The sequence below is a fragment of the Zingiber officinale genome, chromosome 11B, assembly GCF_018446385.1.
Source record: "Zingiber officinale cultivar Zhangliang chromosome 11B, Zo_v1.1, whole genome shotgun sequence".
NCBI lineage: Eukaryota > Viridiplantae > Streptophyta > Magnoliopsida > Zingiberales > Zingiberaceae > Zingiber > Zingiber officinale.
The window spans coordinates 5,611,243-5,748,946 of record NC_056007.1 but is presented as its reverse complement, the minus strand read 5'-3'; the positions used below and the strand labels follow the sequence as shown (position 1 = coordinate 5,748,946).

The following is a 137,704-nucleotide window of genomic DNA, read 5'->3' as shown; positions in this document are numbered from 1 at the left end:
GTGCTGGATGAAAGATGCGCCAGTGTAATTCATTTCATGTATGTTCCGTTCGTCTGTATCCTTTGCCTGCAGGAGTGAAGATAAGAAAAATTATGAAGGGTCTGAGCATTATTCGCCGAACGACAAACTACATGAAGACCGTCGAGCGGCGACATTAAACTCTAGAGTCGGACTAGACTTGACCACGGTTCGGAACCGACGGTTCGACGGTTCCAGGCAATTCGACCCTTAACCTTAACCATCCAAGACGGTTACGGTTCACGGTTCAGAACCGCCGGTTCACGGTTCGGTTCACGGTTCGCCACGGTTCAAGATTAATATGTTAAAAAAAATTAAAAATTAAAAATTAAACATTAAACATTAAAAATTAGAAATTAAAATTTATTGAAAAAAGGGCTTGCACTTATTTAAGTTACCGACGTATCCCTTTAGGGGAATCAAAGCCCACGTAGTTCTTTTATATTTTTTTCCTTTTACATTTTCATTCACTTCCATTTCCTGTTCCTGTCGTATTTGTTCCTTCAGTATCAAAATCTTCAACTTCGTCATCTGAAAGTTGCATTCCTTGGATTCTTTTCTCCGCTCTGGTCCAATCGTCCAGTAATGCTTGGGCTTCCAATGAGTCGGGAGACAAAGTTGATCATCGTTCATCTAATATGTTGCCGCCGGCACTGAACGTCTGCTCCACAGCAACAGTTGACACTGGACAAGCTAAAATTTCTTTTGCGATCATGGAGAGAACGGGAAAGATTTGAGCCTTATGTGACCACCACTTTAAGATATCGAAGTTTTCGCTATCTACTTCATTAAAATCAAAAGAAGTCGTAAAATAATTCTCAAGTTCCTGTGTGGAACTTGAGGATCCTCGTGGACGTTTTGTCCGTTCTTTTAATAAGAGTTGTGCTTTTGTAAGTTTTAAATTACTACTAGTAGTTTGTTGAATTTCAGAAATATTAATTTGTGTTCCATATTTTGCATAATATTGATTATAAATATCATATAAATAAATTCTAACATTATATATAATATTAACTGGATCAGGGGAAGAAGAATCTTTAATTGGAATTAAAGCGTCATAATATAAAGTTAACATTTCTTGTAAAACTTCTAATTTAAATCTAGGATCTAAAGCAAATGCAATTAAATAAATTTCAGGAATTAAATAAAAATATTTTTCCCATTTAGTTTTCATAGCTAAGATGCAAGGAGATAAAGATTCATTATTAATATATTCATTTAAAACTAATACTACATTAGAAAAATTTTCTAAAACTAATTGAGCAGTGGGATAATAAACACCGGAAAGTTGTTCGGTTGCATCATTAACTACTTTTAAAATTTCACAAATACTTCTACAAATATTCCATTGTTGTGGAAATAAATATATATTAGTATTAGTGTTTTGTGCAAAAAATGAACATAATAATTCTTTATATTGAAATGAATCTTGTAATAATTGGTATGTTGAATTCCAACGTGTTGGTACATCACGTGGAAATTTTTTAGGTCTCATTCCATTAATTTTACAAAACCTACCCCATTGTTTCATTATAGATGGATGAGACCAAAAATAAGAAATTGCAATTCTAATTGGTTTATATAACTTTCTAAAATTTTTAAACCATCTTGAACACATAAATTTAAAACATGGCATACACAACGAATATGAAAAAATAAACCTCCAATAATAGGTTGACAAATAAATTTTAGATCGTCTATACAAGCGGTATTAGAACTAGCATTATCTAATGATATTGAAAATATTTTATGAGTTAAACCATATTCTTATAAAATTAAACATAATAATTGTGCGATATTATGAGCATTATGTGATTCATCAAAAACTCTATAAGCTAATAATCTTTTTTGGAGGTTCCAAGAGTTATCGATCCAATGGCAAGTCACACCCATATACGAATGTGTTTGACAATGATCACTCCAAATATCGGAACATAAAGAAACTTTATTATCTAATTTACTAAATTTATCAATTAAATTCTTTTTTCCTTGTTTTACTAATTTTTTAATTGTACCAGTAAGTGTAGTCCTAGGAACACGTTTAGCACATGGATTAAGAGATTCTTTACAAAAATCTTCAAATGTGCATTTAGATCCAAAACTAAAAGAAAGATGTTCTACGGAAACAAATTTAGCTAATGATTCTCTTAATTTATTATCCAAATATAAAAATAAACCGGAATCGGTACTACTGCTAGTTGTAGAAAATCTTGATAATTATGTTTGAGAACGGTCGAGTCCATATTCCGTCGGGTGCTTTGTTTCTACATGTCGTTTCAACGACCCATAGCCGCTGCCAGCTTGGAATTTGTAGGAAACATTGCAGTGCTTACATTTTGCACGCATTTCTCCCGACGGAAGAGTGACCATCTCAAAATGTTTAGTGAAAATAGAAGACTTTAGAGGAGGAAGTTCCCGAACTTTAGAAGTAATTGCATCGGTACTTCCTTGTGTTTCGGGTGTCGAATTTGGAAGATGCTCGATCTCATCATCGGTGGATTGAATGTTGGGGTCCTCCTCCCGTGTATTCATTATTTGCTTTCCCTTCCGAGCTCGAGATGATGCACCTCCGCGGCCTCCTTCCATTGTACGTAATTGAAAATTAAAAACGAAAGCGTGTAGAGATTAGAGAATACGAAAATGAGATTAAGAGAAGAGAAGGTGTGTGTGAAAAATGATGAAATGAGCTCTCTATTTATAGAGTTTTGATAGTAACGGACACTAAATCATAGTCATTGATCAAAAAACGGTCAATTGATCCTAACCATTGAAAAAAATACCCAAAAACCCTCCTAATGGCTACGAACCGCTGGTTAATCGGCGGTTCCAACGGCTATGAACCGCCGGTTTTCAAGCCGTTTAAAAAAAAAAAAACTTTGCGGCTGAACCGCCGGTTCAACCCGCCGGCTAACCGGCGGTTCGCCGATTTTACAACCAATGAACCGGCGACTATAAACCCCCCAGTCGAAAAACCGTCGAGTGGCGACGTTAAACTCTAGAGTCGGACCGGCGACTATAAACCCCCCCGTCGGAAAACCGTCGAGCGGCGACGTTAAATTCTAGAGTCGGACCGGCGACTATAAACCCCCCGACTCGAAGTCCATAGAGCGGTGACGTTAAACTCTAGAGTCGGACCGGCGACTATAAACCCCCCGGCTCGAAGACCGTCGAGCGACGACACTAAACTCTAGAGTCGGACCGGCGACTATAAACCCCCCGGTCGGAAGACCGTCGAGCGGCGACGTTAAACCCTAGAGTCAGACCGGCGACTATAAACCCCCCGGTCGAAAGACCGTCGAGCGATGACGTTAAACTCTAGAGTCGGACCGGCGACTATAAACCCCTCGGTCGGAAGACCGTCGAGCGGTGACGTTAAACTCTAGAGTCGGACCGGCGACTATAAACCCCTCGGTCGGAACACCGTCGAGCGGTGACGTTAAACTCTAGAGTCGGACCGGCGACTATAAACCCCCCGGTCGGAAGACCATCGAGCGGCGACGTTAAACTCTAGAGTCGGACCGGTGACTATAAACCCCCTGGTCGGAAGACCGTCGAGCGGTGACGTTAAACTCTAAAGTCGGACTGGCGACTATAAACCCCCGGTCGGAAGACCATGGAGCTGCGACGTTAAACTCTAGAGTCGGACCGGCGACTATAAACCCCCGGCTCGAAAACCGTCGAGCGGTGACGTTAAACTCTAGGGTCGAAGTGGCGACCATAAACACTCCACTCGGAAGGCTGTCGTACGGCCGCATCAAAGCCCGGCACTTAAGGGCAGGCGAACGGCTATCCTAAATCCTAGAAGTGACCAACGAATAGAAGCATTTTTGGCATAGATTCCACTCGGGCCATAAGGTTACCAACGGCAGAAATACAAAAATGCCAAGGACACTTCATTCAAGATAGTCAAAAACACTCTTCGGTATAGTGGAAAGAAGGGTTGCATGTTCCCGAACGGGAATGACGAAAGACTCCGGCAAGTGACCTTGGGCCTTCAGGTGGTCCGCAGTAGCCGTGATAGCCAACTCGAATGCAAGGGCGAGCTGATCGCACACCTTCTGGACGAAGTCGACCCAGTGGATGTAGGACTGCCTCATCGCAGCCAAGCGGCTCGGCTTGGCCCCCTGGTACACAGTAAAGACAGCACGGGAAGCGTCGAGAGCCTCTTGCACGACCTTCAAATCGTCCTTGAGAGCCGCCGCCTCGACCGAACGACCCTTCTTCTCGCGGTCCAGCAGATCCGCCAACTCTTTTACCCGCTATTCCAGGGCGCGGGCCTCCACATTCTTCGCTTCCAGATCGGCGATAGCGGTATTTTTTCGAGTGGTTGCGAGTTCTATCTTGCGATCATAAGTTTTGACCTGCTGTTAGAGCTGGGCCAGCATGTATGCCTGGTTAGCCGTCTTCTTCCGCTCGGTCTCCAGCAGGTCCTTGGTCTTCTTAAGCTCCTTCTGCAGCTCGGCATATGACGGGCTTTGAGAAGAAGACGGGCCGCCCGGACTCTTCAATCTCTTCAGCTCCTCCTCCACCATGGCCAAGCGGTTAGCGACAGCGATTTCTTCCACCCATCTCTGATGCACGCAGGAGTGTTAAAATGCCGACCGGGAAGACTACATAAAAGAGCAGAAACGAGGCTTACCCCTGTGGACTGCTGCATGTGGCTGTTAGCCAGTTTGTTGAGCGGTATCATGGCAACACGGGCCCGGGCGTCCGCCCACATCACAGCAAGGGGCCCCTTGATAGTGATCATGTGTTCAGGAGCCGCTGGCTGATCTGATTCAGCCATAAACGCCTCAGTGGGGAGGTACAGGGTGGCCTTAATAATGCGGCGCTGGCCCGGAGTCGTGTGAACGGACGCCGAGGGATCGGAGGCCGGGCTGGACATCGAGGACAGAATGCCCGAGCGGCGGACTCGGCGAGGTACAGGAGGAAGAGAGCTGACCGACACCGCTTCGATGGGGTCCGCAGGCGGATCCAGTTGGGAGGGGGTCCGGTCGGAGGAGAGCGCCTCGACCGATGGCTCTTTGCCACGGGGAGATGCGGTGCCCGTCCGCTCGGACGCTTGCACTACAGAGGTGGCCGAATGGAGTGGCATCTCAACACGCCGTCTCTTCTGGTTGAGTGGGAGCTCGTCGTCCGGCTCAGATTCATCCTCCCGAACGGAAGGGCCCTTGCTGGAAGTTGCACCACCAGTCGCTTCCGCAGGTGAATCTCGAGCGGCAGACTCCCCTGCATTTGCCTCGCTCTCACCCTCATGAGAGCCGACCAGAGCAATGCCCAACTGCTCCATTTCCTTGGCCGCTGCCGCCTCGAGCGCGACTGCTTTTCTCTTCAAGATCCCGAACAGCACAGACTCCATTACGATGTTTGCTGCAACGAAAGGAGAAGAAAATCAGTTAGAACTCAAGGCAAATGCATAAGTAAATTTCTTACCAAAGCTGCTCGGGAGGGGGGTCCGGCTCGGACTTAGGCCAAACATATACATCACGCCTTCAGGAAGAAGCTTGTTGATGTCGAGCTTTAGACCGGCGAGCATATTGGCTGCCTGAAGATAATCCGGTCGGGTTTTATACCTCTTCAGTTTGGGGGAGGTGGGCGGTCCGACCTGCCATTTAGTAAGGAAAGGGAGCCGCCCGGGAAGACGAAGAAAGAAGAAGTTCTCTTTCCAATGCTTGTTGGAAGAGGGCAATTTATCAAAAAGATCAAACCACGCCGAGCCTGAAACAAATAAGTGTCCGGCTCGGACTGCTTGGGATAGTAGAAATAATAGAAGACTTCCGGACGGAGGGGAATGTTGTGTATCTTAAATAATACCACAACTCCGCATAGAAGGCGAAAAGTGTTGGGAACCAACTGGGCGAGCGGAATGTCGAAGAAATCGCAAACTTCGGCGATGAAGGGATGGAGAGGAAACCGCAGACCGGCTATGAATTGGTCACGGAAGAAACAAATAGCGCCGCGCGACGATTTGTGCGGCCGAGCGGAAGGCGAGGGTAAAATCAGTTTGAAATCAGAAGGGATGTCAAAAGCGTTTATCAGGCTCTCGGCATCACGCCGATCGAACCGCGACTCTATGGTAGTATACCATGGGCCGAGAGCGAGGTCCGCGGGCTGGGAAGAGCTAGCCATCGCCGGAACAGTGGGGGAGGCAGGGAACGGAAGAAAACACAAAGGCTCAGGGAAGACGAACTGAATAGTGACCGAAAGGCAAGAACGCGGCAAGGAACGCAAAGAAAACACGAGAAACGAAGGGAGAAAGGCAGAGAACCTTACAGAAAAGATGAGGATCGAAAGAAGAGGGCAAGGGGTCGCCGGAGTGCCGAGGAACGAGGTCACCGGACCAAGGAGTGCAGGAAAAGGCTTCTGAGCACGCGACAACGAAAGTGCAGTGGAAGAAGGCGACGAGAGCTTTATAAGGATGGGCTCGATCCGCCCGAGCCGTCGGATGCAGGTCACATAACCCGAGGCCCGCATCCAACCGTCCATTTCAAACCGATGAACGTCGCATCGGGCGTAAGGCAGCGGCCGCACAATGACGTCAACAGCGCCACGTGGCACTCGGTCAAAGGAGGGCATTTAATGAGCCCCATCACGAGGCAGAACCCGCGTGCTCAACCATAATGGCGGAGATTTGTACGCATTCTGAGAAGATCCCGCGGACATCATCACAGGCCATCGACAGGCCAGTCAGGCAGCCTTCGGCAATTAGCCGACCGGCGCTATTCGACCCCATAGTGGTCGAGCGGAGGTACATTTTCGGGAGTGGCAGGATGGCTGTCGCTTGGCCAAACTCATAGTCCAGTCAGTCGGACTTAGCGCCTCCTTCGACTAGACTTGAGAGGGAGGCATGTGATCCGGTGGTAAGGACGGGGGACCCTCGTTGGCGGGAGGTCAATGGTCAAGGAGGTCAACCCCAAGGTCGTGCCGAGCGGACAGAGGTCATGCCGACCGAACATCCGACCAGGGGTCTCCCCGGCCGGACGAAAGACAGCCCGACCAGGGGTCGGGTTTCCGATGCTCAAAGTGAAAGAGTCTTTGGGCCGAGCGGACCAGCCGCTCGGCCGAGCCACAGGATAATAAGGCGCAATCCCATCTGAGCACATGAGCAGGGCTTCCCCGCCCAGTCCGAGGTATGCGCATTCCCGGAGGTCATGAGCGCCGAGTGGCCAGTCCGCTCGGCCAAGGAACAGGCAAGAGGCGCAAAGGGACAAAAGGGACAGTGGTAACATCATCCTCGAGACACCTGCCGCCGACAAACAGCATGGTCGGCGGCCGGAGCGGACAGAGTATCATACGGTGGAAGTTTCCACCGTCACGTCAGGGATATGCTCGGACGATTGCGGAATGCCGTCAGACATGCTTTTTCGACGTAACCCTACTGAGGTATGTTTGGGGAAGCGTGCATGCATCGAGAAGCGTGCCCGCGCTTCCCCGGGGTCCTATATAAGAACCCTCAGACTTCGACGGAGGTATGCGATTCTGATCACTGTAGCCACAGTAGCGTTACTTTGCTCTTCTTCTTCTTCACTGCTTGACTTGAGCGTCGGAGGGTCGTCGTCGGGAAACCCCTCCCGGCTCGGCTTCTTTGCAGGTTCGCCGGAGGTCTACACTACCATCAGAGGATAGCAAAGAGCGCCACGTCCCCAGCGTCCATCGACTCAGCGCTCGGACAGGATCAACGATTTTACACATCATGATCACACCGTTTAAAATCCTTTAATATTGTCGTGAAGGAATTTAGCGACGATTAAAAACCTTGCACACCAATACGACCCAAATCGTAAGATCATACAATTGTACAATCCAGATCATACAATCGTACGATCCAAATCACAAGGTCACATGATCCTATGATCCATATGACGATTTTACAAATCATGATCACACCGTTTAAAATCTTTTAATATTGTCATGAAGGAATTTAGTGGAGATCAAAAACCTTGCACGCCAGTAGATATCAAGGATAAAGACAAAACTTTGGAGGAAAGTAGAGCTGATCTGGTAAGTGAATTACAAAATGCTTTAGTATCAATGGATTACCCTTTTTATGTTCAACATTTGTTTGCTAATTGTGCTGCTAATGTTGGAAATTTTATGTGTATTCATGCTCAATTATCACATCTTGAGGTTTGTTTTATTATCGACATTTACTGTTGGAATTAGCATGATCACTTTGTTTAAGTGTGATAAAAGAAAATGTGACACAAGCGTAAACACATTAAAACTAATCAATTGAATTTGTAAAAGGATATGTGAATGATTATGTGATACTTTTAACATGACAAAAGTGCAAATAACAAACCAGATTTTTATCTGAAAATACCAAAACATCTCTTGCTTCAACCAGAAGTCCCCAGTGACAACATAAGTACATAGGCACTTTTCATCATCCTGTTTCAAAACTCAGTCCATCGTCATCGGCTCCGACGTGCAACACCTGAAGCGCGCCTTCCGGACAGTGCTCACTATCTCTGTCTCCACGACCTCCAGCATCTCCACTACCTCGGTGAAGGAAGGGCGCACGTCGGGGTTTGCATCCCAGCAGCGTGTCATTATTGCCCCGAGAGCGGGAAGGCAATCGTGTGGTACGACTGGACGAACACCCTTGTTCACGACGGCGAAAGCAGCTTGTACTGCCGTCATGTTATGGAAAGGGAGCATACCGGTTATGAGCTCCCATAATACAATGCCAAAGCTATAAACATCGACTTTATGATCGTATGGTCTGTGCTGGATCATTTCTCTGCAAGCCAAAAGGAAGATATTAGAAGCTACAACAGCAGACAAGAATCCAAAAAGGTCAGACGGAATAGCGCCATTTCATAGTTCATGGATCAGTATCACCTCCCGATATAGTTCATAGTTCAAAGAAATGGAATTCCATTTCTCATCTTTTTAGTACATAATTCTTTCAAACCAAAGATTGCAACAAAAACAAAACACAAACTCTTTTTCAAAGGAATACATATCCATTCCATTTTGTGAAAATAGTTATTATATTTCTTGCCAAATCTACTCTACGAACTAAATGCACTATCATGTAAGAAAAACTACATCATGTTTTTATATTTCAGTTCTTTGTATGTGGTGCAATAGCAAGTACAATGATAACAGAGATCAAAGTTCTTACTATGGTCTTTTCTAATAGAAATGCTTCTCCAAGTAGATTCAGACAAGATTGACATGAGAAGATTGTGTGTTCTTGGATTTGAATTTTTCAATTGCCATATGATGGACAAAGGTAATGAAACATTATTTCTTCAAAGATAGACAAGAAACAACACTTTTACTTCAACCAATTGTGTGTAGCAAAACTTGATAGATCAACCACAAATTAGAGATTAACATCATTCCACCTGAGGCTGTCTAGGGTTTGCAGAATAACTAATAAATAAAAATTATTGCAATTGCAATCATTGGCTAACATTTATTGAAAATATACATAGTGCAAAGTTTTCCCATAAGAAGCATCTTGATCATAAGAACTTGCTCTTGCAAACATATTACCCATATGGTATATACAAAAATGGCATGTTGAGCGTTTTATTAATAACAACAGCTAGGTATCCAGTCTATCAGTCGAGAAATAAAGTTAAAACCAGCATGATCAGAAGTTACGAAATCATTCTAGTCGATTTCAGGCAACTAGACAATAAGAAATATTTAACCAACTTCAGAGGTGAAACGAGTTGATGCAATACTAGAGTTTGGCAGGATATCTCGTAAAATGTCTGAGGAAAGAGAACAATTACTAGATTTAATATGATGAATTTTACTTTAGCTCAAACCACAAACAAAAAATAAAAACTAAAATCACAATCAAATAAAAAAAATGTAAACCTTACCACAGTTGATAGGTCAGATATTGTTTTGCTAAATAAATTTACTACTTTATGAAAACCCACTGATCTCCCATAAGCTGTAACACTTCTTGCTCTACGCCATGAACAACCCAAATTAAGAACATGAATATGGAAAAGTGTGCTTGTAGTGGGTGATAATTTAGCTCAATTAATTAATCGATATGATTCACATTTTTTGTCTTGTAAAAAAATCATTAATGGCAAGACCTACAAAGTAACTTCAAATCTCCTAAATGTTGGCCGCAAGAAAGTTAAACAAGTTTCAAGAAAGAGAAACCAATTTACAAGATAATAACAATTTTATTTTCTATCTAAAAACTATATCATGTAGCAATAAAAATTCCATAAAGAATTGAAAAATAAGATTCCAAGATAGGTAAAGTTATTGGCTTACGGAGCCATCCAACGGTACGTTCCAGTCTCCGGCGTCATCCCTTCAGTTTTCACCTCGATACGAGCCACTCCAAAATCAGCAATCTTTATAGATTTGTCTGTGAATATGAGAAGGTTATCTGACTTGAGATCCCTGTGTATAAATCCAAGCCCGTGCACATATGCCATACCCCTTGCAACGTCAAGAGCCTGTCTTACTGCCAACCTAAGAGGCACTGATCGATTCTGCCTCTTCATCAAGAACTGCCTAACAGAACCACCTTTCGCATACTCAGTAACGATGCACCAAACAACTGGCTTTCTACATGCTCCAATTAGCCTCACTATATTTGGGTGCTTCAGAATAGCCAACATCATGACTTCTTGCACAAACTGCTGTTCCATCAACTGTGCTCTCTCTGGGTCGTTCTCCGGCTTCTCAAGCAGCTTAATTGCGACATCTTCTCCGTTGTAGGTTCCCTTGTAAAGCTTCCCGAAGGCACCCTGGGCAAATGGCATGCCCATGTTAAGCTTATTGAGATCAAGAGTCCATTCCTCATAACCCTGTAGAGTCTCGGTCGGGTGTCGTGGATCCATCAACGCCTGCACCAATGCATCATCACTCAGCCCGGGATTCACCCTGCCAGGGCGCAGGACGCTGCGGTCGACCGAATAGTTCGGAGTGGCGATCTGGCGGAACCCAGGGTGGTTGAGCATGCCGGTGCGGGAGTCACTGGAGCCGACACTACTGGCATCTCTCGACATGGCCACTGACCCGCCATTAACGCTGGTCTGCAAGCTGTTCATGCTGTCGACAGACATATCGGAGCCTTCCCCGAGCTTCCGGTAGTACGCCGTGTCGTAGAAGCTACTGCCGATGTCGATCCCACCGCCGCCCCCCATGATTCCAGGAAATCTGGAACCTTCCAACATCTCTGCTCCCCAAACACCTCTCAGGCGCAGAAAGCCCTAAACCCTAGGCAAGTCGAAGAAAAACAAACACCCAAGAACCCTAGAATCCAACTCAATCCTGACCAATTTCTATCAAAACCCTCAGCTTTCTGGAGAAGCCACGCGCAAAACGATGAAGAAGGGAGACTGCCGAAGTTCTCGGGAATCCACGAACCCAAATCCTAAACAAACTTCACAAGAACCCAAAAAAAAGAAAGGGGGAACAAGATCAGAATTGAGCTCGAATGCTAAAGCGAAAGAATTCGAGGGAAAAGGAATACCGATCTAAGAAAAGGAGTAGAGATTTCGACGAGACCTACCTCGATTCGAAGGGCCTTCCGCCATTTTTATCGGCTTCGGAGAAGTCGAATGCGACGACGACGACAACGACGAGCGGTAAGCGGAGGCGTCGACTAGTCCCCTCGTTTGATTCGGGCCCTTCTACAAATATATAATCACAAATACGCCCCTGATCGAGGACCGTATGAAGAAAATTTTACTGGATTCGGGGGGCTTGCTGAAACTTCAACCGCCCGATGTCGCTTCTCCAGCACGGTCGGTGCCTCGAACGTCTTCTGGTCAAAAAACAAACCCTTATTTTTCTCCTCTTTGGCGACGTTGATTATTCTCAGCGAGATCGCCGTGGATTGGATTGCGATTCGATTCAATTCGATTCGATCTTGATCACATTACAAGAAGATTTCTAGAATCTTAGAAAGTCAACGGGACTTTGACTTCCAGAAGAGAAGGGAAAAAAAAAAGTCGAATTTTCAAATTTTTCTAAGATGTTTCCTTTCCTTTCCTTAAATTTTTTTTTTTTTTGTTTTGAATCGGCTAGATTAGGGTGTTAAAAATGAATTGGACTCGTCAATCTCATCTAAATCGATACAAAAGAATATTAGATTTAGGTTTTGAGTTTTCAGTTTAGATTGAATTTGAATTAAGAATTTTGAATTGCATTAGAATCAGGTTGAGTTCGGATTGATCCGAATTAATCTAAATTTAAGGTTTGAGTTTTTTTTAAGTTAAATTTAATTTTATTTTAAAAAATTAAAAAATTGTATGTATATAATAGCAGAAGGTGAGTAAGATAATGATAAAGAACTAAAATAAAAATAAAAATTATCAAGAAAATTGTAAAAGAAAAAAAAAATCTTTTTAATCGAGTCGGTCGAGTTATATGGGTTGATCGAATTGTCTAAGTTCAAATTTAGGTTAGAATTTTTAAATTGCATTCGGATTCGGATTCAGGTTCGGGTCAAATTCAAATTAGAATTTTTTTGTAATATCATTACTTCAATCCAATCGAAATCCATCCGACCTATCCGAATTGACACCCCAAGTTAGATTAGCCTATTTGAGAAGATCAATTATGATTCAGTTAAGTCAACTCAGATGAATTAGTTGAGTTGACCCGATTGATTAAGTGACATGGATTGACTTAATCAGATGGATTCATCAATTCATCTAGACTTGGACGGAGTGAATGAGTCGGTTCGGATAGACCTCTAGGTGAGTCTAATCACTCAAATCAAATGAGTCACTTTTGTCATGAATTATATATATATATATTTATTTATTTATTTATTTATTTATTTATTTATTTATTTATTTATTTATTTTGAATTAAGACGATTGCATTTAATGTAGATGCCTGAATTCAATTCAGGCACCCTAGATTCAATCCAAGCGCCCTCAATTCAATTAGAATATTTTTTATTTTTTGAAATATATTATATGTATTTAGGATTCAAAATTTTAGGATTTAGGAGTTGAGTTATAGTGAATTTGAGTCAATAAGATTTTCTCTCTAGGCTAAGGCTTTCCTTTTGGGTTATAGTTTTCAAAATTAAAAATTTTAAATACTCACGGGCATATTATATGTATTTAGGATTCAAGATTTTAGAATTTAGAAGTTGAATTATAATGTATTTGAGTTAATAAAATTTTTCCGTCTATAATTCAAGTTTTTCTCTTTGTTTATAGTACTTAAGATTTAAAATTTTAATGATCACGGAATATATATATATATATATATACCTTGCACATTCATAAACGAATGAGTGTGAGTTTGGGTGCTCGGAGGTTAGTCCGAGTGTCCCAATTTTATCGATCGAGGAATTGGGGCACTCGGACTCACATTCAGTTGTCCGTGAATATGCAGGGTAAGGGTGTATCGAATAAAAATCTTTTATTTATTTATATATATATATATATATATATATGGTAAAAAAAAGATTTATAATGTAAATAATTTTAAAAAAAAAAACGAAACATGATGGCAAAATATAAAATGCTGAGATGCAGATGGTTTATAGTTTATAAACTATATACTATATTTATATAGTTTAAAAAAATAATCGATCATCTTAGTGAAATTGATCAATATCACTTAAATACAAAATCTATTGTTATGATAAGAACTCTCCGATGTCTAAATTATCATGAGTGCCCTCAGAAAGAAGAAAAAGAATATAGAAGATGAAAAACATTAGGGTTAGGGTTAGGGTTAGGTTTAGGATTTAGGTACCTTACCAATCTTGTACAGAGTGTGATGCTTTGAAGCCCTAACGGATTATTAGATATGTATATATGCTTGCAACAAAACATTAATTTTATTATTATTATTTTTTTTTTTATTTCTAATTTTTTTTGCAAACAATTGTGGATCTCTAGCTTAGTTTCACATTCCTCCCAGAATACTTGTTTAGCCAAGACGAGAAGATGGAATTGGTGATACTTGGAGCATATGCCTATTGCCGTCAAGGAAAGCTTAGAGGAACCAACCTAGTGCAAAAAATCAATATCTTGTTACAAGTATACATATCACGATTGAAACTTGATGTCAAAGAAGTTGAAGATGGAAATGCTAGTAAAATTCCACAAGATGGTGGCTCTTGTGGAACAATGTTGCATTTGCAATACCATAAGATGGTGGCTACATCCTTTAAACATAAAATTCAAAGTCATGCAAGAAAGGCCTAGGGTCCATGTGAAAATGGCCTCCAAGTCACAAAGTCATGCAAAGAGGCCTAGGGTTAGGTTCATGTGAAAATGGCCTCCAAGTCATAAAGTCATGCAAAGAGGCCTTAATGCCAAAGTGGCTTCATATAAAGTGGCCTCCATCATAGTTAGTTTGGTTGTTAGGAATTTCAACTCTAGTAAATAAAATTGAAAAAAAAATAAAAACCCTACAGTTAAAAATAAAAAAATTATCATCTATATTTTAATCATTTAAAACAATATATCCTTTTAATTTTATTTTTAAATTAACATTATTATCATTTTAAATTCTTTTCCCTTCCCTCTACCAAACTTTATGCTAAGTAGAACGATTAAACGGGTTAACCCATAATGGGACAGATTGACCTATCACAAATACATTATTTAACGAGGCAGGGGTGGGCTGACTATCAACCTGACAGGTTAAGAAATTCTCAACCCAATTAAAAATAGATTGCAAGTTAGATGGACTATCTCGTCAAAAAATATTTTAAAAAATATACAATTTGATGCGGTGGTAAGGAGGGGCCCCACCCTGCAGAGGATAGCTGTGATGGTGGAAGTCAAAGTCAAGGCGATCAATACTCAGATATCATCGGACGATCATGCGATCATGTCAATGCTCAAATATCATCGACCGATCAGGCTATCAGGACAACGCTAAGATATCATCGATTGGTCGGGTGATCAGGTCAACGCTCAGATATCATCGGTCGATCGGGTGGTCATGCCCCGACCGGGAGGAGAACGTTTTGGTCCGATCCCGCCTTTGACACGGGGAGGTGTCAAATGACCGACGCTCAATGGAGTATTGGACGCCGAACAGAGGAGACGATGTGCAGAAGTCGGGTCGAGCAGCTACCCCTCTCAGCCAGGCAGTAGGACTCGACATTGGCACAGTCGAGTTCTGGCTGAGTGGACGTGACACAGGCACGGCGGTGTTCCAGTCGAGCGGACATGACACAGACACAGTGAAGTCCCGCCCGAGCAGGCGGTACACAAAAACAGTGAAGTCCCGGCCGAGCGGCTATCCCACTTGGCCTAGCAACCATCTCGATGTATTATCTCTCGACATCCTTTTGGGAGTTAGTGCCGCTGACGTCGGGCATGGCTAACCAGAAGATCATACGACGAAAGCTTCCACTGTCATATCAGAGATATGCTTGGCCTGTTAAGGTATTATGTCAGGGACACTTTATAACAAGTTTTTTCAAGGAAAACTTTGGAAAGCATACTTTTCTTGGGAAGCGTGCACGCGCGCTACAGGAGCTCTATATAAAGGGGGTCCAAGTATCGGCGGAGGTATACAATAGACACTATTCGTGCTACACTGTTCATTATTGTTGTTGCTCTGTATTCTACTTCGTTGTCGGTGACTGACTTGAGCGTCGGAGGACCAACGCCGGGGACTCCTTCCCTAACTCGACACTGACGTCATCTGTGTTGCAGGGCGGAATAGACTCTACAGGCGGTCAATCGGAGCGCCACATCGCCAGCTTTTCATCTCATCTGTCTTGCAGGGCGGAATAGACTCTTTGGCGACGTTGATTATTCTCAACGAGATCGCTGTGGATTGGATTGCGATTCGATTCGATCTTGATCACATTGCAAGAAGATTTCTAGAATCTTAGAAAGTCAACGGGACTTTGACTTACAGAAGAGAAGGAAAACAAAACTCGAATTTTCAAATTTTTGAAAGATGTTCCTCTCCTCTCCTTTCCTTTAATACTTTTGTTTTTTTCCTTTCTTTTAATTTTTTTTTTTGAGTCGGCTATAGCTAGATTAGGGTGTTAAAAATGAATTGGACTCGTCAACCTGATCTAAATCGATTCAAAAAACTATAGATTTAGATCGAGAGTTTCCAGTTGAGATTGAATTTGAATTAAGAATTTTGAATTGCATTAGAATCAGGTTAAGTTCGGATTGATCCGAATTAATCTAAATTTAAGGTTTAAGTTTTTTTAAAGTTAAATTAAATTTTATTTTAAAAATTAAAATATTTTATGTGTATAATAGCAGAATCTTAGTAAGATAGTGATAAAGAACTAAAATAAAAATAAAAATTATCAAGAAAATTGTAAAAGAAAAAAAAAGTCTTTTTAATTGAGTCGGTCCAGTTATGATCGAATTGTCCGAGTTCAAATTTAGGTTAGAATTTTTAAATTGTATTCGGGTTCGGATTCAGGTTCGTGTCGGATTCAAATTAGATTTTTTTTTTATATAATATCATTACTTCAATCCAATCAAAATCTACCCGACTTATCTGAATTGATACCCCAAGCTAGATTAGCCTATTTGCGAAGATCAATTATGGTTCAGTCAAGTCAACTCAGATGAATTAGTTGAGTTGACTCGATTGATTAAGCGACATGGATTGACTTAATCAGATGGATTCATTAGTTCATCTAGACTTGGACGGAGTGAATTAGTTGATTGGTTCGGATAGACCTCTAGGCGAGTCTAATCACACGAATTAAATGAGTCACTTTTGTCATGAATTTTATATATATATATATAGAACTCAAGCGTCCGGGGTTGAATTAAGATGACTGTATTTAATGTAGATGCCTGAATTCAATTCAGGCACCCTAGATTCAATCCAAGCATCCTAAATTCAATTAGAATATTTTTTTATTTTTTGAAATATATTATATGTATTTAGGATTTAAGAGTTGAGTTATAGTGAGTTTGAGTCAATAAGATTTTCTCTCTAGGCTAAGGCTTTCCTTTTGGGTTATAGTTTTCAAAATTAAAAATTTTAAATACTCACGGGTATATTATATGTATTTAGGGTTCAAGATTTTAGAATTTAAGAGTTGAGTTATAATATATCTGAGTTAATAAATTTTTTACGTCTATAATTCAAGTTTTTCTCTTTGTTTATAGTATTTAAGATTTAAAATTTTAATGATCATGGAATATATATATATATATATATATATATATATATATATATATATATATATATATATATATATATACCCTACACATTCTTAGGCGAATGAGTGTGAGCTCGGAGGTTAGTCCGAGCGTCCCGATTTTATCGATCGAGGAATCGGGGCACCCAGACTCACATTCAGTTGTCCGTGAATATGCAGGGTAAGGATGTGTCGAATAAAAATCTTATATATATATATATATATATATATATGGTAAAAATAATAATTAATAATTAATAAAAAAAGATTTATAATGTAAATAATTTTTTTAAAAAATGAAACATGATGGCAAAATATAAAATGCTGAGATGCAGATGGTTATAGTTTATAAACTATATACTATATTTATATAGTTTAAAAAAATAATCGATCATCTTAGTGAAATTGATCAATATCACTTAAATACAAAATCTATTGTTATGATAAGACCTCTCCGATGTCTAAATTATCATGAGTGCTCTCAGAAAGAAGATAAAGAATATAGAAGATGAAGAACATTAGGATTAGGGTTAGGTTTAGGATTTAGGTACCTTACCAATCTTGTACAGAGAGTGATGCTTTGAAGCCCTAACGGATTATTAGATATGTATATATGCTTGCAAAAAAACATTAATTTTATTATTATTATTATTATTATATTTTTAATTTTTTTTGCAAACAATTGTGGATCTCTAGCTTAGTTTCACATTACTCCCATAATACTTGTTTAGCCAAGACGAGAAGATGGAATTGGCGATACTTGGAGCATATGCCTATTGCCGTCAAGGAAAGCTTGGAGGAACCTAGTGCAAAAATCAATATTTTGTTACAAGTATACATATCACGATTGAAATTTGATGTTAAAGAAGTTGAAGATGGAAATGCTAGTAAAATTCCACAAGATGGTGGCTCTTGTGGAACAATGTTGCATTTGCAATTCCATAAGATGGTGGTACATCCTTTAAACATGTAAAATTCAAAGTCATGCAAGAGAGGCCTAGGGTCCATGTGAAAATGGCCTCCAAGTCACAAAGTCATGCAAAGAGGCCTAGGGTTAGGTTCATGTGAAAATGGCCTCCAAGTCATAAAGTCATGCAAAGAGGCCTTAATGCCAAAGTGGCTTCATATAAAGTGGCCTCCATCATAGTTAGTTTGGTTGTTAGGAATTTCAACTCTAGTAAATAAAATTGAAAAAAAATAAAAACCCTACAGTTAAAAATAAAAAAATTATCATCTATATTTTAATCATTTAAAAAAATATATCCTTTTAATTTTATTTTTAAATTAACATTATTATCATTTTAAATTCTTTTCCCTTCCCTTTACCAAACTTTATGCTAAGTAGAACGGTTAAACGGGTTAACCCATAATGGGACAGATTGACCTATCACAAATACATTATTTAACGAGGCAGGATGGGCTGACTATCAACCTGACAGGTTAAGAAATTCTCAACCTAATTAAAAATGGATTGCAAGTTAGATGGATTATCTCGTCAAAAAATATTTTAAAAAATATACAATTTGATGTGGTGGTAAGGAGGGGCCCCACCCCCGCAGAGGATAGCTGTGATGGTGGAAGTCAAAGTCAAGGCGATCAATACTCAGATATCATCGGTCGGTCAGACGATCAGGTCAACGCTCAAATATCATCGATCGGTCGGGCGATCAGGTCAACGCTCAGATATCATCGGTCGGTCAGGCGATCATGTCAACGCTCAGATATCATCGGTCGGGCGAGCGGTCATGCCCTGACCGAGAGGAGAATGTTCCAGTCTGATCCTGCCTTTGACACGGGGAGGTGTCAAATGACCGACGCTCAATGGAGTATTGGACGTCGGACAGAGGAGACGATGTGCAAAAGCCGGTCCGAGCAGCTACCCCCGCTCAGCTAGGCAGCAGGACTCGACATTGGCACAGTGGAGTTCTGGCCGAGTGGACGTGACACATGCACAGTGGCGTTCTGGCCGAGCGGACGTGACACAGACGTAGTGAAGTCCCGGCCGAGCGGCTATCCCACTCGACCTAGCAACTACCTCGCTGTGTTATCCATCGACATTCTTTTGGGAGTTAGTGTCGTTGACGCCGGGCATGACCAACCAGAAGATTATACGATGAAAGCTTCCACTGTCACATCAGAGATATGCTCGACCTGTTAAGGTATTGTGTCAGGGACACTTTACTGACAAGTCTTTTCGAGGGAAACTTTGGGAAGCATGCTTGTCTTGGGGAGCGTGCATGCGCGCTACAGGAGCTCTATATAAAAGGGGGGTTCAAGCATCGGCGGAGGTATGCAATAGACAATATTCATGCTACACTGTTCATTATTGTTGTTGCTCTGTCTTCTACTTCGTCGCTGGTGACTGACTTGAGCGTCGGAGGACCAACGCTGGAGACCCCTTCCCTGGCTCGGCACTGACGTCATCTGTGTTGCAGGGCAGAACGGAGTCTACAGGTGGTCAACGGGAGCGTCACATCCCCAGCTTTCCATCTCATTGACTTTCGGACAGGATCATATTTGGCGCATGTCTGTGGGAACTTAACTTGCATCTGAGTTGAGAAGATGGAGGACGTTGGATGACTCACCACTGTGACACTCACCAAAGAGGAGCTCGAAATGCTCGTGCAAGCCCGAGCGGTGAAGATGTTCAAGCAGCAGCAACATCAGACACTAGCCGATCGACTAGTACAACAACTGACGACGTCGGCAGCAAGAGGACGAGCGGGATTGGAACACTGACCGAAACCAGTTTCCATATGGGGGCAGAATAGAGGGGCGATCGACACTCAAGGGGAAGCGCCGCCCACACCCATCCTATTCCATCGCGCCTTGTTCCAAACCCCCTCAGAAATAGCTCAGGCGAATCAAGAAAGGGGGGCATCTTCGGACGACGCTCCCGTTCGAGATGCGCGAAAATGAAAGGCGCCTAGAAATCACACTTTGCCCGAGTGGATCAATCTACGGTTCTCTCAGGAGATCTTGTGTGACCCTCTACCCAGGCACTATACCCTACTGATAATCGGGGAATACAATGGAACGACTGATCCAGATGATCATCTAGATAAGTTTAATATCACGGCCACGCTACACCAATACACAGATGGGGTGAAGTGCCGAGTCTTTCTCACTACTCTCTTCGGCTCGGCAGAGCGCTAATTCCGAAGACTGTCGGACGGATCAATACGTAGCTTCAAGAACTTTCGAGCTGCATTCCAACACCATTTTACCAGTATCTGACGCTATCAGAAGATGAGCATCAACCACTTTGCCCTGAAGCAAGGATCGAAAGAAGCGCTCCAGCCTACATCAAGCGTTTCAATCAAGTGGCCATGGATATCCCCTCGGTCTCATCAGAGACAATGATGAACGCCTTCACTCAAGAGATGGTTAAAGGAGAGCTCTTCTAATCGCTCATCAGGAAGTCGCCCAGGGACTTCGACCACCTGCTCAGGAAAGCCAATGAATATATAAATGTGGAAAAAGCCCAGGCAGTGAGGTAGAAGGAAACGTTGGCCGAGCCCGCACCAACGCCCGAGCGGCGATCGTCAAACAGCCACCAGCCGCCCAAAGGGCCAAGAGCAGAGGGAGCAAGGCCACACTCGGAGGCCAGGACATATACCGTGCAGCATGTGGCCTCCAGTCGGCAGAAGACGACAAGAGGCAAGGTATGTACGCCAATATTCTACTCCTTTCACCAGTCGACGACGCACAACACGCGCAACTGTTACAATCTGACACCGATCGACAGTCGACTGGCGCCGAGAGGATATCGTCGCCGATCTCTAACTCCTGATCGGCAACATAGACAACGATCTATCGGGCGACGAGAGGACGAAAGAAGGGCGCCCGAGCACCACCATCAGTACTAGAGGGATAATGTTGATCCCTCCCGAGTCCCGGCTGAATGAAATAGATCCTCTGATTGGGAAGAAGAAAACAGAAGTAACACCGCCCATGAAGAACTAGGCATGATCGTCGATGGGCCGACCGACGGTGACTCCAACAGAGCCAAGAAGTCGTACGCTCGGCGACTGGAGATTCACGCCATGGGATGCAGTAGGGAGAAGACCGAAGGGCTCGAGATCAGCTTCGGCCCCAGCAATTTGGAGGGAGTGGAGATCCCTCACAACGACGCGCTGATCATCCGGGCGGTAATTATTAATTACACTATTCATCGAACTTTTATTGATACAAGGAGTTCGGTGAACATCATCTTCAAGAAGACGTTCGATCAATTACAAATCAATCGAAATGAGTTGCTTCCCATAATGACCCCTTTTTACGGTTTCATGGACAACGCAGTACTACCGCTCAGACAGGCCTGACTGGCCATCTCGCTCGGGGAAGAGCCACTAAGGAGAACCAGGACCACAAACTTCATCATGATGGACTCACCGTCGACCTACAATGTCATCTTGAGCCGACCGGTTCTCAACGAATTCCGGGTGGTGGTGTCTACATATTGCCAAAAGATCAACTTCCCGGTGGACAACCGAGTAAATTATTATTTTTGGAGGTGCCAACTAGTTTGGAGCCTCCCCCTTAATTATTAGATTTTTAGCTTTAGATTTTAGGTTTGTGTTGATTTATTTTATAGTTATAATAGACTTGGTTATAGTTTGAGTTTCGATTAATTTCGTATTTATTTAATTTAAGTTTATTTGATTTGATTTTATTCTTTTGGTTTGAATTTATTTTCATAGGTTTAAGTTTAGAATCTAGAGTTGAGTTATTTGAATTTAGTTTAGAAGGTTTAAGGTAGTGTATTTTATCTTTCGACACATAGTATTGACTGAGTCATACTTGCATGGTTAGACATGCTTTTGGAACCCAAGCCTTGGTCATTTTCTTAGTTTGAGTCAGGGTTAGAAATGATTTGTATTTTATGTTAGATTGGTATCCGAGTCCAGATTTATTGTATACCGCTCTTTGGGATCCAAGCATCATATTTAGGTACTTGGTTCCCAAGGTAAACTTTTCTAACTGACCTTTGAGCTCATTTACTTGACTTTTTAGGACAGAGTTTTCTTCCTCGAGTTTTACAACTTGAGTTGAATCTTTGTCTTGAACTTGACTAGTCACCGAGTTCATGTTCAGTTGTTCCTTAAGGATGTTATTTTCCTTTAGGAGTAGTTTAGCGTGTTTCTCAGTTTTAATTAATCTTTTATTTAGGTATGCTATTATTTTAAAAGAATTTATGTTAAAGAAGGAGTTTACCTCGCGTTAGTCTGACCCGGATGACGATTCATGGCTCGACTCATTTTCAGACTCATCGTCTTGATCCGTTTCACCTTCAGTTGCCATCAGTCGAGATAGCTTGCTTGCTTCGGTTCATCTGCTCCTGATCCATCCGAGGAAGACTAGTCCAAAGTCACCTTTAGTGTTTTCTTCTTGATTTGGTCTTCATTCGAGCATTCATGTTTGAAGTGCCCCTTTTTTTTGCAGCCATAGCACGTGATTTTTGCCTTTGGGTTGTTGGATGCTGACTTGAATATCTTGTTCCTATCGAGTTTGGTGAAGCTTTTTATTGTGTCTGGTGAACATCTTCCTTACCATGTTCACCAGCTGCTCTTCTTCGTCTGATTCTGATTCGGATTCAGTTTCTGCTTCGGGTCCAGTTCCCTTCGAAGTACCTGTAAGAAAAGAAATTCCTTTCTCGACCTTTAGACCATTAGTTTGTTCGTATAATTCAAGCTTGCAAAATAATTCATCTAATTTTAACTTAGAGAGGCTCCTTGAAACTTTACATGCATCTACAATTGATGCCCATAAGGAGTTTCGAGGGAATGAGTTCAGAGCATACCTGATAATGTTGCAACTCTCGATTTAGTGTTCGATCATGTGTAGGCCGTTGAGGATATCCTTGCTCCTCGCATGTAGTTGGCTCACAATTTCTCCATCCTGTATTTTTATATTAAATAAAGAATTAAGGAGTAGGTCACATTTTGTTACCTTCGAATGGGGAGTTCCTTCGTGTAGTTCAATGAGTTTGTCTCATAGCTATTTTGTGTTCTCGTGCAGGTCGACTCGGTTGAGTTCTTTTGTGAGTCCGCACTGGATCGTGTTTAAGGTTTTTGAGTCGGTCTATGCTTTCTTCTTATCTTCTGGACTCCATCTTTCTGGATCGAGTGGTACTTTTGTTGCTTCGTCTACAGGTGCTCGATACCCTGTCGGATGGAGAACCATTGCTTAATGTCCGTCTTTAAGTAAACCTCCATTTTCTTCTTCCAGTACGGAAAGTCATTTCCATTGAAGAGAGGGGGGCGAGCGGTGCTATATCCCTCAAGTTGGGTCATTGAACACTGAGAATAGAAAACTAAAAAGGAGGTATCAAGACTTGATTTTGGATTAGCAGAATTTGAGAAGAGAGAAAAAAATATCGAAGAACTCGAGTGCTGTTGCATAAACTTCGAGTTAAAATTGAACGAAAAAAGAATTATCTGAAGAGGTAAAGGTTTACTAATTCAAACAAAATGCGAAAAACCGAAATTTAAAAATAACACTAGTTCCCCTGGCTTGATTGGTGGTTGCACCAATTCAGAGCAGAACCTGGCTCTAATATCACTTGTTGGATCGAGTCATACGTGAGGGGGAGGGGAGGTGAATCATGTGGTTTTGAAAATTCATTCTTTTCAGTTTTGAAGTCAAAGTGCGCGGCGGAAAACTAAGTTAGAAAGCGAAGTAGAAAAACAAGCAAAAGAATAAGAACACAAGTGGTTTTACTTGGTTCGGAACCTTCGAGGACTCCTACTCCAAGACCTAGGTCCCGCAGACCTATCAATGAGTAATCCACTAAAATACCTTTTCTGAAACTGCCTGAAGAGGGGATCGAGTACAAAGAAAGTCGAAGAAGTGTAACATGCTACACTTCCCATTTGTAGAAATTAAATACAATAAAAGAACTTTGGTTACCAAATAATGTTTGAAGTTGGTCGTCTTGAGCTCGATGTTTGGTAGGCTTCTCAGTGACAGTCGGGCGTAGCAGAGTCGTAGCAGGGTAGCAGCAGGTGGTCGGAGCAGTCGGAAAGCCATTTAGACGTGTAGAAGTTCGTATCGAAGATATCTCTGAAGCTTGCTCAACCCTTCCTTTTATAGCCCTTTGGAGGGGTCTCCAGAGATTATCAGATCCCAAAAATTTGGATCAGGTGAGGAGAATTCGGCCTTATCCTTTACTATTCGAATATGGCTGATCCAAGGCGCCTCCATCAAGCTAGTTCAACACACTAATCTTCCGGAGGCCATATCTCTTGAATCCAAGCTTGGAATCAAGCTCTGTCAGTTGCCATGCATGCAGAATTCGAAGATCTACATTTGTCTCTACAACATAGAGTTAGAATATATGCATGAATAGTTTATATATATTTATGAGTTAGATCCTGTCTTTCCAAGACCAGGATCTAGTCAGAGTTTAAATTTAGGTTTCCGAAATCGACCTAAATTGAACTGACGTCTACTGTCCCTTTGAACGGGAACGCGTCCTCACTTAGTCACTCTCTTTCAATGACTTACCTCTACTTACCAAGTATAGAGTTATCTTTTGAAATCACACATCCGAATTTCGGGAATCAAACATCCCAAACTACCGGAATCGTACATCTGGTCTTCTTCAATCGGGAATCATACATCCCGACCTACCAGATCGCACAACCAAACTTTGCCCATTAAGAATTGGACATCCCGACTATCAATCGAGAATCAAACATCCTGATTGGACTTTCTTCCAATCGGGAATCAAACATTCCGACTGTCAATCAAGAATCGAACATCCCGAAATCTGCACACTTAGAAAATGTATTAAATCATGACAATATCTAACTTAACTCATTTGTCATTCATCAAAACTTGAGTTAAACCGTTAGTACAAATTGCACCAACAGGGTCTTCGTCTACAAGCAAAGATATGCGATGCTACATTTTTGACACGCTTGTAACTACTGTTCATTTCATTATTTATCTACTTGATTACTGACTTAAACATTGAATGGTCAATATCAAAAACCCCTTTTCTAACCCTACAGCTAACACTTTTTATGACACGTACGACAACTCTTCATTTGGTAACCTTCATTGATTTTGAACACAATCGTATTATTTGACCTATTTAGCGCTGACTTTTTAAGGTAGGCGGGAGAAGAAAGGATCTAGTAGAAGACATTCAAACTAAATAATAAAAATGCTCGGCACTATGCAGTATAAAATTAAAATTAGTTCGTGATTAATTATTTTGAATAAACAAAAATGTTGTTAGATTTATGACAAGAAGATCTACAAATTATTAGACCGCTGGGCCAGTTAGAAGGGAAGTTGAATAGTCTGTCAAAATAAAAAACACGAAAACTTTTCTCGACTTCTTAAACTAACACTTGCATATACAAAGTAAATAAATAAAACAGAAAGGACAAGGCACCGGATTTGACTTGGTTACAACCGAGAAGGTTGTTAATTCAAGGAGGATGATCGCACTAAAAATTCCTTCAGACGGAGAAGTCTCTTACAACTATGAAGCGTAGAAAATAGAAGCTTAACTACAGAGAAAGCGTACAAGTGTAGAAAGAATGAATTGCTTGAATTGTTGAAAAGCTTCTAGACCAAGGCTATATTTATAGTCTTGGTCGGGGCGCCCCGAAGGGTTCCGGACGCCCTGGGGGGATAAATTTTATCCCCTAACGTTCAGATTGAGTCAAAACTCGATCTGGTCAAAAAGTCAAGTTCGGGCGCTCGGAGCCATAAAGTCAACTATAGTTGACTTTTTCGTCCGAGACCTCTGCTTCGTTTTAGTCTGCCTCGGTCTGGGTCTTCTACTCCGGTTCTATCCTCTTGGGTGATCTCGACTATCCGGAAAAGGGCTCACCCGGACCCAAGTTCCGGTCTTCTCAAGCAGGCTTCCGCTCTAGCTTCTCGTCCCTCAGAATCGCTGCGTGCTTCCTTCTCGTCCGCCAGCGTACTCATCCGCAGTCTTCGTCCCTCGGTCGACGATCGCACCCCGTGCCGACCTTCTCGCTAGCTGCGTCTCTTGCTCCTCGAGCAGTTTCCGCTCCAGCTTCTCGTCCCTCGAAACCACCGCACGCTTCCTTCTCGTCCGCCGGTGTACTCTTCCGCAACGCTTCGTCCCTCGGACGCACCGCGTGCCGTCCTTCTCGCTAACTACATCTTCCGCTTGATTCTCTGTGATCCTAAGCTCCTGGACACTTAGACACAAGGTTAAAAATATACATAACTTAACTTAACTTATTGATCATACTAAAATAATCTTGGGGTTCTAACACAAATAAATATATTTCTGAGTGAAAAAAATAATTCTTTTACATTGAAAAATTTGAAATATTACATGATCTATATTCGTTGTCAATAATTTAAATGAGGCTCCTTTAATATCCATCTGATTTTGAAAAACAATATAAAATCATTAAAATAATTTATTTTATTTTTTTAATAGTTCCACATTTAGTAAAAGTCTAAAGTAAAACTTGTCTTGCGACATTACAACATGAAGATGACATAATATTATCTACTATTTTTTTTTACACCATATCTAATTCTTTTTAATTTATTATTTATTATTATTATTTATTTCTACACATTTAAATCTCCGCCTTAGAAGCATTTTTCACGTGAAGCAGATTTTTACTCAAATCCTCGGGCCCCACCTTTCGATAGACGACCGCCGATCCCAACTTTGAGGAGGCGGAACCGACGTGAGCGCAACACGACGAACCTGGACGAGATTCCATCCAGAGGGGCCCACGCGGGTTTGTTCAACTTTCCGTTATTGTTGAACGAATTTCAAACTTTTTACGGAAATTTTCCTTAAAAGATGGAAAAGGTTGCAACCTCTTCAGCCTGCACAAAAAATGCCAGGCCCCCAAATTCAATACAGATTGATCGTCATTCACTATATATGTTAATTTTATGATTTATTTTTATTCACATAATTAAGAATCGAACTATCAAAAATATACGCAAAAAAAAAAAAAAGCCTTTTCACTATCATTTAAAGTACAATAATAAGGAGAGAGAAATTAGGTTGAATTCGAGAGCGAGAGCAAAAGTAAAAGTAAAAGCAAAAGCATGCGGATCTAAGAAAAGGAGTAGAGATTTCGGCGAGTCCTACCTCAATCCAAAGAACCGTTTGTTATTTTTATTATCTTTGGAGAAGTCGAATGTGACATTGACAACAGTAAACGGAGGCGTCGACTAGTCGTCGTGTTTGTTTCGGACCTTCCACAAATATATAATCACAAATACCCCCCTGATCGAGGACTTTATGATGAAATTTTTACTGAATTTGGGGGGCTTGCTGGAACTTTAACCGTCGGTGCCTCGAACGTCTTCTGGTCAAACAAAAAAAAACTCTTCTTATTCCCATCCTCTTTGGTGAGATCGCCAGGATTGAATTGTGATTCGGTTGGATTCTATTTGATCTGGATCACACTACAAGAAGATTTCTAGAATCTTAGAAAGTCAACGGGACTTTGACTTTTAGAAGACTTTGACTTCTAGAAGAACAGGAGACAAAAATAGGAAAAAAACTTGGATTTTCAAAGATCTTTCTTTGAATGCTTTTTTGTTTTGAGTCTAAAATTAGGGCTGTAAAAAATTGAATCGACTTGTCAACTGGACCTGAATTGATCTTAAAATATCAGATGAAGATTGGAGGTTTTCATATTTGAGTTAGTTTTGGATTGAGGATTTTTCAATTGTGTTATTAGGATTAGTTCGGATTGACTCATTATTTAAAGTTTAGATTTTTTTCAAGTTGACTCTGATTATTTAGAGTTTAGATTTTTTCAAGTTAAATTAAATTTTATTTTAAAAATTAAGATACGATGGTAGAAGGTTAATATGATAATATGAAGTATCAATTTAGAAGTGAAAAATTATAGAGAAAATAATAGAAAAAAACAATCTTTGTTAATCGAGTCAGTCGGGTTATTTGGATTGATCATGTTATCCGAGTTCAGATTCGGATTAGAATTTTCAAGTTGTATTCAAGTTCGGGTTGAGTTTAAATTGAAATTTATATGCAATATCTTTATTTCGACCTGACCTAAACTCATTCGATTCATCTGAATTGACATCCCTGATTAGATTAGCTAATCTACGAAGATTGATTGTGGTTTAGTCAAGTCAACTTAGATGAATCAATTGAGTTGACCTTAACAATTAAACAACATGGATTAACTTGATCGGATGGATCCATCGGTTCAGATAGACTTGGACGGAATGAATGAATCGGTTGGTTCAGATAGATCTTTAAACGAGTCTAATCACTTGAATCAAATGAGTTTTAGATTATTTTTTTAATATATAAAAATTATGGTAACAATAAAATCAATAATTAATAATAAAAATATTTACTCGACAAATAATTTTTGTTTTTAAAAAAATGAAACATGATATAGTAAAATATAAAATGCTAAGATGCAGATGGTTATAATTTAGAGTGATAATCATTATATTAATGGTGAGTAGTCATCCATGATTTATCTTATTCATGATGACCTAAGGATGAGTTGACGAGGGGACACTATGGGTGAACGAATCTCTTTTTACCATATTAAAGTGATATTGATCACTCTCATTATTCTTAAATACAAAATCTATTATTATGGCAAGTGTTGGATATAAGTGATGTGAATGGAGAAGGGGTGGAAGAGGAAAGAAGTTCTATTGTGAATGGAACTTTAGTCCCACATTGGAAGTTTCATGTTGGTTGGTTTATATTGATTCACATGCATTGAGGATGTGAACAAATGCATAGGGAGAGACTTTCTATCACGCGTGGGTGCACAGGGGGTGCAAATCCAGGGCTCGGATTGTATTGAATCATGTTGACTCATGTACGGGCATGACCTGCGCCCGCCGAATGTCGGACCGATGGGGGCAAAATTTGCCCAAGTAGAACAATCAATATTTTGCCACATAAATCTTTTGTTGTTGTATAACAGATACATTAAATTCGAGATTAATACAAAATCAAAACGATAGGCGTTTCATTGCTCGACGAGTAATGGTCATTAATTGACCATTAACGCTGTCGTTGATCTGAGCTCCTATATAAGGAGGTTGCGATCACAGACAGAGGACACACACAGTAACACAAGCAGAAGTTCTCCACCTTCGTTTCCCTCCTCCTCTATCGTGGAAATCCTGCTTGCCGTGACCATCAGTGTTTGATGGGAATCACGGTCAACCGTTTTATTCTGAGAAATAGACGGCCCGAGTAAGCCTCGAAGCACAGGCGGAAGTGGACGAATCTGTTTCAAGGAAACTGCGACTCTTGCAGGCCTCGGTCCTTTTTCCCGCTCAGGCGACATTATTCACGAATTGAGCTTCCCGGTCAGTTGTTCTCCCGCTCGGGCTCCTCGCCTCGTCCAGCCGCTTGGTCGCTCTACTATTTGTTCGTCCGGCCACTATCTAGTTCGACCGCTACGCCTGCTCGAACTGCTCTATCCGATTGGCTGCACTACCCAATCGATCCACTCGGTCTCTCGCTCAAACTTCTTGAACAATCACCCACTTGAGCAGCCTCTCTATTCGTCTGCTCTGCCTGCTCGACAGATCTATCACTCGGTCGGCGCTCGGTCGATCTGCCACTCGGCCTCTCTGCCACCTGTCAACCGCCCGGGATATTAGGCTGCTCGGCCTCTCTGCCCTACCGGCTACTTGGCTGCCTCGCTCGGCCTCTACGTCCGCTCGGCCAACCAATCGCTCGGTCTGCTCCGAAAGTTGCTGCTCAACGACTCAGTCCGCTCTGTTGCTTGGCCGATCTGCTCACTCGGTGACACAGACCTGCTGTTCGGCCAATCTGCCCGCTCGGCAACTCAGACCGCTCTGCTGCTCTTCGGCACGTAGCAGAAACCATCCCCCTGCTAGCAGCATGAGATTATCCATTTAGGTCATCTCGACTGTAAATTGAATTTAATTCAGTGTGATTTAAATTCAACTAATAACCCATAAATTTTCGACAACAAATTATTTTTATCCAACAACAAGGTCTAAATCATCACGAGTGCTCTAAGAAAGAAGATATGAAGAACGTTAGGGTTAGCATTTACGTACCTTTACCAATCTTGTATAGAGAGTGATGCTTTGAAGCTCTCATGGGTTATTAGGTTTATTGGTTGCGGAGGTTGCAAGTGCTCCAAGAATTTTCAATCGGGATATGTATGCTTACAACAAAACCTTGATTTCCATTTTTTTTTTTTTTTGCAAACAATTATGTATCTGATCTAGCTTGGTTTCACATTCCTCCAAGAATACTTGTTTAGCCAAGATGAGAAGATGGAATTGGCGATACTTGGAGCATGTGCCTATTCTTGTCGAGGAAAGCTTGGAGGAACCTAGTGCAAAAAATCAATGTTCTGTTACAAGTATGCATGTCACGATTGAAACTTGATGTCGAAGAACTTGACGATGGAAAGGTTAGCTACTAAGTCTCTTGTGGAACAAGGTTGCATTTGCAATTCCATAAGATGTTGGTGGATACACCCTTTAAACATGTAAAATTCAAAGTCATGCAAGAGAGGTCTAGGGTTCATGTGAAAATGGCCTCCAATTAACAAAGTCATGCAAAGAGACCTAAGGTTAGGGTTCATATGAAAATGGCCTCCTAGCTTGGTTGTTAGGAATGTTAACCCTAGTCAACAAGCAATAATAATAATAATAATAATAATATATCTTTTATAATTTTATTTTTTTAATTAACACTATTATGATTTAAAACCCTTTTAATTCCCTTCACTCTACCAAACTAGCCTCAAGCCAAGCGAACACTGTTATCGGGAGTTTGCCATTTAGATTGTGGCAAATGCACCTCCTCACCCACTCGAAGTCCAATCGATCATCTTACAGCCATTCTACTCCTTCGTTGTCCAACCAATTGTTGCGATGAACTATTGTGGCTTAGCCAAAAAAATCATCTCTAGTGGTTAAGAAAAAGTGTTTACTAGCATTAGCAATGTATAGGTAAAGTTCACTTGATTGCAAGCAAATTTGTTGATTAGGGTTCGGAGGGCCTTGGTGATCCTCTGAACCAGTTCACAAAGCTGAACAAGACTAGCAGTTACGAAAGTGTTCGATCCATCTAACTCAACTAAAAGCAATGTGATGCCATTTGCCCGAAGTTTCGGCTGCATCAATCCAAGTTTGAGAGACTACAAGGGTTTGTAGGGCTTTTTTTTTTTTTTAGATTGAAATATTTATCAACATATAGATACTCAAAATTTTTACCAATACAAAATCCTGAGAAACTCACATTGGATCTATTATACACAGTTTTATACTGTATTACAAAAAGTTATTTCTATGAATCAAATTCGTAAACTCAAGATCACACCTTAACAATTTTATTGGTTCCGGATCTCCTTTCTTTTAACCAAATTAAATAAATAAAGGTAAATTATACCTTCTTTATATACAAAAGAAATAAATATATTTAGATTTATAACAATAAGATCTAGAAATAAATATATTTTGAGTTTAAAATTTTTTCTTTTACGTTAAAAAAATTGAAATATTCTATGCTCATCTTCTTTGTCAATATATAATTTAAATTTTATAAAAAAAAATTGAAATTTCTACATTTAGTAAAAATCTAAAGTAAAACTTGTCTCGTGACAGTATAAAATGAAAATGCCATAATTTTATTTTTAATTTTTTTACACTATATCTATTTCTTTTTCATCTATTATTATTATTATTATTATTATTATTATTATTATTATTATTATTATTTATTTATTTATTCACATCAAAATCTCCGCCTTGGAAGTGTTTTTCACGTGATGCAGACTTTTTTTCCTCAAACCCGGGAACAGGCCCCACCATTTGATAGCGCCGCGTAGGACAACAGCCCATCCCAACTTCGGGGAGGCGGAACCGACCCGAGCGCAACACGACGAACCTGGACGGGATGCCATCCAGAGGGGCCCACGCGGGTTTGTTTAACTTTCCGTTATTTTGAACGGATTTCAAACTTTTAACGGAAATTCTCCATAAAAGATGGAAAAGGTTGCAACCTCCTCAGCCTGCACAAAAAATGCCAGGCCCACAAATCCCGTCCAGGTTCATCGTGCCTCGCTAAACCTCTTAAAGTACGATAATGCCCTTCTATATGGCGACGAGGATTGAGGTTGGGAGAGGGTGATATCGTAATTTAACAAAGTAGGGCGACGGCTTATATAAAGGTCAGTTCATCGCCGGCTCCGAATCGGCTACGCAAACCCCGGCGAGGCTCTCGATCGGTAGCTCGATCTTTCCTGCGTTGATTCCGTGGTCGAAGGTCTTCCCTTAAGTCGCCGGTTCAAGGAGGATCATCCGCTTCAAATCTCTCCTCGACTCGCTTTTCCCCCCTTCAGGTGAGTGTGCTCTCGCCCCTTTTGGAGTTTTCTCGATCGGGATCTGTAATCGAAATGGATGGTTTTTGACAAAATGCCGTATCGGATTGCAATGTGGGAGAAAATGGGGCGAGATTTTTTTTTTTTTTTTTGGAGAAGTAACTTCGATTTCTGTTGAATGGAGTGTAGGGTTTCGGAATCATGGTGCTCTGGGTTTTCGGCTATGGATCTCTGGTTTGGAACCCTGGATTCGAATTCGATGAGAAGATCATAGGGTTTGTCAAGGACTACAGGCGTGTTTTTGATCTTGGTAGGGAGAAGATATTCATTTGTTTCCCTTCCTATGTTTTCATCGAGGCAAAGATTTGACTTTTGTGCTCCTTCTACTAGCCTGCATAGATCACAGAGGTACACCGGAGAATCCTGCCAGAACCTGCACCTTGGAACCTAAAGAAGGAGCAATCTGCGTAAGTAGACTCGGTTTTTAAGATCATTCATTGTGTTGAATCAATACAAATCGATTCCGTTACAGTGGGGCGCTGCGTACTGTATCAGAGGAGACATCGAAAGGGAACGAGCGGCAATGGAGGTAGAATTCAAGATCCATCACCGTGGTTTCTTGTTCAATCCCTGAGTCTGACCACCCTTCTTTGTCTTACTTTTCAGTATTTGAGGAGACGAGAATGCGAGTACGATATCGAAAGCCATTTGGACTTCTACAGGGTAAGCTTCTGGTTCTTCATCTTAATTCCTTAAACACTTTCTAATTCTTGATTGACAAATGAATTGTTCTTCAGGAAGGAGAGACTTCTGAACCAGCTGTAAGAGGAGTCCTAATGTATGATACTCTCAGCCTGGTTCCTAAAAATCATTACAAAATTGACAAATTGCATTAAATTATTAGATTTTTTTCTTCAGATTTCTATCAACCATGAACAAAGTGGCCAACAAGTATTACTTGGGACCTGCTCCCTTGGTTGAAATGGCAAGGTGACATAAAAATAAGCTTCCTCTCTCTTTTCCTTGTTAATTGATTTGAATGTTCTTATTGTTTTGACTCAATCTCCTCTAATTTTTATCAGCCAAATAGCTACAGCCAATGGTCCAAGTGGAAACAACAGAGATTATCTCTTCAAGCTGGAGAAAGAAATGGCAAATATAGGTAAAAAAAAATTCATGATATTGAATGTTTTTGTAGATTAAATTAAAAGTTGGTGTGTGTTTGTTGAAATGGCAGGACATGAAGATGATTATGTTGTTGAGCTAGCAAATGAAGTGAGGAATGTACTTGATAGTATGAAGCAACAGAAATCACTGAATGTTCCTTTGCCTCTTCGATCGCATGCGTCATTTCTTCCCATTGAATCGCGCTCGGAAAACCCTCTCATTGTGGATTCATCATGATGTTTATCTTGAACATGAAACTCATGTATTGTTTAACAATCGACTAATGTTTCTCGTTTACCATTCTATTCACACGAAGGAATTAGAGATTGATTGCGATTGATCAGCTGTATTACTAATTGAATTATTAATGGTATGAAAAAAAAATTGAGCTTTGATTCGGCAAAAATCTGTCGCATATGCTCCTTCTTCTCGTCGTGGTGTAGTTGACTCTGTTAGAATAACATGCGTCAAAGGGGCTGTGGGGAGTTGCCTACGTGAGGCCCGCCTTTGACGCCTAGATCATCATGGGTGCTCTATGTAAGAAATACAAAATATAGAAAATGAAATGAATTTAGGATTTGTGTAGGCATACCATTTATGATTATATCAAGCTAAACATGAACAATCATTTTAATGATTTAATTTATTTTAAATTCGACTTAGCTCCATTATCTTATCAAATAAATTTGAACATGATAAAATTTAGTTCGGTTCTTACCGCCCTAGTCGTATATTTATATAAGGTCTGATATTTTTGAGATGGTACAGGGTTACGTTTATACAAGGTGCTTCTAGGGGTGTACAATCAATCCGTCAAACCGACCAACTAGCTTATACCGACCCAAACCGAAAAAAAAATTCACCGGATATAATGCTGGATGTAGGATCTTGATATTACATTATCCGATCTAGTAGGGCCGGATAGTTTTTTATCTCAATAACCGAACCAACCCGATCCGCGATCACCCTACTTGTAGCAACTACTGTCGATAAGTTGCTACACGTTGTAGTAGCTACTGGTTATTAGCTATTATTATAATGAGTAATGTCTATTATCATTTTAAAATATTTTATATTTTATTATTTTATATTTATATTTTATATTTCATTGGATATAGGGTTGGATATCCAAATAACTGACAACCCATCGGATATCTGATACATAATAACCGCCGGATATAGGGCTGGATAATTTTTTATCCTAATAATCGAACCAATCCGATTCGCGATCACCCCTAGGTGCTTCATTAAAAAGTAGGCCTAAATTAAAGCCTTTATAAATTGGGCTGAAATGGAGATACTTAAAGCAAAAAATGTGATGTGTGGCCCATTAGAACCAGTGTAAAACAAATTGGGCTGAAATGGGCTGAAATGAAGCGGCCTCCGGATTCCCTCGTCTAGGGTTACGGTTGCGCAAAATCTATAAGACGCCTCTTTGCTGTTCTTCCTCTAATTTCTTCGCCGTCAAGTGGGAGAGAGACCGTGCTGCTGATGGGCGATTTCGATAGGTCAGTGTCTCTCGCTCATACAAATTTAATCTTTCGATGCTTTCTTCGCCGTCGGTTCGTATTGTAACTCGATTTCTATGCGAAATTTACAGTTGCATTAAATTTCTGTGTTTGATTGGTTTTTCTTTCGAATTTCTTACAATTGCGACATGATTACGCTCTTTAGGAAGCAGCTGCCGTATTCCTTGTCTAGGGTTACGATTTCATGCCTCTTTGCTGTTCCTCATCATACTTCTCCATGGCGCCGTCGCCGCCGACTCCACTAAGGTCACTAATCGCGGCTCGCCGTCTTCAAATCTTTATCGATCTCTTCCATACTCGATCATGCTGCACTTCTTCCTCTAATTTGTACGCCGACAAGTGAAAGAGGGTACCGCGCTGCTGATGGGCGACGAATCCTGCGCCTATTTCGATAGGTCAGTGTCTGTCGCTCATAAAAATCCCATCTTTCGACGCTTTCTTCGCCGTCGGTTCATCTTGTAACTCGATTTCTATGCGAAATTTACAGTTGCGTTAAATTTCTCTGTGTTTGATGGGTTTTTCTTTCGAATTTCTTACAATCGCGACATGATTACGCTCTCTAGGAAGCAGCTGCCACATTCCTTGTCTAGGGTTACGATTTCGCCTCAAATCTGTAGGATGCCTCTTTGCTGTTCCTCATCATACTTCTCCATGGCACCGTCGCCGCCGCCGCCGCCGCCGCCGCCGCCGCCGCCGACTCCACTAAGGTCACTGATCGCGGCTCGCCATCTACCAATCCATATCGATTTTCTCCATACCTGAATCATGCTGCTCTTCTTCCTCTAATTTCTACGCCGACAAGTGGAAGATTGAACTGCGCTGCTTTTGGGCGATGAATCCTGCGGCTATTTCGATAGGTCAATGTCTCTCGCTCGTAAAAATCTCATCTTTCGATCTCGATTTCTATGCGAAATTAACAGTTTCATTAAATTTCTCGGCATCTGATGGATTTTTCTTTCGAATTTCTTACAACCACGACTCGATTACGCTCTTTTTCATCGTCCTAATTCTTGGTGGGTCGCTTAAGTTGCGCACTTGCTGTAAATATGGACGAAGAACAATCGGTGGAAATTTAGATGGATCTTCCTCGAGATTTTGGAGGTCCATAAAGGGCCACTTTACATGCTAAAGAATTCCAGGAAATAATTAATGGAGCATTAGAACTCTTCCTGTTTTCATATTTTGCCCTAAACCCTAAAAATGATCTTTGTCGCGGTGGCGCAGGTGTCGAGATCGCCGGAGGCGATCGGAGGTTGGTGACGGCGCTTTTTGAGGCGGTGAAATCGAGGCAAGCCGGAGAGATGATCTTCGAAGTGTCGAAGATGTCGCCGTCTCCGGCGATCTTAGTAATTAATTAAGAAATAAATTTTGATTTTGCTTTGGGTCTCAAATTAAAATTTTAATTAATATTAATTTTTGGAAAAATATTCAAATAAGTAGGGGTGTCAATTAGTTGGATCTAATTTAAATATCTTACTCGTAAAAGGGGATATTTGAGATTAGGGATCTTTACTTTTATTTTAATATTCTATCATTATCCTATATTAATATTTATTTTAATTTTTAAAATAGAATTTAATTTAAGGCTAAATAACTTTAAACCCCTTATGTTTTCCTTCCAAAAATAGTTTGTCCCCCTATATTTAAAAAATGACACTTAGCCCCTTTATGTTTTAAAGAAAAAAAGATAAAAAATAATAAATGACAAAAATAACTCTTTGCTATTTAAATGTTAAATTATAACTAAATAACTGTATCAGAGGAGACATCGCAAGGGAACGAACGGCAATGGAGGTAGAATTCAAGGTCCATCACCGTGGTTTTTTGTTAAATCCCTGAGTCTGACCACCCTTTGTCTTACTTTTCAGTATTTGAGGAGACGAGAATGCGAGTACGATATCGAAAGCCGTTTGGACTTCTACAGGGTAAGCTTCTGGTTCTTCATTTCAATTCCTTCAACACTTTCTAATTCTTGATTGACAAATGAATTGTTCTTCAGGAAGGAGAGAATTCTGAACCAGCTGTAACAGGAGTCCTAATGTATGATACTCTCAGCCTGGTTCCTAAAAATCATTACCAAATTGACAAATTGCATTAAATTATTCAATTTTTTTCTTCAGATTTCTATCAACCATGAACAAAGTGGCCAACAAGTATTACTTGGGACCTGCTCCCTTGGTTGAAATGGCAAGGTGACATAAAATAAGCTTCCTCTATCTTTTCCTTGTTAATTGATTTGAATGTTCTTATTGTTTTGACTCAATCTCCTCTAATTTTTATCAGCCAAATAGCTACAGCCAATGGTCCAAGTGGAAACAACAGAGATTATCTCTTCAAGCTGGAGAAAGAAATGGCAAATATAGGTAAAAAAAAATTCATGATATTGAATGTTTTTGTGGATTAAATTAAAAGTTGGTGTGTGTTTGTTGAAATGGCAGGGCATGAAGATGATTATGTTGTTGAGCTAGCAAATGAAGTGAGGAACGTTCTTGATAGTATGAAGCAACAGAAATCACCGAATGTTCCTTTGCCTCTTCGATCGCATGCATCATTTCTTCCCATCGAATCGCGCTCGGAAAACCCTCTCATTGTGGATTCATCATGATGTTTATCTTGAACATGAAACTCATGTATTGTTTAACAATCGACTAATGTTTCTCGTTTACCATTCTATTCACACGAAGGAATTAGAGATTGATTGCGATTGATCAGCTGTATTACTAATTGAATTATTAATGGTATGAAACAAAAATTGAGCTTTGATTCGGCAAAAATCTGTCGCATATGTCTTCTTCTCGTCGTGATGTAGTCGACTCTGTTAGAATAACATGCGTCAAAGGAGCTGTGGGGAGTTGCTTACGTGAGGCCCGCCTTTGACGCCTAGATCATCATGGGTGCTCTATGAAAGAAATACAAAATATAGAAAATGAAATGAATTTAGGATTTGTATAGACATCACCCTACTTGTAGTAACTACACGTTATAGCAGCTACTAGTTATTAGCTATTATATTTTATTGGATATAGGATTGGATATCCAAATAATTGACAATCCGTCGGATATCTGATACATAATAACCGCCGGATATAGGGCCGGATGTAGGTCCGGATATTGTATTATCTGATCTAATAGGGTCGGATAATTTTTTATCCTAATAACCGAACTAACCCGATTCGTGATCGATGCTTCATTAAAAAGCGGGCCTGAATTAAAGCCTTTATAAATTGGGATGAAATGGAGATGCTTAAAGCAAAAAATGTGATGTGTGGCCCATTAGAACCAGTGTAAAACAAATTGGGCTGAAATGAAGCGGCCTCCGGATTCCCTCGTCTAGGGTTACGGTTGCGCAAAATCTATAAGACGCCTCTTTGTGCCCCCAGGGCGTAGCACAGACGGTGGGCGCATGGTATCTCTGGCGAAATGGCCAGGGGTCGATTCTCAGGAACTGACGACCTGGGGTTTACCCCGCCATGCGCCTATGGGGCCGGCACTAGGGGGGCCGCTAAGGTAGCGGATCTACCTTTATAAGACGCCTCTTTGCTGTTCTTCTTCTAATTTCTTCGCCGTCAAGTGGGAGAGAGACCGTGCTGCTGATGGGCGATTTTCATAGGTCAGTGTCTCTCGCTCATACAAATTTAATCTTTCGATGCTTTCTTCGCCGTCGGTTCGTATTGTAACTCGATTTCTATGCGAAATTTACAGTTGCATTAAATTTCTCTGTGTTTGATTGGTTTTTCTTTCGAATTTCTTACATTTGCGACATGATTACGCTCTTTAGGAAGCAGCTGCCGTATTCCTTGTCTAGGGTTACGATTTCATGCCTCTTTGCTGTTCCTCATCATACTTCTCCATGGCGCCGTCGCCGCCGACTCCACTAAGGTCCCTGATCGCGGCTCGCCGTCTTCCAATCTTTATCGATCTCCTCCATACTCGAATCATGCTGAACTTGTTCCTCTAATTTGTACGCCGACAAGTGGAAGAAGGTACCGCGCTGCTGATGGGCGACGAATCCTGCGCCTATTTCGATAGGTCAGTGTCTGTTGCTCATAAAAATCCCATCTTTCGACGCTTTCTTCGCCGTCAGTTCATCTTGTAACTCGATTTCTATGCGAAATTTACAGTTGCGTTAAATTTCTCTGTGTTTGATGGGTTTTTCTTTCGAATTTCTTACAATCGCGACATGATTACGCTCTCTAGGAAGCAGCTGCCACATTCCTTGTCTAGGGTTACGATTTCGCCTCAAATCTGTAGGATGCCTCTTTGCTGTTCCTCATCATACTTCTCCATGGCGCCGCCGCCGCCGCCGCCGCCGCCGCCGACTCCACTAAGGTCACTGATCGCGGCTCGCCGTCTAGCAATCCATATCGATTTTCTCCATACCTGAATCATGCTGCTCTTCTTCCTCTAATTTCTACGCCGACGAGTGGAAGATTGAACTGCGCAGCTTTTGGGCGATTAATCCTGCGGCTATTTCGATAGGCCGGTGTCTCTCGCTCGTAAAAATCTCATCTTTCGATCTCGATTTCTATTCGAAATTAACAGTTTCATTAAATTTCTCGGCATCTGATGGATTTTTCTTTCGAATTTCTTACAACCACGACTCGATTACGCTCTTTTTCATCGTCCTAATTCTTGGTGGGTCGCTTGAGTTGCGCACTTGCTGTAAATATGGACGAAGAACAATCGGTGGAAATTTAGATGGATCTTCCTCGAGATTTTGGAGGTCCATAAAGGGCCACTTTACATGCTAAAGAATTCCAGGAAATAATTAATGGAGCATTAGAACTCTTCCTGTTTTCATATTTTGCCCTAAACCCTAAAAATGATCTTTGTCGCGGTGGTGCAGGTGTCGAGATCGCCTGGCGATCGGAGGTTGTTGACGGCGCTTTTTGAGGCGGTGAATCGAGGCAAGCCGGAGAGATGATCTTCGAAGTGTCGAAGATGTCGCCGTCTCCGGCGATCTTAGTAATTAATTAATTAAGAAATAATTTTTAATTTTTTTGGTCTCAAATTAAATTTTTAATTAATATTAATTTTTGGAAAAATATTCAAATAAGTAGGGGTGTCCATCAGTTGAATCTAATTTAAATATCTTACTCTTAAATGGGGATATTTGAGATTAGGGATCTTTACTTTTATTTTAATATTTTTTTAATATTCTATCATTATCATATATTAATATTTATTTTAATTTTTAAAATAAAATTTAATTTAATCTTTAAAAATCTATTAAATTCTAAATTCGGAACTTGATTTAAAATTTTCAATTTGAAAATTCTCTAATTTGAATTCTATCTGAACTTAAAAATTCACCATTTGAAATTTAATATTTTTGGGGATAATTTGAATTAGACAGTTGGATTAAATTTGTTTTAATATCCTTATATATATCTTATTTTTTATTGGGAAAGAAAAAATTAATCCTAGCTTATTTTCTTAGAAAAAAAAATTTAATTTATTTTTTTATCTAATTATTAATATGTATTTTATTTTTTTTCCCATCGAAAATGTTCATCCGATTGAAGGAGCGCGAGACGAGGAAGAGTTGATAAGTACATTGAAATATTTTTTTTTTTAATTAGAATGATATAGAGTAATAGAATAATGGGTAGGATATAGGTACCTTAAATTTTGTTGGGTATGAAAATGGATATGAAAGTTAAATGCTTAATGGATACATTACATACGGGCATTTCCAGATAAACAGAAAGAAGCACACTTGACCTTCTCGACTTCTGGCCAGTCAAGAAGTTCCATGGTGCTCTCCAGTGTTTTGAACCAAGCTTGAGCATCCCAGGGCTTGCCTGATAAATTTTCTGGCTTCAACTTCAGCCACTCTATTAGATATGCTTCTTGTCTTCTAGGTGCTATGGGGATTTTCAGGACGGCTGGTGGGACCTCAATCACCATTGGAGTCTCTACATTGATTGTTGGAGGAGTGGAAGGGTTTAGCTGCTGATTCATCATTAAATTGACGATCACTTATTGCTCTTGTTGCTGTTCTATCACTTATCTTTGGAGTTGAGCAACAATTTCAGAGAAATTTAATTCAACTGTTCTGAGCTCTTCGTATGAATATAAAATCTTATTCAAATTTTACTCATTGTCCTCCTTAAAAATAAGAGAATATGTGAATATAACGCCTTGCATATTCGAATTTAAATATCTAAACTCGACGGCAAAGTTTCACTAGTTGAAGTTCAATGGATAAAGGCTGCACACATTGAGACCATGTGAAGGGTTGGACTAAACTCATATGAATCCAATATTTAATTTAGGAATCCAATAATTTAATTTTAATTTAATTTCAATTGCTCCGTTGTTATCCGTTATGATTGAATATTGCAACTCGAATCGATGGAGTGTGTTCGGTCTCAGTATGACACTGCATTCTACAGTAATTACTACAGAACCGTTGTTGCAATAAAAATTGCTACAAAGCTATGGTATTTTATATCACAGTGCATTCTATTACTACAATAACGTTGTGGCTATAAAAATTGCTACGATACTACAAAGCTATGGTATTCTAGAAATCAGTCTACTTCCTGAGTAATATTATCAAGTTTCGTTGAGCAATATAGTTAAGTTACGCCGAGCGACATCATCAAAGTTCCACCGAGAAATATTTCACCGAGCAATATAGTCAAGTCCGACCGAGCATTAAGAGTATCATCCACCAAATATCAGAGACTTTGAAGCTCAATCAATGAATAAATAGGCAAATGGTAGATATAAGATTTGATTCCTTGGATTCCTTCCTCTAAACATACGAGGATCCATGAATGGATAAGGGATAAGCACTAGCAGAGAGGAAAGGTAAGCCAGAAAAAAGTTTAATTTTTTCTACGAGTGAGTTTACCAGTTTAATTTTATTTTTTTAAACAAAAAAATATTTTCAACCCGCCAACTAACTCAAGCTCACCATGAGCCGGTCCACCTAAACCAACCATCTATGATGATTGTTCAATTTAAATACATTTTTAAATAAATTGATAAAATTTCTATTCAATCCGTTTAAATTATTTAATAAATTATGACAACCCAATAGATCCAATTCAAATTGGCAACTTTAATGCAAGCACATATGTGCGTTTATCATGACCGAATGTGCTCGAGTGGTTCATTAAAAGTCACTTGTTTGTTATAAATCATAATTTGATCTTCCTTGAAAGGTTTTATCTTTTGTCTCCACCTTATGGTGTGAAGTCTGCTTTTGATCAATATAAATTCATGTGATAAAAGATAATTCGCTCCCAACATCCACACCATCCCATCTCTAGGCCAATACAAAAAAAATAAATTATAATAACTACTAATTATTAGTACACGTGGCCAAGCTTTGAAGAAGACATGCACAGACATATCAAATTTCGATCCCAAAATCTCGTATGATAATATTTATATCTTAACCACAACACCCTCCAAGAAAACTGACCGATACAAACTCATACTCTTACTCGGAATAAGATTTACTATTTCATTACACAAAAAAAAATCCGTCACTCTTGATAAAATTTTCATAAAATTGACCGTCTGTCAGATGAGTCAGTCCAAGATAAGTCAGTCCAGAAGATAAGAGTAAAATTACTGTGACCAAACAACTTTAATTTAATAGACAATTTAAAAAAAAAAACATAGAAAGTTAAAATTATTTAATGTCATCCATCCAGAGACATCTAACAATCGAGATAACATTTAAAATAACATGAATATGAATTTAATCGATCATCCCAATTGACAATGAGAAATTATAATAAATTTACACGGAAAAGAAAGATAAAAAGAATACTTGATAATAAAATAAAATAAAATAAAATTTATTTAAATATATATAATAATATAATAAGACATAAATTCCATATAGCAAACTCTATATTTAAAAATAATAACTAGCCACCAAATAAAATGGGTTAGACTTTAGTTACTTCACTATACCTGAAAAATAAAGATGAAAAAACCAAAAATAAAAATAAATTGAAATTAACAAAATAATTGGAAGAGTCAACAGACAATTAAGTTACCAAAATTTTTTTTCATTTTTGTTAAGCTGTTTTACTAGATAATTTGAGGGTAATTTTACATGCAGTCCCTATTAATAAACAAATCTTTGCATGCAGTCCCCATCCATGAAAATCTTTGTTTTCACTCCCCAGTCAAACATCTTTACTTAATTGCCCATGATATTTTTAGGTACAAAAAGTCTAAAAATCAATATAAATCCTCTTAAATTGAGTATATTAACTTAGAATCTAGTATATTTTCTATCAAATTGAGTACGATTCTTTTTTAACCTCAAAATATACTCGATTTTAGTTTAATGTGCTGAATTTAATATGAATTATACTCATTTTTAGACTATTTGTACCGAAAAATATGAGGATTAATTTCGATAGAAAATATACTCGATCCTAGTATAGAGAACTAGATTATAGTATAAAGTGCTGAATTTAACATGAATTATATTTATTTTTAGACTTTTTATACCTAAAAAATAAGAGGGACAATTTTGATAGAAAATATATTCGATTTTTAATATAAAGTACTCTGACTTTAAGAAGAATTATACTCATTTTTAAACTTTTTGTACTCAATTTTGAAATTTTTGTACCTAAAAAATTTGAGAGACAATTTAGGTATCAATATTTGCATGAGGGAGTTGAAACAAGTAATACTTTACATGCAGAGAATAGAAATAAAGTTTTTTGGACATGGGGATTGCATCCAAAGTTAACATTATGATTGGAGATTTTTCTCTAATTTACCGATAATTATAATTTGATTCTAGAAATAAATCTTTAAAAACAAACAAACCTTTAGTTGAGTCATCAGGACTCATAGCTAGGTTCCACATTCTAAAATTGGTAGATAGCCTAGTTGGTTCTCGGATGGTAAAATTATAATACAAAAGCAAGGTCCAAATCCTCTCTTAAGAAATAAATTTCTCCCACCTAGTAAGTCGTTCAATACCGTAATTTACCATCCTCCCATAGACCTTAAGGTGAGCCGTGTATGGATGTCTGAAGTGAGCATTGTCACCTTTACAACACATTCTAAAATTAGTGGCAAACTAAGATTCGATAGCGCAGATCCAAAACATCTATTACCCGATGAAGAATAAACCAATACTAACCCTTTAGTACCATATTTTATATGAACATAAACGAGTTCTTACTTATCGAGTATTAAAACCTCACACTAACACCACTCATGTATAGTCCTATTTTCTCTATATTACTGCAAGTACTTCCCGATTTATCCTGATGGTCGATAAAAAAGACCAGACCAATCACCCAAAGATAGTCAATAAGGCTAATTGGGTTTATATATACTTTCCCTACATTGCTAGAAGATTTCAGGGCGAGTAAGTGCCCTAAAAAGTTCAGATTTTCAGGCATATCAAGATCCACGTCCTACATTATGTAAATGTCCACATGATCGTTATGTTTTTCGATCGCCTACTTGTCCAAGACAAATCATCTTTAAAGTCATCAAATTTTAAGCCAGAATTCAAAATAGGAAACAAACTGATCGACTAAGAGCTTAACCTACTCAAAGATATATTTGTAACAGGCATGTATACCCAAATCAGCATAATACTATCAAGCAAGGCTACGAAGAACATACGCCGTATGTACTATCAATATACAACTTCAGATACGCTAAGCTAGACACCTATAAATAGTTTAAATACACAAAATACCAAATTTAGGTCATTAAATAGATGCGATACACACCTAAAGTAAGAATCTACTTGTTGTAAGCCTGACCTGTGCATTGAAAAAGGTATGACAGAAGCCACCTCGAGGAGTTTCTTGGAATTCTCCTTCATTAGGATCACCGAGGCAAGTGGCTTCTCTTCTTGTTTTATGGTACTTCAAGGACATCTGGAACAACAAACTTATAAACTAAAGAAAAATCCAGTGGAAGTAGTTACTTGACAGATCATAAATCAACGAGTAAGCGTGAGACGACACCTTCGCCGTATACTTGTTCGATCCTAGAGACTATATGTTTCCCGTAAGTGTATTTCTTCAAAGCCGGCAGATGAACTTTGATGCGGTTGAGCAGGATTTCCCGATGCTTGTCGGTGCATGTTTCGAGAATCTTTTGGACCACATAATTTGCAAATTGATCCTTCATCATCACCTGAAAAAGGAAATGAACTCAGATGCAGAGGCACAGCATAAGAAAAAAGAAATCCACAATGTACTATGCAGCATCATCTATATTTGAGAATTACAGAAATTACTCAAAATTCCCGACGAGATATTCAACCTAACAAATGGAGGATCTACTTTGAGCATTTTAAGAGGAATTCCAGAATTGATTCGTTTTAAGATTTACTTATACATGGGAGCATTTGCTACCTCAGGAAGGAAAAATACATCAAACTTGCTTATTAGTTAGTCGATATTGAAGTTTTAACGAGCAAAAGAAGAAATAAGATTAGGATACGAAACTAGTAAGCTAGTCATTCATTGTTTGAAAGATGTAAGGCTTAACTCAACAGAAAGAAAAAGAGCAGGTATGAGTATGACTGCAACCAGGGAAAGCACCATGTTCTTAACTTTTGAAATGGGCATGCCTCTATAGTAATAAAATGTCTAAGAAGTCTTGGAAATGCCGTGCTAGTTTGCAAGTATAAAACTTAGTGTTCCGCCCACCAATTGGCACACAAAAACTATTCGAGATCATGGTAAAAAGCAATTTCTGCAAGTACCCGTGAGTGTGAGAACTTAAGTTTCTGTGCAGAGGTAAGTCAATTCCCTCCTCATCTCCCCTTTCCTCCTCTAGGTCATCACGCCCAAACATCGTATCATTCCAACCAGGATACATAACTCCCAACTCTGAATGATATTTCAACCTCGCCTATAAGGTCTTCTAGATCCAACTATTAGCATATATAATGAAACAAACTAGGATTTTAACCCCAACAATGTAAATAAGAACACAATTACCCGAAAATGCATAAGTTGTTTATATCTTTGCTGATTAGAAAAAGTGGCAATCTACTAATTCTTCATCCCAATTATATTGTATTCTAAGTTATATGAACAACTAGATTATAAACAAAAACTTCAAAAAAATTATCAAATAACTTGTCTGGGAAAGAAGAGTAATTGATCAGGATACTAATTACTAAAATACATATTTAATAATTTGCAAAAGCTTTGAGCATACCAATAAATTGTCATTTTCTTCAGTTTGTCCCACTATTTCCTTAATCAAGAGATCCCTCTCTTCGGTACTACCATATGCTAAACACTTTTCAATAACATTTGAAGCAAACTTGTTCTGACTCATCTGTACAATCTGCCCAAATAATTTGCTGATAATCTGACTCCTTTCATGTGGTTTTCCCCTCTCCAAAACATGCTGAAATGATATAATCATGAAGGATTGAGATGTGATGATAGACAATAAATCAGATAAAAAAATGTTATATATATACAAAAATATAATCGATAAATTATTCACAGCAAAATTAACTTATCATGGGATGTAGCACTCAAGCACAATTGATAGCAAACATTCAGTAAAATTTGACAGAGATCTATATTCTATGGTACTCTTGCCACAACTTCTACAAACATAGATAGTGCACTGACGACTGAGAAGGAACGAGGAGAATTGAGAGTGGGACATTCTATTATGCTATAAACTTTTTAAATAAGTTGGTTTACACAGCATGAATGTGAAATAAAGGGTTTGATAATAAACAATAATATGTTTATTCATGTCTAGTTTAAGCCCTTTATGACTTTCATAATTGCAGTTTAAGACCTTTGTTGCATTCATAATTGCGCACTGCATTTCATAAAGCATAACGGGGAATGACCAAATCCAGGTTAGCTATGGTTTATGGGCAGCCAAAATGGAAGGTATCATGTGTTTCTGCATACTTGTCAAATGAAGAAAGCAGACCATAAGATGACCTCATTTTTAACTTCAGGTACAACCCAATTAATTTGTTCTACAACAGATCACAATTTGAAGGGCAACAAAAAGATCATTTATGAACAACTGTGTTTAAAATAGACTTGCCGACAGAGTGCACGTTTTGAATTTCCACTATCCAATGGATGTCAAACACATGAAATACTTCATTTATTACAGAAATGAGACAACAGAGTGGAAATGTTTCACCTGTGTGACATAATTGCCATACTGATCCTGTGCAAGTAGGCAAGATGACTGCAAAATCTCATCCACGATGAATTGGCTTTGAGATTCATCGCTACAATGCTCCAGTACTCTCTACAAACAGGAAATAATGTTTCAGGATCAGAACCTCAGAATCAGAATACTATCTGGAGAATAGAAACTTCCTTAACCTGAATCACACGGCAACCGTAAGGATGTGTAGAAAGTGTTGCAACTTGCCCATGGAAAGCAGATATAATGAAGCCAATTTTTTCTGCTGGTATACACTCAACGCACTTCTGAATCACATGATTCCCATTCTGATCACGAACACATCTCATGACATTTCCATCAAGTTCTTGCACTAGCTGTGTTTTCTGACCAAGATCAATAACCTCCAGAGCCTGCAACCATAAGACAAGGGTGAGAAGACTTCAATAAAATCTAGCAGGAGTTGGATAGAAGGCTTAGGAAATCTCCCAGTGCAACTGAAAGTGTCACTTTAGATTTTTTCCCCCCTTAAAAATAAAATAACTTGCAAGTTCTAGTATGCCCACATCTTCACCAGCTGGCACGTATCTTACAATCTATTATGATGCGCGCAGAAAGAAACACACAGAGAGGCTTGGCAACGAAATTGGAATTGCAAACTATAGGGAATTACAAACAGAATTACAAACTTGATTTCCACTGACTCGAGTAAGGCTCAGGTTATGCCTGAATTCCTTGCAGGAGTTTCTTCTTATAGAGAACGCTGGGTGCTCATTGGGCCCCATCAAAACGTTTTCAAATAAGAATATCAGAAGGAATCTTCATAGTGCTTAATAAAGCTACTTTAATAAAGCTGCTGATAACTTGTATGGACATTAGTTGAGTTGTCGGGTCCATCATGCTTCAAACTTTAAAATTACGCATGCGAGAGACACAGTCTTGCAGAAGATAAGATGCTTGTGTCAGTTGGTCATCACATTGTTTGACAGCTGGGTACCAATCATTCCACCAGTTGTCCTTTCCTCTGCACTTATTGCACTCTTGTAACTTTAGTGAGTGGATGATGCGTAGTTGTTGGAGTGCATTGATTGCTTGCACTGCAGCTCTTTGTTCAAGTTGATGCAAATCTTCAAAGATTTGGTCGAATCTGGTGAGTAGGACTGGCTGATTATGGCGTTTACTTGATTCTCGTTGGTATTGTTCAGCGAGGCTGAGAGGGCCTTCAGGGCCTTGATCAACATCTCCTGGGCCTCCTGGTTGGGTCTCCTCTCGAGTTCCTTGAGTGCTTGTGGAACCAGGGCTAGCCTGCCAAGGTCTTGTTCCGGCCATTCTGAAAAAGTTAACACTGATATTAGACGAGAGAGAGAATCAGCTACCTGATTATTTTTGCCGTCAATGTGTTCAAATTTGACCATTGGTCCTGCTCCAGTAATATAATCAGTAAAAGACAACCATCTGACTCGTGATGGTTTATGGTTTGCTGTCTTCCCAAAGAAGCTGATTATAGCTTGACAATCTGTTCTTATAAGAAGTTCAGCTTTATCAAGAAAATAAATCTTCAGAGACTCCATTGTATTTAATACAGCGTGAATTTCAGCATCTATAGTTGATTTGGGAGGATTAAACTTCCCGCTTGCATATGCACAAATTTTCTCTGAGGATATAGAGTCAAATTTATTTCGTTTCCGCTTGCATATACCTCCCCATCCATCCATGCAACCGTCAACCTCTAAAATAATATAGCATTCAGGGGGGGGGGGGTATTTCCAGGTCTGGAAGTTGTTGAGCCTTTTCTTTAATCTGTTTTATCAAGTTCCAATTCTGTTCATTTAACTTCTTTTCTCCCTTGGGTGAAGTTTTGGCATATAAAGGTCCAAGCAATTTTCCAAGATTAGGAATATAATTCCTGGCATAATTTAAAAGACCTAACCATGATCTCATACCTTTTGTAGTTCTGAGTTCACTGTCTTTGAAATCAGCAATTTTTGAGATAACATGTGGTTGTAATTTGATTCTGCAATTACCAATAATTGCGCCTAGGAATTCAATCTCAGTTACTGCAACCTTCATCTTGGTAGGACTTAATACGAGTCCATTTAATTGGCAAATATTGAGCATCTGCTGGAGATGCCGTTCATGGCTCTTCTCATCTGGAGAGAAAACTAAGATGTCATCAATATAAACTGCAATAAAATCCTCTGTTCCTTTAAAACAGAGATCCATCTTTCGTTGAAATATGGCTGGGGCATTTTTCAAACCAAATGGCATAACTAACCATTCATACAATCCATCATGTACCCAAAATGCGGTCCATTCTATGGAGTCAGGGTGCATAGCTATTTGATGGAACTCGCTCTTCAGATCAAATTTGGAAAAGATACAACTATTGCTTACCTTCTTTAAAATGATATTAATACCAGGAAGGCTATACTGGTATTTATGAGTTATATCATTGAGACGCTTATAATTAAACACCAGTCTTTCTTTGCCTTTCTTCTCTTTTCCAGTATCAGGATCAATGGTAGTACCTGAGTTAACAATAATAGCAGTTGTTCTATGTCGGCTTTTGCTGGGACGGATGATACTCAGGTCTAGTAAAGACTTAATATGTTTAGAGAATGCCTCCTTCTGGATTGGAGTAAGATGTTTGAGAGGCCTATCTTCAATTATAAATTCTGGATTTTTGATATCCAGATGACAAAGAATTTTGTTTTTCTGCCAGTGTTGGAGAGGATTTTCTCCAATAATTCCTTGCTTCTTCAACTGCTGTAATAAAGGATCAAACCTTTGTTTAAGCGATGGGCTAATTTGCTCTGCTGAATATATCACCATCTCCTTAATTTGTATATATTCATCTTCATCTAGATCCAATTCTCCGATTGCTGCATTCACAGATGGTAAAGTATTTATAGTTGTTAAATTTTTGTAAAAAGTTACCATATTGCCTTCAATGCGGAGTCCCCCATGCATTGCTCGGATGAAGTTACACCCAATAATGAATTGAATATTATCCCCAAGAACCATTGGAAAACTATAGGTGTAGGGAATTCTGAAAATATTGTCTCCAATAATCATTCGCCCATTTTTTAACTTCATGTTAGCGGACTGTTGTGAGTTGATGCCACTAAAATTTACCACACACGTATTTTGCTCCAGAGCACTTTTGGGAACAGATCTTTGGTCTACACAGCATGTTGTTGCACCGGTATCCAGAATTGCCTTTAACTTGAACTTAGGAATACCTGGTATATCCATTTCCACAGTTAAATTGTACAGCATATTTTTTACTAACCGTGGGCTTGATGTAGGAGGTTTTGATGCTGTTGCAATTGTTTCCTCAATAAACATATTTGCAGCTTCTTCTTCAAGTTCTTGATAGTCTTTTTGTAAATCTTGTTCTAGCTGCAAGGCTTCCCATTGTGACTTGTAATATGTAACTTCCTCTTTTAACCTCCTGATTTCTTCTTCACACCAGATGATATAATTTCTCTGCTCCTGTATCAAGTTCATAGGATAAAATGGAGTTGCAGGTGCAGGAGTTACAGGTACCTCTTTGTTAAAATAATAGGGCCCACATAAATTGCATACTGTAAGATAGCACTCTGGACAGTGTATCCTAGCCCTTTGAATAGTTAATCTTTTGCAACAGGTACAAGTCGTTGATTGTGGAGCAAGAATTTTTTCATTATGCTTCCATTGATGCAGACAGTTTGACTGTGCATCCGTCAATTTAATCTGTTGCCTGTATCCTCCATCTTCCAAACCTAACATGTATAATGATTTTATTTGCAAGGTTTGAACAGAGTGTTGTACCTCGAGAATATCATCTTCTCCCTCTGAAATACTGTAAATGGCGTCACTTTGAGCTTCTCCCTCTTGTTCAGATAAGATATCATAATCTTCAGGAATTTCTAATTGCTCAAAAATTGCCACCCTTTTGACATTTCTTTTATCATTAGGACAATCTTTTGCAAAATAACACTTGCATTTTTTGTTTCTTAATAAATGCTTACGCTTTTCAATTCTAGCATGAGTGTTATGTGGTTTACCTTTATAAGTCGTTGATTGTCGGATCCTCATTCGCTTAGATCCAGCCTTTTGATAATACCCTGGGATAGGTATTTGGTTACAAAAAGATAGATCCTTTAATGATCTTTTGAATGCTGCATCCTTGCATTCCTGCTCAAGAAATTTATGAGCAAATATAATTCTTGGAAAAACTCCTACTGTCGGACCGGGATGCTTTGCTTCAAAGGCCGTTTTGATTCTATTTCCAAGATCCCCTGGCATTTTTAACCAAAATTTTTCTGAAAGTTCTGGTCCTGTAAAAAGGCGACCAGTCTTTGCTGCCAGTCTCATATAATCATTGATGTACTGAATTATGTGTTTAACATTATCACAAGATAATTTCTCTAAATCCCTATATGCTGAATTTTGAACTTCAGTTGAACCTTGAGTAGGGTCTTCAGCAGAAAATACTCGTCTCACTTGTGATAAAATATTTTGTGTACCTTCTCGTCCTTCACTGATGGCAATAAGGGCATCATATTCAGTAGGGTAAGTCATTCTCCATTGAATCCATGTAATCTTCTCAATTTCTCCCAACAGATTTTCGATAAATTCTATCTTTTCTTTGGAGTCTGAGAAGGCTTGTGCTGCCACAAAATTCTTAGTAATGATTCTCATCTTGAGAAGGCATCATCAAATAAATTTAATTGTTCTGGAATAACAAAAAAGGCCCCACTTTGTTGCTGTGTTGATGGTAGGGTCCATAATTCATTATTCATTCCTCCTTTGAATTTTGCCTTAGGAGGTTGCTGCTCATATATTGGCTGAAAACTTGGGCCGGGAGCATTATTAGCTGGTGGATATCCAGGTGGCCCCATTGCTGTATCTTGTGGGGGTCGAAATGGAGAAATTACCGTACTAGTAGAATATATCTGTTCTTCCCCAATTAAATTTTCAGTCAACCTCTGAATACTTGGATATTCCAATTCACAATTTGCAGCAATAAGTTGAACAATTTCCTCATAATTGTCTGCTCGCAATTCAAGAGCATGCTCTGTCCTCCCACCACCTTCGCTGGCGAATGGATTAGTCCATTCATTATCTGAATCAGTGTCCCAAATTGGTTTAGGGGATACGAAGCCTGGCAAAATAGTGAAGCAAATTTGCTAATCACAAGAGGACTAGTAGGTAGGCTTTCAAATACACCTAATGTTGGTTTTGCTTATTAAGTTCAAGGTGTTGTAGATTATCTTACTTCTCATGGAGTAAAAGCCTTACCTGGAAGAAGTTTCTCAACTCAGCGGCTGCAAGGTCTAAATTGGACCATTAATCCTACTCAAATTACTATTCCTATGCAACCATCAGAAGTAAACAGTCAAACAATGATGGATGGACGCATATCATTAAGCTTCAATAATTATGCAGCAGCCCAAGTAGCAGAACCACCAAAATATAATGACAGAGATGAAGAAATTTTGGCGGTTTTGATTGAAACACATCCTGGTGTTTTTACTTATTTTGATGGCACAGAATCAGAATATTTCGAAAATTATGGAGATTCTGACAATATTTATGACAAAGGAAAGCAAATAGCAGAACAAGATTACTCAAGGTACTCTCCTAACACTGAACCTCATATTCTAGTAAATCGAATGTTTCCACAGGCATTACTCCCAAAAAGGAAAACAGAAGGATCTGCTGGCCTTGATATAGCAGCAAGTCATGATGCGATTATTGAACCATATGGACGAGAACTCGTACTTACAGGCCTACGAATAGAAATCCCATATGGATATTATGGCCGAATAGCATCACGTTCTGGTTTTGCATGGAAACATGGAATTGAAGTAGGAGCTGGAGTAATTGATTCAGACTATCGGGGTGAGGTACAAGTTCTTCTGTTTAATAGAACAAGCCTTCCTATACTTATTACTTCTCAGCAAGATATTGCACAACTAATCCTTGAGAAAATAGCTATGCCAGAAGTATATGAAGTTCCTCATCTAAGTTATACTGAACGAGGAGATCAGGGTTTTGGATCTACGGATCATCATTCTGTCTTTTTACCAATTAATGAAGTCTCTTCCTCTCAAGAACCGCATAAACTTTCAACGCAGGATATCTTTTCCTTATTAATGCCACAAGAAAAACTGGCAGTTTTGGTGGAAACTGATTCTTCCCACATATGTTTTAAGGAAGCCCATGTAGCGACTACAAGCCCAGGGGCCTTTGTACCGCAGTCCATGGACACTACTTTAAACTATGAGGAGGAACCCGATTCCTACCTTGACTATATTCAGTATTTATCTTCACTGTCCAATACAAAACCAATTTGGGACACTGATTCAGATAATGAATGGACTAATCCATTCGCCAGCGAAGGTGGTGGGAGGACAGAGCATGCTCTTGAATTGCGAGCAGACAATTATGAGGAAATTGTTCAACTTATTGCTGCAAATTGTGAATTGGAATATCCAAGTATTCAGAGGTTGACTGAAAATTTAAATGGGGAAGAACAGATATATTCTACCAGTACGGTAATTTCTCCATATCGACCCCCACAAGATACAGCAATGGGGCCACCTGGATATCCACCAACCAATAATGCTCCCGGCCCAAGTTTTCAGCCAATATATGAGCAGCAACCTCCTAAGGCAAAATTCAAAGGAGGAATGAATAATGAATTATGGACCCTACCATCAGCACAGCAACAAAGTGGGGCCCTTTTTGTTATTCCAGAACAATTAAATTTATTTGATGATGCCTTCTCAAGATGGGAATCCATTACTAAGAATTTTGTGGCAGCACAAGCCTTCTCAGACTCCAAAGAAAAGATAGAATTTATCGAAAATCTGTTGGGAGAAATTGAGAAGATTACATGGATTCAATGAAGAATGACTTACCCTACTGAATATGATGCCCTTATTGCCATCAGTGGAGGACGAGAAGGTACACAAAATATTTTATCACAAATGAGACGAGTATTTTCTGCTGAAGACCCTACTCAAGGTTCAACTGAAGTTCAAAATTCAACATATAGGGATTTAGAGAAATTATCTTGTGATAATGTTAAACACATAATTCAGTACATCAATGAATATATGAGACTGGCAGCAAAGACTGGTCGCTTTTTTGCAGGACCAGAACTTTCAGAAAAATTTTGGTTAAAAATGCCAGGGGATCTTGGAAATAGAATCAAAACGGCCTTTGAAGCAAAGCATCCCGGTCTGACAGTAGGAGTTTTTCCAAGAATTATATTTGCTCATAAATTTCTTGAGCAGGAATGCAAGGATGCAGCATTCAAAAGATCATTAAAAGATCTATCTTTTTGTAACCAAATACCTATCCCAGGGTATTATCAAAAGGCTGGATCTAAGCGAATAGGGATCCGACAATCAAAGACTTATAAAGGTAAACCACATAACACTCATGCTAGAATTGAAAAGCGTAAGCATTTATTAAGAAACAAAAAATGCAAGTGTTATTTTGCAAGAGATTGTCCTAATGATAAAAGAAATGTCAAAAGGGTGGCAATTTTTGAGCAATTAGAAATTCCTGAAGATTATGATATCTTATCTGTACAAGAGGGAGAAGCTCAAAGTGACGCCATTTACAGTATTTCAGAGGGAGAAGATGATATTCTCGAGGTACAACACTCTGTTCAAACCTTGCAAATAAATTCATTATACATGTTAGGTTTGGAAGATGGAGGATACAGGCAACAGATTAAATTGACGGATGCACAGTCAAACTGTCTGCATCAATGGAAGCATAATGAAAAAATTCTTGCTCCACAATCAACGACTTGTACCTGTTGCAAAAGATTAACTATTCAAAGGGCTAGGATACACTGTCCAGAGTGCTATCTTACAGTATGCAATTTATGTGGGCCCTATTATTTTAACAAAGAGGTACCTGTAACTCCTGCACCTGCAACTCCATTTTATCCTATGAACTTGATACAGGAGCAGAGAAATTATATCATCTGGTGTGAAGAAGAAATCAGGAGGTTAAAAGAGGAAGTTACATATTACAAGTCACAATGGGAAGCCTTGTAGCTAGAACAAGATTTACAAAAAGACTATCAAGAACTTGAAGAAGAAGCTGCAAATATGTTTATTGAGGAAACAATTGCAACAGCATCAAAACCTCCTACATCAAGCCCACGGTTAGTAAAAAATATGCTGTACAATTTAACTGTGGAAATGGATATACCAGGTATTCCTAAGTTCAAGTTAAAGGCAATTCTGGATACCGGTGCAACAACATGCTGTGTAGACCAAAGATCTGTTCCCAAAAGTGCTCTGGAGCAAAATACGTGTGTGGTAAATTTTAGTGGCATCAACTCACAACAGTCCGCTAACATGAAGTTAAAAAATGGGCGAATGATTATTGGAGACAATATTTTCAGAATTCCCTACACCTATAGTTTTCCAATGGTTCTTGGGGATAATATTCAATTCATTATTGGGTGTAACTTCATCCGAGCAATGCATGGGGGACTCCGCATTGAAGGCAATATGGTAACTTTTTACAAAAATTTAACAACTATAAATACTTTACCATCTGTGAATGCAGCAATCGGAGAATTGGATCTAGATGAAGATGAATATATACAAATTAAGGAGATGGTGATATATTCAGCAGAGCAAATTAGCCCATCGCTTAAACAAAGGTTTGATCCTTTATTACAGCAGTTGAAGAAGCAAGGAATTATTGGAGAAAATCCTCTCCAACACTGGCAGAAAAACAAAATTCTTTGTCATCTGGATATCAAAAATCCAGAATTTATAATTGAAGATAGGCCTCTCAAACATCTTACTCCAATCCAGAAGGAGGCATTCTCTAAACATATTAAGTCTTTACTAGACCTGAGTATCATCCGTCCCAGCAAAAGCCGACATAGAACAACTGCTATTATTGTTAACTCAGGTACTACCATTGATCCTGATACTGGAAAAGAGAAGAAAGGCAAAGAAAGACTGGTGTTTAATTATAAGCGTCTCAATGATATAACTCATAAATACCAGTATAGCCTTCCTGGTATTAATATCATTTTAAAGAAGGTAAGCAATAGTTGTATCTTTTCCAAATTTGATCTGAAGAGCGAGTTCCATCAAATAGCTATGCACCCTGACTCCATAGAATGGACCGCATTTTGGGTACATGATGGATTGTATGAATGGTTAGTTATGCCATTTGGTTTGAAAAATGCCCCAGCCATATTTCAACGAAAGATGGATCTCTGTTTTAAAGGAACAGAGGATTTTATTGCAGTTTATATTGATGACATCTTAGTTTTCTCTCCAGATGAGAAGAGCCATGAACGGCATCTCCAGCAGATGCTCAATATTTGCCAATTAAATGGACTCGTATTAAGTCCTACCAAGATGAAGGTTGCAGTAACTGAGATTGAATTCCTAGGCGCAATTATTGGTAATTGCAGAATCAAATTACAACCACATGTTATCTCAAAAATTGCTGATTTCAAAGACAGTGAACTCAGAACTACAAAAGGTATGAGATCATGGTTAGGTCTTTTAAATTATGCCAGGAATTATATTCCTAATCTTGGAAAATTGCTTGGACCTTTATATGCCAAAACTTCACCCAAGGGAGAAAAGAAGTTAAATGAACAGAATTGGAACTTGATAAAACAGATTAAAGAAAAGGCTCAACAACTTCCAGACCTGGAAATACCCCCCCCCTGAATGCTATATTATTTTAGAGGTTGACGGTTGCATGGATGGATGGGGAGGTATATGCAAGCGGAAACGAAATAAATTTGACTCTATATCCTCAGAGAAAATTTGTGCATATGCAAGCGGGAAGTTTAATCCTCCCAAATCAACTATAGATGCTGAAATTCACGCTGTATTAAATACAATGGAGTCTCTGAAGATTTATTTTCTTGATAAAGCTGAACTTCTTATAAGAACAGATTGTCAAGCTATAATCAGCTTCTTTGGGAAGACAGCAAACCATAAACCATCACGAGTCAGATGGTTGTCTTTTACTGATTATATTACTGGAGCAGGACCAATGGTCAAATTTGAACACATTGACGGCAAAAATAATCAGGTAGCTGATTCTCTCTCTCGTCTAATATCAGTGTTAACTTTTTCAGAATGGCCGGAACAAGACCTTGGCAGGCTAGCCCTGGTTCCACAAGCACTCAAGGAACTCGAGAGGAGACCCAACCAGGAGGCCCAGGAGATGTTGATCAAGGCCCTGAAGGCCCTCTCAGCCTCGCTGAACAATACCAACGAGAATCAAGTAAACGCCATAATCAGCCAGTCCTACTCACCAGATTCGACCAAATCTTTGAAGATTTGCATCAACTTGAACAAAGAGCTGCAGTGCAAGCAATCAATGCACTCCAACAACTACGCATCATCCACTCACTAAAGTTACAAGAGTGCAATAAGTGCAGAGGAAAGGACAACTGGTGGAATGATTGGTACCCAGCTGTCAAACAATGTGATGACCAACTGACACAAGCATCTTATCTTCTGCAAGACTGTGTCTCTCGCATGCGTAATTTTAAAGTTTGAAGCATGATGGACCCGACAACTCAACTAATGTCCATACAAGTTATCAGCAGCTTTATTAAAGTAGCTTTATTAAGCACTATGAAGATTCCTTCTGATCTTCTTATTTGAAAACGTGTTGATGGGGCCAATGAGCACCCAGCGTTCTCTATAAGAAGAAACTCCTGCAAGGAATTCAGGCATAACCTGAGCCTTACTCGAGTCAGTGGAAATCAAGTTTGTATTTCTGTTTGTAATTCCCTATAGTTTGCAATTCCAATTTCGTTGCCAAGCCTCTCTGTGTGTTTCTTTCTGCGCTCTCCCTTTGGTATCAGAGCTTTATAAATTCTTTTGTTTTGGCGTGTTGGCATTATGCAATTCTGAGAAGCAAGAAGATAGGTCCTAACTTGGTTAAAACGGCAGGAGGCCTAAAGAAAACCAAGGACACACCTATATGAGATTCTCAGGAAAGGAACTACCCTCGCCAAGGCAACAAGAATCCCTGTAAGTACTGATCCTTTTTATGAATAATTACATCATTTCTAGAAACACTTCATCCTATAGAGAAGCAATTTCGGCAACTGATCCTATAGAATCACCTTCAACTGGTTTTGCTAAACCAAGTGATTACCAGGGTTCCACACCTAGTATTTCCACAATTATTAAGCAAAACAATACCCAAATCTAGTTACTTGTCCAAATTTCTGAAACATTAAAAGAAATTCAAGCCAGTTTGCAAAAACAAAATCCAACCCCTTTTCCATCAGACCTGATTACAAAATTACAAAATCTTACCCTTTCCAAGCCTAAAGAGAAGCCTGGAAAACTGTATGTTTTCAAGGATCCTTATAAAATCTTAAAGGAAGAACAAGAAAAATTGAAAGGATCATGGCAACCACAAGGACAGAACAGGAGCAAATAACCTGAGCCTTACTCGAGTCAGTGGAAATCAAGTTTGTAATTCTGTTTGTAATTCCCTATAGTTTGCAATTCCAATTTCGTTGCCAAGCCTCTCTGTGTGTTTCTTTCTGCGCGCTCCCTTTGGTATGAATTACACCCAACAGTTTATGAATCATGACTAAATACTAATAATTTTTTTTATTCTCTCTCTTCTAATAATCCAATGGCGTAAAATGATCCATATAATTGACCCCACCTAGTGGACTAAAGCTTGGTTGTTGTTTGTCTCTTCTAATAATCCATCTCATAATCCTCAACTTTTCTACAATTCTACATGTTTCTCAAAAGCCCATCACACTAATCTATTAGCATGGTAGGTTGTACAACTTATAAATTTTATTCTTTAAGCCAAAGGGACATACTATGATAACGTAAGCACGGTTTAAACTCTCATACCATGCCAGTGCACAATCAAAATATATTGTGCTAGTAAATTATTGAGCCATGATATTAATATGCACAGTAATTTGTCGTGTTGCCCTTGTCAGTCATGCAGTGTGTCATGTTGACACTCGACACACAGTAGGATCTTGATACATGTCAACGTTTAAGTAATGTTTGCTAATTTATTAACTTGTGTCCACACAATACAATACTAAAACCATACCACAAAAACTACAACACGGAATGATAATTTAAGCCTTGCAACTAAAGGTAATTGTTTCTCTTGTTTTTGTTATACTTCTTTTTCTTGATCTCTCCATCTCCAATTTGCCACCGACTCTGTATTAATACACAATTGTAGCAAAAAAGTGGAATCCGTCATCCTAAGAGTCTCACACGGCCAACCCCACGACCATCTGTGAGGAGGTAAATCGGGAAGCTGTAGTTGGCCACTGCGGGAAGGCTTTTTTTCTTAGTTTCGTAGAGATTCGAACCCGTGCCCATTGTAGCAACTCTGCCCCGCACTAGCCAACTCAACCCTGCCCGGGGGCTACTCTGTATTAATATACACAAGCACAGTACCAAAATTGCACCATTATAATCAAAGATCGAAACTCAAGCATGGCTTAAGATTTTGAATCTTGCATAGAACTTTATAACTCCTCCATATTAACCATATGATTTTCGCACAAATTCACCTTAGGCCACCTGATAATTAACACTGTAAACTTGAGTGTGACTTTTAGACACCAAATGAGTGCGTAGCTAGTCCAAAGTACACCATAGAGCGAAGTCTTTGTTAGTAATTAACCCTAAGAGCCAATAATGAAATGATTAGGCCTTTTGGGTTACTCATTGAGTTAGACTCAAGTGAACTCACTCATTGGATTGAGTCCAATCCGAATTAGATACATTGGATTAATGGGTTAGACTCAATGAGTTAGACTTATTGGGTTATTAGATTAATGGTTAATCCAATATAATAATCCAACCCATTAGGAGGAATACAAAGAGACAAAAACCCTTGGTATTCATTGAATGAATATAAATAGGTTTTTGGATTTATTTTACAAGAAGATGAGAAAAGGTGTCTCTTGAGCTTCTCTCTTCTTCCTCCTCCTTCCTCCTTGGCCGAATCTTCAAGCTTGGCCGAACCATACTTCTTGCTAGCAAAAGAAGATGGTTCTTCTCCGAAGGCTTCGTTCGTGCGACGAACGAAGGATATGTTCGTGTGGATACCATAGAGGCGCGGACGCTTGAACGCGCTGAGATCTGGATCCAAAGAAAAGGTTGTCGGGATTGTGAAGGGCATGCAACAAAGGTATAATCCTATCATGTAACTTAGTATAGTTTGTTTTCAGAAAATGCTTCTTCCCTTCGCATGGATCTGCTGGATAGAGGATCTAGTATTTTTCCGCTACGTTTCCGCGTCTTTGGGGCGCTAGATCCCGACAGTGGTATCAGAGCCACTTGCGAAGGGCTATTGCTATGTTTTAGAATTTTTATATATGATATAGAAATTGCATGATAGAATTTACGGTGATTTGCAAAACCTTATGAGTTTCCGCCACACAAGACTCGGCCAGATTATGGGTCTCGGTCAGACTATGAGTCTTAGCCAGATTCTTAGTTTCGGCCAAATCCTGAGTCTTGACAGATATGAGTGTTTTGTTGGGAACAAAACGAAGTTGGTGTGTGACCAACAAGGTCTCGGCCAGAGATGCTTTGTTTAGAACAAAACATAGTTGGTATTGTGGATAGCGGGACCGCCGTGGCGTTGCAACTCATAATTTATTTGTTAAAATCATAGTAAATTTATGTCATAAAAATATTGTGAATATATATGACATGGTACATGATTATGGCCCTTTAATCCCAATATGATTGGATGTGTGTAATGTTGTAATTCATAATACGATCTGCGTGTCGTGTCTTCATCCCTTTTATTCTTGTTGTAATTAGATTACACTCGAATGTAACTCAAGTTTCTTTAGATTTTGTAATGTACAAAATTAGAAAGAGTTAGTCTTCTGGAAGACGGGTGAAAAGGAAGGAAGGACAACAACACACGACAACCAAGGAAGCGCTTGGAGAAGCTGCTTACACCTATGTTGACTTATCGCTCTTCTCATTGGCTTGAGAATATCGTAATTTATAGGGGTCATAACCATGTCACGTTTAAACTTGTGTATATGTTGATATATGTCATGATATGCCATGATGTATGTGATGCATGTGTAGCTATCATAAGTAAGTCCCTGTCATATGCCTACCAAAGTTTGGTGCTCACTACTACCTCGATCATCTGTAGTCAGGTTTGCCAAAGCAAAGTGACTCGTTTTATCTTAGTAGAGTGCGACAGGACAATTGTGATGTCCGACTATTGAACTTTGGATATGACTTAACTAAGTTACCTCAATTGGATTGAGAACTTAAAGGCATAACTCATGCGATGTAAATCATATTATACTAGTCTTGGGCGATTAGCCAAAGCTAACTCAAGATGAATTATAATATGGATTTCATAAGATAGGAAAACGAACAAAAAGTGTTGTTCATCTAAGGATGCAAGAGTTACATAGGATGTAATTGGTAAACGTTGTCTACCTAAGTTATACTAAGTATTGGGCGATTAGTCAAAGCTAACTCAAGAAAAGTATAATATGGATCTTGTCCAATTAGTACACGTTGCCTACCTAATTTATACAAGTCTTGGGCGATTAGCCAAAGCTAACTCAAGATGATGTATAATGTGGATCTTGTCCCACTAGAATGTCTTTGCTTTTGGATTTAGAGCTAGTAGTGACTTTGCTCCTATCAAGCTTTAGAATTTAGTAGGAGAATCATTTAATTAAAGGCCTAATTAAATGATCGATATATGATACTAAGTTCTGCATTTCACTGTTGTAGATTACCATGTCGTCAAGTATAACGAATTCCCTCTCTTTGCGATCTGTCCTTGATAAAGACAAGCTCAATGGAGCTAATTTCCTAGACTGGTATAGAAACTTGAGAATAGTCCTCAAACAAGAACGAAAACTGTACGTCCTAGAGTAGCTTATTCCTGAAGCACCCCTTACTACTGCCACTAGAGCTGAAAGGGATGCTTATAAGAAGCATTAAGATGATGCATTACATGTGTCATGCCTAATGCTCACCACCATGAACTCTGAGCTTCAGAAGCAACATGAGAACATGGATGCTTTTGATATGGTTGAACATCTTAGACAACTTTATCAAGGACAAGCAAAGCATGAGAGATTTGAGATCTTTAAAGCACTATTTCAGAGCAGAATGCAAGAAGGAAGTCTCGTTGGGCCATATGTGCTCAAAATGATCGGGTTTGTGGAAAATCTACAAAGGTTGGGATTCCCACTAGGCTAAGAATTAGCCACTGACCTTATTCTGCAATCGGCCTGACAATTATAGTCAATTTGTCATGAACTACAATATAAATGAAATTGACAAACCACTGCCTGAAATGTTGAGCATGTTGAGAACTGCTGAACTATTTATTAGATACCGGATGGAACTGCAAGGTGTACCTGGAGGAACTGAAACGGAAGAGAAGTGAGACTTCTGCCTCAGGTATATATGTTATAGAAGTCAATCTATCTATTTATTCTTCATGGGTATTAGATACCGGATGTACATCTCACATTTGTACTAATGTGCAAGCGCTGAAATATAGTAGATTATTGACAAAGGGCAAAGTGGACCTATGAATAGGCAATGGTGCAAGAGTTGTTGCTGTCACTGTAGTAACTTATTCCTTATCTTTGCCCACTGGACTTATTTTAAAACTAGAAAAGTGTTGTTATGTGTCTGCTTTAACTAAAAACATAATCTCTGTTTCTTGTTTAGACAAGAAGGGGTTCTCATTTATAATAAAGGACAAATGTTGTTCTATTTATTTAAATGATATGTTTTATTGTAGTGCACCTCTGATAAATGGACTCTATGTTCCAGACTTTGAAAATTTAATCTATAACATATTTCTGACATTGTCGCTTAGGTCACATAAATGAGAGTCACATATCCCAACTCCATAAGGATGTTGGACTCATTTGATTTTGAATCATATGAGGTATGCGAATCTTGTCTTCGAGGTAAGATTACAAAGACTCCATTTAGTGGACATGGCAAAAGGGCTAATGATTTGTTAAAACTCATATATACTGATGTATGTGGCTCTTTCAGAATAGCAGCTAGAGGAGACTATCATTACTTCATTACCTTCACTGATGATTTCAGTAGATACGGCTATGTGTATCTAATGAGACACGAGTCAGAATCCTTTGAAAAGTTCAAAGAATTCAAGAATGAAGTACAAAACCAACTTGGTAAGAGTATTAAGATGCTTCGATCGGATCGAGGTGGGGAATACCTTAGCCAAGAGTTTCATGACCATCTCGTTGAGTGTGGGATCATATCTCAACTCACTTCATCTGGAACACAACAATGGAATGGTGTATCGGAAAGAAGGAACCATACTTTATTAGATATGGTACAATGGATGATGAGTCATACAGATCTTCCTACTTCCTTCTGGGGACATGCTCTAGAGACAACCGCTTTCACACTTAACTGAGTTCCATCCAAGGCTGTCATAAAGACACCATATATGATATGGACAGGGAAGAGTCCCAATATGTCTTTCATAAAGATTTGGAATTGTGAGGCTTACGTTCGACGGTAAGTCTCTGATAAACTAGGACCCAAATCAGATAAGTGCTACTTTGCTGGATATCCCAAGGAACAAAGGGATATTACTTCTATAATCCCACCCAAGGTAAGGTGTTTGTTGCCAAGACTGGTGTATTTCTAGAAAGGAAATTTATTTCTAGAAAAACTAGTGGTAGTGAAATCGATCTTGAAGAAGTTCAAGATGTACAAACTAGCACTGACACCTTGATGAAAATTGAATAGGTACCACAAGATGTTGTGGATCGGGATCTTGTTACACCACAAGAAGTTGTGGAACACCAACCTGTTCAAGTAGCACATGCTCTACGCAGATCTGATAGGATTCGTCGTCAACCTGAGAGATATTCTTTTCTCTTGTCTGACCACGGTGATATAGAGCTTATTAGTCTCAATGAGCCTACATCTTATCAGGAAGCTGTATAGGGCCTAGATTCTGAGAAATGACTAGAGGTCATGAGATCCGAGATGGAATCCATGTACACTAACCAAGTATGGACTTTGGTTGATCCACCTGAAGGGATCAAACTCATTGGGTGTAAGTGGGTCTTCAAGGTGAAGACTGACATGGATGGTCGTATGCATACCTATAAAGGTAGATTGGTGGCTAAAGGATTCAAGCAGATTTATGGTATAGACTATGATGAAACCTTTTCACTAGTTGCAATGCTCAAGTCCATTCGGATCATGCTTGCTATTGCTGCTTACTATGATTATGAGATCTGGCAGATGGATGTCAAAATCGCATTTCTTAACAGAAATCTACTCGAGGATGTGTACATGACACAACCTGAGGGTTTTGTAGATCCAGAGCATGCTGGAAAGGTTTGTAAGTTGCAAAGATCCATTTATGGATTGAAGCAAGCTTCTAGAAGCTGGAATCTTCAATTCGATGATACAATCAAAACGTTTGATTTCATTAAGAATGAAGACAGACCTTGTGTCTACAAGAAGGTTAGTGGGAGCACAGTCATTTTTCTCATATTGTATGTAGATAACATACTACTCATTGGAAATGATATCCCTACTCTTTAGTCAGTAAAGACTTGGCTTGAGAATTGTTTTTCAATGAAAGATTTAGGTGAAGTAGCCTATATTTTAGGTCTTAAGATCCATAAAGATAGATTTAAAAGATTGCTTGGCCTAAGCCAGAGTACGCACATTGACAAGGTGCTTAAACGTTTTGCTATGGAGAATTCCAAGAAGGGATTCCTACCTATGTCACATGGTGTGAGTCTTTCGAAGACTCAATGCCCCTCTTCTAAAGTAGAAAGGGACCACATGAATCAGATTCCTTATGCATATGCTATAGGGTCTATCATGTACGTCATGCCTTGTACTCGCCCAGATGTCTCATATGCGTTAAGCATGACCAACAGATACCAGTCAGATCTAGGTGAAGGTCAATGGACAACAGTCAAGAATATTCTTAAGTACTTGAGAAGAACTCAAGATTATTTCTTGATCTTTGGAGGCGATGAAGAGTTTGCTGTAAAGGGTTACAGCTGTTGCTGTAAAGGGTTATAGTGGTGTAAGCTTCCAAATTGACAAGGACGATTCTAGATCGCAGTTAGGCATGTATTTTACATAAATGGTGGTCTTAGGTATTGGATACTACAACGATTCCATCTCATTCAAGAGATCATCGATATATGAGATATGAGGATACGCAGAGAACCAAACAATGCTAACATTACGGATCCTTTAACCAAGGCTTTGCCATCAAGAAAGTATGATGGTCACACTAGGTCAATAGATATTAGATATTTTAGTGATTGACACTAGTGACATAAGGAGATTGTTAGTGTAAGCCCTAAGAGGCAATCAAGAGTTGATTGACTTAGGACATTTTGTATCATATTTCATTATTTCATTAGAAGACAAAGGTTATGGTTATTATATTTACTTCAGTTCAATGCCGAATAAAAATATAATAATATCCTTGGGTAGTAGGTTATTATCTACAGTATATCAATTAGTTGAATTGATAGTGAGATATTATAGAAAACACTACTCTTAACTGTTCCTAGTCGAGCATTAATATACAAGGATAATATTAATGCGTTGAGACTAGCATGTAGGTCAACGGATGACTTGATCTCACAAGTCATGGATATGAGATATCAGGTTGACACATGGGTATATATTAGAGAATATATACTGAATGACCCGCCTTGAGAATATTTTATGGATCGTCGTATGAGTGTCATAAACATTCTCATGTGACTATTGGTATGAATAGTCCTTAAACCTGAAATCACTACGGCTCCCTACATAATGAGTTGTATACTTTGGTATCGTCAAATCCGTAACAGGGTGGACTATAAAGTCGATCACTGGGTATGCAATAAATTACGCGGAGGGATGTGAGTGATGTAGATGAGATTTATCCCTTCCATATGACGAAAGCGAAATCTATGTGCCACTTGATTAATAGGACACAAGAAAGCATGGCCATGCATAAAAGAGTCAATATGAGGTATTGAGCTTATTTGATAAGTGTGTCTACTTGGAGATCAAGAAACACAAAGATTGATAAGAGGATGACACGGTCTATGCCTCATTGATCAATCTAGATATCAAGGATAGAGGGACCAAATCATACAAGATAATAGCCACGAACAGGTTAGGTCGGATCTCGACTTTCTCGTCAATTGGGTAGCAATGATACATTGCTAGACGTCAATCATTATTTATATATCGCAAATGTTGATTTCGATGCATTGCCAACGTTACGAGATCCTATAGGGTCACACACAAAGAACATATTCGTGTGGAGATGGGTATTTTAGTTTGACTAAAATACTAAGGATATTAAGAATAATGGGTAAATTCAAAGTGTTGGTGTCATCTTTGTGGTGATTGGCACTAGTGCTAGTGGGAGATTGTTAGTAATTAGTCCTAAGAGCCAATAATGAGATGATTAGGCATTTTGGGTTACTCATTGAGTTAGACTCAAGTGAACTCACTCATTGGATTGAATCCAATCCGAATTAGATACATTGGATTAATGGGTTAGACTCAATGAGTTAGACTTATTGGGTTATTGGATTAATGGTTAATCCAATATAATAATCCAACCCATTAGGAGGAATACAAAGAGACAAAAACCCTTGGTATTCATTGGATGAATATAAATAGGTTTTTGGATTTATTTTACAAGAAGATGAGAAAAGGTGTCTCTTGAGCTTCTCTCTTCTTCCTCCTCCTTCCTCCTTGGCCGAATCTTCAAGCTTGGCCGAACTATACTTCTTGCTAGCACAAGAAGATGGTTCTTCTCCGAAGACTTCGTTCGTGTGACGAACGAAGGATATGTTCGTGTGGATACCATAGAGGCGCGGACACTTAAACGCGCTGAGATCTGGATCCAAAGAAAAGGTTACTGTCGGGATTGCGAAGGGCATGCAACAAAGGTATAATCCTATTATGTAGCTTAGTATAGTTTGTTTTCAGAAAATGCTTCTTCCCTTCGCATGGATCTGCTGGATAGAGGATCTAGTATTTTTCCGCTGCGTTTCCGCATCTTTGGCGCGTTGGATCCCAACAGTCTTCCCAGTAAACACCCAATTAGAATCAACTGTGAATTTGTTAGGGAAAGGAGAACTAAATCCAAGTCTCATTAGGATGTAAAACCACCATCTAAATTATCATAACATGCGTCCATATTGAACAGAGATTGCCTATGAATTAGTCTCAGTAGAAATACAGCAGAAATTGAGGAAGAATACCACTAGATCTCACGTGTATGTGCAAAACCTCACAATGAAACACTAAGCAGGGAACTGAAGAGGAGATTAGATTGGTCCTAATAGAAGAAATCAATCAGTAAGACCAGATAGGTCTTCAAGAGTGAGCAAAAAAATTAACCAACAAAGGAATCAATCAGCAAAGAAATCCTGAGCAGAATAACCATATAATGAAGAATAACTGCAAAATCAAGATTGGTGAAGAATACTAATGGGAAACATAACACCTGCAAGTAGTGAAGAAGGTTCACACAGTTCAGCTTGGTGACTATGCTTGGAAGTAAAATCACATAGAAGAAGAATCCCAAGCCAACGAGGTTGAAGAAGGATTGCGCAGTATGTGTGTGGTGATGAATCATGCAAAGTGAGTGTGGTGGCGGACAAAGCCGACTAAGGTAACAATTTCACTAGTTCCGGTACCATGTTAGCTGGGGAAAATTATTAGAGCATAAAGGCAGTAGGTAGTCCCTCTGTATATAAGCTTATCATTGTTTTAGTACATTTTTATTATTCATATATTCACAAATATACCCCTAACTATTTACAATTTGATTCTTAAAACCGTGCTTTTTAAAAGTGATGATCATGCAGAATCAATAATGGTAATAGAACCAAGTGCTAGACAATTTGTAAAGCTTGATATTATTCTGAATAAATACTGGTTCATTCAGTACAAGTCATGGCAAAATTGGATGTGGACTACTCTTTTTTCAGTTCTATGACCAAAAAAAAAAGGGAATGAATATTCCACCGGTCATAAGGTAGCTTACATGGGCTAAGCCATTAGATCATTCATCTTCTATTGCCTTAGTTTGCTTTCCCTATGAGGACACCCAGCCTTGACAGAACCATGCCATGTTGCAGAAGAATTCAACACATTTTATTTGGTAATAGCCTTTAATGTGAAGAGGCATGATAGGGACAGTTTCACTTGAAATGGAAAACAAAAAGAAAGAAAATGAAGAATGAAAAATATTGGCTCCTCAGGAACTATATCTGCTTCTACACATATATTCATTAAGTTCCTTGCCTGAAATTATTTTTAAAAAGGTTAAAATGTAATAGCAAATACACTGCTTTGTCAGCAAATTCAGTATGGCAAATATAATTAGCATATTTCAAAGCTACCAATGTAACATGAACATCATGGAATATTAAGTAGATGTCAGATTTTGTGAATTCCAGTTCTGAAACAAATGAAATCATAGCATGGTGCAAAATGGACAAGGATAGCTAAAAGAAAGAGAACCTTCTGAATAACGCGGCAACCATACATTTGAAGACTTAATGGTAAGATATTGCCAACAAGCTTATCAGCAAGCTCTTTCCTCTGTTCAGGGCTCCCATGTTCAAAAAACTGCAAGAGCAGAGGAGTGAATATGAAAGATTGCCAAACCAGTGAAATTCTCGAGAGCACTTACACATTAAGAAGTTTATAGTGGGAATCAGAGAAGTAGTCAGAGACAACTTTAGAAGATGTACCTTTTGAATAACATAGTTCCCAAATACATCAATCATTAACGACGAAGCATATGGAAGTACTTCACTGAAAACTGAAGCCTTCTCATCAACACTACAAATCTCTAACTTTTGTTGGATAAATCGACTACCATGTTGGTCAGCGCTGATACAAGAAAAGATACATCAACCAAAACAATATACAACACAATAAGATCCAACATTAAAGAGGTCAAATTTAGAAAACAAAAAGAAGAATAAAACTTGCCTAAATTCAACAACACGTCCAACAATGTCAGACAACTCATATCTATGAGCTTTGTTGGACTTGAGCTCTTCAAGGAAAGAGAAAGGCTTTGGATCATCAAACTTCTCGTGCCCTCTTTGGCTTTGCCACCCTGATAAAGAACCAGTATGTCTCTCAGAGCTGAATGGAAACTTAATGTTGTCATTTTTCCTTCCTGAAAAGCTTGTTCCAGCCACTGAAGGTCCTTGAAAAACAGGACTGCCCATTGGAGAATTTGAAAATGGCATCATCACACCAATACTTGTGGGACTCCCATAGTAAGTAGGACTGACAGTGCCCCCTCTAGCAGTATTCAGGGTACTGACACTGCTACCTCTGGTGACTTGGAATGTTTGATCAGATAGATATGTAGAACCCTGAGCTTGTTGTGGATCATAGAGGCCTTGTAAGCTTCCTACAGCATTTCCCCTGGATATCATTGGCTCATATTGAACAGCAGCTGCAGTACTATAAGCATCAACTGAATGATGTTGATAGAAAGGCATATATAAAGAGTCAGTAAAGGGAGGCTGCATAGGCAAACTCAATTGTCCATACATCTTATATAACTGCTGAACGTCAGCACCAGAAAAATCATTTCCTCCTGAAGTAACTCCTGGAACTCTGGTATTGCAGTCTGCTCCAACTGCATTCTCAAAAGGCACTGGAACAACATTCTGATGATGAGGATATGCAGTAACCAAGGATGGAACTAGTGAAGGATTTAATGTGTATCCGCTTATGCCAAACTGAGAAGGGAGTAGGCTAGTAGATTGCAGAGTATGGTAATATGGAGCTCCATATGCCATTGCTGTGACGTACAAGGGAGAAATACTGGAAGATTGTGATAGTGGTCGCACCTCAACTGCAGATAATTTTGGTTGGCCATGAGAAGAATGACTCCCAGGACTTTGAGAATGTTGTATTCCTGGAGCAGTCATCTGAGACTGACCAAGCTGAGCACGAGCAAATGAGCTTTGTGAATGCAAATCACCTGGCTGGGTATGTCGCCTTTCGTTGGTTGTGTAGCCAGCGGAAGATAACCTTAGCTTCTTCATTTCATCTTTGATATTACCAATACCTAACCCGACCATACCGCCAGGTGAAACACCGTTCTCAAAATTGGTGCTGCCACTGCTAGTTTCAGTTTGAATTAGTGTCTTCTCAGTCGATGTTGCACATGAAATTGGCATGCCACCAAGATCACCACTTGATATGGATCCAACTGAATGTGAACCTCTGTGAGAAGAACGAGCATGTAGGCCTACACTGTTTTTTCTAGGCTGTAGCATAGTTATGCCAACAGAAGAATCATGTACAGCATTCGAAAACAAATTCTGGTTGGATTCTTGATCTAGCAATGTCTGTCTTGAAGTATGAGAATGGTCATGATATAAAGGATATGAAGTCTGAGGAAAATCTTCCTGAAACATAAAAAAATCAAGCTTCAAAAGAACTGTAAAAAAATCATCAGTATCTTCAAATAATGTCTAAAATATAGTAGTAATCTATTCTAAGCCAGTCATAAATTTCAGAAATACTTTAAAAGAACTACGTTTAATCTATCTGGCTACTTAGTCTGGACAATCACTACGAAATCATTAAGAAATGTTCATGCAAATTACAGGGCAACATTCATAGAGCAGACTCAGCCAATTAGGGAATTTATTAGAAGTTAAAATAGTATTCTGAGAAAATGCTTACAGCATATGTGGACTCTCTGGCTCAGGTACATGGCAATACTGCACAAATGGCACATCCGTGCAACAAAAAGCATACTAGAATCAGTAGGAATGAGTACCCATAACAACAAATCTCAGCGTATTATAATGAATTTCCAAAGCAAGGCCTCCATCATCTTAAATAATTTCCCAAAGTAGTGCATGCATTAGGTACTTAATCACCTAGATCAGAGTATAACTAAAGTTATAAATTTACATGCCGGAAGAAAGAGGTTTGTAGTCACATCTAAGCTTAGACCCATGAGGTGTAAGATGATCTAGGTAACCAAAGGCCTTACCTGGCACAAGTTGGACTGTGCCTAGCATGATGCAACCCCAACCAGACTAAGCCACACCTACATGATCTGGGATGGTCCAGGCATGAACACAAAGTCAGCCCGCCTCAAGTCCAGGCCGATTAATTTTTTTTAATAATATTTAATGAAGATATTGCTATTAAATATCACCATATTAATAATATTTTACTATACAAATATTTAATAATAAAAATAATTTTAAGGAAAATAAAAACCACCCAAGCCTATGCTAGGACTGAAGTCTCGGTCTTCCTGTGCCAGCACACAGTACAGCTGGACCAACACAGATATTAGTAGGGTCGGCGGCTGAGACGGGGCCTAGCACATTGCCATCCGTGCTTAGGCCATAAAAAACTATTGAACAGTAGCAGTCTACTCAATGCACTAGGAAAAAAATGTTCAGAAGGAGAGGGGAACAGAAATTTAGAACAGTGAATAAATTACCTCCACTGAATCTACCATAGCATTATGCTGTCCTTCAGAAAGAGAAAAATTAAACGGAAGAACATCAGCTTTCTTATCCACCGATTTTCTAGGTTCAATTCTAGGTGACCTATCATCCTCAGATTCCTCGTTATGAGTAGATAGGACAGGTCGAGAACCAAAGAAAGATGTTTTGCTGTTGTCATCAAATAAAGGCAATCTCCTACTCTGACCAATTTTGCCAATCTGTTGCATCATATGTCGATTCTCCCGAGAGATCAGAGGCTGAGGAAGCCTTGGTTGCAAGTTTACGTTAGCACAGTAGTATGCTAAATAAGCTGGATGGGCACGTAGTTCCTCTTCAGAATTACAATTTTGTGCTGCATTGTTTAGGTTCTCCAAACTACCATCCACATCAGCAATCTGGCCTTTCAAGATATCAAAAGCTGCACGGGAACCTTCAATACTCGGAGGTGCACTTCCACTTCGACTGAGACCATTAATTCCATTGCCTCCAAGATACCTTTGCCCCTCTAAAAGTGGACCCAAATCTTCTGAAATTAAATTACCAGACGATGTAAATTCTGATGGATCCTTATCAAGGGCCCAGTTCCCAGCTCCAGTATTCCCTATGAACCTCAATGGATTCTCTGTAGCCATTTATCTGAAGCTGCTTTTTTCCAGATAATTCATTTATGAAAGGCCAAAGTTTTAGAGTTGTACTAGGAGTGATTTCCAGGTGAAATTTGGTGGTCAGCAATTAACAGGCAAAGTACCTTCTTCAAAGAAGCCAAGATCAACTCACAAACATACAAAGCAGTCAGTTCCTGCTAAAATTGAAAATATCATGTTCAAATTAAGACAAATACTGAAGAAGCAATTAATAAGGTCCAAACCAAAAAGATACAACTGCTCCAAATTCAACTTCAATAATAGAATTAGAAAACCATAGTCCAGAAACTACAAGCAGGAAGATAAACATATGTGAAGCATCAGGGAGACAGGGACCTTTACAGACATGATGTATTTAGAACACAAGATGAAATAAAGCCTACTTCAAAAGCACCATCAATTCAAAGATTTTAAAGATCAAGCGGAAGTGTCACTGAAGAATGCAAAAGGCTCCAAAATCTATTGATAAATCAATGGAGGAAAATCACTATCTTCAGGTATCAATTCATCAATGTTGCCAATGTAAAATTATGGCCTGAAAACAACCACCACACATCTAAATAAACAGATAATACAGAAATAGATAATGCATAAGAGCACGACTTCTATCAGATACTGGCAGATTGACTCCTAGGCAGACATTTTGCTGTAGGCCAACCACGCTCCTCCTTTATGACAGATTGGGCCAAAGCTGTTTGGCAAGGATCACCTAAACATTCGGACACCAGTTGATAGAGTTTGGCAATCTGGAAACACCAAGCTCGGGGATAGATATCCCTTAGATTTTCACTAACAAGGCTTCTAGTCTGACCAATCCAATATTAACACTTAAAAAGGGCTAAAACAAACTTCAGAATTGCAGTAATTAAGTGGCATTTGTACTTGTGGCACATTAAATGGAATGGCCAACAAACTTGAACTAGCCGGATGCATTGCGACACCTTACATGGGTCAGCCACTCCGGTGATAACTTCATCATTCTAATCTCTCTCTCTCTCTCATAAATAGGAAATCAATCACCCTATTCCTTACTTCTTTCTTGGAAGTGTACCTGGCTTGACCATTAAGTCACCCATGCACATTTCTGCAACCTTTCCTTTCTCAGGAACACTCCCCGCTCTGAACGCCAACTTATTTCCTTCCATCTTAATCTCTGATCGAACAGGCGCATCAAGACCAACACACTTCTTCGATAAGTAACTGTGTTGATATTGCACTAGCCATACAAAGCATCATGATCTTTACCCAACCTTTATATCCAAAAAAAACCGAAATTTTCACAGCTAAATCTGTGGTCAAACGGAGATTTGCAAAAATCCAAAACTAAACCATTTGAACCAATACGAAACTTCAGGCACCCAAAAAATGCAATTTTACAACGACGTTAACCGAGACAAGGCAAGCCTAACACAATCCCAAGCTAGTTATCAAAATCTCACCGCCTGAAATAGAAGAAGACCTGATAAGACCCTCACCTTTACCCAGATCACGAGACATTGACTTCCCGATCCCCCAAATCCAATGGTCAAACAGCAATCTTTAACAGCTCTGGCTCATTACGGAGGAGAAATCGAACAAGGCTGGCGGATGACGAACCAGGTCCCTCGCTCACTATCTTCCCTTGCCCGCCCCCTTCTCTCTCCCCCTCTCTCGCTGCTCCAAGCTGTCGCTTCTAAAACCCTCGATCGCCGGGCTTTTGGAGATTTCCCCTGTCCGAGAATAAGGTGAAATGACCGAAATAGCCTTCACCTTGTTAAGCACGTCATCGATCTGCTGGATTGTTACGCAGTTCAGGTTAGACACTGTTTGACTCAAATGTTACACGTCATAAAAGGTACTTTATTTTAATAATTAATAAATTAATGTTTTGAAAGGAAAAGAAAATAATATCCTCTAGTTCGTAAATTATGAATTATAAGATGATTCATTGTATGAGAATATTTGATTTGAATAAATTTATTTTTAAATAGATGGGATTCATCTAAATCAATGGTCTAAAATATAAATCAACCTTTGATTCATAATTTTGTGGACTAGAAGATCCGTGTTCAAAGAGAACATCGTTTTTAGATATTTTTTAATAAAAAAAGTTTTTTCCGATATTATTTTATTTTTATTATTTTATTTTTTTATAAGGTAAAGTTGCAAGCTGTGGTTCCGACCTACCCGATAGACTTTTGGGTTTGGATGAGGGCCCACTGGGACGTATCATCCGATATTAAGGAAAAGAAGAGGGGTGGCTTTGTAATTACGCATAGCGTGGGGCCCAGCCCGCCGATCCCCGGAGACGATGACGTGGCACAATCCCAACCGCACACAGTGCGGTCCTACCGCCGCTTTCCCATTTTTAGTTGCTTCGTCTCGGGAGAGCACGTGGACGTCACGGGAGGGACCCATGTACACGTGGAAGGTCGATAGGCGTCCGTGCCGGCGTGCCGGCCGTCACTGACGCTTCGCCACTCACCCAGTGGAGCACGTGTCGCGGATCAGGGGCTGAGACACGTGATGCTGCACGTGCGGCAGAGCTTTTAATAGTTCCCCACTTTCTTTTGCCATCGTCTGAGCTTTTTAATAATTAAATAAAGTAATTGATTATTAGTTAATAAAATCTGTTTATAAGAAAAATAATGTTATGGCTATTTATTTAACATTTCAAATAAACAAAAAGATCTTTTACCTATTCGTCCTTTAAAATTTAAAAAAAAACACAAAAATTTAACAAGCATATAAATGAGGACAATTTCTAGTTCTAAGAGAGTGATTTTGAGACCCTAAGCACTGTACGGTGCTGAGAGGAAAGGAGTTCATGTTGAATATTTACGAATATCGAGATATCATACTAAAATCCTCTGTGCTTGTCGGATTTATCTGACAGCTGATCTACGAGATCAAGCCGTCCAACTCTAGAATTAGTTAGACCCAAAACCTAGATGCTTGGATTAATAAAAAAAATTGATTTTGTGTGATATGATGATACAATAGTTTACTCTCTCATTTTGGCAACAAAATGATACATTAATATCATTACTATTGTGTTCTATCCACGTAACGAATCAAAATCCGGTTCATTCAAGTCTTGTTATGGTTTTAGTAATAATTTATTTATGTTCATTCAAAGCACACAAAATCGAATAAATAAATAAACTTGAACACATGTGTTCGACTCGTTAAAGTTTATAAACAATGTTCATGAACCATCGTTAATAAAATTCTTATCAATATGCTAAATAAATTTTAAAAACTTTAAAATAAATAAACAAATTCAAATTATTAAACTCAATAACCAATCAAATAAGTAAAATTTAAACAATCAAACAAGTTTGAATTGAGAGTTCGATAACATCTAAATCAACCAAACTCAAATTAAGCTTAAATCAAGCTCAAACTCATCAAAAAAATAAACCAAATCAAACTTGAACAATCTTTTCAAAAGTTTAGTTTATTTTAAGCTCAGCTTGATTCAGTTACCTTATCAAACAAACTTAAACACCCTAAAATTTAGCTTAGTTTGGCTTGTTTACAGCCCTAAGTCTTGTTTACTAGTCAAATTGAATGATACTGGTTAACGAACCAGCTAACTGCTACCATTCTAAACCACCACTAGAAACTGTCAAGCAAGGATACAAAGCAAACATAAGCAGCATCAAAATGGCCAGACAGAATCAATCATCATATGAACTCAAAACAACATACCTTTAGAAATTTCTTTCCAAGTAGCAACATGTTTAGAATCCTTTCTTTCTCGGCTTCAAATTTTATGATACGATAAGCCGATGTTTATGCACAGATTACAGAATGTCACCAATAAACACAGATTACAGAATGTCACCAATCTTTGAGAAGATGGCCAGCAACTTCCTTATAACTTAGTTTCTTCTTCTTCACTGGATTTGCATCATTATCTATCTGAGGTATCTTACCTTCTACGGCTGAACTCTCACCTTCAACTTTCCTCTGGCTAAGACTCGGAATCATGTCTAGCAATATGGCATGCAGAGGATCTGCCATTTGTTCTAACTTCTCATGTTGTCCCGAATTAACATCCAATTCGGGTTTGTTTTCCACACTATCTTGCTTATTAATCAATTCAAGTGGATACTTGTCGGGCAATCCAACCTGACCTAAAGGGTCACATGCTTTAGTTCTTTCAATTCCTGTATGTTTGGTCTCATTCAACTCTGTGGCTTCTTGATTACTTTCTTCAGAGTCACTGCTAAGGGATTCATCCTTGTCTATTTTAGCAGCCCGGCGTCCGACTCTGGTTCGTTGTCGTTTAGTCTGTCTTGGTTTTGCTTTTCCTGTGGTTCTATGTGGAGCCCTTGCTCTTTTCCGGGCTTCAGTTCTACCGACTAGATTTGTGGCATTGTAGTTCTTGGTAGTACTCGTAGAAGCAGGGAGTTGAACGCCGTTCTCACTGAGAAGAAGATAAAAACATTTCAAACTAGTGTAGAAGTACAAAATGCTGAACAGAAAAGTATCGAACAGAACTACATAGTTACAATTCCATTTGTTTTCAGCTTCTTATGAACCTAAACAATTGGAGGCGAACAGGAACGATAAAACATTTGACTTGCAGATAATTTACTTCAGATACAAATGACACAAGAGCAGAATTTTGTTTTTCCTTTTGTTAGATTCTAAATTCTCAAAACCATTAGTTCTACATGAACAATTTGTTTTCTCGTTTCTGCACTTTACCTTGCAATGTTAGAACAATAAAATCACATTCATTAACAAGATCCACTTGCCACAATCATGCATTCAAACATCCAATCCATGGAACTATTTGAAAAGAGATTAGTCATGAATAAAGTTAAATCTTCTAAGCTACTAAGTTCAGGTAATTCTCAAGATGCCATTTGATTCTTTAGAGAAGCTTTCAGGGTTTCAACATTATATATGTGATAACAGTCCCTACTCTATATAAAGGCCATGGCTATCATCGAGTTATGGCATGAAGCTCCTTTATAACATAGATTAGAAGACCCCTGCGCTTAATGACATTGTTTGTCTTCACAACTCGATATTGGACAACCATAGTTCAAGGTAAGATTTAGTTCCACTGCAAAATATTATTATTATTTCTTTTAAAGTTATTATATGTTTCATGGTCTTCATGTTCTTTATCACCATTATAAGTTTGTGGTTTCCATGCTTGTTATCCATTTTACATGTGGAGCTGCCATAAACCAATTTCACATTTACTGAGAGCATCACATCACATACAGAACATGTAATCAGTGAACTAAGGAGAATCATAGATCGTGTCATCTCTATCAACAACAACAACAAAATTACAAATTCTAGAAATTTAGATTGAAAACAAGAAACAAATTCTGTTCAAGACATATGGTGTTTAGATGATATACTTACCTCTCATCAATTTCTATACTTTCTAGGGATTCTGGTTTCAAACTATAGGCATCTTCATTCAGCTTCTTGCTTTCCTTCATGGAATCTTCCAGCCATCGGTGCCTCACTATGTGTAACTTATTCTGATGTAAAAAGCGTCTCTGGCTAAGAGGAAAGCTGATGAAAAGACAAAGTTAGACCCCACTAGTAAGAAATATATGATGGCACAGATACCAAATAATCCGACAAAAGAAACTGGGAGTGACAATAAATCATGACCGACAAACAGGTATGAGGAACAACAGTGAAATTTTATGTGACTGCAAAGTTCTTAGCAACATAAACATGCCATCAGCAATCTTTGTGGAATATGTTTCTCATAAGCAGAGTAAATGGCAGAGAAAAGGTTTATACGAAACACATTATTAAATGCTAGAAAAATATACAGCATGAAAAGGTTGATTATGGAGTATCAGCTCTTTACCTGTTGTACAAGTCGTCAAAGTTATACCTCTCGTTCTGTGAATAGACTATCAAATGAGTAGCACGTATAAGACTATCACAAACTTCTCCAGCATACATGGTTATTTCAAGTTTCAACCTCCTCAACACTAGCTCTGAAGTTGCCTTGCAGTCTAAATCTCTTTTAACAGAAAAAAAAAAAAAATCTCAGCATGTTATTAGAAGTCTGGAAATAGTGTTGTCTTGACCATCATTTTTCAGATTGTGAAATTGTACAGAAAACAGTACAAGACACAGAACTTACACGCTAGGCATCCATTCAACGACGTAAATGCAACAACCTCGAAAGAAGCACAGACTTTGCAGTGGACAGTATTTGCTTTTGTAATGTTCTACCTTGTTTGATTCCTCTGTGCCAACCATGTTGTTGAATATCTGGAAAAAAAGATAAGAGAAACCATATAAAGGTTTGAATCAAAGGGCTAACCTGAATGAAGAGAGAACTCAGATACCCAATATGACACCAGCAGCAGATAAACCATAAATCAAAACTCCACCAGATTAGTCGCTATTTGTATGCAACAGAATGATGTACATTTTAAAGATAGAGAACTCAACCAAATAATGACTTCTCCATTCAAGATACTGGAGACTGAAATTTAGTAGTGTATATATAGGAAGAGACGATAAACTTAAAACTGCTATAGAACAGTAACCTACAGCTTCTTTCTTTACAACCCCTCACTACTTTACCAAATTAAAACCCAGGTTGACTTGCAATGAGTTGGCTTGGCTATTTGTGACAGCAAAATGTTTTCAAATAAAACTGCACTTTTGCCCTCATTTTGTCATTCTCCTGCTGGCTCTCTATCGACTAATTTGAAAAAATGGTAGCAATCATATATGAGAGACAACCCATGCCAATCTTGGAGTTAAATTAGTACTTAGCTTCTAATCTGTTGGCTTACTGAGAAACTCAGCATCATCATCTTTAACAAAGCTAAATTATACACTTTGCTTTTTGGACACTTTTGTGATCCATATCAATATTATCATGTGACAATATTGCAAAGACATGGTGCATCTTAAGAACCCCAAGCTTTACTAGTACCCTCTTGAATTAAATTTACTGTGTCAGGTCAATGAATTCCCTAACATGAAATTTTCCTCAAAATAAGGATTCTGGAAATTTCACGAGCAATGTAAGGTTTTAAATTCTATCTATTGCTAATCAGCATGGAAAAAACTTATTGTTCCATCCATCAACCGGCATCGGAGCTTCAATACTGTTGGTATGCAAGCGGAGGTCAAAGGGCTGATTTGTGAATAATTCTATGGCTCTTCATGAGCATCTTCTACAATTCCAACCATGAAAGGAGTTGAGAGGGTTGAATCACAGGCGGTCAATTGTGGTCAATTGGTTGATTTCCCAAGGATGGTCACTGTGGGTCTTCTGCGGGCTGCAACCACAAGATAGGGCAAATTCAGCAAAGGAAAGATTCATGTCAACGTGTCAACCATACTGCTCATCATCCTCAATTCGTTGCGGCTCCTTCCTCTTCCTAAACCTAGCTCATAACAATTTCAAACCTTACTGCAACCTACCTTTTGTTTATATATACATCAAAATTGTTAATTACATTATATTTGTTCTTAGCCATAAAATGAAATGTCAGAAAATCTCTATGTTTGATTATGTGAATTCTTCACCAAGGAGGGGTGAAAAAAGTTCCAATAAAATTTCTCACTTGCTTAATGTCTGTGACATCTATATCGATGTAATAACAGTCTGAAAAGGCATCAATCTCGCCAACGAGCTTTCCCCTCGAAGAACCAGAAAAATGCAGGAAGTACCTATCAGAAAACTTGAATCAGACGTGAGAAAAAACAAGTAACCCATTACAAAGAAACCATACTAACTTTGGTTGCAGATGTAGAAGGCGCTTTTGCTTGCAACAATCCAAGACCCAAGAATAGTGAATGACATCTCCATGGTGAACTGCTGCCTGATATCTAAACCCTTTCAAATTAAGAATCAAAATTTCAGCCATAAGACCATGTCAGCGGTTCTTCTTAAGATGAAAAACAAAGGCAGACCTTTCTTTTCAGCGGCAATGCAATGAGTAACTGAATCATTAAGATTCATTGAGAATGCTCCTCCATTTTCAACCACAGTCTTGTGAAGATGGTCCATTGAAAGGGATTGAGGAGCATTGATAAAGTCTAACTAGGTTAAGGAAGTGATTGTTAAAGGAATATTAGGAAACATGTTTGAGAAGTAGATGAGTTACTCAAGCACAAAATTACAAGTGCAAGGTTTCAACTGGTGGATTTGTATGAAATATATTCTGGAAAAGAAAAAACAATTTTATCCGCAGGCAAACATCCCTGTGAATGAAAGGATACAGAAAACCATGTTAGCAAATATGAAGGTTTCCTCTTGAATATTTGAGATGCCAGTCTGGATAAAATGAGCAGAGATCACAGAAACATTCTTCCTTGTTCCTCTCTTCGTGGTTTTTGTGCGTTTTGGATTTTGACTTTGAAGACCTGGATGATTGGTTCGCCATGTATTCCCATTGCTCGATTGGACCAATTCTACAAATGCTGGATTAGTCCAAGGACAAGTATCAGAATACTGATGGATTAACCAGAGCAGCGCCATCCCCTTCCCATAACTTTTTTTGTACATTTATATCTTTCTACCAAAAAAAGGGCTAGAGTGTTGCTCACTAGTTACAACTAGAGCAAGACAAATCTCGTGAACAGCAGAAAAAATAAATAAATAAATCCATGCGAGTACATGTACTATTTCAGGTGCCTTTCCTGTATTATTTAGTAAATTCATAGAATGCTTGTCTATCATTAAGACAAGCTCTTCCATCAAAACATTTAGTCAGTTAGAGTATGCCACTCACTAAATGCAACTACTAAGCAATGAAATAAAGGCCAGGAGCACTTGGATCAGATCATGTTTACAAGGATTTCTTCCATAAAAAAAATTCAAATTCTTATTCAAAAAGTTCAAGCTAACATGATGCATTGAAAAATTTACAATATTTTCACCAGTATCAAGTTGGATTATATTTGTAAGAAGTCAAAGAAATATGTAGTTCCAGATTAGGAGACCCACGATATTTTGAAGCCAGTTCAGGTACCATGCTGATGTGATAATATTGTTAGGGTTCAACACCAAACCTACTCTCTACCAATTTACTTTTGCATCCCTAGTATATTTGTTTATTTACACACAAATCCTTGATATAACCATCATAACATTTTTTATTTGAATTGGATTTGGTTAAATTCTAAACCAAACTGAAATCAAATTTATTTTCCTAAATAAAAAAATACATATTTGTCATTGAGTTATTTAGAGTAATTCAACATTTATAAAGTATATGTCAAAAATTCAAAATATGACATTAATTAACAATTCTTTTAAAACATTTTTAGACCTCAAAAATGACATGTTATTTTATTTTAAAAAATGATGTTTGAATGCAAACTCAGTCCTCCAAACCAAAGTGATAAATTCAATTCATATTAAGTTTCCTCTACATGAAATTTGGTTTGATTTCCAAGAAATAGCAAAAAAAAAAAAAAAATCTGTATGATTGAAACATGTAGATTTACTTAGTGAATTAATTAATATCAATTAAAATCTGTTAGTATCAATTAAAATCAATTGGTATCAATCTATTTGATCTGATAGAATTTTAATTGATTGACAGAATATTTTAGTTTTGCATATTTGGTAGGATAATATTTTTTCCATGATTTGTTGGGATTGATAGACCCATTGTATCTATAAAAGTGTATTCTACTCATTATTGAAATGATAATTATTAGTCTCCACCTTTCTACAAAACCAAATAGAAATTTCTAAGTACCTCAAATCTCATTTTTAAGAATCAGATATAGACACAATAAGCTACAGTTTTTTCTTTTCAGGCAGACACATTAACAATATGTGGAATTCCTTAAGATATGTCTCCCTCAAAGTGTAAAAACAGGGAAAAAAATGCATCTACTGCTAGGATTGAACGTACAGCCACACTTCACAATGTAAACAAAATGGATAACAAGTGTAAGAAGAAAATAAAAATATATATATGTAATTCTAGATTAGGTGATCCACGGTGCTACGAAGCATTGCAATGCACCAACCAATTTTAAAGAATATAGACATGATAAGTCACAGTTTATTCTTTTTAGTTTTTATTAATCTTATGAAGACCAACATAACTTGCATGTAAAATTCCTCCAGATATGTCTCCCACATTAGTTTAAAAGTAAAAAAAAAAAAAAAAAACAGCTACTGCTACAACTGAACATACTATTCTGATGCAAAAGTCACAAACATGGACATGGATCCAAGAGCTTACATTGCAAATCTAGACAATCATGCCATGGTTTGTCATATCTCACCCGAGTAATTCGGGGGAACCTTAGACCATATGGTGCCATAAACACCTGAAGGATTGAAACAATTGTTGCAATGTTAAAATATATCATGACATGATAAAGGCAAACCAAGTAGTATAGAAATTAAGATGGCACTGCAGTTCATATACATGCAAGATTCAGTTTGAAATAATGGGGCAATTAGATATCTGGATGTTCCTACTTCCTACAACAAGTAGCATAACTGCACTTGCAAAGAAATCAGTAGCAAGAGTACCTCTGATTTTACTGTCCGGATATCACTATTTATAGATAGAATGACAGATCTGCATTCAGAAGAGGAACTCTTAAGCCAATTACTAGTTAACTCAATGAGAATCAGAGAGAAAGGCTTACTAACTTATCAGGGCTCTCTATCCACACATCTGGCCTCTCCTTCGAATTATTTGTAACTACATAACAATGTGGAGCACTTTTGGGGTATTCATTTTTCCTTTAAAGTGCCAGGCAGAAATTAGATTACAGCCATGTTCAAATACAAAATAAGATAAATATATGTCATGTAAAGTGAATAGTTAATGAAATAGTACATTAGGTTGGTTAATGAGCTGGAATAGGACAAAAAGCAGATATCCTAATGCACAAGAATATAATTGATCCACTGTGCAAAAGATACCTGACGGTTCATGCAATCATTTGTCTGGAATCTAGTGAAGCATCTGATCAGAAAAGCCAATTGATTTACTTATGTGGAAGTGCAAGTTCTTGTCGAAAACTAATAAGAGTAATTGAAATTGGGAAAGTTCTTTTAAACCAACATCTTTCTTGTTGCACATCCAGCAAAAAATAATATCAAAGTAAAAAAAACAACCAAGGAAGCTGATCCATTATCTCATTCAAATACAGCAGTGGGCTTTGTTGGTTAAAGAGGTAATACCAAAGAGCATATAATCAATTGAAATGGAGTAATCAACCCTTCGAAGGAAGTGTAGAAACCATCTTTACTGAGCCCTTCTTGTAATCTGTTTGGCTTCTTGAAGCGATAGGACAAGCTAATGACCTATAGCTACCAGAGTAAGAGAAACACATAGGATGAGGAAAAAGTGTGACCAAAAGGATAGTGTGGTCAAATTTAAAGGAACGATCAATCTATTAAATCTTAAGCTATTGGATTCTTTTATTTTATTAATTTTAAGTTAATCAGGAGTCAATGGTTGTGCTCCATTGCCTGGCAACAAAGTTCACACAAAAAAATTAAAGAAATGAAGCATAACCTTATTAGCAAAGGTCGATAGTGATGAAATATGGACATTGAGCTACCAATTTCCTATGGTGAGATTATGGCACTGATAATCAGATTAAGAACCACCGACATTTACAGAAGTAAAAAAGTAGAAAAGAGGAAAATCATCTGTTGGCCTGCTTTACTTTGTCTCATCTTCTTCTTTTGCAATTACAGTAGTAAACTGGTTGTGTATGACAATACCATTAATACATTGGATAATAATTGGTTTAAGAGAAAAATCCTTATCTGCTAAAATAATGAATTATGTACGAAATGGAAATGAGAATATATATCGCATTAAAAAATGGTACATAAACCCTATAGCAATATCAGCAAGTGTAAGATACCTGAAATAAGGCTTCAGCTTAGCAACTAGAGAATTTAACTCCTCGTCCGCAAGACCACTGCCAACTCGACAAAATGATATAAATCTGCATATCAATATCAATATCAAAAAGTCATGTTAGCCCCAACTCCCAACAATATAGAGTATCCAGACACTTAAGATATATCATATATTATATATAATCATCATCTGCAACATAAAAATTAATCTTATCTACAACCTACAAGCAAGTGATCTTAATCGGCTGCCATAGTGAGGTGAAATATGCGCTCATGTGGAAAGAATGATCGATGAGATATTCCAGACAAAGTTCCAAGAGTAATAATCTCTCTGTGCAACAGCAGCATGATAAATTTACATAATCTATTAGGTTCTATAAAAGAAAAATGCTCAAGATTATCCACCTCTTTGGGTAGCCAGCTGTCTCTGAAAGCTCAGCGAGACCCACTAGAAACTGAGACACCTGAAAAATACACAGGGACAAGAATTCATCTATACAAGTTGATATGATAACACAGAACCATTTGGAATGTAGAATTTTTTGGAGTCAGTATCCCTATATTTTCAATGTCACTCACTTAGTCAGCAATAGTAAGAAAGATAAACATGGAACTATTAAAAGGCAGCAATTAGCATAACCTAATACATTTCTTCTGTTAGAATTGGCGAGTTTGGTTTGACACTATTGTTACTATAGTTTTTTAGGCTTAAGGGTCATACATAGAATATTATCACCAACTGATAAAAATATATGAAAAAAAGCTCTCACGTGACTAGGACAATGGCCTATCAAAAGAGGGTGGCAAATTGTTCATCACTCACCCATGCAACCCTGTTTGGCTAAGTATAAAGCATGAAGCTCCCGCCAATACGAGTCCAGGAAGGGTCTATTGTACACCGTCTTATCTTGCTTTGCAAGAGGATGTTTGGCTCAAGTATATCCGCAGAAATTTTCGTTAAACATTCCACATATCTTTGACCTATACACCACATCTTAACTGCAGTAACCTGAAAGGCATAATTTTTACCATTCAACTGCAGTGACGATCGCCAAGGGGAGAATAAACTGTAGTTGTTGGGAGACTGGGGTGCACACTACAGCTTGAGATGGTGATCGCCCAGGGAAATTGTGGCTCACTGTGTAGTTCACTATATTATTCTGAATTTTCATTTTAATAATCAATATTTAGTATTTACTTAAAAATCCAATCGATATTTTTGGGGGTTTATTAGAGAATTTTAAGGCTGTCTTGTATTTTAAAATCATTATAGGTGGACCTATCTGTGGAATTTTAAATTGTGTTGGATTCAAAAATTAGGATTTTTGAGTCAGCTTTTTCATGACTCAATTTATAATTCATTTGGTCGAGTTATGAGTGAACCAAGATCCACAACGCTGATTTTGGTTTGGTTCAAGGCGGAAGTAGGGTAAACCTCTTCTGCCCATGCTCACGTACAGCCCTCCATGATTGAACACCTCTTCTTCTTCTCTATTTTTCTACTAAATTCCAATAGAAACCCAAGATTTTTCCTCCTTTAAACCTTCCTCCTCCTTCACTAAGGCTGGCCACCCTCTCCTCCTTCGCCGGCAACATTTCCCTGGGTATTAGACAAAGCAAGGGCAGCAGCTATCAATTGATCTGCTACGATTTAGTGAGTGCTCCCTCTTCTTCTTCTTCTAATTAGAAGTATCTTTTAGTTCTTCAGGAGAATCAATGGAGGTTCCCTAAGCCATTTTTAAAACAATGTTGGATGTTCTAGAGCAGCAACTTGGAGAGGGATTTTGAGATTTCCATTGTCAAGGAACAGATTTACTACTTGTGGCAAGTATCCATTTGGTCTAAAGCTCCTCTTTGAATAATTAGAGATGTCCAAGCCTTAATTTGACTTCTTTTGTGTAGGGACACTAAAGTTGGACTCGAGACCAATTCAGAAACATCCTTTCACAACGTCTTATGAGTGAGTGACCTATAGTCTAAAGAAACATATAGGGAGTTGCAAAAGCAAAGAGTGCATACCCTTGTTGTTGAGGCTCATTCGGGAAGTGGGGTTGTCCCATTTGTCATTTTGACAATTGGTAGCACTCAAATGAGAACATGAAATTAATACATGGTTCTTGGATGGGAGAGTGACTCTTGAATCGTGGAGTAAGAAGGGATTCTGTCTCGAGTTTGAGAGGCATGATGTGACATCATGTACAAGAGCTCTCATGCAAAGTAATGCCAAGAGCATGATGTGCAAGATCTCAAGCTTTCCATATAATGAGGGCAAGGTGTAGGATCTCACGTCTTACAATTGGCACCCTACATAATATATTTAATTCATGTAATTATTTATATACTATTAATTTAATTAATATTACAAAAGTAAATTTATTATTCTATTAAAAACAACAACAACAACCAAGTCTTATCCCACTAGGTGGAGTCGGCTATATGGATCTTTTACGCCGAGCTCTATCTCCAACTATACCATCATCTATATTTAAATAAATTTTATCTTGGTTTATCGTGGCTAACCAAGTCTTTTTTGGTCTGCCTCTTTCTCGTTTGATATGCGTGTTTGTCATAGTTTCGCATCGCCTAACCGGAGCATTTATTGGTCATCTAAGTATATGCCTGTATTATCTTAAACGTGTCTCTCGAAGTTTTCCCTCAATAGATGCAACTCCGATTTTTTCTCTAATGCTCTCATTTCTTATTCTGTCCATTCTCGTATGTCCACACATCCACCTTAACATCCTCGTCTCTGCAACTCTCATCTTCTGCTCATGTGCTCGAGTCATAGCCCAACATTCAGCTCCATGTAACATAGCAGGTCTAACTGCGATTTTGTAAAATTTTCCTTTAAGTTTTAGAGATACTTTACAATCACATAAAACACCCGATGTTCTCCTCCATTTCAACCATCCTGCTTGTATTATATGTAAGACATCTCTCTCAATCTCTCAATCATTTTGCAAAAATGATCCTAAATATCTAAACTTCTCAGTTCCAGGCAACTCGTCGTCTTCTATTTTAATAATTATCTCATTATATTTAATATTGCTAAACTTAAATTCTATATATTTTGTCTTTAATCTACTAAGCCTTGGTGCAATGGTAAAGTTGTTGTCATGTGACCAAAAGGTCACGGATTCGAATCTTGGAAATAGCCTTTTGCAAAAAGCAGGATAAGGCTGCGTATAATGGATTCTTCCCCGGGACTCCGCATGACGGGAGCTTCGTGCACCGGGCTGCCCTTTTAGTCTACTAAGTCTAAAACCTTTCCCTTCTAGTATTTCCTGTCAAGTTTCTAGTTTAGCATTTATTCCTTCACATGTTTCATCTACCAAAACAATATCATCTGCAAACAACATGCACCACGGTACTGTGTTTTGAATATGTGCAGTGAGTTCGTCCATAATTAGTGTAAAAAGATAGGGACTTAGAGTTGATCCTTGATGTAACCCTATCTTTATTGGAAATGCTTCAGTTACTCCGTCTGAAGTCTCTACTCTAGTCGTTACATCCTTGTACATATCTTTAATTAGTTCAACATATTTTACGCTAACACCTCTCCTTTCTAGAATTCTCCATATAATTTCTCTTAGGACTCTATCATAAGCTTTTTCTAGGTCAATGAATACCATATGCAAATCTCGTTTTTTCTCCCGGTATTTTTCAATTAATTGTCTAAGAAGAGGTATAGCTTCGGTAGTGTCCAAAACCAAAGTATTTTAATTAAAAGGATTTATTTGATTAATTCATATTTAATTGAACAATTTAAATAAATAGATTTAGTTAGATTAAATTAATTAAGTTAGTTCACATTTATGGAATTTGGATTGACCAATTATAACGGCTGGATATAAATATGTATAAAGTTTATTTTAAATACATATAGATATATATAAAATTTATAAGGCCTAGTAAGAATATAAAATTTATATAACCCATGTGTATAAATTTTATATAAAAATTATTACATATGCAATTTATGTAAGAAATTTAATTAAGATATATATATATATATATATATATATATATATATATAGAAATTTGATATCCTGCGCGCCCACACAGTGCGCGACTGTGCGCGCCCGCACAGTGCGCAACTGTGCGCGCGCGCAGGATATCACTGATTTTAGTGTTTTTTTTTTATTTTTGAATTAAAAAATAATAATTAAAATATTTTTTAAAAATTTTATTTTTAGGGTTCAGGCTTTGGGTTATAGTATCAAAACTATTTTTTTTAGATTTTATCTCTAGGGTTCAGGCTTTGGGTTATAGTATCAAAGCTATTTAGGGTTCAGGCTTTGGATTATAGTATCAAAGCTATTTTTTTTAGATTTTACCTCTAGGGTTCAGGCTTTGGGTTATAGTATCAATGCTATTTTTTTTTTAAGATTTTACCCCTAGGGTTTAGACTTCCCAATTGGGTTATAATGTTTAATAAAAAGAAAAATTGAAAATGAAATAAATTTAAGTATTTATGGAGTATTGTAATGTGTTTAGGAGATATATTTATGTATTAGGGATTTATATAAATAAATATTGATTTTTTTAATTAGAATTTTAAAAAAAAATTGAAAAAAAAAGTCGGATATGCTGCGCGCGCGAACAGTCGCGCACTGTGTGGCGCGCAACATATCACGACACTATATATATATATATATATATATATATATATATATAAGATGAATCCGAATTCAATAAATAAAAGTTATACAAGGCTTGGTAGGTGTAAAATTTATATAAGAATAGTATATATATATATAGATTGATTTTTTTTAAAACTTAATTAAGGTCTATATATATATATATATATATATATATATATGATTTGAATTTATTTCCCATAGGAGCTTGATATGAAGATTAATATGTATAGAAATTTAGTTTATTATGGAATCATTCAAATTTATTTTTGGAATGGACTTGGCACCACCAATATATATATGCTCCCTTAGAAAGAAAAGTGGGGTTCGAATATTGTTTTGCAAGTTTTCGCCAACCCCTAGCTCTCACAACCGTCGGCCTAGCTTCCACCACGCCGGACCTAACTATAAGGAGAGGTGAAGAAGAAGAGGTTTAGTAGCAAAAAGGAGTTGAGGGCATGTTCTTCCCTATCTTATGAATTTATTGGTTCCTATAAACTATGGATGTTAGGTTCCTTGGTAGATGTATTAAATTCGGGCTTGGTTAGTTACAATTATATTCCTCCTTCTTCCTTATCTTGATTATATTAGGTGTCACATGCTAGGTTCGGTTTAAGTTGCTAGAACCATAACCATGTTTAGGATTTCTTTTTTTGGTATACGTTAATCTGGTTTTGGTTTAGGATGCATGAAATGAAATATGCTTAGATAACTTCATGATCAAAATAGGCTTCGGATTACAAGGTTTAAATTGCTATGAAAGCAATTATGTATGGCACCAATTATACGGACAATCATGTTTCATAACTATGCATGTAATGGATTAAATAATAATAATAATAATAATAATAATAATAATAATAAATAAAGACAAATATACACATCTCACAAACTCTAGCACACCAATTATATGGATGGATGTGTTTTATGACCTTACATGTTATGGATTTTTATGGGAAAATTATATGCAGGTTCAATCGATTCATGAAGTTGGTGTGGACATGGACCTTAAGGTTGCAAGCTATTGTTTAGATATTAGGGGTTAACCTGTTAATAGAATCGTTAGGGGTGAGATATGTTTATAAACTCTAGCGCGCACTGATTATATATTTTCGGACAACCATGATTATTCATGTCTTGTATAAGGGGAATTGGTTTACATTACAAAGTGTTATTTGCATACATGAGGCTTATGAAATATTTAATGAGAAACACAACTTAATGGTAGACAATTTATGCTCATGTATGGGTTAAGGTCATCCTTGCTTAATTGGGTTCTCATGCTAGGAATTTTGTTGTATAATAATGTCACGTGTACATATTTGTATGAGTGTAAGTAATTGATATTCAAGTAAGGGATGATGAATATGGATAACTGTGTTTTGGGTTCGTGGTCACGTTTATACTCAAGATCATGTTTAAGTTTATGTACATGCCTATGCCCATGATCATGTTCAAGTGTATGTTTTTTCGAAATTTGTCTAGTAGGTTTGTGTTACTCTTGCTTCACACCATGACGAGTTAGTGGACTATGTGTATTTCTTTTCGGAAATTTAGCTTAGTAAGTTGTGTTAAACTTACTCCTTAACATGATAACTTTATGGACTCTAGGAGATTTCGGAATTATAGTTTAGGTGGGCTTTTGTTGCTTCATGTTCCTCATCATGTTAACTTTGCATGCTACAAGTACTTTCAGTTTGTAGTTTAGGTAGACTTATGTTTTCTTCTTGCTTGACATCATAGTAACTTCACATGCTATATGTATTTTTGGATTTCTAATTTAGGAAAGTTTATGAATTCTTTTTGCTGGACATCATGGTAACTTTACATGCTACATGTATTTTTGGAGCTCTAGTTTAGATAGGCTTATGTTTTCTTCTTGCTTGTCATTATGGTAACTTCGCATGCTACGTGTATTTTGGGTCTCTAGTTTAGGTAGGTTTATGTTTCCTTCTTGCTATTCATCATGATAACATCACGTGCTCTATGTAGATTTCGGATTCTAGATGAGGTAAGTTTCGGATTTGGTTTAGTGGTGCTCATCTTCTTATGTTTTTTAGCATAAGACCCACATAGGTTAAAAGTGAATTTTGGAATTTGCTTGGTTGTACTTGTGTTTATTTTTTTATTCTCACCATGCTCCCTTAAATTCTTAGGTTTCAGGTCCAAGAATCTATGAACCCAATTATGTTTTGATAACATATTAATACTCGTTAGGTTCGGATTAGGAATAAGTAGATAAGAACTCAATCATGTTGTAACATCTTTATAATACTAACTAGTTTCGGGTTTTATGCTTTTGTAAGCTATAGATTCAACATGTTTATATTTATGTTCCATGCTTGTGCAGTGACCATGTTTATGTTTATGCACATGTTTGTATTTATGCCCATGCTTATGAAGTGGCCATGTTTATGTTAGATGTATGTTTTGGTTATGTTCATGCTCATGTATTGATCCTATTCACGTTTAAGCGCAAGTTTATGCTTAAGCTTATATTATGAATTTATATGCATAGGTTTAGGTTTAGGTTTATGATTATGCACATGCTAAAGTAGTTACCAAGTTATGATCCGGGGACCTAAGTCCGGGAAGCTTATCAAGTTATGATTCGGAGACCTAAGCTCGGGGAGCTTACCAGTTATGATCCAGGGACCAAGCCTGGAGAGCTTACCATGTTATGACCGGGGGACCTAAGCCCGGGGAGCATGCCAAGCCATGAAAGCTTATGTTTGTGCTTATGTTTATGTGAATGCTTATGTTATGGGTGTTCATGCTCATGTTTATGCACTACCGCTTATGATTCACGTTTGTTTTTGTGTTCAATTTTGTTTATGCCTATGACTAAGTATGTTCATGCTTATGTCTATGTTTTTATGCTTATGATTAAGTGGAGGTCCTGGTTCGTAGTACGTTTACATTCATGCTTTTGTATGCACATACCGGAAAAAAAATGCTTTAATATGAATGAAGACTTAGTTAGGCACATTTTTTCCGTAAGGACACATGGATATAGAAATTAATTAATACATAATATGGTTTGAATGTGCTGAGTCTCTCGACTCACAGATTTTTAACTATTTGAGATGAATGGGGCAGGAGGCATTGACAGGTGAGCAAGCTCGGGACAATGGCAGTACAACCCGAACCGCTTAATTAAATGTTCCTTTCGTAGAATAAATTCTGGGACTATATGACTAGGACCAAATATTGCTAGTAGTTATTTGTTTTAAGAACTATTTAAATACCTTAGTTAAGTTAAGAATATGTAATGAATGTAAGTGCATTTACAATTCGTGGTGTCCGTATGTAAGGGACGTTACAACTTCTATTGTCGACCTTCTTGGCATGAACCCAAATTGATTTTCGATCACCGTGGTCACCTTCCTTAATTTTTTTCTATTACTTTTTCCCAAAGTTTCCTGGTATGACTCATTAGTTTAATACCCCTATAGTTTGCACAATTTTGTATGTCTCTCTTATTCTTATATAAGGAAACTAGAGTACTTATTCTCCATTGATCAGACATTTTTTTCGTTTTCAATATCATGTTAAATAATTTTGTAAGTCATTCAATCCCTTGTTTCCCTAGGCGCTTCCATATCTCTATCGGAATATCATCTGATCCAACAACTTTTCCATTATGCATCTCATTTAAACCTTGTTCTACTTTTTAAGTTTAAACTCTATAATAAAAATTTAAATTTCCATCCTCATTTGACCTACTTAAATTTCTATGCTTAATGAATGGATCCATTATATTAAAATAATAATTATTTAATATTACATACGAATTATTTAATATTAAAAATTTAAATATTAAATTTTATTTAAATTACAGATTGTTTTGTTTTATCTTTATGACTAGTTCTATAAGTATATAAAATAGACTTGGAAGAAAATGTGAAAAATTGAATGTACCTCGCCTCCACGACGTCCAGAACCAAAATAACCACCTACAATAAATCACTTAGTTTGCATGACATAGGTATGAATCTAAGTCTGACATATGATGACTAGAATAAGAAAGAAACAAACCAATAATAAGAACATCAAGATCGGAACCAGCATGTATATAGTCAGGTTTTAGCTTTAACCATTTTCCACTCCGATCACTAGGTTCCCATTTAGATCCAAGATCCTTCAGCACAATTCCTTCATCTCTGAAAATGATTTTAGACAGTACATCATAGGAAGATTATAGAAATAAAGTACAAATATGACAGGAAATCAACTATCATAATAGCTCAAATATGACAGGAAATCAACTATCATAATAGCTCAATGTAGGAGACTAAAGTCAACTTTGCATGGAAAACCTATCAAAAAAATTTTACTGAACTTAATCCCTTCAGAAATCCTTTTTCATGATATATTATTTATGAAAGTTGGTCTTCCTATGCAAGCATCATACATTATGATAATTGTAGGTACAGGTAGACCGGCTAGAGGGGATGAATAGCTCTGAAAAGAAGTTAGAATAATCTCTTGCTACTTATTTAGCAAAGACACGATATTAATAAAAAAAAACTAACATAAAAGAAAACAATGTAAGAAAAACAGTAAGAAGGCTCAGAATGTACTTAGGTTGGTTACAACATAAGTAGTTGTTAATCCAAGGCAGCTGAAAAGCTCACTAAAAAGACTCCTTTGTTGAAGGCAGAATAGCCTCTTACAAACTTTGAACGCTCATGAATTACCTAAGAAATGAGTACAATCATTGCATTCTAATTCCTAACTCCAGAGGACTTTTTAGAGCCTCCGGGGAAAAAGTTATCATTGGTTCACGTAGGTTGAAAGCACCTCCAAAGGGATCCAGGGCGCCTCCAAGAGGATAAAGATTATCCTCTTCTCAACGGTAACCTAACGGCTACTATTCAATGGAGGCGCCTCTATGGAAGCTTCAGAAGGGCGCCTCCAACCTCCATCAGGGCATCTCCATCAAGAGGCACGAGGGCGCCTCCAACCAGCTCGGAGCTGCCTTCAGGCCGTCCTGTTAACCTCCAAATGGTTAACTCTTCCTCACGCTTCTTTGGGTGATGTTCCGATCCTTCGGAATTAAGCTCGCCCGAACCCAACTCTGATCTTCTCCTCGAGCAGACTTCCTCCCCGACGAGAGATGCTCCGCGTGCGTCCTTCTCATCCACCGGTGTACTCTTCCGCAGCTTTTCATCCCTCGGATGCACCGATCTCATCGATCTATTTCCTATGTCACCCTTCTCGCTCGTCGCGTCTTCTGCTAACTTCACGTGTTCTTAAGTTCCTATACACTTAGACACAAGGCATCAACACAACAAAGAACCTAACTTGACTCAGTCGATCACATCAAAATCAACTTGGAGTACAACTTCCAGTGTTCATCTTTTAGTGTAATCTTAATTTGTATGGCAAACTTGAAGTATTAAAAAAAAATGCTAAGTTAATGGACATATGTTATTTACATAAATCACTTTGAGGCCCAAGTTATTGGAACTTTTATAAAGATTGTAAAACAAACTGATATTTGAGTTCTGCACTTCGGCTATTTTGACACAATCTAGATTGCTATGATGCAATCTCGAACATACAACAGTAAAACCACATTAGGTAAACTAAATAACTTATGGAGGTGTGTTTAAGTCATTGAAAGCAAAAATACATTCATACTATCAGCAAACGTCTATCTAATCCATGAATAACAGAATAGATGTACAAAAAAACAGACTGATCCCAGAAAGTATCTTAAAAAATTAAATTAGCATAACTTGAAGTTCTTAATCACTCTTCATATAAGAAAAAGAAACAAATTCGAAGGGGAAAAGATGACAACATATGGATCATCAGAACCTATTCTCAACGGTGGCTTTAAAGAACCTTTCCACATCTTCCACACTGTTAGCAAGAACAGACCAACATGGTTCACCTGAAAAGTATCATAGGCTCCAAACCTCTATAAGTATCATAGCATGAATTATTTCATTAAGCATGACGTCAAGGGGAAAATTGAGCAGACGGATGAAGATCACCATTAGGTACCAATATCTCTAGGCGTCCCTTCAAGGGTCTCACAACTTTCTGCATAAGACTATGTCGTTCCATCAAACTCTGATGAATCACACTAGTGTCTCCAACATAGAGAATATCAAATGCTACATCTGGATCTGTTAAGCTAGAAAGCAGTAGCTATGAACAAAATGTTAACCAAGTTAAATTCATTCAAATTCAAGAGCCTAAGTCATGGGAAAATGACACAAAAATGCACATGAGACCTGAAGTGACTTAAAAGGAGTGGAGAGGCAGCTATATCTTAAACAGCACTTAGTAGAGTACTCGGTCAATTTAGTTTAACAGTGGCACTCACACAGCATCAACTGCCAAAAATTCAGTCAGTATTTAAGATGTACCAAACTTCACACGTTATCCACATCATAGTTTAAAATCTCGAGCCATATCGGAGTTTCGGTTTATGACCGAACAATACGATTTCGGTATCGTATCGTGCCATGCCAATATGATTTTAGTTTTTTTTTAAAATATATATATATATATATATATATATATATATATATATAATTAATGAAATAATTTTATTAGGCTTTGATTCAGCATATTTAGATTATCAAATATTATAGATAGAAGTTGATTGAAATTATTAACATAAAATTTAAACCTAAGTTTTTTTTTATCTTAATCATCGTGCCACAACCTTGCGGCACGAGGGGACCTCACAAGGCCATCGTGACCTCACCGCGACCTCGCAAGACCGTCACAACCTCACAATCAGGGTGCCGGTAGATATCAATGTCAATCCCGTGCCAAAATGGTAAATAGCACCAGTTTCGGATGGCATGGCTCGGTATTTTAATCCATGATCCACATAAATGATGACAGAAGTGAAAAGTGACACAGAGTTCAAGGCACAAAAGTGTGCTAGCCGCTAGGTACAGCACTAAAACACTACAAAAAGAAAATAACAAACATAAAAATAACCTCATGTGAACTATATTATATAATCCAATAATCATATCTCACCAGCAAGAAACTCATTACAAAAATTCAGAAAGTCAAAGGATACAACATAACTGCATCCAAAATAAGATAGAATTAGATCAAGTTAGCTACACTTTGCATGTATACTGCAAAGATGGAGGTATATCATGAAAATGAAAATCCTCACTTTACCTGGCGATAACTCTCTAGCCCTTCCCTAGCAGCCTTTGCTGCAATGATAAAAGGTATTTTATAGATTATCTAATAAAATCATGTTAAAAATGACAAGAAACAGCTGGAGATAGGTATCCAAAGACCTATTTCTTGATTTGAACCAAATTCTGCAAAACGCTGAGTAGAGGTGTCCCAAACCAGCATTTCACCATCCAGTATACACCTATATATAACATCAACACAAATGCATATTACAATTACTGTTTTAAATTTTTATTAACCTTTTGGAAATAGGCATACGCCAATAAAACATGTCAACAATAACATTGCCAACAGAAGATGTTTAAAAGAAAATTAATTTTATTTTTAATTTTACAAACAAGTTAAATGTCTGACAGGAGCATACAATAGAACATAGAACATTTGGCACAAGAAGTTCCACTATAAGACAAAATTGTGGAAATATGAAAAGAAGTATGCGAGGAGATTTATAGGTGAAAGATCTCGTGAGATTCTATTTCTGATTTATTCTACCAATTGATCCTATTCACAAATAGAACATAGAAAATAAAGGTTAATGAAGCATTCTAGAAGAGATAAAACAAGATGGTTACCTGTCAACCAGGACGTTTTGTATAATAATATTTGACATGCCATGTGCATATTCAGTATGATCGAGAAAGTTTCTGATTCATTGAAGAATAACAAAGTTAGCGACGCAAATTCTTGGTTTCTCTATCGTTTCAAAGTGATGAGATATTAATCCATTTAAGTTAGACAACAATAACAAAGGTTCATATAGATATATAGTAAAATCCCATAACTGCATTTATTTAAACACAAGCAATAGTTATACAAATTTCTAAGACCTGGCAGCATCTACCTGGAGAAATAGTGGATTTCCTCTCCATTTTTGTGAATCTGAATGCGATCGCCATCAAACTTACACTCAACGACAACATTCTTTCCATGAAGCTAAATAAAGAAACAAAACATGAAACAAAAGATATCTAGATTGGAACACAAAAACAGAGAATGTTTGCACAAGTCATTTCTTGGAAAGAATAAATAAAAGAACAGCTTTGATATGAAGAAAAATAAGAAATTGAAATGTGCTTCAGAATTGAACATCCAAAAGGTAAAAGAATAGGAATCCGCAGCAAGTAATAGAGATGTCATTTCAATGTATCTCCAAGTTAAAGAACTGATATGACTCCATTCAAGAAAATATAAAAAAGTGAATGTAACTATTTATAAGAATGGCAAAAAAAAGAATAGTCTACGAATAGATTTTCAAATACCACAATGATCAATCTAGATGCCAAAAATTTAGTATTGTAAAATGCATGTCAATGTGCTCAAGGTAAATCAAGATAGAAAAAAAAAAATAGACTTGTAGAGATTCATATGTGACCAGAACACAAGAAAATCACAAGATTAGAAGAGGAAGGATTCCATGATGCATTACAGAAACAAATCAAACAAGCAAGTTAAACAACAACCCAACTTTTATCCCACTAAGTGGGGTGTGTTATATGAATCCTCCTACGTAATTGGCTCGATCCCCTACTATATCCTCATCTATATTTAAAAGAACTTTATCCCGTTCTATCATTGTTAAGTCTTCTTTTGTCTCCCTGTTCCTCGATTAATGTGTGTACTTGTTATGATTTTTCATCGCCTAACTGAGATATTTATTACACTTAAGTACATATTCATATCATCTTAAATATATTTCTTTAAAATAACTTTATCCCGCTCTATCATTGTTAAGTCTTCTTTTGTCTCCCTGTTCCTCGATTAATGTGTGTATTCGTTTTGATTTCACATCGTCTAACTAAGACATTTATTGGACACCTAAGTACATATTCACATCATCTTAAACATGTTTCTTGAAATTTTCCCTCAATGAGCACAATCTTTTATTTTTATCTTGTTTATCCTTGTATGTCCACACATTCACCATAACATCTTCATCTCAGCAATTTTTATCTTACTCGATTTATAACAACATTCAAATCCATATAACATAGCAGGTCTAACCACCATTTTGTAAAACTTCCCTTTAAACTTTGAAGGTACCTTATGATCACAAAGAAACTATCCTCCATTTCAACTATCCTGCTTGTATCCTATGTAAAACATCATTATCAATCCCTCCATTCTTTTACAAAAACAATCATAAATACTGAAAGCTTTCAGTCATCTCCTACATATGCCATATGTAGCCAAATTATTGAATCAAAAAGACTCATTCCGTTTAAACTAATTAAAGTGATTAAAACACTTATTTTGCATGTGACAAACACTTAACATATTAATTATATGCATGTTATTTAATAAAATCTATCCTTGATTAATATTGATTGTTGTATATAAGGGGAGCTTTAGCGCAACGGTAAATTTATTGTCGTGTGACTTGGTAGTCATATATTCAAGTCACAGAAACAACCTCTTGCAATGCAGGGTAAAGCTATATACAATAGACCCTTCCTCGGCCCTCGCATTGGGGGATACTTCGTGCATCGGGTTACCCTAACATTGACTGTTGTATCTTACGTGTTTTGCATTGCATGGTAACATATATATTTTCTCTATGTGAAAATATGAATTAGATATCCTACGTTGGTCATCAATATAAATGTTTTTTTTTAATTTTTAATGTTGACTACATATGCCCTTGCACACCACATATGTGCTTTGAGTGGATTGACTGCATACCACCAACATATGATTATCAAAACCTTTGGTTCTGCCATCTCAATACACTCAATAATTAAATGAAGATCTGGAAATAGCAAGGCAAGCAAAAGACCAAAGCATCTTAAATGTCATGAGAAGCTAAAGTTAAAAAATAACCTTTTTCCATGCATTCATAGCATCACTGACTCTCATAGCTAACTGAGGCCTAACAGGTTTCCCAACTTCAATATCCTGCACATAAGCAATTAATTAAGTGCCACGAATATTTTGATATCAAGTAATAAAAGATTCCGTAAAGTCATAAAATGTGAGAGTTAGGAGGCACTCAAAACAATATAAATTAAATATTTTGCTATGCAGCCCAAGAAAAGATATGAATACAACGAACCAAACTGTACTTCATCTACTGTGGAAAGGTGACAGTAGACAAGTAAAATATTTTAGCATTTGGCAGAAACAACCCCCAGAGTTCATTCAACCATGAGTCCATAATCTCTTAAGTAATTCCAACCACGAAGAGAAACAGATGCACAACTTCTTAAATTTTCATCACTGGTAACAAGCTACATGTTGCTTCCTGCCACAGTTTCAAACAAAGTTTCCAAATTAACAGGTAACAGCTACATGTTGCTTTCTGCCACAGTTTCAAACCAAGTTTCCAAACTAACAGCAATATATATAAACTTAATTGCGCCAAGGTTTTCTGCAAGATGCCAAAATGTCCAGTTTCATATGAGATTGTTTGTCTGTTCATCAAGTACTATTATGTAGCAAAATATATCATATCAAAAAGTTATTGCAATCCAGCATATCAATCAATGTTGAAGGTGAAATGGGTGGATAAGCTACAGCTATTCTGTGTAAGAATCGAGCACTGTGATAAACACAGCATACAAGTCATATTGTGTCATAAAGGTATCATTATAACCTCATGAGTCATGACAATCCCTATTTTGGCCAACAATAGTAGAAATCTTGTGTGAACTAATAAAGTAAGCAATAGGATAATATATATACATCAAGCAGTTCTCATATAACTTGTAAATTGCCTTTCGAAAGTTAAGAACTAGTGAGCCACTAACAGGATTAGGTTTGTTCTTGACATATTCAGCAAGAGATGCCAATCATTCAGACAATGGAATAGACGTAATAGGCAGTTCATTAGAAATTCAGACTCATATAAAACATTGAGTACTTTAAATGTAAGAGGCATCAAAAGAGGTGCTTCTGAATGAAAAACTCCTACTAAAAGAAAGCCTATGAAACAACCCAAGTTATCGAAAGTAGTATCAAAGAACAGGAGATTCTGAGACAAAAAAACTCTTATTCTAATGTTTTCTCATTCTTTTTTTGTATTCTACCACATTGTACATAGCAAGGATTGAGATTTCGTGCCGAGTCGGTTGAAACGGGAAAAACATCTCGTTCGTCCGCCGACTGGCACTGGCACAAACCCGGCACCAATCCCGCGTTAGTGCCAAAAGGGCATCGTGACTTCGCGGCCGCACAGGGGCTGCACGACCCCCGTAGCCGCACCAAAGAGGTCGTGCGGAAGGGATCGCACGACTATCGCGACGACCCCGCGGCCGCGGCTAGGGGTTGCAATAGTCGCAACGGGTATAGATTTTTTAATTAAGAGTTTTTTTTAAAATTAAAACAATTCCTAGGAGGGTGAGACTTAATTAAATTCTAATAAAATTATCTAATTGATTAAATATTTTATTTATTTTAATTTTAAAAATATATAATACAAAATTTATTTATTTAGTTATGTTATTATTATTTTTAATGATCTAATTATCTCTAATTTAAATAAATAATCAAATATATTTTTTAAAATCCTACTTAAATTATCCTATTAAAATACATAAAAATTCTAAAAATGTTAATAAAAATATTATATATTCTTAAAAAACTCCGTAGGGATTGCAGTGTAGCGATGGTCTCCACGGGTCACCACAACCATGATTTTTTTAGTTGTTTTTATTTTTTATTTTTTATTTTTTAAAATAAACTATTATTAATAATAATTATAAAATATTAAAAATTATTTCAAAATTTTTAAATAATTTTTCATTTTAATAAATATTTTATAAAATAATTTAAATTTTTTTAATAATTTTAAAATTAAGCATAAATTTAAAATAATCTAAAAAATTAAAAAATATATATATAATTCTTAAACATTTCAAATAATTTTTTAAATTAAAAATTTACAAATATGTTAAAAAATAATTAAAAATTTTAAATAATTATAATCATTTTTATAATTTTAAATTTAGTTTTGAATTTTAAGAATTACTTATTTGTTAAAATAGTTTTTTATAAAAATTTAATAGGCATTATCTTATGAGAAAATATTAAAAATAAATTGAACATCTTAAAATATAAAACATATTTAATAATCAAATATTAATATACATTTATATTTATATTTAAAAAATATTGAAACTATATCAACCCAGCACAATACGATACCAAAACTGTATCGCTCCGATTCAAGACCGAAACCTCGACACGGATTGAGATTATAAACCTTGATATATAGCATGTCAATTACAAGTCCTATGTACTCTTGCAGTATACAGTTTTAAGCAAAACATTTTTCTCAATTAATAAAAGAAGTGTCTTTTGAAAAGGAAAATACACGCTAATAACCAGCTACCCAATTTTCAAGTTTGTAACATAATTGTTAAAGAACAAAACAATAAGGTTGTTAACAAAACCTAGAGTGTCATAATCCAGAAACCGATTGTTACAGTCAAATCAGATTTTGATGGTTTTTCAATTAAATTGGGCTAGTTTCAGGTTTTATTTCTAAAACAGAACAATTTTTTTTGGCCTAGCTCAACTTCTAATGAAGAATCCAAAAAACAAAAAAAAAATCAAGATATCAGAAGATAATAATATTTTGAAAAGAAAATTAATCATACCAACAACAAGAAAGAAAAAGTTAATTCCAAGTTTCCCGAGTCATTTCCAAGTGTTTTGTAATGAATTTAGGTCGGGCCATGAGTTCCTATTCTTTAAACAAAGCACAAAAAAAACTGACAAAGCATGATCGCACCACTTCGACCTATGAACTATTTATTTAAGTATGAACTGCCGAATATGTAACACAAGCATAACATTGAGAAATAGTTATATCTCAGTAGCACCATTAAATAATAGCAATTCTTCAAGAAAGTCAGATGTTCTTGAAAATTTTCACAACAATAGCATTTAATATCAATATATGGAAATAACCAAATGTTAACCTGGGCAGAATGGAAGTTTACATGAGGAAGAGAAAGGAAGGAAACTAGAGAAGGAAAGAAGTACAGATTTTCACTCTAAGTTGTTCCATTTACAATAAGACGAAACTAGAGAGTAAAGACAATGGAAACCTACAGACTAATTGGCATTTTTCATCTCTCATTCAAGTGGACAAAAAAATAATTCAAGGGAAGACAAATAACAGAATTGCATTAACTTAATGTCTATTTCATTTATCTTGATTTGTTAAGGAGAGGAAAGGAGAACACATTTCACGATCCTCTCCCCCACCTACCTTGGTAAGGATTCTAGAGAAAGGATCTTCTCTTCCTCTCCACAGTGATTTGGAGAAAAATTTTGTTTGCCTGGTCAATGGGTGTGGACTTCTCTCCCAAAAGGCCAAAACAGCAGCAAAAAAGTTTATTATGTGCTACATTTTCAGAGTTGTGGATGGTGCAATTGTCAAGGCCACAAGGTGAGGACAAGGAGTAAGCATTGACTGCTGCATGCAAGCAAGGCAATATCTGTAGCGAGCGGGTGAAGCGGCATCTGACAGTTAAGCAAAGTAGTGTCTATGATGAGGTAGCATCTCTGGAGAGTGGTCAAGGTGGCATTTATCGGGAGCCATGGGCAAGGTGGTATGACATGAGGTTGTTGAGTGGGTTTACAAATGAGACAAGCAAGGTGACATCTACAGATGAGGTGAGATAGATGAGGAAGACATTCAAGCTTACCATTTCCATTCACTCCACTCCTTTCACTCTACCTTTTTCCCATTATTCAAGGAAACAAGTTAAGAGTGATTCCTCCTCTCTTCTCCTCTCCTCTCCTCTCCTCTCCTCAAGGGTAAACACTGTTTCCTTTGAAGTAACCAAGAGATATCAATAATTTCATCTCTTTTTTCTTTTCTTTTCTTTTTTAAGGCAAACCCAACACAATGGAAAAAACTTTCTTGCCCCTTGAAAGATTAATATTTCTTGTGTAATTAATGATATTGGCATACATTGCTCACTTGAAAGTTTCTAACTAGTATTAGTCATCTATATCAGTTGTTTGAGTAAATGAAACTTATGCAGGATCACTTCTTCGAAAAGTACCCAACAAAGAGCCTAAAATTCAAAATTTTGCTTATGCACTTCATAGAATAACTGTCTGCAACTCCATGCCCCGTGTAAATTTTGCTAGTTAAAGCACATCTTTTTTTCTAATGAATTTGGCATCTATTTAGGCAAATAGCCAATGTAATAAAAAATCATAAAAACCTAAAAATACCTGTTTCTTTTGTCGCTGTGTGCGATCTTTCAACTTTTCACATACTAATTTAAGGTCGCAAGTGACATTGAATAAATCTTCAGCATCAAGATGAAATTCATGAAATATGCTTTTTTCACTAATTCCCAGCTTTAAATCTACAAGAAAAAATAAATTTAAAAAAAAATCCATGCGGAGAGACAAGTTAAGAGAATATTAAATACATGAGCTTATAATACCTTTAAGGATAATCATGAGAATCCACTTCATTTCCAAGGCATTTGTTTTCTTTATGAGACTTGACAGAACCGAAGCTTTTTCTCCCCTGTTGGTTGGATAATTAACCACAACTTGATAGGTGAAAAAGACAAACAGAAAGAGAAATTGGGCAAACAAAGATAAAAAAAAAAACTGAAATATACAAATTCTACATGGCAACAATAGAGGTTCAAGAATGATATATAAAAGTTGGAATTTCTTTAAGAGGAAAAGTATCATTTCAATAGCTTAAGTGAACAAAAGAGTCCAACATTTCTACAATATAGACAGATATTTGCCAACTAGTTTGCATATAATAGGTACTTGTTTTCCGTTGATGCTAATTGATCAAGCATATCATTCAGCTCTTTGATTGTGAGCCCTCCAGAAACCATCCCCTGCCTGCATTGAAGAACCTGAAAAGCAAGCAGCAGAGTTCACGTGAACAAGGTATCAAGGAAAGAAATCCAACAAGCTTTTAGGATATGAAGACTGAGGTTCTCTAGAACCCCCATGAAGTTGCACCAAGCAATAAACCAAAAAGATACATTAGAAAAATGAAAGATGAGTAAATATTGACATGAATAGATTAGTTAAAATGCATTATCCATTTATTTGTCACAAGAACTGGCTGCACATTGCTCAAAAAATTGTAGGAGCAGCAATGGTTAACATAAACAAGTTTTTTGGTTATCATTGTTTAAAATCTTTACCTATCACCACTAGTTGATTTAGTGTCAGCCTATGTTACTCGGACTCGGATAGTATGAATCTAAAAATTTAGTGTCAGCCTATGTTACTGGGACAACAAACCCTAAGATTTTGGTATACCAAAAGGCAAAAGAATAGAGACAAGAATTTAAGCTAGAAAACAGAAGTTTGATCCAAAATTTATTAACCAGAAGGCTTCAAGTCTAATTTTGATGTAACTACTTGTTAAAAACATTTTGCAGTCAATGAAGCAATAAATTTTTCATAAATCTACAATCAGTCAACAAGCCAACTCTAATCGTGCAGTCTTGTCAGGTAACAAATCTTAGATAAATTTGAGTTGAGGTTTCTTTCAATGGAAACACAAGGAGAGGAGAGAGGGAATTAACAAACCATAACCCAATGCCTTCCATTACTTTCTTCAGTTCAGAAACCAGGGCATCTAAATACAAGGTTTAAGATTTTTATTATTTTAACAGCATAAGATATTCCAATCAAAGACAGATGAACTGTTCCATCTTTGTTCGTACGTCTCTAATACTCAACACGAAGATATTAGATGCAGTCTAGTTGGAATCAACACAGTTTTGAATACTGTTCTGTGATGCCTGAAACTCAGCAACACACATGGTCCTGATCAGCCACCATGCATAAAACACCTCAAGACAGCCAAATCCAGATCCTGAACAGCCATGAAATTGCAGGTAAGCTTCTTCTTCTTTATTGCTGTAACAACTTCTCCATCGCATCTTCTTCATTTTCCATTTCCTCACTTCTCAAACGATGCCAACTTGAATAAACTGTACTGACCCATAATAGGAGTGTCAGTAGCAAAGGCTCTAATATTTTGGCAAGCCATTGATACCCAACACAGGAATGGTATTGTAAACCTTGTGGACTCAAATGGACTAGTACTCCAATGCATAAGAATACTTTACACTTGGAGATGGTATAACACTGGGGTTTACATCCGTCTGTGGGCGCCTCTTCCAACTGATAGTAATTGTTTGTTAACTTTGTTTTACTAATTTCATACACAACTCACGGATCTGATAGAACAAAGCAACTAAAAATTAACTTTAAAAAAAAGTTATCATAAGCAAATAGACACAAAAATCTTGGAACTAATGGTCAGTACCCAGTAAGGGCATGTAAGAAGAGCTTCAAGAATCATCAAACTCTTGAATTTATGCATTATATTATAAATCTTGACTAAATGGTCAAAGGTAACTAGAGTATAATAATTTGTTAGTGGAATGAAGCACTCAGCACTCAGCTCTTCTTTGCACTTTTCTCATTTCTCGTAAAGATTAAAATTAGGAATAAAGTAAAGTATAGGGAAAATAGTGCCGAATAAAAGGGGCAAAGCTGAGAGATAAACACCACTTTCTTCCACACCATAGCAAATGGGAATCAGATGGCAAATCTCACTTCATCCTACTTACCTTTCACCGTGTCAAGATTGTTAGCACCTCTCAAGATCATTCCACATCCATCATGGGCATAACATTCTCGCCCATAACTTACCTAAATGCAGGGTGGCAGCACCTCAACACCTTCCATGCTGACACTTTTCACCAACTGGAGCCCCTCTTCTCCCCGAAGTAGACCAAAGTTTTTTCCAAAATGGGGAAATACAAGGCATCCCACAGTTGATGCAGGAGACCAACTTGATTCATAATTTTGCTTCGACCCACCAAACTCCCTCCTCACACTGGCTTCCTTACTCCTAAGCATCAACCTTCCATTGGTAAATTCAGGAAAAGGCACTTCCTTTGGTTACTAAAGTGTCCACCCTTTTTGAACGTTTAGTTGGTTCTCACCCTCCCAAAATCCTCTCGTATGTAAATATAACGATGAACATGATCCGTTACATTCATCTAGAGGGTAGACTGTTGCCCTTCCTCTCCACTCGAGAAAATAACAACAGGCATGATGGATTCATTATGACAAAAGGCAAACATTTAGAAAGTAGTTCTACAGAATGAATTGAATGCGTTTATCATGAACAGCCTATAGTTTGAAAAAGCCTAAAAAAAAAAAAGAGGAGCCTACCTATACTGTGCTTGCTAACATGGCAATCCCTGGATGAAGATACGTACTTGCAAGAAATGAGAAACTAAATCGTTCACAGAACAATGAGGCATGTGGGAAGAAGCGAGAGTACTCATAGTGACTTTGGAGCACAAAAAGGCAAGGAAACTATTTTCGTGTGTGCACGGGCAATGCGAAAGAAGTGATTTTGGAAAGGGAAAAGGACCTCCGCAGCCACAAGAGCGAAGTTTCCAGCATTAGCGCCGGATCGGGCGCCACCCTTGCGCCAGTTGATGAGTCGGAGGGCGTCGGGGGAGTCCTTGGCGAGGCCTAGAGCATCGACGAGGCACGCGGCGAGGGCGGATTCCTTGAGGCCGTAGGTGCCGCGCTCGCGGTCGAGGCCGGGGAGGATGAGGCGGATGGCGCTGAAGTACTCGCGGCCGGTGTAGACCCGATCCAGGAACGTCCGGAACCGTTTCCGCTTCTTGACTGCCGCCCGGTCGCGGAGCATCGCCTGGAACATGCTGACCAGCAGCCCGAACCTCACAGTAGCGTCCGTCATCTGCTCGATCGAAGCTCGCGGTTGCGGAATGAGCGTCTTGTCGGTGTTCGATCAATTCTCAGCGGTGGGGTTTTGACTTCTGGGGTCGAACATAAAAGTGTTTAAAAATAATAATAATATAGATTTAAAATGAATTCGATGTGTCTAGATCATAAAAAACTCATTAATGATTATCGATTTTTTTAAATACGTGAAAATATTTGAAATCAGAAAATTTAGCAGGTTTAAACTCAAAAAAATATCATGAAGATAATGATCCAGTTTAAAAATGAATCTAAAGTGTTTTTGTCCATTAATCAGTTATTATTGAAAAATGGAAAGTATCTACCATCACCAAGCTACATGTAGAGCTATCAATTGACATTTGTAAATATTTTTTCTTTAAATGAAGCACATGATCATGAGATGATGGGCTTTTGGGCCACCCACCATTGATGCTTCCTGATTTACCCCTGACAATCGGTGGAAACTTCTATAAGTGCCTAGTTGGCTAAATGGGCCTTGGTACAATATGACAAGGGGTCAATTCCTAGTAGACGCACACCCTCAGGAAAAAAGACTCCTTCCATCTCTTAACTACGATCGAGTATAAGTTGACTTCGTAATTTACTTCTCTTCACATACCCTGGAGATTGATTGTGAAGAGTATCTAGGATGAGCATAATCATCTTTTACTATAATAATAATCAAGGTATCTGTAAAACCTGTCAAATTAGTCGATCAATGATTTAAATGATGGATAATAGACGGATAATCTAATATGATGGGAGAATACTATAAGTGTGAAAAAAAACATAATTTTTTGTAAGAAGAAAAATCCTATATGGGATTAGTAGAAAATTAAGTTTTAAGATTAAGTGGATATTAGGATGAAGTAATAGTTTAACCCAAAATTTAGAGAATGATAGGAGAGTGTTATATTTTACACAATTATCATAAAATCGGATATGGATATTACTAACAAATTGTAACTCTTGACTGTCAAATTAAGTATTGACTAGTGGTTGAGAGACACTATTTATATAAGTTTTTGATAGTATTGAAAGAAAAATAGCTTTATCAATAATGGAGTTAGTAGCTCCCTGATAAAAGGGCATGTAATGTAAATGATATTCATGTAACATTTGAGTCTAACATCTAAAGTTTTTCCAGAATTATAAATAATAAAGACTTTAATAAAAACTAGGCATATGAGTATTTATACTAGCTTCCCTATCCAAAATATATAATTTAGAGTACAAAAATTATTTTATTAAATTTAGATATCTATTTTTTAATGAGGTCGGATCCTCTGGTCCAGAATTTTCTATACCAGAAGAGACCCTATTCATTTATTGGATGAGTGGATTGACCCCATCTGTTAAACAGATTGGATCCAACTCATCCAATCAATAAATGAGCAAGGGACCAGGACTGGTCCAGGGATCTGGGACCAGATAATTCCTGTCCTTTTTTAATACATCATATATCAGCTTCCCTATTTCTTCTCTCTCCTTTATAATATTTAGAGAATGAAATTCATTTATTAAATTTACTTCTAATATTTAGAGAATAAAATTCATTTATTAAATTTAGAGAAGTAATGTTCATAAATGTATAATTTAAAAAATGGATAGGGTCACTGATACAAAAGTTTTTTTGCTATCCTATCTAAAATTTATGATAAAATTTTTAAATAAGATATATGATATGGATGTTCGAAGGGGAGAGTTTGAAAATTGAATTCCTTTTCCTTTATCTACAAAATATATATATATATATATATATATATATATATATATATATATATATATATATATATATATATAAACACACTAGTCCTACATAATTTTAATTATATGATTATTAAGTAATTATATAATCTGCTTCAACATTTAAAATATTTATTTTTTTAAAAAAAAAGGATAAAATATGACTTAATAAAAAATAATCGATGGATTTAAACTACTGAATTTTTTTTAAATATGGATGAATTTACAGAATTAAAAAATCATAGAGAACTGTGAATATGTAGAATATATATATATATATATATATATATATATATATATATATATATATATATATATATATATATATATATATATATATATATATATATATATATATATATATGGATTCAAAAGATCTGTTATCAATGTAAAATAAATTTAATTGAACTCTTTAAATTTATCAGCAATTGTTTATTATTATTATTTTTTTAAAAAAAAATATGAATTAGCTCTCAATCTAAACATAAATCCTAAACTTTTAGAGCCATTAACAGCGTCAAGAAAACAGAGTTTTCTACATTTCTAGAATCATTAACGACTTTAGAAAAAATGTTTGACAAAATAATCATATTAAATCAATTATAATTAATTTTTTTTAATAAATAAAATATATAATTTTACTAAAATTTAAAATTTCCATTCTAATTAAATAAACATACATGCTACAATTAAAAAAAAAAAACTACACTCACGATCAAATAAAAACATCTAAAATATATCTACACCTGCATTATTATTATTATTTTATTATTTTAAAATATATATATATATATATATACAAAGTTGTTCCCCTGCGGAACAACTCGTGCGGTGCGGACCTGTCTTCGTGGCAGGTCCGTGTTAACGTTTTTTTTCCCGTGTCAATTTTTATCCTTGCAGCCCTAATTTCTAGCCCACGCACCCCCGACCCTTTCCTCCTTCCTCCTCCTTCGTCGCGACAGTCATCGACCCCTTCCTCCTTCCTCCTCCCTCCTCCTTCGTCGCGACAGCCGCCGACCCCTTCCTCCTTCTTCTTCCTTTTTCTCCGCGACGCAGCCGCTGACCCCTTCCTCCTTCCTCCTCCTCCGTCGCGACAGCCGCCGACCCCTTCCTCCTTCCTCCTCCTTCGTCGCAACGCAGCCGCCGACCCCTTCCTCCTTCCTCCTCCTCCGTCGTGACAGCCATCGACCCCTTCCTCCTTCCTCCTCCTTCGTCGCGACGCAGCCGCCGACCCCTTCCTCCTTCCTCCTCCTTCGTTGCGACGCAGCTAGGATTTCGTCCCCTTCCTCCTTCATCGCGGCGCACCCGCATAAGAGGAGAAACAAACAGGCGCCTTCTTCCTTCGTCGCGCCAAAGCTAGGGTTTCCTATCTATTGTTACTTGATTGGCAAGCTGAAGCTAGGGTTTTTTCGCACCACACTCCCCTTCATTTGTTCTCCTCGACAGTACACTCTATTGCTTGGTTTTCTTTTCAAAATTAGCTTTGTGTGTATAATTGCTTTTTCACACAAAGCGTGCAATTCATTTATTTGAAGTTGAACTATGCTACTGAGCAATGATAGTGGTGCTGCAAGTTGCATCCAAGATTATCATAATCAAGATGACTTGTGAACCATTAATATTAGTAAGACATTTACAGAATTGTAATAAGACACTTAATTGAAATTAGTTGTATCATATTAAACATTAAAATGATATATAATTATTGTGTTGTATTTTTGTGCTGTAAGGAGTGACTATAAATGACTATCACATGAACTAAAGATGATTATTTCATTTTCAAATAAGTCCTCTTTAACATACACAAAAAGTATGTTATCTTAAAAATGTTTCACTTTTTTGTGAATTGAAGGAAATTTTAGGCCAGATGTGATGTATGAATTGCTTACTTCAATCATGATGATTTTGTTGGGAATTTATGGCTCATGAAAAACTACTGAATGATGCTGCTGTTTAAATGCTACCACACAATGATTGTCGTGACCTAGATTTTCACTTGGTAAAACATCATATAGTTCTTATAGTGGCAACCGTGTGTTTCCCAACCTGCTACTTTTTTGATGACCGTAACATTTATTTTTTTAGTTAGATAACATCAGTTGCCTGATTATTATATAGCATCTATTCATTATCATTTCTTAATCTTCCTGATTGCATTCTTGAAAATGGCACTGGTTCATTAATTTTGTCTCACTATAAACACTGATATTTACTTATTACAAAATATAATGTCATAAAATTTAGGTATTTTAATGTAAATTGTGGCTACTTTTAATGCAAATTAGTCAAATTTATCATAAAATTGTGTGATTTCCCATTACTTAAGCAAATTGCTATTGTTTAGTTTAATTTGGTCAAATTTTACTTTTTAGGTTGTGCTTGAATGACATCATCAAGTAACAACAGTATCAACCATACCAAATATGAAACTATGTGATGCAGGGACTGCAGACAAAGAGCATTGGTGCTAGTCTCTAGATCGATCAAGAACCCATGAAGACTATATTATGGATGTAAGTATCATGGATGGTTAAAGTGAGTGAGGTCTGATATTGGACAAAATGAAGACACTAATGATGTACATTTTAGGATGTTGTCAAGAGCGGAGTCAAGGGTGGGGAGTGAACACATTGCTTATCCTGGACATAATATGGGAAATTGGAATGTACCGCTTATGGTCTTTCTATTAGTGATAGTGAACTTAATTCTTTTGGTTATATACTTGTTTTGTTTGTTAGTTGGCCTAGTTAAGTAGTACTAGTGTTGTAATGTGATAAAGAAATGTAATTATGGATTATGTTTACATTTGATTTTTTTTTTATTTATGGATAATGTTGACATTTATTTGCCAAAATTTATGTTGTAAACATGTCTCTTGAACTTGCATGATTAATGAAACTCGCTTCTGGCTGGTGTACCCGCAAGCCGTCTTCCAATGGATGAAATTATCATGATTTAATGATAATGCCGATGATTGATGGAGGGGAGGGCAAAAACGACATCATCACCACATTCTGCATCTATGCTCAACTATATCAGAAGTCCGCCAATGACTTCTGTTACACCATTGGCTAGTGCATAAGCCTCATTGCCTATTCCATCTTAGTTTTGGATTGTTTATTAGGCTAAATCTATTCTTTTCTCCTTGGTGAGAACTAGGTCATGTCTATTCTCTAATAACCAATATCTATTGATCATGTACTGTGTAAACTGAAATTAGGATTTTGGTTACTGCCAGCTTCCTGTGTGGGCTTTCTTCAATGTTCGGAATTTTTTAGGTGAAGACTTCCTATTCCTTCTTTTCTTTTCTTTTTTTCATAAGGAAATATATGTAACTTTGTGAGAAAACATGAAGCATAATTATACTTTTGAACTTTACTGGATGGACTTATTTTAATTTCCAATAGTATCCTATAGGAGAAGGAGAAGTGCTACAAGTCTCATTGTATCTGAAAAAACTGAAGGGTCGTCTTTGGTCTAAGTAATATGGAAAATAAGTAGATAAGTTGATTAAGTTCTGGAAGTATAATGAAATTTGAAAAATATTATATATCATTGCTTTATCTGCACTTAGACCTGGAACTTGCTGCATAAACGAACTTGATGGCATATTTCTGATGTTGAACTGTTTATACAGTAAATGCAAGGTTCAGAGGAGCATCAGTCAGAAAAAAAAACAACCATTTCACAAATGATACTCATTTCAGTTACATGGGAAGTAAATGATTCTCATACAGTAAATGCAAGGTTCCGGAGGGAAGTAAATACAAGGTTCCAGAGGGAAGAAAAAACAATTGTTGAAGCTCAAGACTTCAGGGAAGGAAATGAACACCATGGAAGAGCAATGCTCCTGTGCTGAAACCATTTCAGTGTTCCCCAACTTACTTTGTTTTTTTTTTCTGCTTGCGAAGTATCAGCACTCTTGATTTTTCCTCTCCAATTTTATAGCTTCATAGGACATCATAATTTCTTTAAATTTTGCTTCGTCCGCCACTGTAATAAGAAGAATGATATGCTTCCCATCATCAAATATATTGTAACCAACAAATTCCAAACACGATATAGATAAGGCAAATTGTGCGGAAAGCAGATTGCAATGCATAGACAAGTTCTAACCTGAGACAAGCAAGCACTCCAAGACGCTTAGACCCATGGTTTAAAATTTCATTGTATTCTTTCAGGAGTAATAATTATATTATCCACATAAATAAAAAAAATAACACTCAGCATACTAAGAGATAAAGTGGTTTGAAGCACTTCAAATAAGCTAAGATAAAGAAGACTATAGTTGAATTTACAAAATTTCACACCAAAAAATTGTTTCGACCCATACAGAAATTTGGTTTAAACACAAGATCAATTCTCTTTCAGCACCACAAGGAGGTTGTACTATGTATGCCTCTATTAAGTCACCCCATGATACCTAGCTAGTAATGGATACTGGTACCTGACAATCAATCAAAAAAAAAAAGAAACCAAATTTACACAACTTATTCACTAGAGAAGTGCCACTATAGTCGAGACCATAAACATGAGTGTATCCACTGGCTACCAATTGAGCCTTTAGCCCCTAAACACCCACTTACAGCTAACTCTAGATTTATCATAAGAAAGGGCTAGCAGATCTCAAGTATGATAAAAATAGCGATAATTTACTAATCTAACAACTATCAACAAACAAAATAACATACAACAAGACACTGATGATAGTGTACCATCTGAACAAACAAATTAACTCAATTGCATCTACTAAATCCAAATAAAATACATACTATCAATTAATGCATTCTGAAACAGTATGATTTAGAAGTATACATTCTATACTAGACTCTTTAGAAGTATGCATTCAATACAAAAAAAATGCAGTAAAGGAAATAGATGAATACATACTAGCCATAGATAATTACGACATCCTAATGCATGTTACTAGAACCTGTAATAATAAAGATAATTTATTAATCTCATTTTCTCAATAAACAATAAACCACTATAATTTAATAAATTAAAATTTTCATAGTACCCGCTATAGATTCCAAATCAAGTTCATATGTGTCGTCAAGTCTGATATGATTATTATCTTCAATCGATCTGATAAGTGACACATTGTCATATAATAAATATAATAAAATAAATCTATTTGTAAGAAACATATAATAAAATTGAAAAAATTAATCGACACAAACCTTTGTTGCAAATTGGGACAGTTACGCTTGTCATGTGACACTCCACGTTGTCCGCATTCACGACAAAGCCTAGAATTTGATGTAGATTTCTCCTTTGATGAATTTAATCTCTTCCCACATCCCTTTGTTCTTACTGTAGAAGGATCAATAATACCAAGACTCTCATTAATGGATTTTTTTTCTTTGACTTCTTTCACTGCATGTTGTACTAATGTACATTTCTTGAATTTTATTGTAGATACAATCAAATTGTTCATCTAAGAAGGTTGCCCTTTCATTACTCAAAGATGCACCATCAACTAACACGGAAGCTTTATAGGATAACCTCGAATGCCTCGACATCAAATACCTTTCTGAATCTGGATCATCAATGACATTTTGCTCCCCTAAAGCATATATTGCTCCAACTTTTGCATCTTGTGTCCATCTTTTGAGTATATATGTATCAGACAAATGAAATACTTGGCTGATACGAAAAAAGCTAACATATGTCTGCATGGAATGCCCTCAAACTCAAACTTTGTGCAGCTACACGATATGTAATCTCTTTGTTTGTCATGCGTGAGCACTCTTAATTTTGAGGAAGAAGAACTTTGAAATTTCATCACGTGGTAAACCGCTGAGGCAACTCTTGTAAATGACTGTTGCACATAATAACTATGACTCTCGGTCATTTGACTTTGAAACTCCAGCCATTTTTTTTGTGTGTACAGCTTAACCATTTGAGTTTCCATTGGCCAGGTTGTATTAACCCTAGGTTGCTCAATCATATCAATATGGTCCACAACTAATTCATTGTATCTTTGATGCCTCAATGCTCTATTAAAATGTGTGATAAAATCCATTAATGAGTTCTTATTTGAGACACATTTCTTGAAAAATGTATGTGAGCCTTCAGATCTTTGGCTACTTGACATTCCTGCAGAAAATACATGACTAAAATATGTTGGCACCCATCTGTGTCTCAATTCATACATCAAGGACAACTAATCATTTTTCTCTAAGTTAGTATCCTTGATAGTCTCTTCCCATGACTTCTCAAAATCATCAGGTGTTGTAGAATTTACAATGACACTCTTTATGCTGTGATAGTGGTTTCGAAAAGTCAAAGGGTCTAATTTATCTAGGAATTTATTCAATATATGCCACCAACAATATCATGCACCATTTGAGGGAAAACTTGTGCAATTGCTTTTGTCATAGCAGGTTCTTGATCAGTAATGATAATGTTTGGTGCACCTTTAGGCATGACTTCTGAGAACTTTGTAAGCAACCAAATAAAAGACTCAGTTTTATCATCACTAAGAAACCCACAACCAAAAAGAATTGTCTGATGATGATGATTAACCCCTACAAAGGGTGCCAAAATCAAGTCATATTTGTTGGTGTTATATGTCGTATTAAATATAACTACATCACCAAATACATTGTATGCCCTCCTTGATACATGATCAGCCCAAAAACATTACTAAATCTGTTATCTGAATCTGTCTCATAATCAAAGAAAAAAGACGAATTTTTCTCTTGCTCAGATGTAAAAAACTCTATCAGTGATTCAACATCAATACCCTTTTGTTCATCTCTTAGATTTTTCTCCAAATTTCTAATATCTCTTTTTATGCAACCGACTCCCTCAGGCCCCCCATACTCTATCTCCAATATTCGCATTTGTTGACAAGTTGGTACATTGGCCTCTGAAAACTGTTTTGTCAATGTTTTCTTTGCTGCTGAAATATTACGATATGAGCGTAGCAAATGCACATTTGATGGAGTCGAGAGTGGATGATTATGGGCTTCTATGAAGTTACTGACAACCCAATTAGGTCCGGTCTGTTTCCTGATAAATGCAAAATTCGACTTACAACCCATTCTAACTGCGCCACGTGCTCTTTCCCTTGATACATGATCAACTTTTGATTGTTTATTCGACCGCATTAGATCTGTATGACCCTCTTTAAAGCAAACAAATTGTTTCCATGTCACTTCATTTGTTATCTTATTTTTCTTGCTTGTATTTATCCTTGAACTAAATCCAGCTTCTCGTGCGTATTGATTATAGAACGAATATGTCTCCTCTAGTGATGAGAATTCCATTCCAATTTGTGACTTTCTATCATCTGCAATTTGGGGAATAAATTTTTGATCATCAACTGTATTTTCTTCCATTTCTGAAGCTCCTCGCATTACATTTGATAATATATAAGTAGATAAATAAATAAAAAATATAAGTTATTTTTTATAAAGTCAAATTTGCAAACAATTTAATAGAGAAAACGCCAGATAACAAATCACAGATTATAAGTTATTTGACTTGATGATACAGTGTCAAATAAAAAAAATTAAGTGATGTCGGATAACAAATCACAGATTCATGTACACTGATATTCTTAATTGATGTAACATTGATCATGCACTTATTATAAAATCAAAACTGCAAGTTTAATTCAATTAAATTCTTACTTGCGAGGGATGGGAACCCTACAGTCTAAATAATCAGTCTACAAAACTTTGGAACTTCATCTGAGAGGTATGTGCATTGCAGAAACTATATGAACATCATGCATTAATAATGATCTGCTCTAAACATAATGGCACTCCTTTTTCCTTCCTAAAATTTAAACCATTTTTTCACAAACTATTTATGGTTTTTATAGCATAGCTAAGAATCCAATGCATTGGTTTTTCACTAGCAACAAATACTTCTAATATGTCATATGTGGAAATATGTAATCAATTTATGGAGCTAAAATGTTCAAAACTTATAAGCTAAAAAAAAGATAACCTGTTGAGGTACAGTCTGAAATCTTCGAAAATAGTTCAAGAACTCTTCCTTTCTCAACTCTTCCTTTCAAGATAACCTGACGGCACCGGTCTCAAGTGGAGTTCTGCTCGCGGCGAAAGCGAGAAGATGGAAGCGGAGGGCAAGGGTGCGACGACGACGAAGGAGGAAGGGGACGAAACCCTAGCTTTGGGCGCGACGAGGTTTCCGCGTCTGTGGAGTTTCCTCGCGGCGAGTGGAGGAGGAAGGAGGAAGGGGTCGGCGGCTGTCGTGACGGAGGAGGAGGAAGGGGTCGGTGCCTGCGTCGCGACGAAGGAGGAGGAAGGAGGAAGGGGTCGGCGGCTGTCGCGACGAAGGAGGAGGAAGGAGGAAGGGGTCGGCGGGTGCGTGGGCTAGAAATTAGGGCTGCAAGGATAAAAACTGACGCGGAAAAAAAAACGTTGACACGGACCTACCACGGAGGTAGGTTCGCACCGTTCCGCATGAGTTGTTCCGCAGGGGAACAACTCTGTGTATATATATATATATATATATATATATATATATATATATATATATATATATATAATAAAAATATTTTTTCCATTTTAATAAAAAAATTAATAAAAACTGGTGCCGTTAAGACAGCTTCCACGCGATCATACGTCTGCCTTCTTCATGTAACTTTTATCCTCTTCCTTTCTCTTCTTCTTCCTCCTCCTCCATGAATCTCACAGCTGAAACAGAGCACCTCCTTTTCTTCTCATGGCCTCGAATCCTCCTTTTTCTTCTTCCCCCTCTCCCAGTTCCCCACCGGGTCTGGCCCGGATCGGCAGCGATCACATCATCTCCGTCCTCCTCCTCCTCCCCGTCGAATCCGTCCTCTCCTTCTCCATGACCTGCAGAAGGTTCAGATCCCTCGCCTCCTCGGACGCCCTGTGGTTGCCCATCTGCCGGCGTGAGTGGGGCGGCGTCGACGCCCTCGTCGAGTCCTTCTCCCCGCAGGAAAGGCTGCGGCTTTCCTGGAAGTGGCTCTTTGCTCAAGTCTCCCAGCTCAGTTCCCTTTCTTGCCGCCGATTGTCGTGTAAAAACGGCGATTTTCCGACTCCCAGGGCATCTCACTCTCTCGCCGTCGTCTCTGATTGGCTCGTGCTATTCGGCGGGGGATCCGAAGGAGGTTTATGCCCTTTTTCTCCTTCTCTTTGATTTCGAATTGAATGTCGAAATGATGGAATTTGGATACAATTGTCCCAAAAAAAGTTGAATTGGTGCTTTTGCAGAGTATTATCATCTAATTTTAGCTTCTCATTCGTCGCATGAAGTTCACACCTTTTTATTCCTTTTTCTTTTTCTTTTTGTGTGTGTGTATAAATCTTTTGTAGAAGATGATAATATGAAGAGCATTCCTTTTGATTCTGCTGCGGCATATTATTCACTTTCACTTTAATTTTCCCTTTTACAGAGAAGTAAAGGACACTATGCCTACTATTGCATTTACATTGGCTGCTAAATTAGTTATGCTGAGGAATGTTAAACCATACACCATCAGTTGTTGGTCTTATACATGTCTGATTCATAAAGTGTATGCAAAAGCACTTGGCAGTTAACTAGATTTTTAGGACCCACTCTCAACCTTCATTTGTTTATGAGATTGATTAATGGATCTGAGATAATCCTAATAATATCAATGATCTAGATAGAAAAAATTATTTATAGAAAATATCAAAATTGCTGTAATGACATGAGGGTCGAGAAGCCAGTTTCAGTTTAAAGTTCAACCAGTCTTACTACTTAAATGACACCTAACAGAACAAGTTTCTAAGAAGGGAACTGAAGTCTTGCTATTACTAGCATTCCAAAATTGGACAGTTTTTTTTGCTAGTTTACCTTTCTCAATGTAAACAAAGATGGCAATCTAGTGTTGTTCATGCAATCCATGCTCTAAAAGAATCTGCTCTGTTCCTAGTTATGTACTCTATGTATAGTCTATTAGACAAAATAATCTGTTGCCGGAGATTTTTAGGACTTTGTCGAATTTAAATTACATGAAATTAAATCCAACTTATCTGTCGAGATGACCTGAGCTGATAATCTCAGGCCGCTAGCAGGGGTTGGTTTTTACTAATTGCTGTCCGCGGAGTGGTTGAGCGAGCAGAGCGTCCGCGCAGCAAAGTCCGTGCAGTCGAGACCGAGTATCGACCAGATAGTGCAGTCGGACAAACGGAGAGTCTAACTGGGCAGAGCAGCCGAGCAAGCTGAGCGGCTGAACAGTTAGGCTGACCGAGTAGTCAGGCCAACCGGGCAGGGTTGCCAAGCGAGTTAGAGGTCGTCCGGGTAGAAAGGCCGAGCGAGCGAACTAGCTGCCGAGCGAGTTGGAGGTCGTCCGAGCGAGCGAGTTGAAGGCCGAGCGAGTGACGCGAGCGGTCGGGCGAGCATAGAGATCGACCGAGTGACGCGAGCGGCCGAGCAAGCAGAGAGACCGAGCGAGCGAAATGGCGGCTGAACGAATGCGGCCGACCGGGTCGAAGTTGAGCTTGAGACTGGCTGGGTGTAGAGGTTGGCCGTGCGGAAGAAGCAACCAGGCGAGTGAGCCTTTGATCGAGCGAATTGACCAAGTGGGCGAAGTGTAGAATTTGACCGGACGGGCAAAGCGTAGACTTGACTGGGCGTGTGCACTAAGTGAACGGAGGTCTGCGATGAACGTGTTGGGACTTTTGAGCCGCAAAAACCGCTTTTTGCGTTGCAGAAACCTCGAAGTCTTGCCACGGATCTGTGCGAAGATATATAAAATAAATCATGTACATGTTTCTAACTTAGATCTACCTTAGATCTACATGAATAAGAAGCGTTACCCTTGTTGCGAAGCCCTTCACTTATCCCGCTCATCCAAAAGGTTGCCGGATCTCAAGAGTGTCAAGCGTACACTCCTCTATACGTATCCACACGGACAATAGGTGGAGAAGAACCACTTAGAGTGTGCTAGAACTCTTGGGTGGCACGGCAATGGAGGAGAGGGAGAGAGAGCTAGAAGAGAGGAAGAATAATGATAATCCGATCATGAAAAATAAGAGTAAAATGGCTTAAGTATTTTCATCTAATGAAAATACTTAATGCTCATTAACTCCATTAATGAGCCTTATTAATGAGTCTTAGTGAGTATTTAATGAATATTCATTCTTCATTAAATGACCATTTTGAAACTCCTCTTCTCTTCATAATTTGAATCGAAATTTGAATCTAATATTCAAATTGAATTCATAATTCAATGAATGTCACCATTTATCATTGAATTCAAAATTTAATGAATATCATCATTAAGTCTCACTTGAGTCTAACTCAAGTCTAGTCTCACTTGAGTCTAACTCAAGTCTAGTCTCACTTGAGTCTAACTCAAGTCTAACTTAATCGAGTCTTACTCAATTAATCTAATTTGGATTATACTTAATCTGTCACGCCCCGGGGGTCCCTGTCCGAGGAAATTTCGGCAGCACCTCCCCTGTACGGCGAACAATATGAAGCATTACTACATACAAAATATACATCAGCCACACTCGGCTGGAATATATGTACCATAGAGAATGGAAACAACACAACCACGCAGTTTAATATACGCAGCCTACTCGGCTGGACAAAAAAATAAAATAAGCACAGCGGAAAAAGAACGAAGAGAAAACCCACAAATTGTAAAGTTATCAAAACATCACAAATACCAAGTCCACACGACAAGTATCAAAACATAGTTCTCACAACACCAAATCCAATGAATACAAAATGCAAGTAAAGCGAAACAGAACCAAAATCAATTTTCGAATATGACGCGGGACCCAGGACTGGCAGCCGGCATCTCCCCAAGCATCCATGGATTATCTACTGCTACCTGGCGAAAGAAAACCATTTTTACGGGGTGGTGAGTATTGAAACTCAGCGGGTAAGGAGAGGATAGTGCATGAACAAAATAAACCAATAAAGAATGTCAAAAGGAATACAGTCTCGTAAAAAGAATAGCAGATACTATAATAAAATCCAAGTAAATGCTCATACCTGGAACGATATCCTAGGCTAGATATAGAAAGTCAGGAATGGTATTAACTTGCTACAGTACTGCTCATAACTACAGAGGTAATGGGTAAGGTATATAAACATTTCTAATTAATAGAACAAGGTTTAATCACCTACAACGTGAGCATATCTCAACATAAGTCAGCATATTAGCATAAGTGAACAACAGCAAGAAACAACGACACCATAAAGATACCACAGCAGCATAAGTAAGCAATAATAACATAAGTAAACAGCAGCAGCCAAAACAGGCATAATAACAGCGTATGCACGGATGGTCACCCCGCCCACCTCTCTGCACCATGACCCCTGTATGGTCGAGAGGCCGGATCAATGACAACTGTACCACCCAAAGGCCGCCACTCCCGCAAGTGACCGGATGGACAGGTGTTGAGTAGCTGACTAGCTACACAGCGAAGGGGGTCCCTGCTGCTCACAACTCCAGCTACCACTACCCACGCGTGGCCGAGTGCGGCACGACAGGACAAGCGGCATCAACTCTAGCTACCACTCTCTCGAGTGGCCGAGGATGCGGCATGCATGCAATGACATGATGCGAACAATGCAACAGTCATCATATATATAAGCAGAGACAGGTATGCTACATGCAGCCAGCATGCTCAATATCGTACATAAATAAGCAACAGTTAAAGCATACAAACATGATATCTAGTATCTGCTACTGATCATGGACAACAAAAGAGACTGTATAGATATGGAACGAATTTCTCAAAGATTGCGTGGAAGTATCAAGCGCAGGAAAATAAGAGTGGAGTCAAGGTAAACAGTCCTTATCTAAAATAATTCATGCACTAAGGTCAAAGTACTAAAAGAAAACAAAGCAAGAAGTACCCGCCTTAAATGTAGACCGAGCTAAACAATCTCCACGTCGAAGTACTCGTCTCGAATTAGAATCCTGTTATAAATTACACAGTTTAACTAATTCTATCATGGACCAAGTAGCTAAAACAAATCTAAATCCGATTAGGAAACATCACTTTCACTATATTTAATAATCCAATATTTCTTTTATATCAAATCTCCTTATGAACTCATCCAATTCAATTAGTTAACTCATCCGGTTAATATACCTCAATTCAATCAAAGATCGATATGAACTAACAATTCAACCTATCCAATTAATAATAGATTACCCACATACTCCTCAAATCCAGTCAGCAAACAACATCAACTAATTTCATAATCAATTCGATTAGGGATAAACATAATTTAGTTCTATCAATTCACCCAAATTTAGAGACTTCCCAATTGGTTCACGGCCAGAGAAATGCTTGCTGCTAGAAATTGTAGCCGGCACTAGGTGGAACAGCTGTCCTCCAAACCAAATACCCCAAATCAGCAATGTATCTAGATCCCTATTTAGATCAATCAAACTTAATTCAACAACCTTACCATGGATATGTGTCAGCAGTGCCATGGGCCAACGATGGCCCTAAATCAGAGATAGCTACTGGTCGCCGGTGGCCGCAACAGTGGAGGTAGCAACCATGACGATGGTTCACAGTAGTGGCTGCCTCTGGCAGTGAGAAGGTGAGTGACACTAACCAACGCTAGGGCACGACTCGGTGTGCATCTTTGTCGGCGACGGGCTTCCGATGGCTGGTGACTTCGACGATGCTAAGTCGCCCAAGGTTGTGCCGCACGTGAGGGAACGACTCCTCCCTGCTCTTGGCCGAAGGCATCCCGTGCAAGAGAGGGCAACTCAAAGAGCTCAGCGGCTGATCCGACTTCGGCGATCGAGGGAGAGGACTAGGGGTTCGGCTGGCGTCGGCTCGGGTAGTATCACTCGACGCCGACAGCAGGGATCGGGCGGAGATTGCTCGCGAAGGAGACGAGGAGAGGAAAAGGGGTTCGAGCGACGGTTTTGGCGTTGGGAGCAAGGGGAAATCGAGAGAGGTTGTGCGGTGATGAGGAAAATCGGGAAGAGGAGGGCTTTTATAAAAGAAAACTTAGGTTTAGTGCAATTAAACCCTAAGTTGATTCCTTAATCACTCCTACTTTCGGGTATTCCTAACAGACTTTTATCGGGCACATTAGTGCATCCCCTCTAAATACGTCATACGGGCTCCGATTAATTTCAGAAAAATTTCTAAAAAATCCTAAAAATTCCGTTAAGGCTATTAGCCTATTAAACCTTATTATTTAATTATTAATTGGATGTCGTATTTTACATTCTCCCCCACTAATAAAAATTTGATCCCCAAATTTCCTACTCAACTCAAGGATCCTCATTTTAGGATAACAACTAAGCAACACACCTATATACCAGTCCATCATAGTGCCATGATCAAATCCTTAATCGAAAAGGATGCTTCTGTGGATTATGGACTCATCTTACTTCCGCTACCTCCATACTGCTACCTAACCGACTGTGAGTACGATCAACTATCTCCGTAATCCATAGCATATGCTATCAACAAATCCAAATGGCAATGCCATCCTTATGCTCGTATCTAATCTCCCCTAGAAGCAACCACACATACTCATCCTGGATAAGCTTCTACATGGATTTGTTTATTGCCTAACAATAAACTGATATAGCTGTAGAGGTGGATACACATCAAGATGGGAGGATCGACATTTAAAAGAGGAAACACATGGGAAAAGGGTGAGATCAAGGAAGTGGTTTCAATTATCACCACCAGCATAGGTGGACAATACCAATCCATACATATCCCTGAGCTCTAACACAATAAATCACCTTATAATGCAGCAAAACCTTATAATGCATCTGAACTATAATAAGGTTAAGAGAGCAATGAAAGTCCATTGGAATTAATCTCAATTAGGATCCTGCATATCATGATTATTTTGGTCATGATGTCTGGCACCGCTCGAATTATCAAACCATGCTTAATACCAAGATTTCTCCTTGGCCCTGAGCTCAAGAAAGTCCAACTGTGAACCCGCCCACAGCTCAAAGGTCAAAAGTGAAAGCTACATGAAATGCCACCTACAGCTAGCTACATTTGATCAGAGAATACCGAATTAGAGTTCCACTTTTTGCTTGGATGATTTAATGTACCGCTTGCTCCTACCTTCATTTAATTCATCAATACTAGTCAACCTATACTATCTTGTTCGAATGCTAATTTAGGCACATACGACAATCATATGTGGTGATGACAATCTCACTAAACATAGAGTCTATGTACTCAACGTATGCATGCTTACATGCAAGTTTGGTGCTAAGAGTGTTGTCTTCTAGTATTGTCAAAGTTAGCGTTAGCTTGCCCAAAGTGAGTGCAGCTCAGTCATAGGTCCAATTGGGCTAAAGAGGTTTCAGATCAGCTCTGTGGTCTATGAAGGCAAGGAGAAAATAAAGGCCAAATAACAAGCATCCTAATCTAATAGTTATTGCGCCAACCACCAAGCTATTTTTGCAACTTCAATTTCAGTAAGGAATATAACAGTTCGAAGACTGATGGAAGTATGAAACTAGGGATGCTGACGCATCAAGCTAGGGTCCAACATCATAGCCATTTGCAAGGTATCTCTGTCATGCAAATGTATGAGATCATGGATGATTCTCATGTCCTGTGGGAACTTGAACTACCAGAGTTGTCAAAAGTCTGCCAGTAACATTTTACAAGATCACTAAACATGAAGGTTGGTGCATCCTTATCAGATGCATGAAGAGACGCGTGTATGAACCAAGAAGAAACTAAAGGTCAAATCATGTGGACTTCCAACCTAATAATTATTGTGTTGAACACCAAGTTTGCACATACTAATGATTCATAAGTATATAAGTACCATTAACAAATTAATTTAGCAGTAGACAACTTACATCCTATATCTCGGAGATATCCTGCCGCTGCCTGGTCCCAAAATCGGAAAAGTCGCATCAAGAAAAACCAAAACACGAACATCCTAAACACAGAAAATATGCTTCGTAAACCTGTGGCTCTGATACCACTAAATTGGTATCAAATTAACTCGAAAATCCAGAACACTAAAAAAAAAACAACAGACATCGTAAATCCCAAAACACCAAAAATAGGCATCGGAAAACCTGAGCTCTGATACCACTAAATTGTCACGCCCCGAGGGGTCCTTGCCCGAGGAAATTTCGGCAGCACCTCCCCTGTACGGCGGACAATATGAAGCATTACTACATACAAAATATACATCAGCCACACTCGGCTGGAATATATGTACCATAGAGAATGGAAACAACACAACCACGCAGTTTAATATACTCAGCCTACTCGGCTGGACAAAAAAATAAAATAAGCACAGCGGAAAGAGAACGAAGAGAAAACCCACAAATTGCAAAGTTATCAAAACATCACAAATACCAAGTCCACACGACAAGTATCAAAACATAGTTCTCACAACACCAAATCCAACGAATACGAAATGCAAGTAAAGCGAAACAGAACCAAAATCAATTTTCGAATATGACGCGGGACCCAGGACTGGCAGCCGGCATCTCCCCAAGCATCCATGGATCATCTACTGCTACCTGGCGAAAGAAAACCATTTTTACGGGGTGGTGAGTATTGGAACTCAGCGGGTAAGGAGAGGATAATGCATGAACAAAATAAACCAATAAAGAATGTCAAAAGGAATACAGTCTCGTAAAAAGAATAGCAGATACTATAATAGAATCCAAGTAAATGCTCATACCAGGAACGATATCCTAGGCTAGATATAGAAAGTCAGGAATGGTACTAACCTGCTACAGTACTGCTCATAACTACAGAGGTAATGGGTAAGGTATATAAACATTTCTAATTAATAGACTAAGGTTTAATCACCTACAACGTGAGCATATCTCAACATAAGTCAGCATATCAGCATAAGTGAACAACAGCAAGAAACAACGGCACCATAAAGATACCACAGCAGCATAAGTAAGCAATAATAACATAAGTAAACAGCAGCAGCCAAAACAGGCATAATAACAGCGTATGCACAGATGGTCATCCCGCCCACCTCTCTGCACCATGACCCCTGTATGGTCGAGAGGCCGGATCAATGACAACTGTACCACCCAAAGGCCGCCACTCCCGCAAGTGACCGGATGGACAGGTGTTGAGTAGCTGACTAGCTACACAGCGAAGGGGGTCCCTGCTGCTCACAACTCCAGCTACCACTACCCACGCGTGGTCGAGTGCGGCACGACAGGACAAGCGGCATCAACTCCAGCTACCACTCTCTCGAGTGGCCGAGGATGCGGCATGCATGCAATGACATGATGCGAACAATGCAACAGTCATCATATATATAAGCAGAGACAGGTATGCTACATGCAGCCAGCATGCTCAATATAGTACATAAATAAGCAACAGTCAAAGCATACAAACATGATATCTAGTATCTGCTACTGATCATGGACAACAAAAGAGACTGTATAGATATGGAACGAATTTCTCAAAGATTGCGTGGAAGTATCAAGCGCAGGAAAATAAGAGTGGAGTCAAGGTAAACAGTCCTTATCTAAAATAATTCATGCACTAAGGTCAAAGTACTAAAAGAAAACAAAGCAAGAAGTACCCGCCTTAAATGTAGATCGAGCTAAACAATCTCCACGTCGAAGTACTCGTCTCGAATTAGAGTCCTGTAATAAATTACACAGTTTAACTAATTCTATCATGGACCAAGTAGCTAAAACAAATCTAAATCCGATTAGGAAACATCACTTTCACTATATTTAATAATCCAATATTTCTTTTATATCAAATCTCCTTATGAACTCATCCAATTCAATTAGTTAACTCATCCGGTTAATATACCTCAATTCAATCAAAGATCGATATGAACTAACAATTCAACCTATCCAATTAATAATAGATTATCCACATACTCCTCAAATCCAGTCAGCAAACAGCATCAACTAATTTCATAATCAATTCGATTAGGGATAAACATAATTTAGTTCTATCAATTCACCCAAATTTAGAGACTTCCCAATTGGTTCACGGCCGGAGAAATGCTTGCTGCTAGAAATTGTAGCCAGCACTAGGTGGAACAGTTGTCCTCCAAACCAAATACCCCAAATCAGCAATGTATCTAGATCCCTATTTAGATCAATCAAACTTAATTCAACAACCTTACCATGGATATGTGTCAGCAGTGCCATGGGCCAACGATGGCCCTAAATCGGATATAGCTACTGGTCGCCGGTGGCCGCAACAGTGGAGGTAGCAACCATGACGATGGTTCACAGTAGTGGCTGCCTCTGGCAGTGAGAAGGTGAGCGACACTAACCAACGCTAGGGCACGACTCGGTGTGCATCTTTGTCGGCGACGGGCTTCCGATGGCTGGTGACTTCGACGATGCTAAGTCGCCCAAGGTTGTGCCGCACGTGAGGGAACGACTCCTCCCTGCTCTTGGCCGAAGGCATCCCGTGCAAGAGAGGGCAACTCAAAGAGCTCAGCGGCTGATCCAACTTCGGCGATCGAGGGAGAGGACTAGGGGTTCGGCTGGCGTTGGCTCGGGTAGTATCACTCGACGCCGACAGCAGGGATCGGGCGGAGATCGCTCGCGAAGGAGACGAGGAGAGGAAAAGGGGTTCGAGCGTCGGTTTTGGCGTCGGGAGCAAGGGGAAATCGAGAGAGGTTGTGCGGCGATGAGGAAAATCGGGAAGAGGAGGGCTTTTATAAAAGAAAACTTAGGTTTAGTGCAATTAAACCCTAAGTTGATTCCTTAATCACTCCTACTTTCGGGTATTCTTAACAGACTTTTATCGGACACATTAGTGCATCCCCTCTAAATACGTCATACGGGCTCCGATTAATTTCAGAAAAATTTCTAAAAAATCCTAAAAATTCCGTTAAGGCTATTAGCCTATTAAACCTTATTATTTAATTATTAATTGGATGCCGTATTTTACATAATCTAATTTGGTTCAGCATATGAACCTAATCTTTTTGGTTCATCATATGAACCTAATCTCCATCTAATTGTCCTTTGTGTGTGACCCTATAGGTTCTTATAACGTTGGCAATGCTCTTAAACCCATTTAGAAACATAAGTAATGAGCGGTATCTAGCAACACATCATTACTACCCAAGTTACAAGAATGTTGAGATCCAACATCACCATTATGACTACTAATTGTGACTCTCATAATATGTGACAATGTCCTTCTATCCTTGACATCTAGATTGATCAATTGAGGCATAGATCGTGTAATCCTCTAATCAATCTATGTCTTGAACCCCAAGTAGACTCACTCTGATCAAATGAGCTCAATATCTCATATTGACTCATTCGGGCATGGTCATGCACTTAGTGGTCTCACTCTATCAAGAATAACAATGTCACTCCCGTTATATAGGAGGGATAGATCCCATCTACATCACTCACATCCCTCCGCATAATTTATTACATACCCAGTAATCGCCTTTATAATACACCCAGTTATGGGTGACGTTTGACGAAGTCAAAGTATGCAACTCCTTATGTAGGGAACTATGGTGACTTCAGGTCCAAGAACTGATAGTCATACTAATAGTCACATGAGAAAGTATATGACACTCATATAATGATCCATGATACTTTCTCATGACGGGTCATTCAGTATACATTCTCCAATGCACGCCCATGTCCATGACTTGTGAGATCAAGTCATCGAGTTGACCTACATGCTAGTCTCATCGCATTAACATTGTCCCTGAATGTTAATACTTGACTAGGAATGATTAAGAGTAGTGTTCTCTATATCATCTCACTATCAATTCAACCAATTGATTGATATAGATAAGAACCTTCTACTCAAGGACGCTATTATACTTAGTTATTTGACACCAATACAAGTAAGTATAATAACTATAAAGAAATGCCTTTATTAATATATAGGAATATGATACATCGAGTCCATACAACAATTATCATATGATTGGCTCTAGGGCTCTAACTAACAGAACGTAGTTTCCTTGAAACAGATTCGTTCCACATCTGGCTGTGCTTCGAGGCTTTCTTAAGTCGTTTGTTTCATGATACAACAGCTAACCGTGATTTCCACAAAGCACAGGTGATCATGGCGAACTGAGTGGTACCCGTCTGTTATCACGGGCACTCCGACAAGCAAGAATTGCACGACAGAAAGAGGGCGTAGGTGGAGAGCTTCTGCTACATTTTTTTATGTGTGTAACCTTTTTCCTTATGATCGCAGCCTCCTTATACAAGAGCTCAGATTAACGACAACATTAATGATCAATTAAAGATCATTACTCGACGAGCTGTGAAACGCTAACGTTTCGCTCGACCGTTTTGATTCTGCATTAATCTTGTTTTAATGCATCAGTTACACAAGCAGCAAAAAGGTCGTGCCCGCACACAAGTCAACATGGTTCAATGCAATCCGGGCCCTGGATTTGCACCCCCTACGCACCCACACGTGAGAGAAAGTCTCTCCCCTTGCATTTGTTTACGTCATCAAAACATGTGAGTCAATATAAACTAACCAATTTGCCTTGAAGCTCCCAATGTGGGACTAAAGTCCCATTCACAATGGAGCTCCATGCCTCTTCCACTTCTTCTTCATTCACATATATTCAACATAGTCCAATTAGTGAGGTTCTATGTTGCTTACTCTTAAACCACATAGTTTAACGAAGCAGTCAACAGAACTTTGTATAAAGATACTTGTGAGATACTCCTACAGCTGCACATTGAACATACTGCAGATAATATTTGGTATAACATACTTCTGGATGTTTATATGATGGTTTGCAAGGAAGATCATTTTCCTCTTGTATTTTTCATTATTTAAGTAATTTGTAAAAATGAGATGCTTATATGTTTCTTATACATTTGACTTTCCATTTATTGAAACATAAGCAGATCTTACTTCTTCAATTTTGGATTCTTGTTACTTGATGTACATGTGTACATTTTTAATTAAACTACTGTTTTTTTTTTCTCAAAATTTGAAGAGAGGCCACCATTTGCTGTTAACATTGGACGAAACTATATGTCAAAAAATGTTCATTGTTGCCTTATGATTAATGTATCAACTGCATGTTTTGATTGACATAAAATAGAAAACTTTGGAGTACATATTAGAACAACCAATTCACTTGCATGAACTTTTCTTTAGTAGATATTCTAAAGCTAGCAGCCATGATGTTCACAATGAAAATAATTTAGATCACTAAACAATGCTAGTGGATTTGGTGGTATTGCCTTTGGCATGCTAACTTGAAGGTGTTAAAATAGTTCATTTGGAATTATCGCCATGTGCCACTTGTTAGTCCATCCATGAACTAGTTTTATGCTTTCTAACTTGTTTGATAACAAAATGAGTTGTTATAAGTTTTGAACCATCCTTGTCAAAATTCAGCAGCATGAAAATATTATTTTGTTTACTTTTTGAAGTGTATATAGTTCAAATCTTACAATATTTAAAAGAATCAAGAAAATCAAGTCCATATTACCTTATTTTGTCAGTTTGGATACCCATTTGAACTAGTCTAAAGCTTTCATCAGGCATCTGCTTATTTACTAGGAAACGAGTACATTTCCTTACTTCCTAGTCTGCACTGAAGCCCTTGATATTGAATCTTTTTTGACAACTATTATTCTGAAAAGCATAGTATACTTGGATGGAATATACTACAGCATTTACTAGTAATTCATCATTCTTCAGAGGAGTTTTCTGTTAGCATCGAGTTAACATTTAAGGTAATACCAATGAGAATTTTAAGAAGTTCCTGCACCAAATATTCATGGATTTTTATAATGATTCAGTTTAGTTCCAACCGGGCGTATAGAGCTAGTGTGCCTTAAATAAAACTGCTGAATATTTACAAGAAATATGATTACCATTCTTGTTGCTGGTAAGGTATTTTATGCAATTTGTTCATTATTTTGAGTTGATTTCTTCTTAGCAACCTTAAGTTAACACTTCTTTAATTACTAGGACGCCACCTTGGTGATACATGGATTGCATACATTGGAAACGGACGCAACAAGGCACTATCTTGGCAACACATTCAGTCAGGCATCCCAAGTGGGCGATTTGGACAGACATGCACTCTCCTTAGCAACTATCTAGTTCTTTTTGGCGGCATCAATGAGAGTGGAGACCGTTTGAATGATACATGGATCGGAGAGGCCTTTTACGAGGGAAAAGATATGAGAATTGCATGGCGGTTGCTCAATGTGAGTTCTGTAGTTCCACCTCCTCGGGGAGCCCATGCTGCCTGTTCTGTCGGCAATCATAGGATGGTGATGCATGGAGGAATTGGGTTGCATGGCCTCAGACTTAATGATACATGGATTCTGGATTTGTCAGACGACTTCAGATCCGGCAGGTGGCATTGGGTAACTAATGTTCAGTCACTACCTCCACCTCGCTCAGGCCACACATTAACTTGGATTGGTGGAACATACATGGTTCTGTTTGGTGGGAGGGGCTCAGGATATGAGGTGCTTAATGATGTTTGGCTTTTAAACATTGAAAGCGGTAATCGCGTATGGAGGGAACTGAAGTATGAGCTATATGGTTTACCAAGTGAAATGCCCCTTCCGCGAGTTGGACATTCTGCAACAATGGTACTAGGGAGAAAGATACTAATCTATGGCGGTGAAGATTCCCAGAGGCATAGGAAGGATGACTTCTGGGTGTTAGATGTAGGTGCTCTCCCGAGGTTTCAAACAGTAGGTTTAACGAAACCACCAAGAAAATTTTGGAAAAAGCTGCAAGTGGAAGGTCACCACCCTTCATACAGGTCTTTCCATGGTGCTTGTGCCGACAAATCTGGCCGGTATGTCTATATCTTTGGAGGTATGGTCGATGGCATTGTTCATCCTGCTGAGGCCTCTGGATTGAGATTTAACGGGGAATTGTATCAGATAGACCTTGTGCTCCAGTTATAGCCATGTGAAGTGGTTCTTGCATGGAGCCTTTTCAACTATATGTTCAAGGGATACGAGCATCTTTACAGAGTGAATTTGAACACTTATGCATTTGTTCCAAATTCAGCGCGAGTTAACGGTTTGCTAAAGTAGCAATACTTCATGTTGGCGTTGCAAAAGGCATCTTTAGGTCCTAAATGCAACATCTTGACATTGTTAACAATGGATGTGGGAGGACACATTCTTCATCCTCACAAGTCTCATAGTGTATCTTCCGAGCGGATCTACAGACAATAATAGAGCATGGAGCTCTTTATGTTTGGACTCTCATGTGATGTGGTCACTGGTCAGGCAAGGATAGGGGACCAACAATTTGCCAAGACAATCTGGTCCTGCAGCTAAGCATATCACCACCCTCATTTAGAATGTTCAGGAATGAATGCCAAGGGCGATTGCGATATGATTCAACCATCCGACCGACCGACTTGTCATGTACCGGATGGCTCGTGGGCACGCCAACTTCGGTAAGACAAGACTGTGCCCTTGCAGTAAGAATATTAACCCTCTGTTAAGCTGAATAACTTGCATGCCTTCATTGTGTCATCTTCCTTTCTGATGCATTGTCTTGAACTCTATTTCCTTCATTTTCTTTTTGCTTTTTCTTTCATTTTAGATGGATATAGGACATGGGAAGGTAAAATTTCTAAGGACTATAAACAAATTAAGTCTAGCTAAATTTTATATTATGCAAACTTGTTTGATGAAGTAATTAAGTCAACTAAAATAAATCAAGTTGTTAAAGAAATATTTATTTAAGTTTGACTTGATATTTTTTACTAACTTGATTTATTTAGATATCGTCAAATTCTTAATTCAAATTTGTTAGATTGTTTAAAACTTTTATATTTTCAAATTTGGTTAGTTAGTTGGTTAGTGAGCTTAATAGTAGAAGCTTGATCATTCATTTTGATATATTTTTATTTATTTATTATATTAATAAGGATTTTATTAATGAATATAATTTACAAAGTTTGTTGTTGATTGTATTTATTCATTAACATTAACCGAATTAAGTTTGTTTAATTAATTTAATAGATTATTTAAATTTTATTTCAAATTTATTTATTTAATTTAGTAAAATTATTTAAAATTTTATTTTATTGATTATTATATATTGGAAGCTTGGCTCTTAATGTTGTAGTAACTATGGAAAAATATATTATTTTCTATATATAACAAGAGCATTTTTCTTCTGCTCGTGAGCTATTCGAAGCTCGATTCGATAAAAGTTCGTTTGAGCTCGTTTAGTGAGGCTCGTTAAGATAAACAAATCAAGCTCAAGCTTCACAATATTCGGTTCGTTAGCTCGTGAACATGTTCGTTAAGCTTATGAATCAACTTTTAAATAAAAATAATAATAATTTTGATATTAATTTATAGATTTTACACTATACTTATGAAAAATATAGACAAATATATTAAATTTATTTATTAAAATAAAATTATAAATTTTAACAAAAATAATATATTTTTTAAAAATATATAATTTAGTTTTTAATAAATATTTAAATTTATAATTTATATTTATTAAGCTCGTTTAGGCTCGATAAAAGTTCGAATAAGCTTGTGAGCCATGAATATATTCGTTAAATAAAGCTCGAGCTCCCCTCGATTATAAACGAGCCAAACTCAAACATCCAAGAGTTCGATTCGGCTCGACTCGATTACACTCCTAATCATATTGTAGCTTTATTATCAACCGTTTAATTATATTTATTTAATTGGAGGAATATTTTAGAAGTTTTGCAATATATGTGGGTGAAATTTGAACACTCCTTGCTTAGTGAGTTCGTCCTATTATTTACCATCATATTGTAATCGACAGAAGCCGATTTTTTTTTTTTTTTGATAATTTATTTATTCAACTCTTCTAACTAATCATAGAAATGATAGTTTCAATCATTAGAATAAATCGATAAGTACAGATGAATCCTCATAAATCCCAACATCATAAATTTTTTGAATCCTCATAAATCCCAACATCATAAATTTTTTAAACTCCTTACGTATAACATACTTTGGTGAGATTTCTCACCAAACATGCATATATAATTATAGCATATATATTATAATTATTTGACGTATCAATTGAAAAGGGTCTCTGAATAGCGTGGTGGTAGACCAATTCCTACCTTCTACGGTTCCCTCTCACTCCTCTTCCATTCTCCTTCCTATAGAAGCTCTCCGATGGCCTACGTCGGCCACACCTTTTCCATCTCCGACAAGGACATCATCATGGGCGACTCCAGCTACGCCATCCGTAGCTGGCCCATGATCAAAAAGATCGTCGTCACCCCCTCGTCTTCGGCTCCCTCGCCATCATCGGCGGTTCATAATAATTGCATAATGTTACTACAACATTAAGAGCTTATTAAGAGCTGTTGTAATATTGCTCTTGAAATTTAACAACAGTTTGAACTAAACTGTTTTTATTACCTTATCTTTTTCAGAATGATTTTGTAACTATTCTGACTAAATAGTTTTAGCATCAATTTGAATAACTATCACTGTAAATCACTTTTAATGATATAACTATTAGAAATAATCTTAATGAAACTACTGATATTGGATACTTTTAGTAACGGTTCTATGTTAAACGATATTATTAACCGTTTCTATTGTTCTAACTTTTAAGAACAATTATCAAACTATTTTTACTGAATATTTTTAACGTTATTTTGTTTAAAGTGCTACTATAAACTGCTTCTATTACTCCATTATTTTAGAATTAATTTTCAAACTGATTCTATTATATAGTTTTAGCATCGATTTAAATAAACCATCATTGTAAACCTCTTTTAATAATATAACTATTAGAAATAATCTTGACACTGTTAATATTGGATATTTTTAGCAGCGGTTCAATGTCAAATGCTACTATTAATCATTTCTATTACTCTAACTTCTAAGAACAATTATCAAATCATTCTTATTGAATAATTTTAACATCGTTTTAAGTAAAATACTACTATAAATTACGGAGGTGTCAGGATTTACATGCTTAGTGACATGCATCATTTTGCATGATTACATGCTGTGCGATTGTCGACTTCATTATTATTGAGTACATCGCTTCAGTTATATGGATCTGCACACACAACCACTCATGGTTAGTGGTATATCAGGCAAGGTGTATTGCAGCAGATTGCTCTATCAAGGGCTCCGCTGGTCCGCTCATGGATAGTGGCGATGCAGCGTGGTAACAGAATAGGGATCCCTCATCTCGATTGTCTCAAGGAGATGAGAGCATTGAGCTCCCCCACTTGTGATTTGGGGTATGAGGATAGGTGTACTCCGATAGCATCCTATCCACTCGATCACTCAGAAGTAGTGATGGCAAAGTGCACAGTTGTTATAGCCCTATCCACTCAGTCTCACCATCGCGTGTGAGATTACTGACTGACGTTAGGGGTGACTAGGATATTTTGCATCATATGCATGGATTGCATTTATTAATTGTGATTGCTGTATATTGGATGTTGCATTTCTTTGATTGCGTATGATTGACATGTATATATGAGACATGATGAGTGGGTCTGACGACCTTTATATTAGGATAGGAGGCCCAGATGAGTATAGTTTCTTCAGTTCTTTCAGTTTTGCATTTTCAGCTATTGTCTAGGAGACTGTACGGTATAATTATTATTATTATTGAATATATATTGTATTATGCATGTCAGCTTGTTACCCGTTGAGTGTTGGACTCACACTATTGATATATCGTCTATTTTAGGTTAAAGTTGTTAGGCGGTTCCAGTCACTAGTCCCCACTAGGTGTCGAGATGACTTTCTGGATTCGGACTTTCTTTGTTTCCTTGTTTTGTTTTGTCTACATACTTATGATGTGTAATTCTTGTACTTATGGATTCGTTGCGAAAGTTTTACGTTGTAGTGGTGTAGGTTTTTATTAAACTGCGTGGTTGTGATTGTCAGCCGGAGGCTGTACTATATAAACTGCGTGCATGTTTATTTATTTTATTGTATATGTTCCGGTCGTATTGGCCAAGGATTAAGAGACCCTGAGGGCTTATAAATAAGTTTCAAATTGTCATCCGTATAGGAAAGATGTCGAAATTTCCTCATGCACCGACTCCTCGGGGCGTGACACAATTATTATTAATTGATCATATCTCAAATTAATATTATTGAAAACTATTAATTAGTTTGTTTCAATTTAACACTGAACAAACAATTTTATTTTCTAAACTTAGAAAAGGAAGAATCGGTCAATACGACAAGACAACATTAACATGAAAAGCAAGAAATGAAAGAGTCTCACAAGTTTGCCTCATCAGTTGGATACACTTGAATTATTCTTCATTGTGTGTATCTAGTTGAAGTCATCCGCAGGAGTTGCAGTTGCAAGTCTTGGGAACGAAAGCACAAGTACCGAAAGGCTTGCCCGGTAGGTTGCAATCGATGACAAAACAACAAGACATCATCGGACAATCAGTGCTATTGCCGACCGCACAACACTTACACTTGTCGCAATGTTGGAACTGTCGAGCCTCTTTAACATCCACGGGCTGGTACTCAACGGCACTAGCTAAGAAGACGGGCTGGTACTCAACGGCACTAACTAAGAAGACGAGTCCTACACACACATCATGATCAATCATCCAAAAAATCTCAAGATGTAACTAAGAATTATATCAAAAAGAAATATAACATTACCTTGGTTGAGGAAAGTGAGGAGGAGGATTGCCATTAGAGGTACCATAAGCTTACTCATTGCTTCTCTTGTTTGTTAGGTTCAATATAGTCAAGAATGATAACTTAGAACGAAAACACACACAAACACATACACACACACATATATATATATATATACTATTAATTATACATTTAATTTTTTTAAAATGGTTTTTTTTACTTGAGGAAAGGATTTTTTTTCTAATTGTATTTGTTAAAATATATAAATACATAAATTATGGAAAAATATAATATTTTTAATATTTACTATGTATATATATAACAAATTAGGGAATTTTTTTCCCTGATTGTATTTGTTAAAAAAAATTATTATATCTAAATATAAATACAGAAGTTATGGAAAAAGTTTTTAATATTTACTATGTATATCTGTAACAAAGTAGGGAATTTTTTTCCCTAATTGTATTTGTTTAAAAAATTTATAATATCTAAATATATACAGAAATTATGGAAAAATATAATATTTTTAATATTTACTATGTATATATATATATATATATATATATATAACAAATTAGGGAGTTTGTTTTCCTTAATTGTATTTGTTAAAAAAATTTATTATATCTAAATATAAATACAGAAGTTATGGAAAAAGTTTTTAATATTTACTATGTATATCTGTAACAAAGTAGGGAATTTTTTTCACTAATTGTATTTGTTTAAAAAATTTAGAATATCTAAATATATACAGAATCTATGGAAAAATATATTATTTTTAATATTTACTATGTATATATATAACAAATTAGGGAATTATTTTGTTCCCTAATTGTATTTGTTAAAAAAATTTTATTATATCTAAATATAAATACAGAAACTATGGGAAAATATATTATTTTCATATTTACTATGTATATATATATAATAAATTATGAATTTTTTCCCCCTAATTGTATTTGTTAAAAAAAATATAATATCTAAATATAAAAAAAAAACTATGGAAAAATATATTAGTTTTTATATTTATTATGTATATATTTATATATATAACAAATTAGGGATTTTTTTGTTCCGTAATTTTATTTGTTAAAAAGAATAGAATATCTAAATATAAATACAGAAACTTTGGAAAAAATATTTTATTTTTTATAACAAGAGCAGTTTTCTTCTTCTTAAATTTTAGCCCGTAATATTTTGCAGTATATAATTTATATTATATTATAAATTTATTAGAATTATTTATTTATAGTGTTAGGTAATTTAGTCTTTTATCTTTTTAATTTAGGATTTAAATTTAGTATTTTACCTTTTCAATTTAGGGTTTAGATTTTTTATTATAATTAGTTATATGAAGGCTTGTAATTAGTTAGAATCTCGGCCAAGAGAGGAAAGGCCGAGCCCTAGTTTTGTTCGACACCACTGGATCGAGCTGGTGCCACCCGATCACCGGCGTGAGAGGGCGTTCAGGACCTCGAGGGTAAGTTAACTTTGA

General features: G+C 37.6%; 7 protein-coding genes, 1 long non-coding RNA gene and 2 other non-coding genes across 16 annotated transcripts; 7 read left to right on the top strand and 3 right to left on the bottom strand.

The window, feature by feature from the left end:
* Window positions 1-8,228: 8,228 nt before the first annotated feature.
* Window positions 8,229-11,656, bottom strand: LOC122034406 (serine/threonine-protein kinase STY13-like). Of its 3 annotated transcripts, none has more exons than XM_042593642.1 (3): window positions 11,525-11,656; window positions 10,276-11,395; window positions 8,229-8,761 (listed from the first exon to the last, which is right to left on the bottom strand). In XM_042593642.1, the coding sequence occupies exons 2-3, from the start codon at window positions 11,184-11,186 to the stop codon at window positions 8,422-8,424; spliced, it is 1,251 nt and encodes a 416-aa protein (XP_042449576.1). In that variant the 5' UTR covers window positions 11,187-11,395; window positions 11,525-11,656; the 3' UTR covers window positions 8,229-8,421. The 3 variants fall into 3 exon arrangements, with proteins under 3 accessions (XP_042449576.1, XP_042449579.1, XP_042449577.1); XM_042593645.1 differs by having other exon boundaries at window positions 11,486-11,558; XM_042593643.1 differs by lacking the exon at window positions 11,525-11,656 and having other exon boundaries at window positions 10,276-11,518.
* A 20,673-nt stretch (window positions 11,657-32,329) lies between these two features.
* On the top strand, window positions 32,330-33,982 carry LOC122034775 (gamma-glutamylcyclotransferase 2-1-like). The gene is made up of 9 exons (XM_042594126.1): window positions 32,330-32,484; window positions 32,653-32,773; window positions 32,854-32,930; window positions 32,996-33,052; window positions 33,130-33,186; window positions 33,261-33,301; window positions 33,382-33,453; window positions 33,546-33,625; window positions 33,701-33,982. Exons 2-9 carry the CDS (start codon window positions 32,665-32,667, stop codon window positions 33,865-33,867), a joined length of 660 nt encoding a protein of 219 aa, XP_042450060.1. The 5' UTR covers window positions 32,330-32,484; window positions 32,653-32,664; the 3' UTR covers window positions 33,868-33,982.
* A 1,063-nt stretch (window positions 33,983-35,045) lies between these two features.
* LOC122034776 (gamma-glutamylcyclotransferase 2-2-like) lies at window positions 35,046-37,933 on the top strand. 3 transcript variants are annotated; one of them, XM_042594127.1, is made up of 9 exons: window positions 35,070-35,138; window positions 35,305-35,554; window positions 35,723-36,016; window positions 36,384-36,953; window positions 37,028-37,084; window positions 37,159-37,199; window positions 37,280-37,351; window positions 37,443-37,522; window positions 37,598-37,933. In XM_042594127.1, the coding sequence occupies exons 4-9, from the start codon at window positions 36,948-36,950 to the stop codon at window positions 37,762-37,764; spliced, it is 423 nt and encodes a 140-aa protein (XP_042450061.1). In that variant the 5' UTR covers window positions 35,070-35,138; window positions 35,305-35,554; window positions 35,723-36,016; window positions 36,384-36,947; the 3' UTR covers window positions 37,765-37,933. The 3 variants fall into 3 exon arrangements, with proteins under 3 accessions (XP_042450062.1, XP_042450061.1, XP_042450063.1); XM_042594129.1 differs by lacking the exon at window positions 35,723-36,016; XM_042594128.1 differs by lacking the exons at window positions 35,305-35,554; window positions 35,723-36,016 and having other exon boundaries at window positions 35,046-35,138.
* Window positions 36,180-36,285, top strand: LOC122035629. The gene has a single exon (XR_006127158.1). It is a non-coding gene; the product is annotated as a small nucleolar RNA snoR103 (small nucleolar RNA).
* Window positions 37,934-38,721: 788 nt separating the features above from the next.
* LOC122034312 lies at window positions 38,722-41,216 on the top strand. The gene is made up of 3 exons (XR_006126678.1): window positions 38,722-38,769; window positions 38,938-39,188; window positions 40,006-41,216. It is a non-coding gene; the product is annotated as an uncharacterized LOC122034312 (long non-coding RNA).
* On the top strand, window positions 39,802-39,907 carry LOC122035630. The gene has a single exon (XR_006127159.1). It is a non-coding gene; the product is annotated as a small nucleolar RNA snoR103 (small nucleolar RNA).
* A 3,504-nt stretch (window positions 41,217-44,720) lies between the features above and the next one.
* Window positions 44,721-74,186, bottom strand: LOC122034310 (pumilio homolog 5-like). Of its 2 annotated transcripts, none has more exons than XM_042593507.1 (10): window positions 73,982-74,186; window positions 71,856-72,664; window positions 69,356-70,797; window positions 69,112-69,253; window positions 68,879-68,986; window positions 47,498-47,710; window positions 47,310-47,420; window positions 46,344-46,538; window positions 45,137-45,308; window positions 44,721-45,046 (listed from the first exon to the last, which is right to left on the bottom strand). In XM_042593507.1, exons 2-10 carry the CDS (start codon window positions 72,492-72,494, stop codon window positions 45,027-45,029), a joined length of 3,042 nt encoding a protein of 1,013 aa, XP_042449441.1. In that variant the 5' UTR covers window positions 72,495-72,664; window positions 73,982-74,186; the 3' UTR covers window positions 44,721-45,026. The 2 variants fall into 2 exon arrangements, with proteins under 2 accessions (XP_042449441.1, XP_042449440.1); XM_042593506.1 differs by having other exon boundaries at window positions 71,856-72,661.
* LOC122034311 lies at window positions 54,200-55,299 on the top strand. The gene is made up of 2 exons (XM_042593509.1): window positions 54,200-55,116; window positions 55,221-55,299. The coding sequence occupies exons 1-2, from the start codon at window positions 54,200-54,202 to the stop codon at window positions 55,297-55,299; spliced, it is 996 nt and encodes a 331-aa protein (XP_042449443.1).
* Window positions 74,187-76,165: 1,979 nt separating the features above from the next.
* Window positions 76,166-106,995, bottom strand: LOC122034309 (DNA ligase 4-like). 2 transcript variants are annotated; one of them, XM_042593504.1, is made up of 27 exons: window positions 106,579-106,995; window positions 103,932-104,023; window positions 103,589-103,674; window positions 103,371-103,507; window positions 99,000-99,074; window positions 97,024-97,115; window positions 96,755-96,826; window positions 96,284-96,363; window positions 96,159-96,196; window positions 96,052-96,058; window positions 95,003-95,131; window positions 94,824-94,899; window positions 93,036-93,160; window positions 92,919-92,953; window positions 84,763-84,821; window positions 84,360-84,443; window positions 83,128-83,220; window positions 83,005-83,053; window positions 82,709-82,796; window positions 80,727-80,927; window positions 80,418-80,543; window positions 80,241-80,340; window positions 80,069-80,174; window positions 78,625-78,755; window positions 78,343-78,501; window positions 77,880-78,035; window positions 76,166-76,920 (listed from the first exon to the last, which is right to left on the bottom strand). In XM_042593504.1, the coding sequence occupies exons 1-27, from the start codon at window positions 106,912-106,914 to the stop codon at window positions 76,332-76,334; spliced, it is 3,321 nt and encodes a 1,106-aa protein (XP_042449438.1). In that variant the 5' UTR covers window positions 106,915-106,995; the 3' UTR covers window positions 76,166-76,331. The 2 variants fall into 2 exon arrangements, with proteins under 2 accessions (XP_042449438.1, XP_042449439.1); XM_042593505.1 differs by having other exon boundaries at window positions 95,003-95,125.
* Window positions 106,996-117,267: 10,272 nt separating this feature from the next.
* LOC122034523 (F-box/kelch-repeat protein At1g51550-like) lies at window positions 117,268-132,264 on the top strand. The gene is made up of 2 exons (XM_042593811.1): window positions 117,268-117,783; window positions 130,562-132,264. Exons 1-2 carry the CDS (start codon window positions 117,372-117,374, stop codon window positions 131,518-131,520), a joined length of 1,371 nt encoding a protein of 456 aa, XP_042449745.1. The 5' UTR covers window positions 117,268-117,371; the 3' UTR covers window positions 131,521-132,264.
* Window positions 132,265-137,704: the final 5,440 nt, after the last annotated feature.

What these genes read in the sequence shown, in the direction of transcription:
- LOC122034310 (XM_042593507.1), bottom strand. Translation starts at nt 72,494, where the DNA reads ATGGCTACAGAGAATCCATTGAGGTTCATAGGGAATACTGGAGCTGGG. An exon ending in AAGAAAATGACAATTTATTG is followed by an intron (nt 45,309 to 46,343) that starts GTATGCTCAAAG and finishes TTCCTTTTTCAG; the next exon opens with GTGATGATGAAGGATCAATT. An exon ending in CGAACAAGTATACGGCGAAG is followed by an intron (nt 45,047 to 45,136) that starts GTGTCGTCTCAC and finishes TTGTTGTTCCAG; the next exon opens with ATGTCCTTGAAGTACCATAA.
- LOC122034309 (XM_042593504.1), bottom strand. Translation starts at nt 106,914, where the DNA reads ATGACGGACGCTACTGTGAGGTTCGGGCTGCTGGTCAGCATGTTCCAG. An exon ending in CTGGACGTCGTGGAGGCGAG is followed by an intron (nt 84,822 to 92,918) that starts GTACATTCAATT and finishes TGTATTTTTCAG; the next exon opens with GTGTCTCAGTTTCTAGTGGG. An exon ending in TGATTGTCTAGATTTGCAAT is followed by an intron (nt 80,928 to 82,708) that starts GTAAGCTCTTGG and finishes GGACTAATCCAG; the next exon opens with CATTTGTAGAATTGGTCCAA.
- LOC122034311 (XM_042593509.1), top strand. Translation starts at nt 54,200, where the DNA reads ATGACTTACCCTACTGAATATGATGCCCTTATTGCCATCAGTGGAGGA. An exon ending in CCACAATCAACGACTTGTAC is followed by an intron (nt 55,117 to 55,220) that starts CTGTTGCAAAAG and finishes ACAAAGAGGTAC; the next exon opens with CTGTAACTCCTGCACCTGCA.
- LOC122034406 (XM_042593642.1), bottom strand. Translation starts at nt 11,186, where the DNA reads ATGTTGGAAGGTTCCAGATTTCCTGGAATCATGGGGGGCGGCGGTGGG. An exon ending in ACGTACCGTTGGATGGCTCC is followed by an intron (nt 8,762 to 10,275) that starts GTAAGCCAATAA and finishes TTTGGCTTGCAG; the next exon opens with AGAAATGATCCAGCACAGAC.
- LOC122034775 (XM_042594126.1), top strand. Translation starts at nt 32,665, where the DNA reads ATGGTGCTCTGGGTTTTCGGCTATGGATCTCTGGTTTGGAACCCTGGA. An exon ending in GCTGTAAGAGGAGTCCTAAT is followed by an intron (nt 33,302 to 33,381) that starts GTATGATACTCT and finishes TTTTTTCTTCAG; the next exon opens with ATTTCTATCAACCATGAACA. An exon ending in GAAAGAAATGGCAAATATAG is followed by an intron (nt 33,626 to 33,700) that starts GTAAAAAAAAAT and finishes TTGAAATGGCAG; the next exon opens with GACATGAAGATGATTATGTT.
- LOC122034523 (XM_042593811.1), top strand. Translation starts at nt 117,372, where the DNA reads ATGGCCTCGAATCCTCCTTTTTCTTCTTCCCCCTCTCCCAGTTCCCCA. An exon ending in CGGCGGGGGATCCGAAGGAG is followed by an intron (nt 117,784 to 130,561) that starts GTTTATGCCCTT and finishes TTTAATTACTAG; the next exon opens with GACGCCACCTTGGTGATACA.
- LOC122034776 (XM_042594128.1), top strand. An exon ending in GCCGTTTGGACTTCTACAGG is followed by an intron (nt 37,085 to 37,158) that starts GTAAGCTTCTGG and finishes ATTGTTCTTCAG; the next exon opens with GAAGGAGAGAATTCTGAACC. An exon ending in GCTGTAACAGGAGTCCTAAT is followed by an intron (nt 37,200 to 37,279) that starts GTATGATACTCT and finishes TTTTTTCTTCAG; the next exon opens with ATTTCTATCAACCATGAACA.